At 39.7% G+C, this 141,193-nt stretch overlaps 13 protein-coding genes across 19 annotated transcripts in view; 6 read left to right on the top strand and 7 right to left on the bottom strand.

Annotated features, from left to right (window-relative positions):
* klf13 (Kruppel like factor 13) overlaps positions 1-12,747 on the bottom strand; it is a 19,241-nt gene extending 6,494 nt beyond the window's left edge. The window contains exons 1-2 of the mRNA XM_010780379.1: positions 11,665-12,747; positions 1-18 (exon numbers count right to left, since the gene is read on the bottom strand). The exon at positions 1-18 is cut by the window's left edge and continues 6,494 nt beyond it. Coding sequence (XP_010778681.1) covers positions 1-18; positions 11,665-12,142 — 496 coding nt within the window. The 5' untranslated portion in view covers positions 12,143-12,747. The remainder of the gene's footprint in view (positions 19-11,664) is intronic.
* A 25,005-nt stretch (positions 12,748-37,752) lies between these two features.
* Positions 37,753-39,933, top strand: trpm1b (transient receptor potential cation channel, subfamily M, member 1b). The gene is made up of 5 exons (XM_010780380.1): positions 37,753-37,837; positions 37,925-38,138; positions 38,439-38,563; positions 38,644-38,815; positions 39,670-39,933. Exons 1-5 carry the CDS (start codon positions 37,835-37,837, stop codon positions 39,846-39,848), a joined length of 693 nt encoding a protein of 230 aa, XP_010778682.1. The 5' UTR covers positions 37,753-37,834; the 3' UTR covers positions 39,849-39,933.
* An 8,786-nt stretch (positions 39,934-48,719) lies between these two features.
* On the bottom strand, positions 48,720-52,164 carry LOC104953436 (ras-related protein Rab-8B). Its single transcript, XM_010780381.1, has 8 exons — positions 51,913-52,164; positions 51,241-51,301; positions 51,102-51,162; positions 50,924-51,001; positions 50,685-50,774; positions 50,525-50,590; positions 50,382-50,432; positions 48,720-49,864 (listed from the first exon to the last, which is right to left on the bottom strand). Exons 1-8 carry the CDS (start codon positions 52,034-52,036, stop codon positions 49,772-49,774), a joined length of 624 nt encoding a protein of 207 aa, XP_010778683.1. The 5' UTR covers positions 52,037-52,164; the 3' UTR covers positions 48,720-49,771.
* Positions 52,165-53,777: 1,613 nt separating this feature from the next.
* Positions 53,778-55,391, top strand: rps27l (ribosomal protein S27 like). The gene is made up of 4 exons (XM_010780382.1): positions 53,778-53,886; positions 54,524-54,632; positions 54,903-55,013; positions 55,147-55,391. Exons 1-4 carry the CDS (start codon positions 53,881-53,883, stop codon positions 55,173-55,175), a joined length of 255 nt encoding a protein of 84 aa, XP_010778684.1. The 5' UTR covers positions 53,778-53,880; the 3' UTR covers positions 55,176-55,391.
* Positions 55,392-59,142, bottom strand: dnaja (DnaJ heat shock protein family (Hsp40) member A). The gene is made up of 8 exons (XM_010780383.1): positions 59,009-59,142; positions 58,546-58,686; positions 57,682-57,856; positions 56,983-57,087; positions 56,674-56,901; positions 56,334-56,564; positions 56,137-56,237; positions 55,392-56,026 (listed from the first exon to the last, which is right to left on the bottom strand). Exons 2-8 carry the CDS (start codon positions 58,675-58,677, stop codon positions 55,808-55,810), a joined length of 1,191 nt encoding a protein of 396 aa, XP_010778685.1. The 5' UTR covers positions 58,678-58,686; positions 59,009-59,142; the 3' UTR covers positions 55,392-55,807.
* A 1,389-nt stretch (positions 59,143-60,531) lies between these two features.
* On the top strand, positions 60,532-65,727 carry acsbg1 (acyl-CoA synthetase bubblegum family member 1). The gene is made up of 14 exons (XM_010780386.1): positions 60,532-60,817; positions 61,375-61,430; positions 61,537-61,805; positions 61,920-62,008; positions 62,171-62,291; positions 62,375-62,455; positions 62,533-62,682; positions 62,764-62,940; positions 63,430-63,611; positions 63,713-63,946; positions 64,033-64,250; positions 64,422-64,561; positions 64,766-65,012; positions 65,138-65,727. The coding sequence occupies exons 1-14, from the start codon at positions 60,771-60,773 to the stop codon at positions 65,212-65,214; spliced, it is 2,088 nt and encodes a 695-aa protein (XP_010778688.1). The 5' UTR covers positions 60,532-60,770; the 3' UTR covers positions 65,215-65,727.
* idh3a (isocitrate dehydrogenase (NAD(+)) 3 catalytic subunit alpha) lies at positions 65,443-69,867 on the bottom strand. Of its 2 annotated transcripts, XM_010780384.1 has the most exons (12): positions 69,773-69,867; positions 69,368-69,433; positions 68,605-68,667; positions 68,418-68,501; positions 68,096-68,210; positions 67,707-67,894; positions 67,394-67,527; positions 67,195-67,297; positions 67,023-67,087; positions 66,851-66,935; positions 66,495-66,647; positions 65,443-66,412 (listed from the first exon to the last, which is right to left on the bottom strand). In XM_010780384.1, exons 1-12 carry the CDS (start codon positions 69,797-69,799, stop codon positions 66,329-66,331), a joined length of 1,167 nt encoding a protein of 388 aa, XP_010778686.1. In that variant the 5' UTR covers positions 69,800-69,867; the 3' UTR covers positions 65,443-66,328. The 2 variants fall into 2 exon arrangements, with proteins under 2 accessions (XP_010778686.1, XP_010778687.1); XM_010780385.1 differs by lacking the exon at positions 69,368-69,433 and having other exon boundaries at positions 69,773-69,855.
* A 521-nt stretch (positions 69,868-70,388) lies between these two features.
* On the bottom strand, positions 70,389-74,027 carry lrrc61 (leucine rich repeat containing 61). 3 transcript variants are annotated; one of them, XM_010780391.1, is made up of 9 exons: positions 73,819-74,027; positions 72,753-72,848; positions 72,527-72,673; positions 72,343-72,403; positions 72,050-72,135; positions 71,898-71,963; positions 71,730-71,798; positions 71,419-71,544; positions 70,389-71,010 (listed from the first exon to the last, which is right to left on the bottom strand). In XM_010780391.1, exons 1-9 carry the CDS (start codon positions 73,847-73,849, stop codon positions 70,904-70,906), a joined length of 789 nt encoding a protein of 262 aa, XP_010778693.1. In that variant the 5' UTR covers positions 73,850-74,027; the 3' UTR covers positions 70,389-70,903. The 3 variants fall into 3 exon arrangements, with proteins under 3 accessions (XP_010778693.1, XP_010778694.1, XP_010778692.1); XM_010780392.1 differs by lacking the exon at positions 73,819-74,027 and adding an exon at positions 73,051-73,140; XM_010780390.1 differs by lacking the exon at positions 73,819-74,027 and having other exon boundaries at positions 72,753-73,037.
* Positions 73,270-82,015, top strand: cib2 (calcium and integrin binding family member 2). Of its 2 annotated transcripts, XM_010780388.1 has the most exons (7): positions 73,270-73,648; positions 75,181-75,423; positions 76,767-76,801; positions 79,139-79,250; positions 80,427-80,574; positions 80,658-80,853; positions 81,237-82,015. In XM_010780388.1, exons 2-7 carry the CDS (start codon positions 75,373-75,375, stop codon positions 81,256-81,258), a joined length of 564 nt encoding a protein of 187 aa, XP_010778690.1. In that variant the 5' UTR covers positions 73,270-73,648; positions 75,181-75,372; the 3' UTR covers positions 81,259-82,015. The 2 variants fall into 2 exon arrangements, with proteins under 2 accessions (XP_010778690.1, XP_010778689.1); XM_010780387.1 differs by lacking the exon at positions 73,270-73,648 and having other exon boundaries at positions 75,107-75,423.
* Positions 82,016-84,022: 2,007 nt separating this feature from the next.
* On the bottom strand, positions 84,023-91,032 carry LOC104953445 (SH2 domain-containing protein 7). 2 transcript variants are annotated; one of them, XM_010780395.1, is made up of 9 exons: positions 90,972-91,032; positions 87,387-87,501; positions 87,165-87,307; positions 86,590-86,750; positions 85,958-86,047; positions 85,609-85,774; positions 85,396-85,527; positions 84,617-85,294; positions 84,023-84,342 (listed from the first exon to the last, which is right to left on the bottom strand). In XM_010780395.1, exons 2-9 carry the CDS (start codon positions 87,421-87,423, stop codon positions 84,295-84,297), a joined length of 1,455 nt encoding a protein of 484 aa, XP_010778697.1. In that variant the 5' UTR covers positions 87,424-87,501; positions 90,972-91,032; the 3' UTR covers positions 84,023-84,294. The 2 variants fall into 2 exon arrangements, with proteins under 2 accessions (XP_010778697.1, XP_010778696.1); XM_010780394.1 differs by lacking the exon at positions 90,972-91,032 and having other exon boundaries at positions 87,387-89,266.
* Positions 90,987-104,744, top strand: tbc1d2b (TBC1 domain family, member 2B). The gene is made up of 13 exons (XM_010780393.1): positions 90,987-91,429; positions 92,522-92,669; positions 94,762-94,939; positions 95,860-96,014; positions 96,196-96,449; positions 98,111-98,533; positions 98,746-98,856; positions 99,058-99,254; positions 99,834-100,328; positions 100,411-100,528; positions 100,773-100,958; positions 102,064-102,185; positions 102,352-104,744. The coding sequence occupies exons 1-13, from the start codon at positions 91,088-91,090 to the stop codon at positions 102,545-102,547; spliced, it is 2,925 nt and encodes a 974-aa protein (XP_010778695.1). The 5' UTR covers positions 90,987-91,087; the 3' UTR covers positions 102,548-104,744.
* Positions 104,745-104,927: 183 nt separating this feature from the next.
* Positions 104,928-120,407, top strand: dapk2b (death-associated protein kinase 2b). Of its 2 annotated transcripts, XM_010780397.1 has the most exons (12): positions 104,931-105,061; positions 105,657-105,814; positions 112,500-112,721; positions 113,384-113,522; positions 114,554-114,683; positions 114,787-114,835; positions 114,924-114,950; positions 115,047-115,199; positions 115,578-115,623; positions 118,348-118,437; positions 118,533-118,613; positions 119,545-120,407. In XM_010780397.1, exons 2-12 carry the CDS (start codon positions 105,738-105,740, stop codon positions 119,620-119,622), a joined length of 1,092 nt encoding a protein of 363 aa, XP_010778699.1. In that variant the 5' UTR covers positions 104,931-105,061; positions 105,657-105,737; the 3' UTR covers positions 119,623-120,407. The 2 variants fall into 2 exon arrangements, with proteins under 2 accessions (XP_010778698.1, XP_010778699.1); XM_010780396.1 differs by lacking the exons at positions 118,348-118,437; positions 118,533-118,613; positions 119,545-120,407 and adding an exon at positions 116,684-117,440 and having other exon boundaries at positions 104,928-105,061.
* A 7,097-nt stretch (positions 120,408-127,504) lies between these two features.
* ciartb (circadian associated repressor of transcription b) lies at positions 127,505-137,726 on the bottom strand. Its single transcript, XM_010780398.1, has 6 exons — positions 137,572-137,726; positions 134,117-134,546; positions 133,749-133,824; positions 132,971-133,049; positions 129,930-130,056; positions 127,505-129,120 (listed from the first exon to the last, which is right to left on the bottom strand). Exons 2-6 carry the CDS (start codon positions 134,504-134,506, stop codon positions 128,737-128,739), a joined length of 1,056 nt encoding a protein of 351 aa, XP_010778700.1. The 5' UTR covers positions 134,507-134,546; positions 137,572-137,726; the 3' UTR covers positions 127,505-128,736.
* Positions 137,727-141,193: the final 3,467 nt, after the last annotated feature.

The raw sequence follows: 141,193 nt of genomic DNA on the forward strand, positions 1-141,193 counted from the left end.
ATGGGAAAGGCCGTTCTCCTGTAACACACAGAGGGAAAGAGAGACATCAGTGTAAATCACAACATCTCAATAACAAAGTAACATGACAGTAAGAGCAGTGACCCTTAGTTTCATCATTTAGCCTACTTTGATGGCCATTGTCCAAAAATGTCCCATGTTTTGTATGTCATAGCCTAGTTTAGTACACTGCACTTTTGTATCATACCATACAGCAAGTGTTTTCCAATGATGTCAGTCTAATAGGAACATCTACTTGCACCTGTGCACCCTGAACAGGGGGCTACTGGGAGGGACTCAGTGAAGATCATTTGTGCTGATATCTTTGCCAGAGCTGATTATTGTGTGGTATTGCAGTGCGTCCATTTCAAATCTTCATATTGAAAAATGCAACTGTATGGTGTAACTGAAGTCCAAGCAGGTTGATTTGTCCACTGTTGGTGAATGAGAGCCCATTGCTGATGAAAAAAGTTAAAAAAGCAGTTTTCAAACTATTATTGGGGAGATGCAGGGCAAGAATGTAAATGATGTGTGTTTTGGAGTAAATTAGCCAAAACATGCAAAATACACCATTAAGTGCTTTATGTTGCATACAATGAGAATCACTTAAACTGGACCTATCCATAGCTTAGCCATACCTATACAAAACATGTCTGTCACCTTTTTTTTTCAAAATACCAAACAGTTCACCCATTGAAGCCATCCCTCATACTGCTCAAACCCCTCTTTTGAAGCCCTGTTAGGGAAACGCGGATCTTGTTTCCTTAGCTTGAAAAAAAAGAAAGAAGAGGAGGTGGAGCTAATGCCTGATCAGAATTCTACCGGAGATACATTTAAATTCTGCTGTGATAAAACGCCATCCTGTTTAAACCACGTATTTTCTGAAATAGTATGGAGCTCAAATGCTTTTTCTCTCGCAGGTTTATCACAAGTTGAGTTCTTTTTTTATTTCCTGCTTTTTAAAACACATGTGCTCTACAGTACAGGTTAGCTCTGAGTGTGAGCGAGGCTTGCTAATGTAAACAAAGACAAGATTACTTCCAAAACACGTCAGGCATTGTTTCTGATAGCAACTTTCTGTGGGACCGCTGCCGATTTGATGTCAGTTCGAATGGAATCTGTATCCGCTCGTTGTACACACGTTTTAAAAGATTTGGGTACGGAGGAAAAGAGAGAGGGTTTTATTTTCTGACGCTGCGTGACTCGTGAGTTCCCCGGCGCACCGGGGACACATATGTATGTATAAAAGACATCACAAAGTGCATTTTGCATGATAGGTCCCCTTTAAGTCCAAAGTAAAGATAGTGTCAGTGAGTAAAACTGATTTTATGTTTCACTGAAACATAAAAACAGTTGGTCGCTGTTTCACTGAAACATAAAAACTATGAAACACAAGACAAGTATCGTGATGCTCGCCATGATCCACATGGTAGTGAGTCACTGTAAGGTGTGTACAAGCCATGAAGCCTGCCATGCACAGTTTATAAAGATTGTCCAGGCCTGCTGAACAAGACTGTTGTTTTCAATACATTGTAGATTTAGTGAGTCATCAAAGAATAACGATCACAAGATTTGTTGCTAGGGCTGATGTAAAGGGAAAGATATAAAAACAACCCAAACATCTTCAAAATATATCCTTTTTTTTTTTAAGAGAGGCTAATAAGGCTGTAGTGAGACGTGGGACTTGGGGTAAATCACCCAAAAATTGGCGCTGTGCTGGAGGAGCAGGCACAGTTTAATTATCTAAGCTCCAGATGCTAATCACACTCACAATGGTTACCCAGCCCATTTTCCAACATGCAACTATCTGTGACTCGGCACATGGGAAATTACACCCTTCCCCCTTCCATCAGGCAATAAAAGTGGGCTTTGACACAAATCTAGTCAAAGCCAGATGGTACTATATATCTTGCGGTTTCCTTCCATTCTGATGTGGAAACAGCATGGGGCCTAAATGCAGCGTTGTGCATCGACTGGCCAATATGTCTAATAAATGGTATTCCTTTTAGTTCCATTTCAGTGAGTTTCTGCCTGACAATAGTTACATCCAGCGTTCAAATTTTACCAGCGTGACCTTGCACTCTTATAGCGAAGGGCGGCCCTCCATACTCTTTGAATGGTATGGTTATTTCATGAAAATAATAACGTTTAATCAACATGTGCACGTCTATACCAAGGATTTGAGGTATGAAAAGGAATAGACCTAGATGCATGAATGTTTTTAGGTGGCATGACAAATGAGTACATAATCACAGGCCTGCCAAAATCTTTCTTTGTTCTGCGGTTTCCCTCAGGGCCTCAATGAAAACAGTGCTGTTCAGTATCAAACACTCATATGCTACCTGATGCCAGTGAGTCTCAAAAACAAGAACTTGGTGCACTAGTCTCTGTCCCTCCCCCCTATACTGCATGGTTACAAAACATGCAGACAGACAGAGCAAGTCTAGACAGCCCAGTCTGTGTTTCTGCCTCTGACGCCTCACCTCAGCTCCAGACAAACTAAGTCGGCCCTGCCCACTACAGTTCCTGCGTGCTTAGTGTATGTAAAATCTGTAACTGACATATAGACATTTGCATAAACACACCACACATATCCTTGTCTCCTTTTTCCCAGAACATCTATGTGGTTCACACTCTGCTGCGAGAGTAAACACAAAGAAACCATCTGCCCTGCGTGACTTATAATAAAAAAGAAAAGAAGAGCTTTGGTTGTTTTACACTACGCACACATCCTGAAATGAACCCTGGATAAAAGGAGGTGGTTTATCTTTTCACTCATCTTGTTGAAGGGACTCATGATAGTCTGATTTCATGCCTTATTAGCAAGGGAAGCAGCATGTGCTGTCACCTGGCATTGCAAAATGAGTTATTGACAAAAAAGTAGAGCTTAGCTGCTTAAGGCTCAATAACCAGTGTAACAGATCCAACTACATTAATATTTAACAGGACACCAGAGAGGCAGGCTGAGATATCCAGTCTTACTGCCCTGATACAGTAATGCATTCATAGTGGAAGCATCAGGTATCCAACAGCAACTCACCGAGACGCATCAAATTATTTAGAGCTCAGTGACTTCTTAGAAAATGATAATTAACACACAAGCTGCCCATTTTCACCTCCTAAACTGCTTTTGGCATTTAGGTCAACAATATGAATATGCATCAAAAATCCTGCTGCTTTAATGTCAGCCTTCAAAGGTTCACTTACATAACGGAAAAAAACATGCAATGCCCCAATTAATTGTGATTCTTTCATAACATGAGGATGGGGATTTCAATGAGAGGAGTGAAAACCAATTTACTGGTAACAATGAGGAGGTTTAGGGAACAGACGGCTTAATTATGAATGAAAAGTATAGGGGTTATTAGCCTCTGAGCTTGGAGGATGGCACTATGAGATATTTCAGGAGACTGCAGCTATAACTCAGCATCTCTGCTGCGAGCTACTCTCCTTGCCCTGCTCCTATTCCCATCTAGTTACAGTGTTGTCACAGCAGGGCATTGTGGCAATCGGGATGCTAAGCCCACCAGTTGGTTATCCCATCTTTTGGCAGCGTCCACATCCAGGGTGTGGTTTGAGTTTCTCAGAATGTGTCAGTTGTAGAGGGTGAAGGGGGGTAACGGGGGAAGCTTTTTCCTAACGAACACAGTGACCCAGTTACGCGCAAAGTGAGTTACATCATGCACGCAAACTGTATTCCTACTGAGCACGAGTGTCCCCCCCCTCCAAGGCGATGCGATTATGTCACAGGTACTCTTGTTATACAACTGTTCTCTCTGAGGCCACTGGGTCAGTAAATAAACAGCTCATCTCTGCTTCTTTCCCACCATACGTCTCTCATTCATATCTAGGAATCTTTGGCTCCTCGTTTTCTGCAGAATTGGTTAACAGAAAATGGAATCAGGGTTTGTGTCCCTGGTGTAAGGGATGCTGTCAGCAAGGGCAAGATCAAATCTCTTTTTGACGTGAGCAGCGGCACAGAAACTCAACTCGGTCACCTGCTCCAACAACAGCTACCAGCATTTTAAACGAGAGTAGATAACATTCCTGGTGTGTCCTCAGGCATGAGTCTAACTCATACAGTGTACAGTTGAAACATTAGTGTAAGCCTGCCATATGAGAGCAAGAGTAAATAGCTCTGCAGAGTGAGAAGAGGAAAAAACACCCTTCATGTGGATACATCAGAGATCACCTTGAGGTTGAGATCGCTCTGCCTGCACAGTGAGAACAGGAAATGTCTTTTACTGGGTTCATAACAAAAACAAGGGTCACACTAAGCCTTCAAGGACTTTTACAAGCAAACAGCTCGAGTAGGGAAAGTAAAACTAAGTCAGACTGTGGATCACAGCTCATTAGAGTTGGAGCAGCTACCTCACTACAGCGCTGGCTTACTGGCACAGTCAGCTTGGCAGCATGAAATAAGAGGGATACCACAAACTCCAGTGGCAGGGCTCAGCACAATCCTGTAATTTGTTTGCATATTTACAACAGACTATGACCTGTAACCAACCAGGAGCCAGCAGACAACCATCCATGGGATTTTGGGTAATACTAAAATGACTGCTGAGTGCCTCATTCGGCTAAACCACTGGAGTAGAGAGGGTTAACCCAACCGTACGCAGCCTATCCCTCTACACCACACATCACGTGCCAAGATGATCTGAACACTAACATTTGTGTGCAGAACAAAGAATATACATTAAAAGCTTCTGCAGCTCCTTTTTTCATTGTTCACACACAGCAGTATATGCAGGCTGTGATACTTGCAAAAATAACAACAAAGGCTTACAAAGTTATGTGGTCTGTCCCAAGAAGAAAAACAACAGCACTGCTTGATCTGAAACATATCTGAGATCAGAACTGTTTACGTGGCTGCTCTTCTTTGGCAAATTAACTAGGTGGGAGAACAAAACAACTCAGTGAAAACTTGTTTTCTGAGAAACTCCATTCAGCGTTTGTTGCAAACAAGAATAAGTTGTCTCTGCCGCAGCAATAAAGAGCCGTGGGTGGGTCAGTTGCTGGTGATGAGGACCGTCTTGTTGGAAAGAAAGCTCAGAAAACAGGGAGAATTTGATCTATTATCATCTTTTGTGTTTTTGAGAGGGACCTTGCTTGCCGTTGAATAGGATGCATCCCCTTGTGGGCCTATAGCTCTCAGGTTGTGAACAATAGAAGCAGGCTCGCTCTCAGCAGGAGGGGCACTCCTGAAATGCATTTCAATCAGACAGGCTGTGCAAACTAACCGTAACTCACTCCCCTTGGTTATTGACATTCACCCCAGAGACGTGCAGTGGGGTCGAGTGTGACCCTCTGATTCCTGCACACACTTAGCCAAACATTACTTCATTCTCTTAACTCTTGAAGGGAAGGGTGGCTGGCCAGCATTGACCAGCTCATCACATTTGCCTCAATTAGTTAGAGTGGGCACTTTCTTTCAGCCTTGAGTGCATGCTAAAACAACCTGCAACCTTGATGTGTTGCAGGCAGTCTCTTATCTTACCCTGGTTAACCAAGGACAAGCAAACAGCAGCGGCAATACATGGGTGTTCGCAGGTGGGAGCAGGGACTCCTCACAGCCAGCTCATTCCACTGAAGGAGTCTGACACCATATCTCAAATGTGATAGATATCCTCACTAGCCAGCACTAAACAAAGAGCCAGAGCCCTGCTAGATTGTGAGAGGCCTCACCGCAAGAGCAGATAAAGGCTGGAGATAGTGCCAGCTGTCCCATTTTATACCTGATACTCTGACGGGGAGTGGGAGAGAAATATTTTCATGTCTCACAGAGGAGATGATTATACCCTCGTTCCCCGGAGACTCCACAAAATACTCCTCATTACGTGCTGAGGGCCACACCCCTGTGTGTCGTGGTCTGCCACAGTCTGATTTATCACGCAGAGAAAGGAGACACACCTTACAAACCGTGGGGAACATAAGAAGCCCAGCCAGAGACATAACACATTGACATTAGCTTAACTCTCTCATCAAGCTGAGCTGAACAACACACAGAGGAAACAGTCAGAGATGAACCCTCAGAAGGGACCCTGTGAGCGCAGAGCTAACAGGGGTGTGCTCTGCTGCAGAGGTCACATCCCTTCTAACGTTAATCAGATTAGCTGCAGATGCAGCTGAATAAATGACCTACATCGATGGAGGGCATTGACAGTGAATATCCCGGTATCTCACCCCACCCCCACCCCCACCCTGCCACACTGTATATTCTCCATCTTTGTACAGCAGATCCCTGCCTTGCATGCGAGATGCGGTTGGTGGTTTCTGAGCAGGAGAATTGCAAAAGATCAGTGTTCCACAGGTCTGTAACCCTCTCTTCCTGCCGATGGTAAATCAACACCACACCACAAGCCGTGGCCGGGTCTCGGCCTCGCAACACAAGGCGCTTCAGCACCTATTTTGCTTTGCAGGTTGGAGAATGGTGGGAGGGGCTGATGGGGGATAGACAGAGCAGCTTTTATAGAACTACTCCAGAGCTGACTAAAGAATACATGAGCCCTGTGGGCCACTGAAAGCAACACAGCCAGGGAACCGCCTGACAGGGGCCTTTCAGTGTTAGAAGTATCTACAATGCATGCTTGGCTGCTTAATCACAGTTAAATCAGATTTACATTCCAGCATTCACGAGGAACTATCCCACTGTGAGCCCTTACATGTCCATATAGGATAGCATGTGGGCAGCATGTGCACCAGCACATGCCTCCGAGAAGTCTTTCATGGAGCAGGAACCGGCACCAGAGGATTATAACAGGCAAGATGGTGGCTCCACTTAGGTTTTATTTACATCCTGTGGATCAAGTTGATTTAATTAATACCTTGTTTCCAAGGAATACATACTGTACTGCTGCAAATATCCTTCACAAGCCAACCAGATTTCACTCAAAATGAAAAAATCTCACCATCAAGCAGAAGAAGTGCATCAGTCAATTTATAACAAGTCTTCAGCTGTCCTTTTTATAAGGGTATGTATAATTGTGCTTCCATCTAAATGATAACGTCTGCATGCTCATATGCTTCCAATGACAATGTTAAAATATGGTGTTAAGCAGTAACCACTTAAGACACTTACTAAATAGCTTAGTATAAGATGCTAATTATCAAACAAAGCACAAAATACAGGTCAGGTTGATGAGAAATGCATCAGTTTTGCAGTGCAGGTCTTAAACCAAAGCACTGGACAAATTCTAGTTTTGACTCATTAATAGCACTAGATGATAAATAAGGGGATCACCAAAGTAACTACATTGATCCAGAGGGGAATGTATCAAAGTTCTGTAATGTATGTCCATGGCCATCAATTAGTTGTTGGGACATTTCAGTCAAAACCACCAATGTCAACTTCATAGTGAAATAGAAAATAGAAAAATCAGGGGAAACCAAAGTCACAAACACTTATAATATAGGAACATGAATGTCTGTATAATATTGTCAGGGGATCACTTAAGTCAGAGATATTAATCCTTTGTGTATTATGAATGTACACATTTCAATATCTAAAGTTGAGATATTTCAGTCCGGCCCACAGCATGGGTTTAAACACAACATTGTAATGTTACCCAAATCATGGGGACTGGTGGAAACTGTGAGCATCTCCCAAACAAGGAGTCAGCTTTACAACTGGGTGGGATGTTGGAAATCCTGCGGTGTGGCAGGTAGACACACTGACCTCTTGTGTCCCAGTAGAGTTTTTACCCATCGCTGTGCCAAGGTCAGGCTCAAGCAAGAGCAGGAAAACCCCAATCTCCACCCTGCTACCTCATCACTGCCACCAGCCACACAGGAACACTGTGCACTCTGTGCAGCAGTGCAGCCAAATATAAAACCACTGGCAAAGATTCAGTGTATATAATCATAAACTCCTGCTTATTTTTTCCATGTGGAATTTCGGATAATTTCACGTTTAAAAAAGTGTCATTGACCACAGTTATTTGGCTTAAAATAGAAAGCACGCATGAATAACTGGGTCTACATGGCAGTGGAAATGTTCTGCCAGGTGGTACCACTTGTTTTTTAGGACAGACGGAAGAGGGATTTACGGCCATCTCGCAATATATGAGCGACCCCCAGCAGAACACAAAAGAGGTCCAGACAAAACGTCAAACCAACTGTAAAATATGTCATTAGGGTCTTTGTCTTTGTGAAGTATCGACCCCAATCGTCCCGGTAATTCAAATAGTTTTTCGAATAGGTCCCGGACACTGACAAGATGGCCTTTTGTGAGGCCCAGCTGTGGGGGGCATATAGGGCCAGGGCTGTTCTTTCTGAAGAAGACATGGCTTGTAATGAGCTTGTCAGAGGCCATCTCTTCTTTAGAGATGGCAGTCTGCATTACACAACCACAGCAGAGTAATGAGGCTTCACAGAGAACACCATGTACTTCTTCTTCATTACAAGACCCCTCTTGGAAAAGTGGGTCTTCATCGTTAGGGTCAGTTATGCTTCTTAAGACAATGAGACGACAAAACATGTATAAAAAGAAACCAGCTGGTGCTGAGGAAAGTCCTAAGAAAGCATTTTAATTTGTGCAACCTTTATCGTTTCATTTAAAACTGAGTAGTTATGTTATACATGACTGCATTTTCCATACTGCAGGACAAGTATATGTGTTGGAGAAAAGACCCACCTCACACAAAAGGAGATCAGACAAAAGCGGTCTGGTAACCTTAGACCCCTTAACTGTGTAGGATTCCTCGCCATCAAACTCAATGCAGCATAATGATGCTTTAAATGCAGCGTGTTCCCTAATGTCTGCTGCATCCTGGTGACCCTCCTAAACTGAAAGACAACTGGCTTTGAGAACAAATCTTAAAGGAAACCATCTTTACTTGTGCACCGTAAATCAATGACATTGTATTATCTTTAAATAGATAGTTCCCAGTTACTTGGGATAATCAACAGGCCTTTAATATAATGAAAAATGTACACATAAGGGGTCTGTGATTTGTCTCAAGTACATTGTTTTCCTTAAAAACCCATTGCTTTTGAATTTGAATTTTTCAAATGTACATTGCTTTATTACGTCAAGAACTGCAAACAGGAAATATATCATCAGGAGACCCAAATGAAGATGAAACTATCTTCTTGGCTAAGGTAGTTTTTAATTTAGGAGAACTTGCACTTGAACATTTTTGAGTAGTTTGCTCAAATGTATATGCAATCCACTGGTACTGAATCTGAATTTAACAAAACACAGTTTCTTAAAAGCTATGGCCACCAAACATCATGACAAACATCATAACGTAAAATAAAGCAACATTCTTGCATGGGTTAAAATAAGATCGAAGACATTACTAGTAGGTGAAGTTCATTTAGGTTACTAACAGAACAGATTTTCCTACGAAATACAATGTAGGCTAGCTCAGATTTCAGTTCCTCTTACACTCAAATAATTAATCTCACACACTTATTGCAAACGCTGAGATTACAGAGGTCAAGTGAGGCTGGCTTACGCCTGTTTCTTTGTTTAGAGTCTGCAGCAGTGTTTCCCCCTTCACTTAGATAGCGGTGTTTGTCTGGGACTGACTGGGCTGGAATCTATTCTCTCCTGACTCTGCTAGTAGGGGCTGAAGGGAAGCACACTGCGAGAGTCTGGCTCTATGAAAGCACTGCAAGGTTGGCTGAGGCAGCCTGGTTGAACTCAGATGACCCACATTATGGGACTATCCAATCGAATAAGCAGAAAGAGCCATTATTACCAGAATTCATGTGACACTGACCAATCAAGAAGCCTGACGCGGGAGCATATCCAAACAGAGAGGCGGGCGAAAGGAAACGCTTAATAGGCAAAGAGACAAGGGCAGGGCTTATGGGGAGCAAAAAAACCTGCACAAAAAACACATGGTCAGGGCTGGGTGGGGNGGGGGGGGGGGGGGGGGGGGCGAGCACAGGGAGCACTGCTGCAAGTTTGGCTGAGACCAGGCAGCTGAAGTGAGATGACTCACGTTCTGTGAATATCCAATCAAATAAGCAGAAATTGTGCTCATTATCAGAAATGATAGTGTAAAAACCAATCAGAATCAAACACAGGACTGCATCCCAGAAAAAAGAAAATGCTCAAAATAAAAAAGAGGCAATAGAAGGGCTGATAGACTGTAACTGCACACGGAGACAAAGGCATTGTATTTCCTCAAGGAAGCCAATAAGGTTGATCCTGGAGCATTATTGGCGTACTTTATGTACATACATAAGTCAAATCAGTGTGTTACCCCTGATTTTCCCAAATACTGATAGACACCACTGCACCAAGATGAAGCAGATGAACAAACGGTTGTGTAATTCTTAATAATAATTAATCCAACAGGATTTGAACACAACAAAACCAGCAGGAATATCCAACGTATTCAATGAAATTGACCATATAACAGGCCTATGGTGTGTACTTTCAGTTATAGTTTAATCACATATGGCACCCATATGAAAATCTAGTGATAAAAGGACACAAACCAATCAGAAAGCCAGACAGGGGAGTGTATCCTGATACAAAGGCAGGCGGAGAGAAAGAATAGACAATGAGACAAGAATGTTCCCCTGTAAGCATGGGTCACACATTTTAATACTGAGACAAATGAGGGGTGAATTGTGCAGAAAAAGGGGGGTGGGTTGCTCAATGTGTATTTTCTTGCATAGGTTTATTTGAAATTAGAATATTCCATTACTCAAATATGGGTCAAGCTCACACCAGGCTTTTCTTAAGTGTTTCTGGGCTGTCAGGATGACGTGTGTGTGTATGTATGTGTGTGAAGCATGGAGGATAGCGATGGGGAGAGGGATTGAGAGCTGCAATCTACAGAGGGGAGGAGAGGCTCCTCAGTCGAGGCTCAGCTAGCTGAGTCTGTTGCTGGCCAGATCAGCTGGCAGTCTGTCTAGCGGGGGTGTGGCACATCACAACAAAGGGGCTTTGGGCAGACAGGCGACCGCACGGCACATATCAACCCCCTCAATTTGAGTCGATCTACATCTTTCACCCCTCTCAGTAGCCTATCCTGAGGAATGCAAAGCACATATGGAGGTATGGTCCATCAAGAGAGTCAGGCGTAGCCTAGGCCTACTGCTGATCTGGAGCGCGTTTGATAGCCCTTCTCTCGATTGATCTGGAAAACTTTTTGCATGCTTATTCTGTGATGTGCGCATTGCGTGGTTTTATTTTTACCTGTCGCCAACGTTTACTTGAATGCGCGCAGAAGGGAAGTGGAAACCCGATCTGTGTGATTTTGTTCTGCATAGTGCACTGCAGTTTCGCTTTGTGCCCGCTGTCCAATGCAGGGGGAAAGACAGGAAAGCAGTGACAAAGCTCCGAGGCTTGAGTGGGAGTGGCACTATTTTTTGACTCCCTCCCCCCTCACCCGAAATTAAAAGGACATTTCGCAAAGTTCACACAACTTAAAGGAACAATGCTAAATATGTAACTATGCACCAATTCTGACTTTAAATACTGCGTGTGTCAAACATTCAAATTTTGGTGGACTCGTGATTTTTTTGTACATATGACTCGAGGAAACCTAGCAGTCAATCAACTCAAATACAGCTTTCATTGTAATAGAAACCACACTTCTTATCAGTATTCTCAGTTTGAATAATCCATTCTCATAAAAGGCATGGGAACTACAGTCATAGTCATATTCACAGCATCAAACATTTGCATCCAATGAAACTGACCTGTATGTGTCCTTAGGTGGGCTTTGAGGTGGGATGATTTGCCATAAACTTTTTCACAACCTGAATAGTGGCATTTGTGCTTTTTCTGAGGTGATTCTTGCTCAGTTCGACCTCGCGATCTTTTGCCTCTTTGTTTGAGCGAAGGATCGGAGATGGTGGTAGGTGTGGCAGAGATTCCATCATCTATGAGGTTCGGCATGCTCTCATCCTTTATTTTTGCCTGGTCGGCAACATTGTTGGGAGTCTGCTGGTTAAAATCCGCCAGAATCCGCGCCACCACAAAAAGAGAGGAGTTGTCTTTCACCAAAGGTTCTTTCATTTCCTCTCCGTTCCTGGAGGAGGACGGGGTTTCTGGTTTAATCTCCCTATTCCCTTTTGGAGCGTGAACAATTGCACGACTGGACATTGAAACAAGGCACTCTGCTGCAAAGTGATCCATTTTGTCTTTGAAACAGCCCCCTCTGCTTCTTAATGACATTCAAAAAATAAAAAAATGATTCCGTGAGAAAAACAACTTGTTCCGTGGTTCCCTTTGTGTGGTGGTGGTGGAGAGGAGGAGGAGGAGGAGGAGGAGGTCGTTCTCATCAGAGAGAACTGACTTTATGATCTTACCCGGCTTTCCAATATCATCAACATCCTGCGAGAGAAACGCCTCGGACAAAATGCAGGCAAGCCCACTCGGAGCAAAAGAGAGATAACCCCAGAATATTTGTTTAGTGCAACAACAGCGGTGACAGGACCTGTACAAAGTTGGAAGTGTTAACTCCCATCGCGGCTTCACACACTCTCCAGCATAGCGAGTGTCTCCTGAGCGCCAGTCCTTCCTGCTGCTTGTATCCATGCTGGGGGCGTGTCGGCCGGCAGCGCTCGGCAGCTCCGTCAGAGGAGAAGCTCATTCATTGGGTGCAGCGTGTCCCCAAATGCACCGAACAACACGACTTACTTGGAAGTTTCACCACAGGTTGCCTCCATGCATTCAGATGATGTATCTCTCAAGCGACATAGTTATGCACTGCAGAGACCTTTAGGAAGAGCACATGCATTATTCTAGGACTGGGGTATTCTGCAGCATCATCTCCACGCCTGCATTCATGTACAGATGTTTTGCCTTATTTGACCCCCAAAAGATATATATGTGCATACTGTTGGTTATGGATGCAACTAATTATTCATTTGTCATTATTCTGCAAGTCAGGCAATTCATTGTGACACACTTTATTTTTATTTCTGAAGATTTCTTTTTTTTTAATGTATAGCCTACTGTATTTTGTCCAAAAGTTCACGGTATTTATTTTTGAATTATTTAAAACACAGAAAGGCAAACAAATACTTTTGTTTTAATACTTCATTTTAGCTTGCAAATCTTAAGAAGTAATTGCAATTAGGAATCTATATTCAGAATTGCTGCAGATTAATTGTCTGCTACTTGATTAGTCATCATTTTTTTAGGTCAAGCAAAAGCAAGTTTGGCTTTTTTTAAAGTATTAGTTGATGCAAGAAGATATAAACTGTGTTGAAATATTACATTAGAACATTTCCTCTTTATACCCTGAATGTGCAACACTTTTGACTTTAACCAACCTGTTGAGGGGAATCGCAATAAAACCATACTGATTAAACCTTTAACATGTAATCCAATCACACATGACGTTACAAGAAGTTACAAAATATATTTTCAAAAGCAACTGAGCTTGGGTCTGCAAAATGGACTGCAGTTCATGGTAAATGGACTGTACTTATATAGCACTTTATCCAGTCTTTAAGACCCCTCAAAGCACTTTACATACTACATGTCATTCACCCATTCACACAGAGCAGTGTACCTTACTCTATAGGACCTAACATTCATACACATTCACACACCGTTGGCCATGCCATCGGGAGCAACTCAGGGTTAAGTATCTTGCCCAAGGATACATCGACATGTTGACTGCATGGGCTGGGATCGAACCCACAACCTTCTGGTTGAAAGACGACCGCACTCCCTCGCAGCCACAGTCGCCCTTCATCATCAACAAGATGTCCCTGATACTGATATTATTGTGTCAGCTTCGTGGAGCGATCAACACACTCTGGGGCCTCAGGCCAACCAACCAATTGATGCCCCAGCAAAGCGCGTGAATGTTTCTTACTGCCAAATCTGCTAAAATTCCACATATGGGCAAAACAAATCTTCTACACAGCCTTTGTACAGTTTTGTTTTGAAGAGCTCAATTATTTTGAATACATAAAATGCATATATGACGACAGATTTACAATAGCTATTTTAACAACTCGAAAAAAACATTCATTAATAGATTTGTTGTGATTATGACCTATTTCAAGAGAGATATTCTGCTCATTGTAACATCAACAGCTTGTGCATTTCCTTTTAAAAGATGGCAGCTTCCTTTCAGCAAAGTAGCAATTTACCTCAAACAATCCTCTGAGCAACTCGGTGGTCCCTGCCAATTGAAAGCCAGCCAGCCACCACAGGCAATGTCTTCTTCAATTTATCCTCCAGCGAGGTACAAGTGACACCATTGTGGAGGAAAGAGTCAAAACTGTGTGATATGGAGGTTTTGTTATTTTTAGGCAATCCTTCTGTTCATGATGCTAGTTTCACAGCTGGTCAGTATAAACATTATCAGACGTTCAAAATAAATCAATAAAAGTTGTATTATTTTTTAAGTTAAGAGTTTTCTAAATACAGAAGCCAGTCGATGTGGAAAATAGAATATAGTTACAAAGTCCGGGCAGAATACAAACCAGCTGATGCTTTTGATTATTAGCAAAGGACACGGATGAATGTCCTTGTTAACCCCCGCACCTACATTAACCCCAATGTTCCAGGAAAAATGATGCAATTGCTTAAGAAAATGTAGTACATAATGTTTTCAGTGAGCATTGTAGTCAATTACGGATTTTCATCTCTTATTTATCCAGCTTAAAGCTTAGCCCAATTAGCAAAAAATAGGCAAGTTTAATTAAGTGTACTAATAAACTCGCACTCTGCCGATACAGGATCAGACCTGCTTTCCTGCCGCAGCTGATGCTCTCCTGTGAGAATGAATGCACACTTTCAGCACTGTGCACAAAAGCCCACACTAGAAAGTTCCCAGTGTTCAGCGTGAGCAAGGCGATGTGGCATTCAGAAGGCCATCTGGCTGTATTATTTTACATATTCTTTCACCACAAAACGTGGTGTTCTTGTGTTTCATGCGCTGCTTTGGCGATCTCTTAGAACGAGAGCACGACAAGAGGGCACGGTTCCTCTTTCACAGGTTTATTTCCCAGAGCTGTGTGGAAACTGCAAGTCTTTATCAACTCACACTAGGCATCAAGCACAAGAAGGCCAAAAGAGAGAAGAGTGAGGAAATCAGCTGCAGCTTATACAAGCTAAACCTCTCCAAAGGTAATAAGCAGCTGTAGAAGTGATCATTTAAAACAAATATGAGAAATGTCACTCAGAGGGAAATGGTGAAACGTCTCTCCTTTTTGCTGCAGCAGCAATGTGATGATTCAAGAGACCTTTTGTATGTTCCCACATCCCAGCACCAACCCCCAGTGCACATTGTCCAAACAACACCCTGTCTGGCACTCACATAACATTCTCAGGCAGGAACAGTGGTGTGATTGGTCTCTGAACTTCTGTTTGTAATGGGAGAGATCCTATTTAAGCACAAGACAGCCTGACCACTATAACAATCTGGTTGGGGTGTCGTGTCAAGGTCAGACTCTTAAGCCAGGGAGAGAAAACAACAATGATCTATATAAGCACGAAACACCACAAGTGGATATAAATTGTTGGCAGAGTCCTCTCTTCTCTGCAGCAGGTGGTGATGTTCAGGCGTCGACCTGAGTTTCTCCCCACACTTGGCTAAAACACAGAGATGTCGTTAACTTTAGGCAGAGTATTTTATTTTTTTATGTTAAACAAGGGAAACATAAACTCCCAGGACTTAATGTCCTTTCACAGGTCAAAAACAAAACAAAATCAATTTTTTGAATTTGTAAAGTCAAGAAACAAAAACATTAATTTAGAGTACATTTTTTAAGAAGACTAATAGCAATGCTAGCAGCTCTGTGAAGCTTTGCTTGGATACTACCTTTTGTTTTGAAACGACAAAAGTTTGTATATTTTTCCGAAAGTCTGTTACCCCAAAAACCAGTGGCCATGGCTTAAAAAATACACCCTGCTACTGGTGAGGGAATTACCTGCCATACTCTGCCTCTGGTTGGCCAGCATCTGTTGCTTTTGTTGGTTGGATTGTTTAGCTTTAGGACTGAGGAGTGAGAGTGAATATCAGAGTGTTATTCTCATCTAATTTTAGGACAGAAAGCAAATAAGTGTAGGCCTGTGATCCAAAATGTGGAAATATTTGTTCAAGTTGCTATGAAAACCAAATGTAAGCTATTGTTTTAACAAGACTCGAGGTACAGAAATGCTAGCAGATCTGTGAGGCTTTATTTGTGTAAAATTGTGCTTTAAACTAAATGTTAACATTGTCAAATAGAAAATGCTTACATCCTAAAGGTTAAAGTTATCATGTTCATAATCTGAAGTGGCCAAAGTTTAGGCCCAAACAAATGGAAACATTTATTTTGACCTGTTAACTGTTAAAAATTAAATGTTAACCATTAGCATGGCAAAGACAATTGAACTATCCACTTTATTCATAAACCCAGATCATTTATTGACTAAGAATCTCCTTTTGGGAATGATTGAATCTAGTGCTGACATTGCAAGGTCATTCTGAACTTCCCTGAATCGAAAATGAACAAACGCTTGTCAAACAGAAGAAGTAATAAACCAATTTAGGTTATGTAACTGTTACATAACTGATACTGGAAATATCATGTGTCTTATCTGTTGTTCAATTATGAGAAAACAATACAGATCTAACTTGTGGTTTCATGTTAATCAGAGACACGTACCTGATTCAAATACATGTAAGTTATCTGAGTGGTAAGACCTGATACTTATGAATAGTATGCTGTCTCTCTTCTTTGTTGTTGATCCACAGCTTTCTCATCCCCCAGTGACACATCAACAGTTGGGGCCTATGACTAATAATGTCAAAATAGGCTGCAATTTCACCTGTATAGAAAAACAGGATTAGTCAGACTGAAGAAGTTTTACAGGTGTTAAAGAGTAGCAGTAGCAGTTTTAGTAGCCTAAACCTAACACCCATTCTTTTTAACAATGTGGCTCACATATGCTGGTGTTTCTAAAGGCTGCATGAAAAACTGTTCCTCTTTTCTTTGCTTTGGATGAAGAAGGAAAAGAACAGGTACAGCGTGTATGAATGCAGTAATCACATAAGGTCAATGAGTCAGTCAGGCGTAGCTGAGCTGAGTAAACAAGTCCAAACTACCTGTTGATGTAGGAAAAGTGTGACCTGGCTACACTTGTTACAGTGTCATTGGTCCTTATCTTCAAGACTCAGTACAAAAGTAAAAGCCACATAATTACCTTGCACATGTACAGATAAGATCACATGTCCCTGCTCCTGTTGCAGGCTATTCTCAACAAAACATCCATCTTTATTTAGTCAGGATTTATAGTGCAAAAAGGACAGGGTGTTCTCTTTGAGGAAACATGATACCTCCTCTCACAGTAAAGACACACCATATGATGCAGTGAACTGTCCCGTTTTAGTCTCATACAATCAAAAAAGCATTTGATAATTAATTGTTCTAGATCTGATTTTGCTAAGTTTACCAGGGGTAAGCTAAATGAAGCCTCATTTTTAATACAAGTAATCAACATTATGGTAAAAAAAAAACGAAATGCATTTTTTTACTGTGCGTTAGATAGGGACCTCAATACATTGTTTCTGTCTGTTGGGCAAATATAAAGATACAGCCAGCAGCCATTAGCATAGCTTAGCTTAGTCTGTAAAAAAGGGTAATATGCTATCCTGTCTCACTACAAAGGTAACACACTAGAACTCACTAATTCACATCTTTATATATTATATTTGTTTAATCTGTACAAAAACATGATACGAATCATCCGGTTACATCGCACGTCAATATATTTGTTGTCAACACATGCCATGAATACTTTTATAACAAACGTGATTAAGCGTCCTATTTGTGAAATGGTGTCATCCTTTTTCAACAACAACGAGCAAGTTTAGACAGGAAGGAAGAAGAAGAGGAAACATGGTAAACTCTTTGATGCTCTGTGAGGCACCTTGCATCGAGGGGGTGGAGGCTGAAAGGAGGGGGTCACTGCATCAGTTCACAGAAGGGTGGGAGGTGTTGTTTAAGCTGGAGTTCAATTTGGTTGTCATCCTCCCTCTGCTTGTGCCTCGAGGCTGTCCATGTTCAGCCACACAACAGAGGCAGCCTTTTTCACCAGTATGTTAATCCTGCCTGCCTCCCCCGCCTCTGTGCTGCTTCACCAACACACCACCACAGAACAGAGTGCTCCCCAACACTCATTGATGGAACATGTTGAATTGCTGCATAATTTGAAAGCATTAGAGCCTTCTCAAGCCACTATACTCTGTCCTATGACGTGGACGTGACAACTGTGATGCATGTAGAGTGGAGGACAGAATCACAAGCTAAAATCAACGTCATTCACTTGACCCTAGGCTGACGCTGAGCCTGGGCTATGTACTGCCATCATTGTTCCTCTACATCACAGCATGGTGGCTTTGTCCACTCCACACAAAACAGCTCAAAAGAGCAAAGTAAAGCGGACACAGTTTTGTTTTTGCACTCATTTGCTGGTCAGTAGTGGACCTATTCAGAATGCATTGATCGGTGCATGTGCCTCGCAGGCATTGGTGAAGGGACCTGACTCTGAAACACACCATTCAGCTGGGTGGTAAGTCCGCAGGCGCTGCATTAACTAGTCACACTGATGCTATAGAGATGAGGGTTTCTTATTCTAAGGCCATTCAACAGAGGCACTTATAAAGATCGTCATCCACGAGTAATAACCTGGAAGCATGCTCAATATTACAGCAAGAAAAATAGATTGTATATATATTTAGATATGGTTATTTCTACATCAACTTAATGCAAACTTACTGCAACTGATGATTATTTTCCCGATTACTCATTAAGAAAGTACTGGGAAATGTTTATCATAATATCCCTGAACCCAGAATAACTTCTTAACATGGTTTGTTTCATCTTACAAAACCCAGAAATTCAATGTGTATCAATATACAACTCAGAAAACCAGCAAATCCTCAAATTGGAGAAGCTCAAACCTATTTTTTGCATTAAAAGCAACTGGATTACATGATTATATTAGCAGATAATTTGTCTATGGATCGCCTCATCAATCAAATGATTTGTTGAGGATCAATAAACCTTTCATTGGCATTGAGGATACAAATCTACTATACAGACAGTCTGACCTCCTTTGCTATACAAAACTGCTGGGTCTTCTGGGGGGAACTCTTCCCTAGGAGTCTGTCTATACTTTATGTATAGACTACTAATTAGAGACCACTGGGTTGCATAAATAAACATCTTTTGTCTGATTTGTCCTTTCAGGGTTGAGCATAACTATAGTTTTTTTTAAGGCATATGACATGTCTCCATCTTTCCATTAGTATAGTAGTACTTTAGTATATTTTGATTGCATTAACAGTCTTCATCAAATACATGGCCACTGTCTGTTTAAATCTAAAGTGGGACAGAGTGAGTTCAACAGGAAAATAGCCAGGCTCAGCGCCATATAGATAGAATCAGTCTATACGGCGCTGGCCAGGCTGAACTTCAGAACACAAGATTTCCAAAGAGAGCTAGTGTTACATCACATGCCTGTTTACACCGCCTGGACTACAGTGCGCTCCACCAGTCACCGGGTTCACATGTGGGCGAGGCTCCTCACAGACTGAAGGGTGCATGTTGCATGAACCAGACTGGCCGCGAGCCCGGTGCGAGGGTGGTGGGCTCTATGCATTGAAAAACGAAAAATGGCAGCGTCCCCCTTTAAACTTCTCGGCGTAATTTACGTCGTATCGTTACGCTCGCCGTAACGGCACCGTTTACATGGGACGTGCGCAGTTTATCCTCGAATGACCCCAATGCTGAAGGGAGAACATCCCGTTCCTGAGATATTAATAGCTCCTCTTGCGTCACCAAACTGTGGCGGACCGCTTTGCTTGACACGCGATGGAGCCACATAGTGCCAGCAACACATTTTCCTATACAGCAAACATAGTTAGAAAACAGGTAGCCTAGTCATCATTCTCTACAAGCAGCTGTCTGCGGGTGTAACAGCCGATGTGATTACCTAAGTTTTACACACGTTGTTATTAAGGTGGTGAGACTCGATGACATTAACTCAGGGATTTTGGGGAGTTTTGTGTCATACTGAAGAGCGATTTATTTCCATAGTCAGAATATGGGTCAGTCTGTCAGAAAACCAAAACTGGATACTTTGTTTACAAAAGTCTGCAGTGCAATTTAACAGCCCAGCAATCCAGCATGGTTCTGTGCCAGATAAGAAGCATTGTTGATGATGAGCTGAAAGCATGGCCCACAATGCACAATAAGCCATATGTTAACTTAGTCCCTTCCCCCAATGCTGGAGCCCAGTGAGGCTGGATCTACAGAGCCTGGCCTGCATAGCTTTAGAGGGAGAGGTGGGAGGAGAGTTTTCTGTTGCTATGTTCTCTGGGAGTCTCCTGTCTGGAGGATCTATGGGCTGGCTGATTTTGAGGACTTACATGGCAATTGTAGGTTAACGAAAAGCACACTGAAGGAAAATTGTACTTGTGTTATGCCCATACCGTACATCTTTATATGATGTATGCAAAAAGCTGATTTGTGTCGGTTGAACCCAGTCATATGGCTGGTGCTCCTGTTAAACTTTACATTTTCTTTAATCTTTTCCATGCTGTGACTGCAAAGATCCTTCACACCTGCTCCCAAAAAGCAAGAGAGTGGAGTCGTTCACCCCTGGATGATGCACATTTTTAAATGCCAAACAAAACATCATGTGGAATTATTAAAATCACAAAAAATAAGTCCTTGCATTGCAAAAGTGCTGTGTAAAAAAAAGTTGAAACAAACAACCACAACTCAGCTTCTGGGTTGTTTGACTGTAGACAAAGTCCTCATCAGACATAATGTGTTTCCTCAAATGCCATTAAATGCAGATGTTCAAACTTGGCATGTTTTTGTTTCCCATTATGACTTAGAAATTGAGCATGACAGTTAATTCCCAACCTCTGAAACTAAAACAAATTCAATTGGTTGATAAAGACCATGTGATAAGCGTTCATGGCCAGAACTTCCTTTTACCTCCTACTCTTAGCTCTAAAACAGGGAGCTTTTCATTTTGAGTGAGTATCATAAATCTATGTTATGATCCTTTTATTAAGTTTTAAGTGCTTCATAATCCTCAAGGTATACTTCGCTGCAGGGAGTTTCTGTATTACGTCAGCTTGGTTTTAGCCAAACCCTATACTTCCTGAGACTGTGAGGAAACCGTTGTATCTAAATCCGGGGTTGGCAAAAAAAACTCAACTGAATTTGAAAATACCGCCCATCTCTGCAGCTCTTTCCTCTCAGTCCTAAGCACCTCTCACTAAACGAGCATGGCTATCATGTATAACCCTAACCCTAACCAGGAGTACTACTCAATAATATTGAACATCCCAATTGAGATTGTGACCGCAATGCTGGTATATCGCAGCAATTCTAAGAGAACAACCTTTGGCTAGGGTTAGCAGGCTAAACTATTAGCAACACATGATTGCTAATCAGTCCCTAAAATGCTTTACAATATTGTCACATGCAACATTTGTCACATTTTATTGCATTTATTTCCATTCTGGAATCGCAGGTTTTGCAGTAGGTTTTTCATTTGCTGAATCAAGCCTTCATCGGCTAAAGGGACGTAATCTGCAACAACTAATAGAAACTCCTGTGATCAGACCCGAGTTCAGAAAGCTAGTTTTCCCTCAGGACACAGGCTCAAAGCTTTTTATGGAATTTTTGCCCAATAAATCAGAAGGAAAGTGGCCAACCCCTGTGTAAAGGACAAATATTTTGATATAGCGCAGACAATGAAACCTCAGCTCAGCTAAAACTTTGATGAAACACCAGTACATGCAGAATGGCACTCAAAACGAGAAATAACTGTGGGATCCTGATGAAATTACTTGTGTTTGAATGATGCTTCGGTGCACAACACGTGACTGAATAATGGCTGAGTTGGGCGAGGTTGAAGGGGTTAATAAATAATAAAGAGGACAAGACTTCATGTGATTCAACAGTCATTGTTTTCATTCAATTAACTGCATTTCACATGCTTGAATTTCATTTCAGGTCCATCAGATTACCTATTACTGAAACATAGCTAAGGAGGTTTTCTTGACAGTCTATCTGTGGAATGAAGAAGCTACAGTAAATGTGATCAGACTGGATAACCCTGACTACATTGTTTGAGTGTTTAGCCTCAGTCAGCTCATCTCTTTAAAGATTTGTCTGCTGCTGCAGCCCCAAACGATTACCTTGCTCCCGTTTGCTTAGTCTCCCAGTACCATCTGTGTTTCAGATCACCCAAGGCAGTTCTAATTACAGTCATAGGCAAGGGCCCATAGATAATGACAATGCTGCTATGATCAGCAGGATTAGACAGGTGCTTGTCGACCAGCTTTGACTTGGGCTTTATGGCCTCTTACACACCCCCAGACAATCAATGACGATACGAGAAGGAGACTCTTTGTCTCCTGCTCAGATAATAAAGCAATTCTATTTTCCATGTCATATTTGTAGAGCTTTGTCTTGTGACAGACGATAACACATGTTAATTAGTGTTTGATTATTCTTGGTTATAATTGTTTGGAACTGTCCTTTGATGTATTGCAATTACAATTGTTTATTTGTCATTGTAACCATTCTCTCTGTGAATGAGTCACAGATCAGTTTTAACTGTTGAAGTGTGTTTGATCACAGGGCATCTATGGGACTTTTGTTACCAGATTTGGCTTATTATTTAAATAGATAACACATTTTGGTTGCACATTTTTGTTCTTTTGCTTTTATAATTACATGCGCATCTGGCTAATGTCTCGGATACAGGAGGTTATAATTTGCTTTTGAAATATTTAGGAAGATGGTTTCTAATGATTTTGGTGACCCCTGAGATGTGTTCAGCACAGACTTCAAGGTAAAGTTCTTCTTTTCACCTGATCATCAAATTATCTTGAAAGGTTAAAGGTCTATTTCATCATGGCCATTTCTACTGATCATAATTCCATTGTTGAGGTCTACTAGAATATATTTATATTGTGCAATTTTCCAAACTCACATTGGTTTCTCATACAGCATCTCTGTATAGTATGTGTATTCACTCTCTGTCCTAAACCAATAGTATGAAGCTGCAGCGTCGGAGACTGCAGTTTCAGGACCGCAGTCCACATAGCGAATTGGATGCCCGCAAAAGCTACAACCAGCGAGTATTGAGTCTCATACACAGCGAGTCACTTTAGAAATTGTAATGCTTGTTATTAACAATCTAAAAATGCATGAAAATATGTTTTTCTTACAGAAATTAAATTATTATTATTAACAACAATTTGTTGTTATTATGTTTGTTTTTTAATAACAAATATATTTTGTATGTCAGATGTAAAAAGATAGTCTTTTATATTTTTCTTATCAAATTTGACATACAACGTAAATATATATAGCCTATATATATTGTAGTATGATATAATCTATTTATAATTGTAAATGTATATTGTAGACATTTAGATGTATATTTTGTTTAAAGAAAACACAAATGTTAATTTAGTTTTTGGGAGAAGGGGTGGGGTTAAATAAGTGTAAACTCCTTCCCTAGGGTCCTAGGAGTGCGGTCCCAGGAGTGCGGTCCTGAAACTACAGTCTCCGACGCTGCAGCTTCATGCTACTCTCCTAAACGGCTTGTTGGAGCTACAGGGTGTACTTTAAGGGTTTGTGACTCTGCAGACCGTTTACATGCATAAAAACCTTCATAACACACAAGGGGATGGGTAATAACTGGAAAAGCATGACATGGGACCTTTAAGTCAAGATATCCATGAATCTTCTGTCGATATTTAAACTCCAAGGAGGATGAAACCTAATTAAGTTGAAACCTCAGCACCATCGACATCCCCTTCATAAGAAATATTTTGTTTCATTGAATAGCAATTGAACCATTGCTATTATCTGTGATCCTAATCCCTTTTCCGTCACAATTAAAGGTCAAATTATTAACTTGTATTGTACGGAAGGTATAGAAAACTAATGTGTTGGTAATTGTTGTTGAAATCAGAGTTTCTAATGTTTACAGTGACATTGGCTCTTGTGCATCTGTCATGACAAGAATGTATTATCTAATCCAGTCATTAGTAAGGCCCCAGCAAGAAAAAAAACAACCTTGTTTCATCTTTATGGTGTGGGCTGTAATGAATATAACATCTGACTAGCAGAGCTTAGACTTCTAATGATATCTGTTATGAGTGTTCAATTAAAGCCTACAATTCATTTGTGGGCATGTGATTGATGGACCAAGAGCCTTTGGTCGGGACACATCAAAACAGCTTTATTAATAACAGGAAATGAATGTTTTTTGAAATAATTTCTTCAGATGATCCAGACCATAAAGAATAATTGTACTCTACACTTTTACGCTGAACTAGAATAATAACCCACATCCATTATTTCCAGTGAAGTATTTTGATTCTGAAGTTAGTTGAGGTCATTGCTCTCAGATCAAACTATGCCTTATGTATGTCAGTCATGGCTCAGATGAAAATATTGACATTCTGCTCGTAATGCTCAGTAATCCCGCTCACAGCAGCTCTTCGGCCAAAGTGATAATCAAACAAGCAAAGTAATCGCTATTGATTCGAAATGCTTACATCCCATTCTGAAATTCTTTACAACAGTGTTCATAGTCTGACACAAAAACAACTGCATCATGTGGCTTTGGTTCCTGGTGTAAAAATGTTGATCAGCAGTTCTGTGCTTTTTTTTTCTTTCTAGCTGTCTGTTCCTGTCTCACATCTCCAGGCTGTTACTGCAACTCAGATCCTCCTTAGATCAAAATTCATTACAGTCACTTAAAAGGTCAGGGAAAGTGCGGCGGAAATAAGGCCTTTGAGTGTAAATCCCACATCTGGTTGTTTGGATGTTGGACGATGAGCTGGTTGTGGAAGTTTATGCAGCTGAGAGCGGATTCAACACCCCCTCCTCCAGTGAGAAAGATCTGCTCCACTGCTCACTGGGAAAGGCTTATGTGCTTCCCCCCCGCAGAACAGACACTGCAATAACAAACATGGGGGTTTATGCAACTGCTCTGATCAAAGGAAGGAGCCAATGTTCACTTCAGTCAGACATATTGTAAAATGGATTCAGTGGTTGAAGTAGCTTCCTGCAGGTCAAGAGAGCTGCTGTTTAACAGCCCCACTGCAGCATATGGATTCCCTATTAACCTTTGTGTGGGCCCCAGGTCAAACTTTGAAAAGACTTACGCCAGCATGTGCTAAGTGAGGATCAGAATAGAGATATGTACACTGGCTGGCCATTTAGCTGCACCATGCTTGAGATTTATCGAATGCATTTTTCCCAGGAGGACGGGTTTCCAGGAACAGTTTTCCTCCAGTGGTGTGCAATGAGCCTCACCGAGAGCAAAGCAGACAGCTGGGAGCACACAAGGCCTCCCTGTTGCTCACCACAAGTGAAGCCGTTAGCCACAAAGAGACCTATAGTCTGCCCCGCCCACTTCTCTTGAATCCAGTTTGTGCTGACAGCAGAGCAGAAAGACATCTCCTATAAACATAAATGCAACATCTCGTGTTATAGCCCTCAGTTGTAACCTTCAGGAAGACCCATTGCTCAACACTGCTGCCTTTTTACCCTTCACCACGTTCTGGCCCCTTTTAAGCCCCAGACATTGTAAACATCCTCTTTCTATCATTGGTGGACTCGTCTACTGAGACTCGTGACCCACAGGGGGCTTCCTACTTTACCTTTGAAAAAACCTCTATATAATTTAAACAAATATCAATTACATTACCTGCTCATTAAAACAGGTTTGAAGAACAAAATTGTTATTTTGACAAGAAGGCCGCATGAGGTTTTTACCTCCTAAGAAGAATAAAGAGCCCAGCAAGAGTTTCCAGCTCTTGGAAATTCCCACAATCAGATTTTTTGTTTACACCTTCAGGATCAAAGTTAGTTTATTTCTCAGCATGTCTGATCCATCTAAAAGAAAAGAAAGGTTGGCTCTCATTGTCATATACATTTAGAAATATTACTAAAATATCACATTTTTATTTCACACAAAATGCAGCTTGGCATCTAATCAGAAGTAATCATGGCAGTAAAAGGAAATATGAGTAAAAATAAAAAAATGTACAGAATAAATAATTAAAGAAATGGGAGAGGAATGATAAAAATTGGATGTGAAGTTTATAAAATAACCAACACCAATATATAAAATGTGCAGTCTGCTTACTTTTCACATACACTTAGTCATAAACCAATAAAAAGTAGAGTCTTCAAAAAGACATATGTATGTGTCTCTTATTATATTCTCAACAACCACAGCTAAATAATGACTTAATACCAGTACCTCATAATTCAAAGTTAGACTGTTTTTGATTGATTCGTGACTCAGCTCCACACCTCCTTAATATATCCTTTTGTTGGTCTAAGACATACAAATCAAGTTGTTACACTGTCATGAATAATAAGTGGTTATTATGTGGGGAACACGAGGTGGTAAATGCAGAGAGAGGTAACGTGTGCTAACATGACCCCCACATAACAAACCACTAACGACCGCTTCCTGCCCGTAGGTTCAGGCAGTGTTTGGTCTGTGGAGAGAAATGAAATGTCAGCACTCACACAACATCTTTATTGTCTTCCTGTAAATAATGTAACATAGGGTTTTCTTTATCTGTTTGTCAAACTGTGTGCATGTTTTTATCAGCTGATTGTGTTTGCTCTCTCTGCAGCACTGAGGGACTGAACACACCTGAAGGTCTCAAGTGAGGGTGTTGTCTGTTTCCTTAGTAACCAGGAGAAACACTGTCTGCTCACTGAGCCAAACACACACAACTTGTATTGTTTAATTACTGTAGGTCACAGCAGATTGGCTGGATAAAACACAGAACATATACGCAAACAAAAACAGACTTAAATGCCTTTGTTTGGTGTTTTTCCCCCACAGCTATCTGCTCTACTCGTGTTGCGTGCACTTAAATGTTTGGGTTTCCTTTCCAGGGGTGGAGCTTGTAAGCTCTTCACAGTTCACATGAACAAAGAAGTGCTTCCGAAACACAGATGAAATGCACATAGTGAAACATGTCCTGTTTCTCTAAGGGTGTCTCCTTCCAGAGCATCACATGTGAAAGTCGTTTCACGCTAACCTGCTTTCCAGCTGTTAGCCTTATCCCATCTGGCTTAAGCATACATTAGTCACACAGGACGTGTACAAATTATCGAGTATAACAACTGGTAAATTGAACTTGGAACAGCAACAAGTGTCTGAAGTAAGATGTTAAGTAAAGGACACACGCTTCTCTGTTTGTGTTGAGTATGCAGATTTCTTCTCATGGATCTGGCTGTGCATGTGGATGTGACACACAGATGACCTCAGGCAAGCTGATAGTATTAAGGAACAAAGTGTTCCTTATAACAACTCTGTGACCCTCATGGTCAGAGATAATGAATAATATCCATGGGTAATACAAGAGGTCAGACCGCCCTCTTGTGGTTTACATTGGGAATGATCTTCTATAAAGACACCGGTGCCCGAAGATGTGCTTCAAATAGTCGGGTGTTTGAGGAACATCTTGTACCAGAAGCTGATATACTGCTCCTGGTGATCATAGAAGAGCATTTAAATTACTTAAAGCAGTCAAATTCATTTTCACTAATAGATTTGGAAACACATGCTGATTATTTGAATGAACTGTTTAAAAAATGACTTTATAAGGCTTCCTTTTCTAACATACATTTGTGCAAATAAGAGCACTGAATGCAAGGTGATTACCTTCTCTGCCAAGAATAGCCTGTTCTATGAGGTCAGGTTGGATTTTCTTAAAATGTTACCTTCTGCCTGTGAACAACATCCTATTGCAATCTCCTGTCCTGTATAACACATTGCAAATGTGCGTGTCAATAATGTCAGTAGTATAAAACACTACAAGCCTGCATGACTCCCCTAATCAGAATAAGATATGAACTTACTTTATTGCCTTTTGGGGACACCTTTATTGATCTCAGTATAAATGCATCACAGGACATCTTTACAATCATTCACATAATGAAATACATCATGACCATGTAGTGATACATTTCATGCCATGTGTTTGGTCTCTTTACATTTTTCAAATCACTTTTCATCAATGCTTCTGCTCCATTCAGTGCTCAACCTTCTCTCTGAGACAAATAATCTCCTCCACTGACACATGCAAAGCTCCCAACAGATGATGAAGCTTATTTGTGTCTGCTTACTTGGAGAAATTACGCATTATCCATTCTCATAGCTAGACAACACAAAGACACATGGCTGTAGAGGAGTAAGAAGAACAATTATCCATTCATTGACAAGTCTCTCTGCCAAGTTTGAGACCAAACCAGGTAGGTTTGAACCTCATACATACACTGACAACAGCACAGCAGATGATTTCATACTGTGGATTAGTTAAATATGTATTTCTCTCTGGACTTTGACAGGCTTTGGCTGCAGTGTGCCACAATGTGTTTCTGTGAGCTTCCCTTTTAGTACAGGAGGATTTGTTTATCCTCATAAAGCCTGCTGTCCTCACACTGCCGGGTCATTGAACACTCATGCTGTGCTTCCAAACTGTGTGTAAATTGACAAAGTTATGTATTCAATTAAAATTATATTGCATATGTAAACATTTATAAGTATATTAAATATGGTTACGTTTTAATTGTTCACCATGTGTAAATACTGTAGCTGAATTAAGAGATGGAATCAATGGATTTACTATTGTGCTGCTACATTAGATGTGTATGTGTTTCAAATAATCAGATATATAGACTATCCTTCTGCTGTTTAGTTTACATTTCAATATTTCCATGAGAAATGTTGGTGGGCCTACTGCTGTAATTTAGACAAGGTCGCTTGACAATCAAATTTAAACCTTCCCTTTGTTTCGCACTGAGAACAATTCCACTTAGTCTCCAGTAGAGGGTGTTGCTGGATATCGAATGTATCTTTCTTTGAATCTATTAATCCGTAGCTCAGATACTACAGACAAAGCAAAATCTGCATAATAATGTATACACCTTGCTCTATAATCTGTCCAACATCGTGTAACAGATCAGGTAGCAGATATATCCTATTCTTAGCTTTAGAAGTCGAGGCACTTAAACATACCATTTCCTCTACAGCTAAATAATATAATGTTAAATTCACATCACATAGCAGGTTTTAGGTCTGAAAAATATTCAATTACCAATCGAGCAATACAATTCATTAGTAGTAATGTTTTTATATTCCAAGCTCTGTAAATGAAAAGCCAGCTCTACATTTCCCCCTCAGTGTAGGTCAAAGGCAATGTAGCATTAAGCCTAAGTTGTTTTATCAATTGTATTTGTATAATGAAGAGATAAAGGGCAGCTCTACATTCTGTCAAAACAACTTTACAGTATGTGGAACCAAGTGTAAAATATTTTCATCAATCTGCTATATTCTGATGGTAGCAGACTATCACAGCCATTTGACCTTAAAGCATGTTGCACTGATTGTACAGATCTTTCTGAAAGATTTTAATATCATGGTGTGCGATTTTAAATAATAGGTGATATTATTCCTGGTGTGTTTCTAATAGAGTAATGCTTTCTAGCACATTAAAATGACTGTGTTCATTCTGGCCTGTGCCTCTACATCCCGCTCAGTGCAGACCTTCCTGTGTGCACCCTGATGGGACATGTCTCCCTTTCAGACACACTGAGCCTCATCTGGTGGGACAACCTTTGGCTCTCCGCCGGCTAACTTTAGCCTCACAGCTTGCATGGTCTCTCTAAGCCTGTTTTTGGGTTGTGGTGTGCCAAAGTAGATTTACCTTCAATAACCATTTATTAAATCTCTATCCATTAGACTCTGAGGCTTCATAAGAGCTGACTGCATTAAGCCTGATTATGGGATGCGGGGCAGAGGAAAAGGGTCTATGTGTCAAGTGTGTCATCGAGTGATTTATATCCCTGGCTGGGATCTCTGTCTTGTCAGTCGAGAGTGAGCTGCAGAGAGGAGAGAGATGCGATGAAACCTTAAAAGATGTGAATTTCTGATCATTTTTTGAAGTGTGAATCCAGAGGTTGCTGCCATGCCTTGGTTCTCTAGTGGTTCATGTCCTGGAGGGTTTCTGTCTGGTGCTGATGTGGACGTTGCAGCTGAACCCTGACCTGTCGCCTATCTCAAGGGATCGCTTTTTTAAGTTAAATTCTTGAAGTCTTCAATATGGACTCCAGGGCCACCTTTAAACGGGGCTCCCTCAAACGCTCTACATCTGGCTCACAGAAGGTAAGATGAAGCACAATCAACAGGTGATTCTGCGTTACCTTAACACATCAGGGCTGTGTTTTAGTTTGTTTAAAAAAAATAGTGCTGTTATAATATTATGTTACTCTTGAACAGTGTTTGTGGCAGTTTAGTTCAAGTTATTTATAAATAGAAGCTAACTGCACTCTATCTCATCTTATTTTTGTTATCTTTTGTTAATTTTTGTATTCAGGAACCTTAAAACCATTTCTGAGAATGTCTTGTGTTGCACAGCATGTGACATCCAGCCAGTATTACAAGCTGGTCACATTAAATCCTAACCAATCATTTTAGAGCGTCTCTGTCCTGCCTGATGACATGCTCCAGTCAGGACGGCTAGCTGCATATGGGTGTGCACATGTTCTGCACTACGAGCCCCACAAACTGTTAAGTGGTGTTTGTAGCTGAGTGGGCTTCAGTGCTGCAGTTTAATCCTGCATAATGGCCCAGTATGGACCGCCACAGCCATGATAGATTAAGGACTTTAATATCTTTCTAAAGTCTGCTTTCATGTGATTAACACAGTCCTGTTAACATGTCCTTGAAAGCAAGAAAGATGTCATTTTTGGGATTAGAGCATGACTGTGCTCAGTTTGTGTTGCTATGGTTGATGCACTTAAGCAACGAGGTCAAAGAAAAACGAACTCTTTCTTATTTAAAACGTTTTTTTTTTTTTATAGATAACCCTTTCCATAATCATTCATTTACATCACAATGTTCCAGTTATGTTTTTCCTTTAAATACTGAGGAATATTGTTCACCATGTGCTTATTCAGCCCCACTTGTGATCCATATATCAAGAGTAGCTGACATTCACATCACTTGAAGAATTTAGGGTGATGGGTTTCTATAAAATACAGCAGGCATTATTTAGTGAGATTAATATTCTTTGTATAATCCATAGCCTTTATATATGAGGGTTTTACTAGGGAAGCAATCAGCGATGTCAATGGCTCCCAGCTGCACCTTTTATGAGATCCGATGTGTTGCTAAATATAAACACAGTCCAGGCTACTGAGAGATAACATTGCCCTTTTTTTCTGATTGTGTGTATTCATCATGTTGTTATGACAGTCTTTAATCAGGGATTTATCTTCCCTATTCAAACAATATGCGTACAATTCATCATTTACAGTGGGTCAGGGTATGAAGAAGGATTTATGTTTCATCCGCGATATAGTGAAACAGAGAAAAGACTATTTCTTTTTGGATCTGGGAGGATGGCACATGATTAGAAATGAGTGTAAACGTCACGCTTGCCCTCAAACAGAGAGCACATTCAGTTCAATGTGATCACATGATATTACCTTGTTGCCATGGCATAGATCACATGTGTCAAACTCAAGGCCCTGTGGTGGATTTAATTTCGGCCCGCAGGATAATTTCTAATTACTCTGCCGGTATATTGCACGCACACCTTCACTCAATCCTGAGGGTCTCCTCAGCTCAGAGCCTGAGCCCAAACATTGATGAACTTGCACCCAAGATGAGATGCCAGGTGTCTGGCTTGAACTAGCATCACAGAGCAGCAACCTGAATTTACATGGATGTTTCCTTCTTGAAACAGCAGGGCATGTTTGCTTTTGTCTTTGAGGGAAATAGTTTTTTTTAAGCTGTTGTTGGCCTGTGGAAAAATGTAATCATAAGAAATGACTCCGGAAAAGCTGCAGATAGAGCCATAAGAAATGAATGCAACTGATTATTTAATGTTTAATGTTGTTTTTATAGGCAATCAATTAAGCTTTGTTAGTTCCAGGTTTAATATGTGCAATAAGTTCATTTCAATAAGTTCCGCAATAAACATTGAACCAGTCCGGCCCTCGACTTGTACCGATTTTTTAATTTTGGCCCACTGTGTATTTGAGTTTGACACCCCTGGCATAGATGAACTTCTATCTTTCCATCTTCCATTATCACTATTCTAGAGCAGACTGCCTCTCCTGACCTTTTACCTCTTTTATCAGGAATTAGTAGCCTAAGGTCCAATATTTTAGAATTGCCTAAAAGCATCTGTAGCCCTAAGGGTGTGAATATTTAAAGACGTGATGTTTCTTGCAAGAATTAATGAAATGTTCTCCATCAATAATAGGGATCACATTGAATTAAATTGTGAATAACTAAATCTACCATTTCTATTGAGGGTTTGCAAGATCATATGACCATGTGATGTAAGCATCAGGCTCAGGTCAGGTGAGGGCCAACAATCCACAGAAAGCTTTAAGGCTCAGGGTCGGGGGCCGGACTACAACAGGCCCCTATGTGTGAAGGTTTAAAGCTTTGGAAACGTTAAAGTTTAACAAGTTAGTTCTTTAAATGCTGCAGCATTATGTACTAAAGTTACATTGTTTTTTGTTACTTAAATACAAACTTAACACCCCTATAAAATGAAACGTTGTTATGTGTTACATAGTTCCTTTGGCATTTTTTAAATACACTTCAATTGTTTTGCTTGTTAAATAATCCTGTTGTAGTTGTTTAGTTGCTGTTTAGTTTGCACAACTTCAACTCACATCATTGCATTTAATTAATAATAATTTAAAACAATTGCACTGCAATCATTTGAACACTTTTTGAATATATAATGTTATTTATATAATATTATAATATACAATTTACTTTCCACTGTAGGATTATATCTTGGTTAATGGTATATTAAAGTGTATTCTAAATTATTCCTTTATACTTTATCTATCTATCCAGCAATCTATCTGTGAATCTATCCGTGTATCTATCTATCTATATCAAAAATGTGAAATATTTGCTACATATTGGCCATCATTTGAGACACTATATCTATCTGACAGAATCACACAAACACTCCACATAATATCAGTACAATTCGTTTTGAACTGGTAGTATTTGTTTCTTTTAAACATGACATGGGATCCACGGCAAACATAAAAACTGTTTCAACTTTAAAACTGTTTGCGGCTACCTGTCATAACTTAAAAATAAAAATGTTTAGAGCTGATTTCACTTGCAAGATCCTTCTCTTAAAATACAAAAAATATTACATTTTTTCATACTTTTTTCTGACTTTATTCTGATTCCCTGATTTTATTTTAAATGAATTTGCTCTCCTTTTCTGTCAGACTTTCCTCTGGGGGAAACCAGCAGCTTTAAAACATGTCTTGTGACTCCCACCACTCTGGGGAATAATCAGTGACATGTTGCACTCATGTGATTGCTAACTGGATTTTCAACCCAAGGAGGAACAATGAGTGCATTTACAAACAGTGACATCTGAAAACAGTTAGCTTCACAGTTAATGCAAATGTGCCTATCCAGATCCTATAACTCGAGTGTGTCGCTTGGTCCAAATGTCTTTCCCCTCCAGTGAAAATATGTAAAAGGCAGCTTATTGTTCGCTCCACGTGGGATGGACCATGAGTCCGATTTGTTTTAGACAGTAAAGGAGTCTACATGGGCTACCTTCCTGTCACACAGCATCAAGCTCTAACCACATCGCCATTCAAAACCAAAGCAGAGCAATTAGTTGCTTTTATCTTGAACCCTGCTGACATTCCACCAGGACCCCCAAATCCTTTCTGATCCATTTCACTTGTGCTGATGAGGCTTTTGTTGTGTGAAGTCCCTTGTCACTACAATATTCAGGACAAATCCCACATACAAGTTTTAAAGCCACCGACTATAAACAATGATGTGCTCAGAATTCACTGAAATTGACCAGGTCAGATGTCTTCGCCTACAGTTATCATTATACCTTTTCCTATGGCTGCTGGGATCTGAACCGGCCGTGTAATTGTAGCAGCACTGGAACACATTTGCTCTGATGTGGTTGCTCACTAAGCTGTGGGTCAGGAGACCAGGACCATGTGATTCCAGTACAAAAGGCATGAATAAATGGCATACATCTGAACTGAGACAAATACTTTGTCCAATGCTTTGTGAAACTGGTATAAGTGCTCATTTCTTGAATCAGGATGGAGACATATTTAGATAAACCAGAGCAATATACTTTGTTTGTAGGAAATTTGAGGGAAAATGGGTCATACATATATTTTACATCTTTTCTGTGACCTCATTAGCAACCTAGTAAGTATTATTTCCATTTCCACACAATCATCTTTTGTTTTGAACGACTATTCCTTCAGAACATTCAGCATTTTGGAATGAATGTTGTTTATTGTTCCAAGACTTGTCTTAAGTCTTGTTAATTGGCTTGTTGTGACACAATCTGATCCCTCAGTATCTAATTCTTCTAGGTTTTTGTTACTAAGTGCTCACAGGCAGCTCTTAATGAGGCAGCTGGTTGCTGACTGGATTTGGGTTTTAATTGCTGTGGTTAATGAGTTTAAGTAAGCTGAAATAACTAGGACATGCTCACCAAACCCTTGTGGAAATGCTGCTTTGTTTTCCCAGGCTATATTTAACAGCGGCCCACGTGCAATTTTTACCGGAGCAGAACCAAAAGGGCCAAGTTAGTGGGATGTTGAGCTTTTCTCTCTGTCTTTCTGATCCATCAAGCACCAACCTCTCTTGTCTTTTTCACTCTGATATACAGTGAGGCTCAAACTGCTCACTTCAGCCATAAAAGGAGAGCTTATTAAACCATTTCACATGAGGGAGGTTTTAAATGGATGCCTACAACTTTGTGCTTGTTAACTCCATCTCAGCTTCTAACTCACCTAATGCCTTCCCCTAGTTATTAAAGCGCTCCCAGGAAACCGTTAATGACTTCAATAATTTTAACTGAATTACTCAATTAAATCCAGCATGAACAAACAATGTGATTTATTTTAAATGTATCTAAATAGATCATATTTGACTTTTTCCTACCCAAACAGATGTCTATTGGTATTCCCACAGTTTACATTTGTGAATATCAGCCAGCAGGCTAAATTAGATTTTTTTTAAACAGTAATATCCATTTCAAGCCAGCAGGGAGGATATTTATTATATAGAATTACAGATGTTTCATAAATGTAAAAAGAACAAAATGAAAAAAGCAAGAGAATATTTAATAGCTGGACTCCTGCATTTTCCTTTCATCCACAGAAACATGGTGGATGGAAATAGAGATTAACTGCAATTAGCATTGACTGACCTTGCCCCCAACTGGAGACCAGTCATTTCTTAACAAGGCGCCTTCCAAAAGAATGCCTGCATCCAATTCTCCCAATTATGCAAATTAGGTTGAAATCAAAGTAGTTGGAGGGGGTGAAAATGTTTCAAATAAAAAATTGGGGAACCTCTAAACGAGGCTGCAGTGTTTTAGGGTTAGCAAATCTGCTCCGTCTTCACACACAAGCTAAGATCTTCCACACTGTGAAGTGAACACAAAGAAAGGAGTTTCAACAAATTGGGAGATTAGGGGCCGGTTATCAAAGTAGATTTATTGTGCCTTGTTCAAGCGAAGGATGAAAATACCCTGTGGGCATGTAGAAGGGGTCATGGGACTCCCAAAAGGATTACCTTGAAATGGAGTCATGAGACTTGGGCGAACAAAGAGCCTGCTCACATGCTCATCATATTAGCTGGCCCTCATAAAGTGAAGAAGTTTCATGTCCTTTGGGATTCAGTGGAGCACTTCACTGGGAGAGCAGCAGCAACAGACCTCCTCTCTGCTCTCTGGGTTTTACCTCCAGCAGCACTACTGATAGGCCCCTGCACCTCGGACTCTGTGTAAGTGTATCTACATTCTGCAGCTCTTTTAAAACTTAAATTTGCTTTTTTTCATTTTTCCTTTTCTTGTGGATGTGAATTCAGATGTGGTGATTTAGAGTTTAAGTTCTGGTTTCTTAATGACTCATGATAGCAGTGAGATGGAAAAACTGCTGAAACAAGACAGACAGCAACATCCACTCTCTGACTTGTACTTTTATAAATACATCCAAGGCGTTCAAATTATTTTTGCAAAAGGCGACAAAGGTAAAGTGTTATAATAATAATTAGTACGCTATTCTAATTTTCATCGAGACTGTGTACATTGCACTAGCAAACGTTACAAGGGAGCAGAACGTTTTTTTAATATATATTTATATGTGTGAAGCAAAGGGGGAAACGGATAAAAACATTTAAGAACAGTAGCTGTTCTGTTCCAGTTCTTATCAATAATAGCACACAGTATCCGGTATATTGAAATGCTTTGAATTTGTATGAGGTTTTTACTATTTACCTTCCAAGTGTTTTTTTGGAAAGATGTCCTTCCAATGTTTCAGTTTTAATTGGGCCTCCACCGTCAACAATGGCCCTCAGAGGAACTCAGCTTTGAACTCGGGTTATTTTTGCACAGCGCTGAAACATCAGACAGCAATCAGAGCAGGATATGACAAAGTGCGTGGGCATAGTATTTCAGTGCGTTGCTTATCGCTGGCCGCATATCAAGCTTGGGCAGACAATGTGTCGGTCAACATGAACTGTGCCCTCATAATCAAAGTTTCAGAAAGGGTTTTTCCGGTTGATTCCAGTGGACATGCAATATAAACTGTATTTCAAAGTGAACATTCTTACTTCAATTTATATTTTCTGCAACTTCACTTGGTCTGTTTTACAGGGTTCTTATACTCTTCATCTCTTAGCTGGGATTACAACTAAAAGGATTTTTATCGTGAATTTTAAATTGGTAATCTGCCTGCATGATCTCCTTGTGACTTTGGTATGACACCATGTGAACTCACATTTTTATTTTATTTCTTCTCTTTTTTCTTTGTAGTTCGCAAAAGCTTGGATTGAGAGGACCTTTTCTAAAAGAGAATGTGTTCACAAATTTCCCACCAAGGACCCAAACAGGTAATTTTCTCTCTTTAAATTGTCCTTAAAATATTTAGTTGATACTTGGTCTTGGTCTTACGTTTAAAAAGCAGCTCATTATCAAATGATAGCAAAATATGCTACAATATATTTTACTGCTTGAGAGATCTTACTACAAACATTTTCCATTTTAGTCAAATGTATTTCAAATGTGAATGCCATACAAGGCTTTAAAATGTTTTATTTTTTATATTAAATACAATGAAGGGACACTTGTTGATACAATTTGTACTAGTCTTTATCGTGTTATAAAAGTTCCAAATTCACTATGAGTAACATTTAAGGGTTTGAAATAATTCATCTTGTTATCTGTTAGTTTGCTGAATCATGCCGCCAGGTTTTGGGGCATTTATCAGGATGATTAAAACTGAATTTTCCGAGTCCGTTGTTGGACGTGTTAATTACCCAGGGCCCCAAGAGCAGCCAGGCAGTGCAGGCCTTTGTTCACTGAGGCATTGATTTCCCAGAAATAGCCACATTCATAAAAGAGCCTGCGATGTGTTTCGAGGAAAGAAATGGCCTTCATAAGTAGACTAAACAATACTTGGCAAAGGTTACTAATTACAGTTCAACACTGAATAGTGTACTGCTCAAGAATTTATATGAATGATCATCACCAGGAAATCAGGGCCTCACATTAAACAGACTAACATGTTCTCTAAATGATGCTTGCTTTGTGATCTATTCAGATGTGCCTGTGGTCAGCTGACAACGCAGCACGTGGCCATCCCCGCTGGGGCCAACTCGCTGGAGGAAGCAAACCAGCTGGTGCAGATTGAAGCCCAGAAGGATAAATGGAACGTGGTAAAACACACCCGGACTTACCCGACGGACTCCTTTGGCACAGTGGAGTTCCAGGGTGGAGGATTCATCAACAAAGCCATGGTTAGTCTCAGCAACTGAAAACTTACTGCAAAGTGAATGTGTGTTTTTAATGGAAATAAGTCACAAAACTGTTTTTTTCTTTCATAGTATATCCGAGTTTCCTATGACACCAAGCCGGACAACATCCTGCATTTGATGGTGAGGGACTGGCAGTTGGAGCTGCCAACTTTGCTCATCTCCGTGCACGGAGGTCTGCAAAACTTCGACCTCTCGCCCAAACTCAAGCAAGTGTTTGGCAAAGGCCTGATAAAAGCCGCCGTCACCACCGGGGCTTGGATCATCACGGGGGGAGTCAACACTGGTAAGACACTGACATTTCAAGATAATGCTTTTAACTTTCACTTAATAAAATAACAATTTGTGACATTAGAAGATTACCTTTGCCCTAAATTGTCATTGCACAATACCTATTTTGCATTTTGCTAGTGGAGATTTGATCAACCCATTGACATTGGTTTAATTACTGTAATTAGAGCTTTTGTCTGGGAAATTCATCACAAAGGACCATCCGTGAGAATCTGGTGTGAATTTAGCATGCAGTTACCCAACCACAGTGTGTCCTATGGAAAACTCATGATTTATTTGGCTCTTTTTACCTTAGGGGTGATGCGCCATGTTGGAGACGCCTTAAAGGACCATTCCTCCAAGTCACGTGGGAAGGTGTGCGCTATAGGAATAGCTCCATGGGGGATCCTGGAAAACAAGGAGGATCTCATTGGGAAAGATGTAAGAACACCAACTGCATTTAGTTTCCATTCTTACTAATATTTCTTCCTCTTAAAATTAATTTCTTGTCCTTTTTCCAGGTGACCAAACCCTATCAGACGATGGCGAACCCACTGAGTAAGCTGGCTGTGCTCAACAACAGCCACTCCCACTTCATCTTGACTGACAACGGCACCTGTGGGAAGTATGGCTCAGAGGTCAAACTTCGCCGGCTGCTGGAGAAGCACATCTCCTTGCAGAAGATCAACACACGTAAGTGTAATGTCAATAAACATCGTCCATGGTGTCCAAGGTGTATTTTGTTGGACATGTGGATGGAGAGCTCCTCTGTGGCCCGTGGGCTTCCCTTTGTCATCCTATGCCTGGAGCTCGGTTAAGGCAGGGACAGCAAAGGGATGCTCAAATGTCACCAAAGACTTCACTCCTACCCTCCTCTGGTTTTGTCTGTTTTCACATCACATCAACGTGTTCTGCTTTGTCCTCAATGTTATGTCATAAGGTGGCTCAGGGGTGTCAAACTCAAATACACAGTGGGCCAAAATTAAAAAATTGGTACTAGTCGAGGGCCGGACTGGTTCAATGTTTATTGCAGAACTTATTGAAATGAACTTATTGCACATATTAAACCTGGAACTAACAAAGCTTAAATTATTGCCTATCAACATTAAACATTAAATAATCAGTTGCATTCATTTCTTATGGCTCTATCTGCAGCTTTTCCAGAGTCATTTCTTATGATTACATTTTTCCACAGGCCAACAACAGCTTAAAAAAACAAACATGCCGTGTTGTCGTAAGAAAAAAGTAGCAAAACTCAGTTTGCTGCTCTGTGATGCTAGCTCAAGCCAGATATTTGGCATCTCATCTTGGGTGCAAGTTCATCAATGTTTGGGGTCAGGCTCTGAGCTGAGGAAATCCTCAGGATTGAGTGAAGGTGTGCGTGCAATATACCGGCGGGCCAGATCTAATAGTAATTACAAATTATCCTGTGGGCCGAAATTAAATCCACCAAGGGCCTGATTTGGCTCCCGGGCCTTGAGTTTGACACATGTGCTCTAAATGGTAAAAGGATACATAGGCTGAGTATTTTTGACTGTGTGTTGCAGGTTTGGGTCAGGGGGTTCCTCTAGTGTGTATGATAGTGGAGGGAGGTCCCAACGTGATCTCCATCGCTTTGGAGAGTCTGAGAGACGAGCCTCCTGTCCCCGTGGTGGTGTGTGACGGCAGCGGACGAGCTTCCGACATAATCTCCTTCGCACACAAGTATTCAGAGGAAGGAGGGTGAGATTTTAGATGATTTCTTCTTCGATGTACTAGGACATTATTCCTCTGGTAAAAAAAAAGCTGAAATATCCTCTTTGAATCTCATCTTCCAGCATGATTAATGACGATGCCAGAGAGCAACTTTTGGTAACTATTCAGAAGACTTTCAACTATAGCAAAAGCCAATCACAGCAGATCCTGCTCATGGTTACGGAGTGCATGAAGAAAAGGGAGCTGGTGAGTAGAAAGATGAAATAAAAATATAAGCTGTATTATCTTTAGGCTATTCTATAAGTATACTGTATATGAAAATCTGTGTCGATCAATAAACATTCCTGAGTTGTGAAACATCTGGTCTCCATCGTCCTTCATCCATTGCACTCATCTGTGTATTTCCCATTAACATATTGAATAAACATAATCCCCAAAACGTGCTTGTCATTTCTCCTTGTGATCATGTGTGGTATGTTCATGTAATCTGGGGCATTCGCAGCTTCACTGTGGGACATCATCAGCCCTCATGTATAAGCACACAGCTGTAAAGCGTTGGTGGGGGAATCTGCGGTTTACTATAATGTAAACAATGTAATATACGGCTCGAATATGAAGCAAACACTTTACTGAAAGTCTTCACATATATCAGATTTATCCCTGAGTGTTTCCAAAGTGTTTGCTGGAGACTTTGCACATACATAGTTTGCATAGTCAGCACGTTTGCATCTGCAGCAGATTTCAGTAAGTGTTGTGATTAGTGGTTTGTAATACCCAGCACATATAATCTCCACACTCCATACATTTGGGTGGGTAAAATCAGCTCACACTACCACCTGCTAAGCAGAGGCTCTTACTTCATCAAATCACAGTAAGCATGCAGCACACAGATGGAAAAGAGGATCCATCTCCCTAATCCTCAGCCAGGTTCCTCTCTCTCTCTCCACTCCCCAGGCTTTTTTCAGTCCCCAGAGTGCTATCACTTCACCAGCGACTCTTCATCCTCCATCCTCAATGTATTAGACTGCCTAATGCGCCAACACACTCAGATAATCAACTTAAACGGCTTTTTCAAAGATCATACTGCCGAGGGCATTTAGTTTCCACTGATACGTGACCCAGACAACCACGTTGTTTGAGCTCTATGCACGCATCCGAGAGGCCGCACTATGTTGCCTGCTCTTAATCTAAAGTGCCATGACTTACCTACAGGTGAAACAGTGTCACAGTCTAGTCCCCAAATAATCCTTTTTATCCTAAGTGCATCCAATGTGAACAGCTGGGTCAGATATATCAAAACTCTGATTCAGAGGGCTGACATTTGCAGTGATGTAACTCGTGGATGCAACATTTTCACCAAAGCAAGAAAAGAATCCCCATTTGCAAAAAGCCCACAGTGCACCCTGCCACTGTCTGAGCCAGAGGAAGCACGAGTTTCCAGAGTTACTGATGCTCATTATCAACGCATCCCGAGACCAGCCCTGAAATCTCTGGCGGTGTGCCTCGTATTCATGCAAACGTAATCCTATTTACCAGATGCACATGTGACAGGCCCGTCAGCGTAATTTCATTTGATATAGTCGAGTCTATCACAAGGAAAGCACTATCTCGCTGTCTGACAAGTAAAATTAGCTTTTTTTGCTCTAAGGGTCAGCCTGCAGTGAGAATCCCACCGAAAGAATCTCCTATCAGTTTAGCACAACATGTTTATGAGACTGGGAATGCAAATGAAATTGTCAATTTGTTCATGGATTCTGTTTGTCTTCAATTTATTCATCCATTACATATGGCTTCACGTGGCTTTTCCTTCCTTTCTTATATGTAGATCACAGTTTTTCGGATGGGTTCTGAGGGACAACAAGATATTGAAATGGCCATTCTTACTGCCTTGTTAAAAGGTACTATCTGGCTGCATCACATTTGAACATCACTTGTTCACACACTATCAAATCCCATAAATATTTAACTTACATGAACTAAATCCTTGCTATTCTCTCTCTACCTTTCTTTCTTTTACGTCAGGCACCAATGCTGCAGCAGCTGATCAGCTGGGCTTGGCTCTGGCCTGGAACAGAGTTGATATTGCTCGCAATCACATTTTTGTTTATGGACACAATTTGCCAGTAAGTGTTGCTCACATCTCAAAAGTGAAAATGATTCGCTCCAAATAAGATAACAAAGTTGGCAATAATGATTTTAGTACAGAAGGAAATCATTTGGTTTTGAAGGAGTTGCTCAAAGTCCCCCTCCACTCAAAAATGAATTTAGCTTATGGTTACTTGACTTAATGGGAAAAAACCCTTATCAGGTATACATTCTTGTTCAAAGAAGAGTATTTCAAAATGTCTTCAAAAATGTCTGGAGGGGATCTTGAAATAACAGTCTGTCCTCGACCTATAGCAGAACAGAAATATCTATTTTGGATTGTGTTGTGCTTCTATTCAAGTAATACTAATAGCATGAAAGAGAAATATTTATGCTAAACTTGATTAACTTACCTTACTTCCTGCTTGGTAAGCCTGCCGGTGCAATGGCCAGTGCTACCTCTTTAGCCTCCACCCAGGACAAGCAAAAGAGTCCTGCCAGAGCCCCTAAAAGCAAAGCCCGGGGAAAGAAGGGAAAGGGGAAGGGAAAATCAAAGCCTGAACTTCCAGAGGAAACAGATCCAAGGAAGTTGGAGATCATTCGCTGGGTAAGAGAGGGGTTTATGGAACAAATTGACATCAGTATATGAGGATAATATAAAGGTTGTGATGTGTAGGCTAAATAATAAGTCATATGTATTACTTTCCCTCAGGTGAACTCTCTGGAGCAGTCTATGATGGATGCTCTGGTGCTCGACAGAGTGGACTTTGTCAAACTGCTCATTGAAAACGGGGTCAATATTCACCACTTTGTCACAATTCCCAGACTGGAGGAGTTATACAACACGGTGGGCCGGAAACACTGCAGCAAATTAAAATTAGACAAAGTCAGAATCAAAAATACAGACCTTACAAATGCATGAAGGTCGACACTAATCACAAACAATCTTCTCTTCTCTCAGAAACTTGGCCCTATTAATTCACTCAATGGTGTGGTTAGGGACATCAAAAAGGAAAATGATCACTCCCATTAAATCTTCACTTTTTCTGCATAATTAACACTTCTTTAGGGTTATATATCATTTTTGATACACTCCCTAGATTATATATTACTCTGGTGATTTTGCAGGGAAACCTTCCTCCAGATTATCAGATCACTTTGATCGATATTGGTCTGGTGTTGGAGTGCTTTATGGGCGGAGCTTACAGGAGCAATTACACAAGGAAGGCCTTCCGCAACCTCTACAATAATTTATATGGACTTAAAAGGGTACGCATGAGTTGAAGAAAATAATTGATGATGGCACGTTTACCATATACAGTAACATTTTGGTATTTATGATCATGTTTTGTTCTCTTTTTGCAGCCAAAGGCTCTAAAGCTTCTAGGAATGGAGGTGCGGTACCCTTTCCACAAACAAAATACTGTCAAGTAGCAGAAACAATACAGCCCACACAGCAAAAATAATCTATCACATTGTGTTTTTTTGTTAGGATGATGAACCAAGGGGAAAGGGCAAGAAAAAGGGAAAAAAGAAGAAAGAGGAAGAGGTAGAAATTGATGTCGATGACCCAGAGATGTGTCGATTCAAGTTCCCCTTTCATGAGCTGATGCTATGGGCGGTGCTGATGAAGCGTCAGAAGATGGCGCTGTTTCTTTGGCAGCGTGGAGAAGAAGCTATGGCCAAAGCCCTGGTGGCCTGTAAACTGTATAAAGCCATGGCCCATGAGTGCTCTGAGAGTGAACTAGTGGATGACATCTCCCAAGACCTGGAAAACAACTCCAAGTCAGTACATCTCTAAACTAAACATCACCTCTAGTGTCACAAGCTGTTTACTATAAAGAAAACCACACGGGTGCATATTACTTTAGATTTAGATATATTGATTTATGGATCAACAATTAGGATATTCTGGTGTTAAATTATTGTTAATTGTAGCACCTTTACGTTGGGGTTCCTGTTCTCTACCCTGAAGAGTATAGGCTCATATTATAATAGTGTATGTGTCATGTAATTATTCTTATTAATTTCCACTTCTTTTTTGATTTCGACAAGTGCAATTTATAAATTAATATTATTGTTCTTTCTCTCTCATAGAGAATTTGGCCAGCTGGCTTACGAGCTGTTGGACCAGTCCTACAAGCATGATGAACAGGTGGCCATGAAACTCTTAACATATGAGCTGGTTAACTGGAGTAACTCCACCTGTCTAAAGTTGGCTGTGGCTGCTAAGCAACGTGATTTCATTGCCCACACCTGCTGCCAGATGTTGCTCACCGACATGTGGATGGGATGCCTGAGGATGGGCAAAAACCCTGGCCTTAAGGTGGGCATCGCAGATTGTTTTCCTTAAGGGCATTCCTTAAAAAAAACATAATAATAATTGTAGCATTCGCCTTACATTAGAGAGACATTCACTGTATCTAAACAATAAACTCACTGTGTCTTACAAAAACTGTGATCATTTTCTCACCTAGGTTATTCTGGGAATCGTCTTTCCTCCGCTGATTCTACTGTTGGACTTCCGTCTTGCAGAAGATGCATCCTATAATGCACCTGGCCAAGAACAGGGAAAAGACAAGGATGACGACGCAAAATCCACCAAGGTTCCCACTGACCTTGTCTAAATTGTTAATTTAAAAAAAACATATTGTTTATATTTTTTGTTAAGAGTGAACAATCATAACAGAAGGGTTTGCTGTTGTTTGTAGGACGGTAATGATACAACTTCCCGAAAGGGGGATGAAGAAGAGGACGCCACTCATGTCCGTAAAATCCCAATAGCAACTAGGATCTTTGAGTTTTATAATGCGCCATTCACCAAATTCTGGTTCAACACTGTAAGTTTCCTTTTTGCAAACAGTAAACTATATTATTCATTTTTTTGTATAGTGACTTAAGTGCACTTTAATGTTGGTATTTCTTCTTCTAAAAGATTTGCTATTTGGGCTATTTGATGTTGTACAACTACATAATCCTGGTGAAAATGGAGCGATGGCCATCCTTACAAGAGTGGACTGTCATCGCATACATCGTCACACTTGGCTCTGAAAAGATCAGACAGGTATACTGTCCATAAAACATGATATTTAAACTGTTCAAGTCATTACATGTAAGAGATAGTTTGTGGTATCTACATGACCTTTAAACCTCAATGTCTAGATTCTGATGTCAGAGCCGGGGAAGTTGAAACAGAAGATAAGTGTGTGGATGGAGGAGTACTGGAACATCACAGACCTGGCTGCCATTTGCACCTTCCTTTTCGCACTGATGCTACGCCTGCAGAATGAACCTTACCTGGGCTACGGCAGAGTCATCTACTGCATAGACATCATCTTCTGGTACATCCGTGTACTGGACATCTTTGGAGTCAATAAATACCTGGGACCCTATGTGATGATGATAGGGAAGATGGTAACTAGAAAAACTATCCTTGTTAATATCACATGACATCAGTGTTAGTATGTGTTCGAGTGTAGGGAAGTTAACAGAGTTTGAATGGTTGTGTGTTTCTTGTCTTCCAGATGATAGATATGTTGTACTTTGTGGTGATCATGCTGGTGGTGCTTATGAGCTTTGGAGTGGCTCGGCAGGCCATCCTTCACCCTGATGAGGAGCCGACATGGCGCCTGGCCAGAAACATCTTCTACATGCCCTACTGGATGATATACGGAGAGGTTTTTGCGGACTCGATAGACCGTAAGACTAGAATTCATAGTAAGGTTCTGTTTCCTGATTCTGGGCAGATGATCATTGTTACATTTACTTTTATGTCTTAAGTTATGTTATGTTTAGTGACAATGTACTACACCGTAAACCCTCAATACTTTGTCTCCCTCTGCTGGCATGTTTATTAAAAGAAATGTAATACATAGTACTCTGCATTGAGGACGTGCAGGATAGGTATTATTATCCATCTCCTCAAGCATGATCATCTGCCTTCAAGTTTTGTCAGCGAGAAGGCAATAACTAGCAGAAAACACTAAATTGGCAGGGTTATTAATTATAAAAACAGTAGTTTTCTAAATAAGTGGCTAATTAATCTGCCTGTTTAAATATTTTTTTTAAAAGCGGCCATATAAAAAGTACACCAATCATCTTAGTGTTTGATAAGTAGCATGTTGTTTTTTGATAATACTTGTCCTCTCTTTCATGGTTTTAAACTTGACCTTTAATTATGATAACAATGTTAACGCTTTCTCCATGTTTGTTTCCTAGTCTATGCTATGGAAATCAACCGTGAGTACTCTATAAGCCAAAAGTACAATTATAATCCATAAACTAAAGATATCAGAATACATTGTATGACTGTAACCTATTTTTCCCTGCAGCTCCATGTGGTGACCATTTATATGACGAGGATGGGAAGAAACTACCTCCATGTATCCCTGGTGCCTGGCTCACCCCTGCCCTCATGGCCTGTTATCTTCTGGTGGCAAACATTCTTCTGGTCAACTTGCTCATTGCAGTTTTCAAGTATGTATATGCCCCAATGTCTAACTGCTATATTATCTTAAATCTACTTTCACAGTGTGTACTCACTGCATTTGGTTTTCTGTTCCACAGCAACACTTTCTGCGAAATCAAGTCAATTTCCAACCAGGTGTGGAAGTTTCAGAGATATCAGCTGATCATGACGTTCCACGACCGCCCCATCATGCCGCCACCTCTCATCATCTTCAGCCACCTCTACATCCTCTTCAACAGGCTGTTTCGGCGGTTTTTTAAGAAGAAACAAGAGGGAGAGTTGGATGAAAAGGACCGCGGACTCAGTAAGTAGCCACTAATGATACTAAAAAACTATAGTGGTATAACTATTTAATATAGTCTCATTCTGGCTAAAAATAAATCCTATTGTAGCTCATAGACATACACTTGGAGAACAGTCATCATGACATCATGTAATCCTTTTCTTCCAGAGCTTAGGCTGAATCCAGAGGAGCTAAAATTTCTGTACGAGTTTGAAGAACAGTGTGTGGAGGAGTATTTCCGTGAGAAAGAGGACGAGCAGCAGTCCTCAACTGACGAACGTATCAAGGTTACTTCAGAAAGGTAAACACACTTCTCAAGTGAAGCTTTGATAATTTTGAGCATGTTGAATACAGTTTATACTGACATATGGTTTCGTTTCTCTGGTATTTTTTTTAGAGTTGAAAATATGTCCATGCGTCTAGAGGAGGTAAACGAGAGGGAGAACAACATGAAGGCCTCCCTGCAGACAGTGGATCTGCGCTTGGCACAGCTGGAGGAGATCCACGGACGAATGGCAGTCGCACTGGAAAAGCTTGCAGGGGTAGACAGACTGGAACTGACCAGAACCTACTCACGAAACTCCTCTGTGTGTGACCCCTCCTCCCTCCTTCGCCAGAGCAGTATTAACAGCGCTGATGGTTACAGTCTTTACCGCTTTCACATGGACTTGGAGGACTTGGCAGCAAAGCAGAAGGCAGATGAGACAACTAAAAGTGGTTTAGAGAGAGAAAAGAGTCTCCGGCTAGCCTCCGGTAGATGTTCTCTAAACAAAAATGAAGGTGGTCAGACCATAGAGGTTGCTGGTTTGGAGAGATCGGGTGTGGAAATTCTCATATCTCCCTGTAAACAAAAGCCTATTTCTGCAGCATCAAGTCATGAGATCTTATCCAATATAAGACAAGGCAAAACAGTGCTAGATAGCCTTATGCCTTCTTCCCCGCCAACAAGGACTAAGTCTTTGCGATACTATCCAGTTGATGACCAAGCCACCGCTCCTTTAACAAAGAGAAGGTCTATGAGCACCATCATCATCAGCCCGCCTGATGAACCTGTGGAAGCAGAGGAACTCACGAAGAAGCCCGAACTGCCGCCAAGAACATCCTCTTCACCAAAGAGGACAACATCTTTAAGATACTATCCAGTCGAAGACCAAGCCATCTCTCCTGTAACAAAGAGGAGGTCTATGAGCACCATCATCATCAGCCCGCCTGATGAACCTGTGGAAGCAGAGGAACTCACGAAGAAGCCCGAACTGCCGCCAAGGACATCCTCTTCACCAAAGAGGACAAAATCGTTGAGCTATACCCCTTCTGAAATCCAAAACCAGACTTCCCCTACCACAAAGAAGAGACCCATGAGCAGCATCGTCTACAACCCAGCGGATGCAAGTGTTGAAGTGGCGGACTACAGATCAGTAGTGGAGCAGGTCGCTCAAACACCAAATCGGTGGCCAGAAAACTTGGAGTACCAGGTGCACCCTAGCGCAGTTGGTCACATGCCTAAAGTTTCAACAGTGAGAACTATCGCCCAGCAGTTTAACAGTGGCACTGCACCTACAGAGCCTAAAAAAGAGGAAAGTCAGACGGATCTTGTTCCTTTAGAAAGTGATGGAGCTCTTCCAGCAGCAGAACAAACGACAGACCAAACTAAGATGAAGGCCAAGAGAATCCTCTCAGACACGACCGAGTATCTGACTGTAGCTGAGAGCTTTAATCTGGACGAGAGAGCAAAGGTGGTGGACAAGGAACCAAGAGCCTCCAGCAGCGAGAGAGACATCTTACAAGTCTGCACGGTGGTGGGGGGAGAGGAGGGCGGGATGATGGAGGCAGAGAAAAAAGAAGATGATGCACAGGAAAATAATTAATAGCCACAAAAAAAGGAGAAATGAAATACAGAATAGGGAATAAAAATAAGGAACTGCTGCTACCATTGAGCAAGGAAACATAGCATACCATTAACCGAAAAACAGTTATAGATTTCACAGAAAAGAAAATGAAAGTACATTTTTTTTAACAAATTCTGTTTGTTGACAGTGCAGAGTAGTGAAAACCAACAAAGCTCTTTTAAAGATCCACTTACTTTACTAACTTCCATTGGTGTAATGTACAATAGCTTACAACCCTTTACATTACAGTTTTAATCAGTCATTGTGTTTCCATATTTGATGTCTACACTTCCAGGTGAAAATAAATCAAGTTAGTTAGTCTGACATTATGACCCAATGTGAACATCAAAAACATGTATTTCCTAAGTACGATTGACACTTTAAATATGGTCTGTAAACATCTTCTGTCCAGATACTGTAAAATGTGCTTAATAATGATCCACTCAGGGGAATGCCTATAGCTTTCATGCAAATACTGACAGTGGCATAACATCATGTAGGTACATCTTCCAAGAAACAAACACCCTTTCAGTTTCATTTTGACACAAAAAACCTGTATACATAAAGGTTTCCTTAAAGACAGACGGTTATATATATAAACAATTGTCTTTTCTATCACAATACTGTGACTCCTTCAAAGGCGCATATGAAGAAATATAAATGTTGTCAGTGCAACAGGACAATATAGGCAGGTTTGAATACATACATTTACACAGACAAATACAATCAATGCGCAGACTCATTATGTCTATCTGAAAGCATCATCATAGTAAATATGACAATAGGTAGTATTTGTAAAACAATGCTACAAGTTAAGAAAGATTCAGATTTTTTTCTTTTTTTACTCCCATTTATAAAGACAACTATGCAGAATTGTATTCTATTTAATAAAATCTATTCAATGACATCCAACAGAAGTATTATAAAAGCCAACAGAGTCTCTGCCTCCTGTGAGCAGACACTGCATGGCCAGCTACTAACCAATGCTGATTATCACAAACAAGTCCTTTGCATGAGCGGATAAACCGTTTCAGGCCTCATTCCGGGTTGATCCTCATCTGGTCAGGAGCAGATCAGGATGGGATCTCAACATCATGAACCTGTGAGCTTCAGCTGGAAGTAAGGCTCTCTGAATATTACCAATGATGCCGCTGCTGCAAGGACGCCCGGGAGGCAGGAGCCCTCCAAAAACGGGAAAGTCACTTAAGAGCCAAGAACACCAGAGCCAGATCCTAGAGGAGTGAACACTTGAACAATTTTATCCTCTTTGACTTTTTCTCTGTGATCTTGACAGGCTTTCCAGATCCTCCGGCATTGTTGTCAGTCTAGCAAGGAGAGATATGAAAGCGGAGAAATAAAGTAAGGCTTCACATTAAGTGGAGCACCGATCAAAGGCATACGTTTATTTATGGCATTTATATTCATTTAAATCAAGCAAAACAACATTTTTATGAGTAACTCCAATAGTAATGTGATTTAACTGATGTTTAACATGTGATTTTCTTTAATAAAGGGCTAATGCTTTATGATAAATCTGCATTTTGTTTGAATGATTTCTATTCTTTGCATATTTTTAGGAGAATATAGACTCTAAACGAAATCAATTAAATACGTTTTGCCACCAAATAATTGCAGCAGTCCTCCTCTCCAGCTGCAGTTTTAAAAATCCACCTCAACGCTGACTGCATTGGCCTCTTAGCCTAGGAGGCAGGGCTAAAATAATTGCTACTGCTTGCAAAGCTTAATTCTTATATCACATTTTTAGAAGTAAGGGAAGTCCCTCCCATCCCCAGTGGACTTTACACCCTTTGCATCTATTATAAGAATCTCTTAATCACTTACGGTCTTTGAGCTCAGGTTATGTAATATGTCTCTTCCCATGCTATAAAAAGCCTAGAATGACAAAAACACAAAAACAGGTAAATGTACATATTTCTTTTTATTTGTGTTATGTTGTGCTTTCAGGGTTAAAACATGTTTCTTACCTCTTCTACATTCAGGCCAGACTTTGCACTGGTTTCCAAGAACTTAACTCCATAGTCAATAGCAAGCTAAGAGAGACAAACACACCATGTTAGGGTCACTGAAGAAAGCCCATAATTTTAACTTGCTCAAGATTGTTTGTTAGTAACAAGTGAAACTTACCTTTTCTCCTCTGTCTTTGGACACCTGTCTCCTGTCAGTCATGTCACACTTGTTGCCCAGGACCATCTTTTCCACATCAGACGAGGCATGCTGGAAGAAGTTAAAACAGTAATTTTGCAAGTCTTATATATGTCACTCTTGGAACACATTGTTAATATCATCAAGTTATTTCTACCAAATATAAAATCATGTTATGTTATTTGTTTTCAAATCTATACAAGTTTTGATTCAGAGCTCACCTCTTCAATATTTCTAATCCAGTTTTTTATGTTTTCAAAGGACTTCTCATTGCTGATGTCATAGACCAGCATAATGCCCTGTGAAGAAAAACAGTCCTCCTCACAAACAATTTCATAGATCTTGTGATATGCAAGATAAACCAATAGGAAGGAAGTGCAGGATAAGGAGCAGACTTACCATTGCTCCTCTGTAGTAAGCTGTTGTGATGGTGCGAAACCTCTCCTGTCCTGCAGTGTCCCTACAAAACATTAAGTTGTGCAAGTTGGTGTCACACTTGGATTTTTTTAAAGAAAAAACATATTCAAATTACACTTACCAAATTTGAAGCTTGACTCTTTTTCCGTCCAGCTCGATTGTTCTGATTTTGAAGTCTATTCCTGCATTTGAATAAACAAACAAAGACATAGTGGTATTTGCTGATGCTTACTGCATTGAATAGTTAGATGTCATCAAAAAACATGTTGCTAAGATGCACCAAAAACCAGGAACTTCTGCAATAAGCAGCTGCCCTTTCTGACCTTTAGTAACTTTTCTATTGACTGGTTATCCTATATCAGCAAAGGATGACATCATTCAAAATCACAGCAATACTAGCTGCTGCAGTATACTGAGTGTAAAGCTTTATGGATTTAACAATAGCCAATTATAACGATTCTGAATGGCACCAAAAAGAACTCACAATTCAATACGCTTCCCAATGGTCAAACATCATGACTACTATTGATATCATTAACCTCCCTGGCAGTGGTTCCTATGATCCATCAAGGACATGAGATCATTCAAATGTGTTTCTCAGTCCCATTGTCCTGCTCTTATGCAGTTACTTCCCCTTTAAACATTCTTGGTCTGTATAATATAAGGAAATAGGTTTTAATACGACTCTATATTGATCACCAGTAGTGCAGTGCAGTAAAGCCTTGTATTCTGTCAGTATGGGCAATAATTAAGTCAGATGTATCTTGAGGGGCGTTTTCAGCGGGGTACTCACCTATTGTAGATATGAAGGTGGTATTGAAGGAGTCCTCGCTGAACCTGAACAGCAGACATGTCTTGCCGACTCCGCTGTCTCCGATAAGCAAGAGTTTGAAGAGATAATCGTACGTTTTCGCCATTTAAACACACGATCCACTGCAACGTTTCGGTAATATTAGGCCGTATGATTCGGGATCCCCGTTTGGAAATCCTCAGCTGTCTCAGACACTGGCAGCAGCAGACCGGTGCCGACAAGTGTGACGTCACGTTCTACTTTGCATTGTGGTCTATGTAGTTTGCAAGAATAATGTGTGAGCCATGACTAAATGTAGTCTTCTTTTTTCTAAACAATCGCTATGCTTTTTAAATGGATAAAATACAAACATAAACAACACTTAATGGATTCACTTGTTTAATGTTAATGCTGTTCTAATGTTGTACGGTTGAATTTAAATTGGCCCATAGGACCTCTAATCAGAGACAGGAGCGTGGTATCCTTGTACCATTTGCATCTTAACATTACAATACAAAACAAAACAATTGCTTTTGGCCCGTTGCTCAGCATCACGTTTAATTTCGTCCCTACAAGGATAGGCGCCATTTGCACTGTGTAAAACTTGACACAAAGCTACCAAAGAAAAGAGGGACTGGAAAGACTAAGTGAAATAAAAATATTATAGCGACTAAGAGATGTTGTTGAAGACAATGCACTTGTTGAAACTTTCAGAGCAATTGAATACATGTTGTTGTATCCACAGAATACAAGGCTACCAAACAAAACTATGTGAAACACACACACACACAGAAAAATTAATAAATATAAATGTAAGTGAAAATAAATGTAGAAATAAATTGAAGATATATAATAATGTGTGTTCTGTATTATTCTCAATTTTTTTATTTCCATATTTATTTATTTGTTCTTGTATTTTTCTATTCCTGTATTTATTAAAAAAAAATAGTGTTCCCCCCTGTATTTATTTCCACATTTATGTAGCCTATTCCTGTTTATTTCCACATTCAATTATTTTTATTTTTTCAAATTGATTTATTCTTGTATTTTTTGTATTCCTGTATTTATTCCTGTATTTATGTATTTCTTATATATTTCATAATATGTCCTCCATACCGGTGTGCTTGTTGTGTGCGTAAAGGTACAATTTCACTAAAAAATCACATCACAGCAACACCTATAGTTGGCATTCATTGATTTAAAAACACATTGGTGGTCCAGAGGTCTATGCATTGAGTTTCCTGCAGGTGTTCCAGGTTCGACTCCCAGGGGAGGGACATCTTTTGTCTTCTTTTTTAAGTGAAATGTATCAATCTGGAGACAGTTAAATGAAACAGATGTAGCTGTCTCAATGTAATCTTAAACATATCAGTTGTACAGAGCAATTGGTGATTACCAGCCAAAGAAACAGCACCAAATAATACTACTACTACGACTACTAGTATTACTAGCACGTGACTGACACGCCGGGAGCAGGTGCCCGTACATCACGTCCCGCCGCGCTGTACACGGCGATGCGGCGAGGTTTGGCTGTAAACCATAAATGTATATATAAAGCTGTAAACCCACGATCAGAGCAGCGAGCAACCTTCACCCTTTTTCAGGGATAACTTTAGGGGAGGCATCTTTTAAAAGCACCACTTCAAGAGATGATGATCATTTGAAGAAAGTTACCCATACCATCAAACCTGATGCTATCTAAACAAACACTTTATTTTTGATAAAATTATAATATAGTTAGAAATGTAATTGGGTCATGAACAAGACAGTCTCTTTTTTTCCTTTGCATTTATAACACCTTACGTGTTAAAACGTTTCATTAAAAAGGCAATTCTCAAGTTTCTTAAGATACCCGTTTTAGCATTTCATCGATAGCGCAGATCTGGCAACCCAAGCTCTGCAACTGCACAGGTCCTCTTTCTGACCAACCAGCTCGCGTATGCACAGCGAAACGAGCATACACCATTGAAAATGCCTGTAAGTTATTAATTCCTTTAGTTAGAGTTACTATAGTGTGTTGTCAACTGTCGGTACATATGTCGAGTTCCCATCGCCATAGAATGCCGTTGTGTCCGCGGTCTGAAAGTTGTGTTGTTAGTGTGTAGCAGCAGCAGCACATGGCGAGAAAGTTAGCTAACAGCGTTAGCCCTGTCTGGAACGGGCAGCGACTAATTGCTGAAACGCAACAGTATCCGATGAGTGTTCTCGTTGCAGATTGATTTCGGTCCAGGAAATAATCTGTACCTGATTTTGTGTAACACAAGGCCAGTCGTACGGTTACCCCCAGCTGATTATAGTGTACAAAGTCAATTGAACAAAAACTACTTTTGAAGAACAACGACGTTATCGATGTTTAGTGTTATTCCAACATACATGATGTTTCGAAAATCTAAGTTAGTTTACATCTTGACCTTTGCCGTGATGTGTAGATTTAAAAACATAACAAAATGCGTAGCCTCCCTTGTTTTTCAAAGCAGTAGCATTACCTATACATATATGTAGTCAAATAAGCTTCACTGCTGTTATACTCACATATTTTACTAAACTTGGCTCAGGTCTAACTCCCTCAAAACTGTTGAAATGCATTTAACCTGGTTTGTATTTTTCACTCCAGCTTGCAAGAGACCTCCTCCACCCTACAATTGAACATGAGAGAAGACAACATAAAAAGAAAAGGCTGGTTCAGAGTCCCAACTCCTACTTTATGGACGTAAAGTGCCCAGGTATGTGTGTATATATATATATATATAATTATATATATATACTCATCAGATTTAAGTTCTCATCAACGTATGATAAATGCGTAAAGAATAATAAATGCAGAGTTTGTATGCCTTTTTTGTTTTATCATACATGGGGTTATTTCTCCAGTCATGTTTTTAACTGATTTAGCCATCTTCAATATCACATTTCAAGTAACATTTATGAAAAGCTCATCTGAGTGCATTTAAATCGCATTATTGTGTAATTAATCTAATCGTGTTTCTTTATAGGCTGCTACAAGATCACCACAGTGTTCAGCCATGCTCAGACAGTGGTACTCTGTGTGGGATGTGCAACAGTGCTTTGCCAGTCAAAAGGAGGAAAGGCCAGACTGACAGAAGGTAAAATATCCACATAAGTTGAATTATTGCGAGTCCTATAAAGTACTTTGTTAATTATGAAGTATCACCTTTTTCCATGTGTATATCTGTAAGTGGAAGGCAGTTTTAACTTATTTTAATTTGTGCTTTTCAGGTTGCTCTTTCAGGAGGAAGCAGCATTAAAAGGGGACACTTAGTCATGATTGCAATGAAACCATGCTGTTGATAAAGTCTATCTCCCCATTATGTAACAAAGTAACTGTGCATTCATTAACAGCAGGTCCTGTCACTATACAGATGTCCAACTTTTATGAAGAATTTGTAAACTAGCAAACATTTTATTCTGCAAGATGATTAATGTTACATTTCTATAAGCCAATAAAACACTCTGAAAACATGTTCAAGCATTCTGGGACTTTTATTGAGAAAAATGATGTTTGTCAAGACTGAAATTACCTTCATAGAAAGCATACAAGTAGTCTTTTCAGCTTTTGAAAAGAAAACATATGTACCATAGATTTCATTGGAAACATATGGGTATAAAACACAGATCTTAAATAGAGAACATACAAGACACTGACACCAAAATACCGTTTTGATAACTTGGGGAGCACAAACAAAACATGAAAGGAGTACTCCACTTGCATATTTGTGTCCCTTTAGTCACACAAAATGGCATTGGCAACTGTTTTAAACCTAATGTTACTTATTTCCATCACAATGTTTTTTGTGAAGACAGGACTTAAAAAAGAAAAAGGCTTTTTCACACAAAAAAAAATCCACATGCTCTACGACTTTTTTCTCTTCTCTTACAACTACTGCGTCTGACATTGCACCCCGTTTCCATTTCTGGGACCCTCTTCGTCTTCCTCATACGCTTCCCTACTGGCCCTTCTCTGTGATGACAAATCCGGCTCACTGAGTTCCACCTCCTCCATGTCATCAGTAATCATCACATCCTCTCTGGGAGGAAGCAGTCTTTCCAGCTGGAACATAAGATGCTCTGGAAGCCAGCCTTTCTCTGGAAACGCAACCTGTGGGATGCATAACAATTTGCTTAAATAAATGTTTTCTTTACAGAATAACAATTGGTTGATATCAAGATTTCGGTCAGTGGGACAATTTGGTGTTCAGTGTACCTTACCTGGAACTTAATGATGAGCTGCCCTTTTTCATAAGGCTCCTTGTAAATTGGCATGCCCTCATTCTGAACACATCTGATGTCATTATGCTTGATTACTTCACCTGTTGACAGAAACAAGATGTTTATTATATTTTAAGTACAAATATAGTCTACCAGAAAAGGCAACACTGTAGACGAGGTTGATTTCAGTCAATTACCTGGTAGTGCGCTGATGACGAGCGTTCTGTCGTCTAATGTTTGAATAGTCTTCTTGAAACCACACAGAGCCTCAGCTAGTTTGATATCCATCTTCATTATCAAATCCTCGTCTTTCCTCTGGAACAAGGGGTGATCCTTCTGATCCAGAACGATGATTACATCCCCCGGCTCCAGTCCAGGTTCCTGGTCCCCTTCTCCAGTGAATGTTATTTTCTGACCGTCCCTCATACCTGCACCAAACATTTATCTTAGGTTTAGTTTGGGTGGAAAGACACATTTGCACTAATACATACATTATTGCTATTATATATATATTATCAAATGTGGAAAACAACATACCTTTGTCAATGTGAACCTCAAGAACTTTCTTCTTGCGTTCTACTTTGCGTCCATTGCAGCTCTTACAGCGGTCCTTGGAGCTAAATTTCTCTCCCTGTCCCTGGCAGTCTGCGCACACGCTCTGGATCTGCTGAATCATGCCAGGCCCAATCTGTTGCACCTTGATTTGAACACCTCTTCCTTTGCAAATGGAGCACTTTTCCATTGCACCTTTCTTCCCACCATAGCCTGTAACAAACAGGACAATGTCATTAACTGAACATTTAATCACCATTTCATAAAAAATACAAAAAAGACAACACTGCGTACCTTCACATGAGTCACAAATGATGTTCTTTTGAAGTCCGAGCTTCCTTGTACTGCCATTGTACATCTCATCCAGTGTTACACTAAGTTGGTGGACGACATTCTTCCCTGCAGGAAAAGCAAATACATCCAAATTAAACAGTTATTGAGTTGTGGATGTTAAGGTTAGTTTATTGCCTCCCATGAGATATACCTGGAAGACATTTTCTGGGGGGGGTGTTGAGTTAGGACATCCCCATAATCTTCCATGCTATTTTAGCCAGATTGAATATTTGAGCTTTAAGCTTAAATGTAAGATGTTCAAAGCAGCTGGTACTACAAAAATGTAAGGAAATGGTGGTGCTTATGGATTCTTGTACAAAAGCTTTCAACATGAGTGTGCCTGCTGCTCACTTGTAGTAAGTGACCAGTGTGATGTCCTTGCCCGTGGATGACCACATAAATATCATCTCAAACTGATCTGGGATCTAACCCAATTTCTTCCGTTTCATGTTGAATGATGTGAAAATGATACCAAATTAGTCACCAAACATAATCCACTTCCTCAGTATAGCTGATGAAGTGGATTATGATATAGCTTGTGATTTTAAAAAAAGGATTTGTGTGGCATCAAAACAATCATAACAAATTAGCCAAGTAATTTGTATACGGCAGAAGGTTTATATATACAAACAGCTGCTAGGTTACTTTTATAAATATTACCTCTTCTCTCTCTCTGCATCCTCCCTCCACCTCCAAAGAACATGTTGAACATGTCCATTGGTGAAGTTCCTCCTCCCATGCCTCCTTCTTTGATTGCTTGTTCTCCTCCTTGGTCATACAAGGATCTCTTCTCTGGATTTGACAGCACTTCATACGCTTGAGATATAAGCTTGAACTGTAACAATCAACAACAAAAAATTAAGTTTTTGAAGCATCAGGCTCCCTTCAATCAAATCATCAATGTTTATTTATATAGCCCAATATCACAAATGTAACATTTGTCTCAGTGGACTTCACAGTTTGTACAGAATACCAGTATGACAACAATGCTCAATAGATATGTAAAGAAGTGATCATTCAAGTAAACATCTCAGAATCCAGAATCAAATATAGTAGTATACATTAGATCGTTTTGCTAATATAAGGTAATGCTGCCAATTGCCAATGTAAGGTCACGTTGCTATGGTTAACAGGGTGTATACAGTAGAGATTATATTAGTATTACTTGGTGTAACTGTTACATTATCATCACATTGTGATGCTAATGGCCTATGTGTGCAAATGGCAAGTATCCTAAATGTATCAGATCAAGTCCATCACCATTAGGAGCCTAAAAGTGTCATCTTAAAAGTACAATTAACAACCACCTTCATTTTATTTAAATTGCACAACCTACGGTGGCATTTGACCCCAGTTTCAGCAGGGCATCAGGGCATATCTCCCTGTTCCTAAACAGAAGAGCTGCGAGCTTACTCCAGAAAGTTCCCAGGGTCAATTCAACAAGGCGTACGGTTTAAAATTAGACAGCATTTGTTACTGTCCATAAAGGGCTGCAGGATATCTAGCTACATGCTACTAACTTACCTTCTCTCCTTCATTGGGGTTCTTGTCGGGATGGTATTTCAATGCGAGTTTTCTGTAGGCTTTTTTGAGTTCATCCTGCGAGGCTTCAGGGTTGACACCCAGTAACTCGTAGAAGCCGGTTTCGTGAACCATGGTTACAACCTAAATTTAAATAAGGCAGAAAACAAATCAGCATCCATCAAATACGAAGGGTGGCCTAAAACCATAAACCGTACGCTAGCTAACAACCGTGTTACTAAAAAACGAATGTCCCTACAGCATGTGATACACGACGTTACAAAAGAACCGGTAGCTTAAATACAGTAGCCTGAAACGGACAACGTGAGTAAGCGTGGAGTTAAATGACGATCAACCATACACAAGCTTAGCCTTTATTACATTAACATTGAATGAGAAAGCTAGCATTTATTAACCGTATAGCTAAGCAGTTTTTCAAAGCACCGTCTAGTGTAGGCCTACTTACTTGCTAGGAGATTTTTTACTATTTTAGCTTTAGTACGGGTTACGGTGAGGCTGGTGGAGGAAGATGGCTGGCTCTTCTTATAGTCGCTCGGCTCTGCGCTTTGGAACTTTCTGGAGAGCTGTGGAAGAGTGGCCGGAAGTGTCGTTGAGCTGCAGTCTAGAACAGACCAAAAGACCTGGGGGAGGGGTGCATGATCAGACTGACTGGTTCATCTAGGAACTTCACATTACCTTGTTTAATTAATGACAATGAAAATGAAGTTCGCCAAGCAATGTTGGAGAAAGTACTTCTAGGCTACAAATATAATAGCAGAAAAAGTAAAAATAATTCTTACTCATTCTGGGTTGGCTTTCTGTGTCCCCAATACGCCTCCTCAAAAGGTTGGTGTTATGGGCATACTATTTTTATTATTATAAATGTGGGCAATATTTCTATAATTTATTTAAGTTGAAGCATATTCCTACGTATTATTATCTGTGTTTAAATTGTACCTATGCAATATTGCCATGCAAAATATCTAACAGTAACCACGGCTGTCATATAATCTTAGTGGAGATAAAAGCACAATATTTGTTCATATTAGTATATATTATTTTTATTATGTCATGAAGTGGTGTTTATATAAGGTAATTTAACATCCAACTCTTTGTAGGAAAGAACCACAAAGTGACTACCATCAATATTTTTTATAATAACAATATTTTCAATTAAAACGTGAAAGAACAATGTGAAAAGGTGTCTGGTGATAGTGAACATACATAATCATTAGCTGAATCTGCTGCCCCCAGGTGGCCAGAATAAATAAGATATTCCATGTTTAAAGCTACATTAAACCAAAAATCAGGTTTAGTTTTATAAATACATTTATATTATTAATACACACCCAATCCTACATTTGCAACTCATTGCTGTAACTCACCTAATGAAAGTATATATTTTTCTATATGCAGTTCATGTTATCCATCCTGTAACTACTCAACTATAAGACACAAAGCCCAAACTTTGAAGTACTGCAATGGAATGTAAACAAACCAGTCTTTTAAAAATAAAAAATCGTTTTAAAATGTTCATCTTAAATTAAAGCCCTCTAGTTTGGAAGACAGCTTCTATTAATTAATAGTATTAATTAGCCTCAAGTGAAAATACTCAGGTAAGGTAGCCTACAAGTACCACTAAATTGTACTTAGATACAGTACCTGAGTAAATAAACTCAGTTTTTATGCCACAACTATAGGTGAGTGGCTGTATTGGTAGTTTGATACTTAACAAAAAAGTGCTACACTTCCGTCAAGTGACTATACTGTACATCAGAAGGGCTCAACATAAGGCAGCTCACATTAACCCAAGTGATCAATCTTTGGCATACTAAACTCAGATATTGGGTTATTATAATTCTCATCAGATATATATGTAACTTAGAATTGTTAGGATTTGGGTTTAACATGTCTGTGTGTAATTTATCATTATAATCATACTGTTTTACATATGAAAAGACTAAGCTCATTTAAATTCTGGACATGTTCTTGAGCCAACAGGTCCATGCAGTGCTCTCGAGGACTTTCTGATTTGTTCACAGCTAGTTAAAACTTCATGGGGCTTGCTGTTACCAGTTACTCTAAAGTCCTACCATTTAAGGGTGCACTTGTCCTGTAAGAAAACATTTTCTGTTTCATACCAGTCGATTTTGAAAAGGTTTTCCTTTCAGCAAAACAAGAGGCTAGATCCTAGAGGATTGCTTCACTACCAATATATCTACAACAGTATGGACCTTCCTGGTGAGGAGAAGGGAGAAGCTCAACTTGAAAACAGGTAAGCTATACAAAAATGACTTTATCTAGAGGAGGAAGAGATGCTAGTCTCTTTAGACAACACTACTTTTAAGTAGAAGTTAAATTGGCTGTAGGAGAAGTTCGGCAAGTTAAGGCTGAGTGAACCAGATTCATTAGTTAGCATTTGAAATGACTACATTACTAAATTGGAAGAGTGATGAAAGTTGTACTGGATTTCGTAATTTAACACCAGCTTTCAGTATCAACATCCTGTATACCTTGTATTAAAATTGATCGTTGCCAACACTTTATAGATATAGAAAAGGAATAGAGGCTTAAGGTCCAGATAGTCTCATTTAGAGACTTTTGTGAGTTGGGTTTTGTGAGTTTTAATGAGCGAGAGTAAATAAACTTGAGCTTGCATTGAAAATATTCTGTCAAACAAAACAATGGGGCTTCAGCTCTGGCAAAAGCCTGACATTGTGTGTGTTAAACAGCGCAGCTGAAAATTAGACCCATGTGATGACCGAGTGGCCCGATTGCTACAATGTGAGTGTGTATGAGCTGTTAGGCCCATCTTTTCTCTTTATTTTTTAGAGTTCAGGAGTCTATGGCACATGTGCAGATAGATGGTGAAGAACATGCCTCTGTAGGTAAGTTATGAGCACATGGGTCTGTTGAATTAGAGTATGTAAACTTGTTTTCCTCTTGGGAATAACTAGATTATATTTTTCTAATTTCCTTTGTCCCTCTTCTCAGGAAGGAAAAACCTAGAAGTTCAGTTTGCTTGCACACCACTTGCTCAAGCCAGTTCTCTTTGGACCACTGATGCTAAAGGCGCGGTGAGACTGAGAATAGAAGAAGGATGCCCAGAGGAACCGGTTACCGTTCACCAAATGTTTAAAGCCTCTGTTGAGAAATATGGAAACATGTATGCACTGGCCAGCAAGATGGACAACAAATGGGAAAAGATAACTTTCTCAGAGTATTATCAATTCTGCCGGAGAGCAGCCAAGAGCTTTATAAAGGTATGTTTTTTTTAAATAAAAACAACGCGTTGTGTGTAATACATACTAAATTATTTAAACTATTGAGTACTATCAATGGGCAGATTTTTTTTTAAAAGACAAAAATGTGTGCAGCTTGGTTTAGAACGATTCCATGGAGTGGCGATACTAGGATTCAATTCAGCAGAATGGTTCTTCTCTTCAGTCGGTACCATCATGGCGGGGTGAGAAAGACACAGCATCAACAGCTGACATGAATCAGCATAAACCCAAATATTCAGTGTCTTTGTTATTAATGCTGTTTTTATTATTTCAACTGCTCATTTTGCAATGTTACATCCGTTAACCTTTTTTTCTCCTGTGACTGATGAATATTTTTTATTTAGGGGGATAATGACAGGAATTTATGCAACTAACTCACCAGAAGCTTGCCAGTATGTTGCAAGTGACTCCAAAGCCAACATTATTGTGGTGGAAAACCAGAAGCAATTGGATAAAATCCTGCAGGTAATCCTGTCGCGTATATAATATATAAATGTTTTTCTCCACATACAGAACATACTGTAAATGTCTCCCTCTTTATACCTTAGATACGAGACAGGCTGCCCCATTTGAAAGCCATAGTGCAGTTCAGTGGAAACCCCCAGCAGAGGATCCCAAACCTTTACTCCGTAAGTCCTCTTGATTAAATGATCAAAGTGTCTGTTGAGCTCAGGCTGTGATGCTCTATGTTGCTGTTTTGGGGTAGTGGGAGGACTTCATGGATCTGGGTCTAGATGTTTCTGAGGAGCAGCTGGATGACATCATTGACAGCCAGAGAGCCAACCAATGCTGCATCCTGATCTACACATCTGGCACCACGGGCAAGCCCAAGGGAGTTATGCTCAGTCATGACAATGTAAGTTTACTATTCTTAGTCCGCACTTACTCAGAGTTACAGGAGACTAAATGTCTATCTTTATCTGTGATGTGTATTTAGATCACATGGACGGCCAATCATGCCAGCAGGGTGGGGGAGATGCAGCCAGCTGACACCCAACAGGAGTCACTGGTGAGCTACCTGCCTCTCAGCCACATCGCTGCTCAGATCTATGATATGTGGACGGGCATCCAGTGGGCTGAGCTGGTATACTTTGCACAGCCAGATGCCCTAAAGGTAAATACAATTGCTTAGATCACAGATATAATGGTTATAGACATAACAAACAAAGAACAGTGCACACTAACCCCTACCACAGACAGCACATCAGACAAAAAGGGGAAATAATTTAATAAGATTAAATAATTATAATATACACAATAAAGAGACATAATAAAACCTAAATAGACATTGAATGTAAATGTTAATGAATATTCTAGTAAATAAATAGGGAAAATATTAATTCAAGTACCATATTAGGTACATAAGATTAGGACTACAACTATCAAATGAGAGTCTTTCATCTGTAAGACTTTTAGTAAATTAAAGTTAATAGCTCCACTGTGGGTGCAACTACTAGTTTTCCCATATGCATTATTCTCCTTAATCAATCATGCAAACTACATTTTAGCTGTGCAAGAGACAAGCGGAATAATCTGGTCAATAATAAATGTCACTTGATTTGTGTGTTTTGTTTTAGCTCGGTTTGTCCCTTATTTGTTATAGGGAAGCCTGATAACAACTCTGCGAGAAGTTTGTCCTACATCTCACATGGGTGTCCCACGAGTATGGGAGAAAATGATGGAGAATATAAAACAGGCAATAAGTGAGTGTGGATATGTGAAAAAGAAACTGGTGACATGGGCAATGTCAGTCAGTCTGGAAGCTAATCAAAAGTGTACACAAACGTAAGTGCTGATGAAACTTGAATATTTTTGAAGAAGTAAACTGAGCCATCAAATGCAGAGATTATTCAATAATATTGACATTTTCTTATGCTTTGTTTTAGGGATGATGACAAACCTTTCCTGTTCACACTGGCCGACAGCCTTGTGCTTCAGAGGCTTAGGACTGAGCTGGGTCTGTCTTGCTGTCAGAAGTTCTTCTCAGGAGCAGCACCGATCAGTAGTGAAACGGTGCAGTTTTTCCTGGGCCTGAACATCAGGTTGTATGAGGCATATGGCATGAGTGAGAGCACAGGACCTCACTTTATGTCAGGTCCCAGAGCTTACAAACTACCAAGGTAATACAAAATCAAGGATCGGAAAAACTCTATGTATGGTTATGTGTTTTTAAAATCATACTAACATATTTTTTTCTCTGACTAAGCTGCGGGAAGGTGGTGCCTGGCTGTAGATACAAAATGGTCGACATAGACTCTGAGGGGACAGGGGAAATTTGCTTTTGGGGACGTAACATTTTCATGGGTTTCCTCAACATGGAAGACCAAACAAGAGAAGCATTAGACGAAGATGGATGGTTGCATTCTGGAGATTTGGGCAAGATTGACGAAGAGGGTTTCTTGTACATCACAGGGAGAATAAAAGGTAGAACAATCTCAGCAAATAAGGCTATATTAGGAAACTTGCTTGTGATAGGTCACTAGCTCACGTTCTGTACATTTCCCACATCTAAGTGCAAGTTGTTCTGCACAGAACATACGGCTCCATTATCCCTGTTATCCATGTAATGTCAGGGTGCCCTCTCTCTCCATTCAGAGCTGATCATCACAGCTGGAGGGGAGAACATTCCCCCTCTTTCCATAGAGGAAAAAGTGAAAAAGGAGCTACCTATCATCAGCAACACCATGCTCATTGGGGACAAGAGGAAGTTCTTGACAATGCTTTTAACACTCAAGGTATCTTATTAGATTAGCCATTAGTTATTATCCCGATGATGGTACGCTGTACTATATTATTGACATTACCAAGGTCAGGGTTATTGCAAATACACCAATTACAGACACAAACTAACACTAACTAGCACATTTCATCTAATGTTCTTCTGGTCAATCTCCATAGAGAGATATTTGTAACCCCAGCAATGTATTTCCATGTTCCAGTGTTGTAGCGATACAGAAACCATGGAGCCAACGGAGGAGCTGAGTGGTGAGGCTGTGCAGCTTTGCCGACAGCTGGGCAGCCAAGCAACCACGGTGTCTGACATCATCGAGGGGAAAGACAAAGAAGTGTACCGGACCATTCAAGAAGCGATCAACAGAGTAAACTCTACAGCCACCTCTAACGCCCAATGCATACAGAAGTGGGCTATCCTGAGAAAGGACTTCTCTGTTTCTGGAGGAGAGCTGGGTAAATTAAGCAGTACATGGATAGGTTGAAATGTTGTATAATAATAAATAGATTACACTTTCATATTTAAAGCAATTAAATTGTGAGAACAACTATTGCTCATTATAATTATTTCCACGTTTCAGGTCCCACAATGAAGCTCCGTCGCCCTGTTGTGTTGAAGATGTACCAGCAGGTCATAGAGAGCCTCTATCAAGAGTAGTGTCACGTTCTAAGAGAAATGACTGTGTAACTGTTAGTATAAAAATCACTTGCATATCTCATTATCCTTTTGGACATGCATGGCATTTAATTATATCTGTGTCTTGTGTTCAGAATGCATAAATAATACAGGAACAATTTACGTTTCTCTTTTACATTAAAGAAGTTACCAGATAAATAAATAGTGAATAATACTGAGAATTAAAAAAATTCACACAATTTTAATTCATTTTCTCATAGGCAGAAATATTTATTTTTGACTTATGTTCGACTCTGGTCTGCAATTACATCTTTTGATGCCTTTAAATCATAACAGTTACTTTCATGACAGGATCTTGTATTTTGTGTAAATACCATTTGGTTTTGAATATTAGATATTTGGTCCATAAAGACTGGTTTGAGTCCCCATATGGTCCTGTGTGTGCATGTGTGTATTTCAACTGTAACTGTATAACAACAGAGTGAAAACTGAATATCTTTATAATATATTAATAAAGTATATATTTTTCTTCTTCATATTCTTCCAACAGGAATCTTATTGATAGAGTCATCATCATAGCAGCTGAGATAGTCAAGTAATTGCATAACAATAAATAAAAGGTCTGGCAGTTCAGTTGTCATAGTGATATTTATGTTTCTTTAAACATTCATGATATTTGCAGCAGTATGACAGAAAATAAAAACTTAGTGCAAAACATCTGTTTCACGTAACAGAAGCCTGATTATATGTAAATTAATAAAAGCTTTAATCCATTTTTTTCACATTAGGAATGTAAGACACATAGTTGATTGTTTGACAAACATCTTCAGTGTTACTTAAGCGACCATGGACGTTACAAATTGCATCTTTTATGTCAAATAAAAGTGTCAATTACATTTGACAAGTGGCCAAATTAAGCCATTAAATAAACAATATCCACATATACACACAATTACAGTAACTGTTGTTCTTAAGACATTATTTTAGAGCTTGCAAAGTTAACAATAACACAATCAGGATCTTTAACTCCTGAGTGTTTTAAAAATACATAATATGGTTTAAATGTGCACATACACCGTAACATGGTGACATAAAGCGACCCTAATAATCAACCGTTGGTATTTTAAGGATCCTTTTAGTCCAGATCCAGCACTCGTTGACATATTGCTTCTGTGAATTCTGAGCACTTTGAGTTCCCTCCCAGGTCTTTTGTTAGAACCTTGAAGACGGATGAAAAATTCGTAATTAACAATCAAATAAAACCAGAACGGCATGTCTCAATTTCTTTAAAAGTAGATTACCTTTTTGTCTCGAATGATGTCAAAGCAGGCAGCTTCTATCTTGTTGGCGTGGCCATGCAGGCCCATGTGCCGCAGCATCATGACTGCACTGAGCAGCAGGGCGGTGGGGTTGGCCATGTCTTTTCCTGCTATGTCTGGGGCCGTTCCATGAACCTGACGGGAGAAATAAATCAGAAACATTCATTATGTTTGAGATTTGTATAAGCACCAGTGTGATATGCGTTGATGTGCTTGAATGAACTAACATCACATTATCTAATTTCTACTGTGCAACATGTGATGGAAGTGTGATGGAAGTGAAACTGAAGAAAAAAATAAATGAAGAATCTGACGAATGGAAATTTTAAAAACCGTACCGACTCAAATATGGCAACACCATTGGCCCCAATGTTCCCGCTAGGAGTCACTCCAAGACCTCCAATCAGTCCAGCACAAAGATCACTGTAATGGTAAACACATACACTTGCCTTTAGATGTATTATTGTACATACTTGGCTCTATGGTTTACCATGTAGAATATTTATTTACCTCAAGATGTCTCCATACAAATTTGGCATTACTAATACATCAAACTGTGTGGGATCCTGTACCATCTATAAGAACAAGTATTACAATGCCACTATTAATTAAACATGCTTTATATCCATCTAAGACAGTGTACATATTCAACGTTTTAATGACTAAATATATTGGGACTTACATTAAGACACACAGTATCCAAGTACATCTCTGTGAATTTCACATCTTTGTGCTTTTCAGCAGCCTCTCTGCATTTCCGCAGAAACAGCCCATCTGACATGCGCCTATAAAAATGACAAAAGAGGACAATAATTCAATTTAAGGAAATAGATTTTAAAATGACAAATGAGTTGAAGTACTTTGTACTAAATGTAACTTACATAATATTGGCCTTATGAACAGCAGTAACACTGGCCCTCTGATTATTTCTGGCATATTCAAAAGCATACTCTGCGATGCGTTGGCTGGCCTGCTCTGTAATGAGCTTAATGCTCTGTACAACTCCATCAACAATCTGAAAATACACAAATCCAAGAGATTTATGGTAATAATATGTGACAAAATAAATAAAAATTGATTTAATTGCTTAATATCATATGTGGTCTGTGCAAGCGAAAATAAACAAAACGTCAATAGAGCAAAACTGTGAACAATTTAACAGCTGGAAATGTAATGTTTTGTTTAGGGTCTTACCACATGTTCAATCCCACTGTATTCCCCCTCAGTGTTCTCTCTGATGGTGACCAGGTTCACATCAGTGTAGGGGGTCTTGTAGCCCTCGATGGACACACAGGGGCGGACATTGGCATAAAGGTCAAAGGTTTTCCTGAGCAGCAAGTTCATAGAGGGATGGCCTGCCGCTATTGGTGTCTTCAAAGGACCTGAAGAATAAAAGTAATTCAAAACAATGTACTGATTCAACTGCTAACACATCTAAAACTCATTTGAATTAAAAACCTTTTACTAACACAAGGTATATATTTATTAAAGTGGTCTTGTAGTAAATAAATATTGATAATTAACAATAATTAACAGACATTTACTTTTTATTGTAGTAAAATAAAGTTTGCTAATCAGGTTACCTTTTAGGCCAATTTTGTTTCTGTCCATGGATTCTTTGGCATCAGGAGGGATCATCCATTTACCACCAGGTCCTTTAATGGCTGTAACATTTCTCTCTTCCCACTGAATAGGTGCCTAGATTTAAAAAAGGGGTGTACAGCAAAATCACTTGATTAGTATACATGAAGCAGACTTTAATTGCTTTACTGATTGGATCAGATTGGTCTCTTAAGTATCGAGGCTGGAGTAATACAAAAGTTATCTGTTGCAACCTAAACGATAATTTAGCTGGATTATGTTGTTAGTGAAAAATACTGTTTGTGCTGCTCCTCCAGTACTAACTTTAGCTGCTTCAAATATCTTCATGACAGCAGAGGATATCTCTGGACCAATTCCATCACCGGGGATTAAAGTGACAGTGTGAATCTGTAGGGCAGAACAAAAAACACGTATCAGAAAATAATAATTATGCACAGTAGCAATAAGTAACATCACATTTTGTGTGTAGTTCTTCAGAACAAACACATACCCCACGCACATACGTCCTGGGTTGTGGAGTTTCTGTCCTCAAAGCTCCAACCACCCGCGACACCTGACAGGCACAAATAAAACAATTCCCCCCACACGTTTTTATTGACGTTGACAGCATATATAAAGTGTATATACACAGAGTCATATAAAGTGCTTTATTGTATATTTTCAAAAATAGTAAGAAAAAGCAACATTAAATAAAGTAAATTAGTAAAAACTAGTAAATTGAGCAAATCTTATTGAGAAAAGAGTGGTGAACATACCAGAATGGTGATGACCTGAGAATTAAGAACTTCTGTTTCATAGAATAGACTACTTGATCTGGATAACTGTTCACATGTAATACACTTTATGACCAAAACTGTTGAGATAGATAGATAGATAGATAGATAGATAGATAGATAGATAAAGCATGACATGGGAGCAATCTGCAAAGGCCATTCTGGAAGACGAGACTCAATCCAGTTCACATGTTAACATGTAAGCTGTGTTGAAAGGGTCATTTTATAAGTGTATCAGTGTAAATGACTATAAACCCAGTACCTTGCCTTTGCCGATGATACACAGCAACACCACAAGAGAAGGAGATGTAGATCACCAGTAGGAAAAGTGAATCAAGAGGTCACCTTTAGCACAACTGACATCTAACAGGCGCTCCGACTAGCAAAACATTAGGCCCATTCCAGATTTGAATAACAGTTTTATTGAGGGAAATTGCTAGCTAGCATTAGCTCTTTTCGAAATACGTTTGCTTAACTTACTTCCTGAGCCTCGATTTTATCCTTGCCATTGATGGACAAACCCCACTGTCTTAGTAGGTTAAAGATCTGTAGATAAGGGACATTACATTGATATTTCGTTTAAATTGAACAATGACCTATAAAATGAATCTTAAAACAGTGTATGATAGAATAAAACATGTAGGTTGCTGCTAGCTAAGCATTCCTTTTCGTTCAATACTACCTAACTAGCCATCTAGCACTAGAGTCAGGTTGCTATAGTAACTCCAAACAAGTAGCTTTAGCGCCTAACTAGGTGAACTGTCACTGGAATGCCGGAAGTCTTTCACTTTGTGAACGACAGTCAAATAAGCTAACGTTAGGTAGTTTATTATAATACAATGGCATGCCTTTGCTGCAACGATTAACATATTTCCCCGTACATACCGTTGACCTCCACGCTTTTCCTGCCATCCTTTACTAGCGAAGGTCGATGCAGCAGCGCCAGAAGCAGCTGTGAAGCTAACAACAGAACAAAGCGGATATCCGCTCTGAACCAATGTGTTTTTCAAAATAAACCCTTTAATACATTTAAATCCTTTTACATAATTCGTACTTTAAAAAAAACGTATTATTATTTTTGGAATAGCAACGTTCAGTTATAGACTATTTTTAATACATAATTTTATGTTTGCAAATTGCAAAAGAAAAGGTTGCCGTTACTCTTATTTTGGACATCTTCCGGGGATTGCACTGAGATGTAGGTGAATTTGTGTGTAGTGTATGGAGTAATACAGCTCAATTAATAAACGAAACTAAACTCAACCAGCTCAAACAATAAATGGTATCCCTTTCATTAACAGGCTAACGACATATTTTGGTGTGAACCATGGTCGTATAGTAGCACAGCACAGACAGTGGAAGGCCAGCAAGTGGCGCCAGTGGACTGCAACTGCGAGTCGACCTCACTAATATGCATGTTCTTTGGCTGTGGATGTGCAAGGTAGTGTATAGTATAGTTTCAGTGGTACAAAGTAAACAAGTACAAATGAAAGCTCTGAAGAACACGTTTTAAAACATTGTATTTTTTCCAGAAGTTGTTCGTACACATAATAAACGTTATGTTATAAAACAAATAGAAACAGCTGAAACATCATTCTATCACTTATTGCAAAAGTTCAACTTACAAGGAAAGCAAACAGCATGGGACACATTAACTCCCAACATTATCCAGCAATGCAATATGGATGAAGTTTATAGAAATTGTTAAGCAGCATTGCTCCTAGCATAAATGCAGGATACAACATGGTACAAAATGCACACTGTGCAAGTAAAGACATCTTTGAACCAAACTGAGAGTTGTCAGTATAGATAAAGGTTTTCAAACCACTTATGCGTATCGTTGATACTCAATGCATAGGATGAGATAGAATTTCAACAAATGCCTCACAATGCAAATACAAAGCATGTGTCTGATACTGATCAAGCATTTGGATAAAGCTTAGTAATTTGAAAAGCCTACAGTACAGCCATGGTACATCATACAACAAAAACGTAAATGTGTTCATATAGTCCAACTCAAATAGCATACTGCTTTGGCTGCTTCTTCAGGCTCATAGATCTTTCAGTTTGGGAAATAACATGAGAGGCTCTGTTGTTCAGGAGTCTGCATTCATGAAGTACATCTGTAGAAAAATAAATGAAGGTCAATTATGATATAGGATAACACACTGTCATTCTTGCACACTTAATGTAAATAATATCCCACTTTTATATTCTGTTAGCTGTAATTTAGCCCTTCAGTATTGTTTTATTTGTCAGATAGCTTACATATTTTTTCTTCACGGTCAACATTTATATTTTCACTCTATAGTTTGGTTTTATCATCTATTTTGAGATTTTCTTTTCTATTTTCTAGTCTTTTTTTATTTCTAATTATGTACAATACTTGTTTTAAATGCTACTGCAACGAAAACATTTCCCAATTTGGGATTAATAAAGTATATCTTATCTTATTAAACGGTGGACTGTAGATCAAATGAAATGAAAACATTTCTTAAAATTACAAAAAGGCCCTGCACAGAATCTCTTACCATTGAACTGTTTGTAGGCTTCTTCAATAATGGCATTGTTTGATCTTTTTAACTCCCAGTAATTATCCTCCACCCATGGTTTGCAATCAGTGTGTTCCACAAGCTGTCCATTCTTGTATGAACCAGCTTGAATAGAAAAAAACAAAAACAGTTCAGTCATATTTTACATGAACAAGAAAACTTAGTCAAGCAAGGAAGAAGACATGACTGCATCCTGAACATGTCATGGATGCCATTCATACATTGTGTACAACTAAACATAGTCTCAGATACAACTCACGATAAAAACACACACTAAATAGCTAATGTACCTTTGATGGTTTCATCAATGTCTTTACATAATTGGTACAGTTCACTGCCACGCCCAACCACTCTTTCCCCTACAAATTAAAAACAGGATAAAAAATGTAACATTAGTTTAAGAGTTAATGTTATGCAGGAGACTAAATGAAAACATTATATATACACATGTACCTTACCATCAAGCACCTTGATGTGGGGGAACATCTCAAGGACTATGTTTCTATATGCTGCGTTCCTGCACACTGTGCAGAGAGAAAGATATTGTGAGTTCACTTAACAAGATGTTCTATTAACCAGATTGTATAAAAGCAAATTCACACAAAATTACCTGGGTTAGTGTAATTGTAAGTGTTGTCTTTAAGACGTATACTTTCTAGCTTTCTCAACAGCTGAAGGCATTGTAGGTTCTCAATGCTGGTAAACAAAAAAAGAAACAGATGAGAGATGATTTTACAGGACTTATCCAGAATATTGCTCTTAAAAATATTATCGCAGCAAATATATTTAACATCAATGACATTAAATAGTTCTTATACTATGATATTAACATTGTGATCAATAACATATTGGCATTCTTATTCATTTAGAGTAAACATTTGGTCAATGGTCGTATAGTGATACCTGGATATGATATTACCAGCCAAGTTTAAGTTCTGTAAACCTTCACAATTGCGCAGGGGTTCTGAAAGTACCAAAGCAATAACATGCATTAAGAAATCTATTTCTATTCATGGCAGAAACTTCCATGATAAGTGAACAAACATACAGTATGCAAATAAAGAATAAATTGCTCCTGAAATCTTACCTAAATTGGAAATCCTGTTTGAAGACAAACAGAGTACAGAAAGAAGCCGGAGAGATGCTAGAGGAGCTACATTTGTTATGTTATTTCCAGAGAGGTCCAGTTTCTCTAAATTTAAACATTCTCCAATGCATCCAAGATCAACTATTCCTGTAAGACACACAGTTAGCATTATAAACTATGATGCATTTATGAAGGGGTTAAATAGTAGATGTTAATTACAACTTACCAAGACCTCTCAGTTTGAGAAACAGTATTGACTCCAAATCAAATTCTCCTGTACGCGACTTGAGCAGCCCAGGCGTTATCTTCTCACAGTCTGCATCTGGAAGAATCAGATAAATATGAGTGCAGAAAAACAAACCACGTCTTCTATTTTTACATAATGCAACACAATCACAGAGCAAGGATGTGTGAGTCAGGGATGCAAGAGCAGAATGCCGCAAGCACTGTGTCTGCTCTGTGTACGGTGGACCAATCAAACAACCCATGCAACCCTTCTAAAAAAAATACTAATTCAGGCAGACCTTGCATTTCATATCTCGCCGCACAATGAGCTTTTCGTCTGGCAGCTCTAGAGGGAAGGGGTCACACACAGACAGATGAGCTGTCCTCTGTGCTGTCTCTTATGGTATTAGCTCGCCCCAGTTGTCTGCATGAATAACAACTGAAGACGTTACATTTGGTTTAATTTCCTTAGGCGGATTTGGTCCCTCCATAAACATGAATACTCTTTCATGAGACTGCATGCATGAATGACTTATTCACATGACAAGAAAGATCAGACTAACCAAAAATAATGATGTTGGGGTCTTTTTTTTCCACATTACATCCTTTTAGATTGTAATCACCCCAAGTTGTATTTATACACATTGTAAAAGGAATGCCAGACAGGGTAGTATGACAAGACAACATGATGGGGGAAACAGTCATGGGTGGAATGAGTAGGGCCACCAAACACACATCTTGCATATGTCAACAGCTGCAATAATAAATAGGCTGATGATTTTTAGCTTAGCTTGACACCAGTAAATGTTGTTAGCTTGTGTTAGTAGCCATCTGTTTCTTAGCTCTGAGTCACCGGCTGCGTACTCTCATGAAGATGATTCAGCCGGATGAAAGTGGGTGGGTTATTAAATTAAATTCGAATTGTTATTTTTTTCCTCTGATGATGACACACGTAAAATGTTGTGTAACGAACGATACGTTGTTAGCTGGCTCTTAGCTGAAGCTGCAGCCAGCTAGCACAAGCTGCTAGTGGCTAGCGTAGCAACAAGCTATCCATGGCAACTTACCTTGGTCTTTATCTCGCTTAGAGTCCATCATGAGCAACTTTGCAAGATAACTTAACTATCGCAATAAGCGATGATTTTAACCAATGTGGTGGAAAGACAAGGTAGTGGTTGTTTTATGGAAATGTAAAACTGGCATCTGTCCTGAGGTGCAGTCAGGACACGCTCACTGTACTGCTTTGCTGCAATAATAGGAGGCAGGTGGATTAAAGCCTGCAGTCCAGCATAATGCAGAGCATTAGTCTAATGCACTGTGAGAGAGGGGAGATAAGGACGGGGCTGGAATATGTGTTACAGTATTTTTGTAGATGTTGTTTTCCGGGCAACAGGTTCTCAGGACTCAATTAAAAGTGTTGTTCTTGTTATAGTATTGCCGAAAAGTATGATCCATAGAGGTTTGTTGTGGTAAGGCTGAGTCAATTCTGAATGAAAAGCCAATTAAGTGGTGATTACATCAATATGATAAATAATAAATGAGCATGCAAAGTATTATCCAATCAGGGATTAAATAACCTACGAAAAGATGCATGTTTGGAAAGTGGGTTAATGGAAAGTATCTGGGGGTCAGAATCACACTTTCTTGGTGCGGGAGTTTGCACCTGTAGGCACAATTAGCCAGAGATGGGAATTACTACGTTTATTTAGGCTGATGAAGTAGCCTACTCATCAGTACAACATAGGCTACAATAAGGCGACTTGCATTCTGAGTAGTTACTTCATGTAACAACTTGATATTACTTAATGTTTCTATTCCATTTCATATCATGTGGAGATGTTATAATTTTTACATTATTTATGTGACATCCGAAGTAACCATACTTGGAAGAGTGAAAATCCGAATTGTATTGACAATTAGGTATACTTGTTCTGTGGTGCATACAATACACATATAAGAGGAAACAAAAACACAGAGAAAGAAGGCTACGCATTAAGGAACATTAATACCAAATAGAAATAGAAAAATACAATAAAAAAGGATACAACAAAATAGGCAACGTTAGCAAATGTTTAATATGATAATTTTGATGAGGGACTTCAGTTGAACATATTATATATTTGTAAAAATGTAATTAGCCTACATGTTTACCATCGTATTTTGGATATCCTTTTCACCAACATTAAGAAACTCCTGAATCAAGAGAACACAGCCTCTTCATTACCAGAAGGTTCTAGTTCACGATGAGGTCTTTTTTTATTTTTTTTACCTGAGGCTGGGGTCCTATTGGTTTGCCTCCTGTGGACAGCCGGTGCTTTAAGAGAAGCAGATCAGTTTGCAGCTCAACCTCCCATGGCTACGACAAGACTGGACACGGCTCTTGTTCTCTTCATTTTTCACGTTTTTCCTGTTTTTGCTTCATTCTCTAGATTTACCAGTCATGGCGGACATCTCCAATAAGGACAACAACACCTACAACCTGCTTTAAGAGTTTGCACCGTGGCGGCATCCTGAGCGGAGACTCGGTCTTTGCCGCGGACCCCCTAAATGCCTTTCATTGAGAAAAGGCTTCGGACGTTCAGTGTTGTGAATGTGTACAAGCAACAGATTACCTGATTAAGATGGGTAATAAACAAACGATATTTACTGACGAGCAACTTGATGCCTACCAGGTGAGCTTGCATGTGTGTGTACCTGAAGCATGTTGGTGGAATAGATCATTAATGCCAATATCCAGAATCAGAAAGTCATGTTAAAGCATGAAATAAGTAATAAATCACTATGCATACATCATTGTCATGCTTGTAAGTATTAATTGTGAGTGTTTAAAGGCCTAAGTGCATGCATTTTTCCATGATTATTTATTACTATTGAAAATTATTGTTATATTTCACTGTTTCTCTTTATTTCCAATAAGTCTAACCTCGCAGTTTAACCCCATGTGTTTTGGATAGAATGGGTCTAACAAAAAAGCCTGAACATTTACATTTGTTATAAATATCAGTTGGTCATAGTCTTCATCGATAATTGATTTGCAATAATCAATTTCCTACTGGTCAGCTTGGACTACTGTTTAAATATTTACAGTTTCGAGGGGAGGATAGCAGAAGGTTTTGATTTCATTGAGGATCTTGCGTTTGCTCTATCTGAGAAGATCTGGCTCTCTGTTTCCTGTAACAATGATCCAAGTTTTCCTGGGAAGGAGAAACACATCTTTTTGTGCACAGGTTTATCATGTGATTAGGTGTGGACTCAATAATTGATGCCAAGCCGGTGTGACTGTGAAACTCTACTCTATGAGACAGGTCACTTCTCAAGAGCCTCTCTGGTTACTCCTGCTGCTCCTTAAAAACCTTATTATTATACTGTTACATTATGTTTGACTTAGCTTCTGTCTTGGACATACATTTTGTCATCCTTTGTTTCTAGGATCAAATATACGATTATACACCAAATTCAACCTCAAGACCTCATTGTGCTCTAATTACATTTTCTATAGGCTTTACTTATAATGTGGTCTATCGTGTTGGAGACTAGTTGGTTTTGATAATTACCTCATATAATGCTTTACATACATAACTATCATAACCCAAACATCCTAAGTAGTCCTGTTTGCCTTGAGTGGGTAGATTTGTCTCTAGAGATCAGCTGGCTCCGCTCTGCTTCTCCCACTCCGAGCAGAACTCAGAGAGAGTGGATACAAGCGGAGATGTAAAGTGAGGTGGCTCCTGCAGGCCTGTTGGATAATGTGTGTGCCAACACGTGCATGTCAGACAACAGCAGATCATGTTACCCTCGCTACATCGTTCCTATTGCAAGTGGCCGGTGACAACACTCACACATGTCATCAAAAGAGACACTAGACACCTTGAGTAGCGTTTACAGTAAAGATAGTTCACGTGACTCACAGAAGTGTCATTGAGAGGATTTCATAAAATATGTAAATGGGGTTTTGTCCCATAAACACTTGTCATACAGTCATACATGACATCCTGCTTTTCTTTTGTCATTGCAGGACTGTACGTTCTTTACCCGCAAAGAAATTCTTCGGTAAGACTATTATCAATTCTTCCTCTTGCTTCTGATGGATTGCTCACAGATGTTGTTGTTGGTTGTAAACCACCTGCTGTAGCCACAATATAGTTGACACACAATAATGTTACCACACAAATGTCTTTTCTATCACAATGTTCCCTACTTTTTCTGTTATAAACATGAGCAGTGCATGTAATACTGTATACTAAATCACCATACTGTCATTACAAGGGAGTGTTTACAAAATATCACGGCTTCAGAGTACATTTGGCTCCTGTTGGAGGAATTCAAAGTGTCTCACACGTTATGCCCTGCCAAGTCATCAGAGCAGACTGCTGGCCTCCTGGGGACCGAATGCTGAGACTGGTTTATAGGCAGCTGTGTTGTGTTTGGGAAATGTTCAAACAGGGGAAGATAAATAATAGTAGGTAAACATTTGAGCTATAAAAAGCTGAACTAAAGCCTTAACACATGCACTCCTTCCAATATATACAGTTCATTATTTATAGTTACTGTCGTATTTAGAGTATAACACAATTACATGTGTGCTGTTCGAGTAAGGGCTCATTTGAATGATCAAATTACAATTCAAATGGGAATCAATCAATCTTGTCATTTTATGTGGTGTGCATTTTGGCTTAGAGTTCAAATATAATTGAATGATCATCTTATACAGCCAATGTATTATCCTTTTACATCTTCCCATCAACAGCCTGCAGCATAACATATAATGCAGACAAATGTAATTACATGAATTGCACAGAATGTGCACTTATGTCCATGAAGATTGCTTTTACGTGAGATAAGTAAAAATCTTTACATGTTCAGCGTCACCTAAACCTTTGAAAACCATGTTGACCTTTTGACTGGTGTTGTTTTCAGTGTCACATTTCTACCTCTTTAGACATGTGCAAACTCAACACTTAGAAAAATATCAATCTACTCTTCATGATTACATGAGGTATCATGATTCATTGGGCAGCATCATTTCTCTCTTCCCGTCACTCAGCCTGTTGATGACAGGCATAAATGAAACAAATGTCTTGCTTTTCTTATTCATGGAATTGGATAATAATGCTCATGTTTCAGTATCTTTTATCAGTGGTTCTAGATGTTGGAAGATAAATAGCTGCTTAAAGAAACAAAATGCTGTTACTCAAGAATGTCTCAGTGTAACATTAGAAAAGGATGAAAGTTGCATGGAGGACTGTTGGCTCTGAATTGCCAAATCAGTATATGGGCAGTAAAGTTGTTTTTAAATGACAGTAAGACAATGCAGTCATTTGTGTCCCGTTGTCTCGCCTGTTATTGTCTTATAGAATCACACAAACTATCAAGAATTCATAATGGAAACAAATTAACAGGGTTGCTTGATTCTACGTTTTTTCCTTTGTAAAGCAGAGGTGATAAAATGAGTACCGTACATCAATAGCCACATTTCTTCAGCAGGGCTCTGTTAAATTAGACTTTTTTGTTTTTCATTCAATTTCACTGCATTTATGCTGCTTTTTCTCCTTTGTTTTCTTATTAACAAGCAGTGTACATGTACATGTTCCTTTTCAGTGATATTGGCTTGACTTTGACTCTAATTTAGTTTCAGTGGACTGGAAATATAATTGACAATCAGCAGAGGGCGTAATTGGGTCCTCCACTTTATGACCTTCATAAAACACTTCTTGTTTCTGTCCCCAGCTGCAGCGTTACAGAACAGTTGCGTAACATAAAAGAAACATCTCTAAAGGTCATAAGGTCCAACAGATTTATTTATGTCATATCTTAGCATTAAAACCAGATTATAAACATTCCAGGTTTTCTTAATCTTGTGTTTTTGGAAATAAAACATAATGTTAATAAGACAAATTTACAGACCCTTTACCTCTAAAGCACTTTCCATCGTCATGGTACATTAGCACTGCAGGTTTATTCGTTCATTTCTTGTGGAGTACCAATAAAATGTCATCAATTTGACAGGTTTACGCCAGTTTCCCTGCTGATGAATGTCTCTGCTCTGGCATCGCAGGTACACCATGACAAGATTAGTTAAAGGACAGAGTGAAAATGGGGTTGTAGGATAAGTCACTTTCCCAACATAATGATTTGATCATTCACACAGAGAGAACCGAACAGGAGAGACAGTGAGAGGTTGGTTATGTCATCTTACTACATGAGTAGTGCTACAAATGTGTGTAAGCCCAAATAATTTCCTGTTGGATAAATAAAGTGTTATCCTATCTTTGGTTTCAGGTGTTTGAAAATGCAACGCTTGTTTTTTGGTAGTCAATTCTCTTTCCTAAATAACAGCACACCTGAAGCATCAAAATAAATATAATTATGTTATTTTCTTTATTCTAGATTGCACAGCAGATATCATGAATTGGCTCCACATCTCGTCCCCATGGACTACACCAACGATCCTGACTGTAAACTGCCTTTAGCCTTAATAGTCAACATGCCAGAATTAAACGTAAATCCTTCTTTACAGTACCTTATTATTGTCTATGTTGAAACGCTTTCCTAAAGGATCTGCCATACTTTGTTTTCCACCAGCAGTGTACATGTGTTTTGTTTAGTTATTTTGGATTGTGCGGTAAGGACAATAAAACAAAAATGGCACCCACAACTTATGTGGGCCAACACCTAATCAATAAACACTCTCCGTCAGAGGACAGAATTGATTTTTAACCATCGGCATCATGGATATGATTGCATTAAACCACATTCTGTGAGATCATTAAAGTTAATGTGCCATGAAACACTCAGCCTCTCCATACTGACGGGCACATCTTCTCCTATTTGAGGCCCCTGCCATTTGAAAAGAACATTCAGACAGTTTAGGAATGGCATGTTGCATTACCTTGCACCCACCTTTACCTTCACCTTTATCCTGCCCTCAAGTAACACACCATTTTTCATGGAGTTCTTATCCACTGAGATTTTAGCACAGAGACTCATAATGTGTTCTTCCTCTGGGCATAATTGGCTTTTGCCTGTAAAACTGTCACATGAGTGCACGGCCTGTAAGGATGGAGAAGAGGAGGAGGGAGACCACTCAAGGCAGGATTCATTCATAAGACCAAGACAATACCCAAAGCACTCTACTGCTTCATTACCATAAATACATTTGAAGTTTTTATTAGCTGTGTTGATTGGACTGACTCATGCTGTGCTGACATGTCTTATGAAGTTTAAAACAATATTGCCTTAGAGGGCCTAAAAATGCTAACCATCTCCTGGGCAACAACTGTGCATATTGGTTGGAGGTAAAGAGTAAGTAAGATGCATAAAGGTAATAAATGACTGAGATTCCAAGTCTCTGCTGATGGTCGCCCCTTCAGTTTGAATTTATTACAAGTTGTGTCAGCTAATTGCCTGTGATATCAATTCTTTGATTGCAGCTTGTGGTTGAGCAACCATGAAAACAAATATTGGCTTCACAATAACAGTCAGCTTTTTTCAGTTGAAACCTGTGATCAGCAGAAAACACTTAACCAGTTTATACCTGATCATGTATGAAACCGACAACAGCTTGATAACATGTGAATCCCTTATTATTCTTTAAGATATTGATTTTTCATGTACTTCCATGCGTATCAACAGTCCCACTAATGTATGTAAAGATTGTCATCTCTTCTATCTGTAGGAAAATCCTTTCCGCAACAGGATCGTAGAGTCGTTCTCAGAGGACGGGATGGGGAACCTCAGCTTCAATGAATTTGTGGACATGTTCTCAGTCCTCAGTGAAATGGCTCCTAGGGAACTAAAGGCCATATATGCCTTCAAAATATACGGTAATGACACATTCCAAAAACATTCAATTTAAATTGTTTGTTTACATAAAGAAATCAATGCCATTAATCTCTTTTTCTCACAGATTTCAATGTGGATAATTACCTGTGCAAAGAGGACCTGGTAAAGACTTTGAATAGGCTGACAAAGGAGGAGTTGACTCCTGAAGAGGTGGTGCTGGTGTGCGAGAAAGCCATCGAGGAGGCGGATTTAGACGGAGACAACAAACTCTCCTATGCTGACTTTGAAAACATGATTACCAGGGCTCCAGACTTTTTAAGGTGATTAAATGTACCACACTAAAGAAAAAGCATGTCTTATTTTGAGGATTTTTTCAATATAATGTTTACACCTCATTCTACATTACAAGCTATAAGCCTTTAAAATCAGGCATTATCCCTCATGCTGCAGTGCTCTGAGCTGTTTGTCTCTGGTTACTCAGTCTTCAAACCCCAGATGGCTGTTAATCATGTTCATCGTTTAACTGCCAGCTTATCACTTTAATCCCGAGGCACCACTATGTACATTCATTTATATGCAAATGGACTCACCACTCACTGTCCCCACTGAAATGCTGAACACATCTCTCCCTGATTCCTGTGAGTCAGTTTCTGTGCATGCACTATGAGTAATCCTGTCTCATATTGTCTTCTTTTGTTTCCAGTACCTTCCATATACGAATCTGAGATGGCACCATGTAAGTTCAAAGGTCGGCAGCGTTGTGAACCTCAGGACTTTAGCTGCACCTGTCTCCCATTCCAATGGTCAAACATTTTTTGCAATCAGACTTTTCTGGCCTCAGTAAAGTCTGTTTAGCAGTAAAGGATATTACTGAATACATTTGCAAGGACACAGACTTTTTTTATTGCAAATGAAAATGTATTTTCCTTTTACCAGCTATAAAAGGGCTTGGCAAGGACTGGTCTCTTGTTGGAAGAAACAGACTATTCTTTCCACATTTTAAAGTTAAAATATTATAAATGAAAAAAGTCTGTAATGAGCCAGACTTTGTATTAATGCATATTAAGCTCAGTCAAGAATGCATAAAATGCTCATCTACCTATCTTGTACATGAGATACAGAATATATATAAATATATATATATATAAATTCTTCCCACAATGACACACAACATATTTAGTGTTTATAAGGTTAAGGGCAAAGCTTGAAGTGAATAAAAGCACACCATTGGCATTAAGGGCATCCAGATATTTTATATGCAATATTTGTACATGCAGTGTGTTGCTTTTAATCATTTGGGGTTGTGTTTTTGCTTGTGGAGCTGATCACGACAATCATATCTTACTGTTTTTCAGATACATGAAGGGCTCTGTCGTCTGAACAAATGTTGGTAGCTTTTTCTGCTTCAGCCATTATCAAAAGATAACAAATACAGCCATCTTTTGGATATACATGTTACAGTATTTTATGTGACTTCAGGTATTTGTCTTACTTTTAATAAATGTTTTTTTTTCTGTCTTGATTTTTTTGTATATGAATGCATTTGTGAGGTTCAGTCTTGTTACCGAGAAAAGCATGAAATAATACTTAAACACAGGAGCTCTTACTGTTTGTAAACCAAAAACAAACCATTTCAAGTAAAAGGTCTGACCTGCAACTTTGATGAGTTCATTAATATCCCGTCCATATATCCATTTATCTTAACCCACCCACCCATGATGATGATCAAAGAGCGTGCATGGTAAAGATGAGGAAATGACTGCGCCTCTGCATAGCCCATCATATAAGCCTTAATAACTTGTTAAGCAGGAAGTGGTCATTAGGAGTGAGCTGTGTCAGCAAGCATGATAACATCCTGCACACATAGTTACATTAAACCAGAAAGCTGCAGGGAATGGTCATGTTGACTGATGATTCCTGTATCTGTATCATGGGTCTGTATGTGACAATTTTGCAACACGTGGAGTGCCATGTTGTTTCAGTACAGCATGTTTTCAGCTCAGCTTGTAGCAGTGAATCATACTGTGCAAGAACATTGTGTTTTTCCTGCTAAGAGTCACGTCTGGGTCTTCTTTACACCTTTGTGCAATAGCTGCTAAACGTTGTTTTTTTTGTTTTTTTAAACCTAGCATAGACCATCCAAACTCAAGTGTGTTTTGAGGCAATATAATTTCCTGTTAGCAAATGGTAATAACAAATGCAACAAGTCGATTGTTCAAACTTGATCTTATGTGTTATATTTATATATACAGTCTATGGTTATAGCAGACGAAAAAATAACGTGCATACAGATCAACACCAAAATATGATTGTAATGAATATAGCTACATGGTGGATGGTGTTCTCATGCACACTGACAGCTATGAAACATATAGGAAAAAGTTAATATTAAGTGTCTTCATTCACCTAAAAAGGGGAATACATTGAAGTCAGTTAAACAGTGTGCAGTCATCAGAGCAGCCGGTTAATTCCCCCATTATCTCCAGTTGCTTTTATGAGGGCATTGAATATTCAGGGTAATACAGTGCTGATTGTGTGGCTCCATTAATTACTGGTCTAACAGAGAACATCTGTTTAATTATGATTCCAGCTAAGAAGCTTCTGGTGCAATGTGATACTGGAGCTGTAAAGCAACCGTAACTGCACACAACTGTTCCTGTAAACAGACAGTGTGTGAAACTCACACATTTCACTCAATGGGATCTTGTCTGTTTTAATTTGATGTGATTTAAGGTTATTCCTTAGGCTGGAGGTCTGACTGCTCAATGCTACTGTGTCATGTACCAATATGTCCTACATTGCTACTTTTTCTTAAGATTGTGGTGTTTTAACCCTACCAATTATTTTATTATATAAGCAGTATAAGTAATTAAATGATTATATATTTTTCCTTTTTTTAAACCATTACGTACTGAATATAGTTACAAATAGTTTAAAATCTACCCGAGAGAGATTTGTTAACAGGTACAAGTCATGTTCATATAAAATGTGTTTATACGGTGTTATCAATCATCACTGTATTGAAAATCTCTTCACCACAGCATCGCAAAATTGTACTGTCTGTATGATAGAAATGAGGTTATAGGTTTTCCCTTTTTTGTCATATCTCTTACTGAAGCTAGTGCATGTGTCATGTCAGAGTTATTCCCAGGTGCAGAAACCCAATTATTCAAAATAGGGCACTGATCATATCTAGCTTTTGTGTTTTTAAGAATATGTCAATGTATAATCTTTATCTAAGAGTTTGAAGGAATATGTCCAAATATTGTTTGCCTTCGGAAATGTTTAATATTTTATAATGGGTTAAAATATCCTGGTGCGTTTCCTCACTGGCATTGGAAACTGATCATGAAACACATTTGAGTTGCTGCCGTACACATGTGTTTGTAATCTACATGCAAATAAAGTTTCCTGTCAGTGAAGTGCAACATTGATGGGAGCAGCCTATAGTCAAAATATGTTTGAAGATCAGTAGAAAACACAGTACACCCTTTTTTCTCTGGGAAAATAATGAGTTTTCCTTTTTGCATGTGTCATTTATTCAAATGTGGTGTAGACACAAATAAATAGACTACAGTGTTTCTTTAAATAAATAGATTTGAAATACAAATGACAGAAGATGTCATTGATTAAACTATGCACATGAGGGCCCAGGTTTTACACATTACAAATATTCTTTCACAGAGTGAATGTAAGGCAGGACCACTGTAGTGTAGAGAAAGTGGGTGAAAATTTCATCAGTAGTTGGCAAAGTAAGCTCTTCACCATTTCTTCTTGACTTCAGGGAACAGCCATTTCCATTTATCATTCTGCAGGAGGTAAAGCAAAAGTGAAACAATAAATAAATATGAATAGTAATAATACATTGTATTTATAGAGTGCTGTTCCCGGTACTGAAAGACACTTTACACAATTCATAAAAACAACATTAAAACACCATACTTAAAATATTTAAAATACAACAATAATTAAAGGTTAAAAACAGTTCTGAAGAGGTGAGTTTTGATTTGAGATTTCAAAGAAGACAGATTGATGAAATTGGATGAAGTGTTAAAATGGAAGCATTTGGCCCACATTACTAACCTTAAACCCCCAGGTGAGGTAACCATGTTTGGGTCTGACGTCCTCCAGAGGTTCGTAGGTGTTGCTGTCGGGTTCAGGTGCGTCTGTGTCCTTGTGGCCAGGAATCGGCTCATATGTATGAGGGAAGTGGTCTTCATTTGAGACCTCAGCGTACACTGCCCCCCTGTGCTGCTCTGAAGATCCAGTCCCAGAGGAAGCATGGTGTGGGCTGCTAGCTCTGCCAGCCAGGTGATAAACAGCAGCGTCACTCATGTGATCCTGACTGCTGCACGAGTCTGACCCCTCAGGCAGAGGACTAAAGGAAGTGGCTTGTCTGACGGGCTTAGGGGAAAGTCTGGGTGGCGTGAGGGGGGGTGCACTCAGCCTGTAAGACTGCTCTCCCTCACAGCTGTGGTTCAGGAGCGGTAGAGACCTGCACTTGGTATCCAGCAGGCTGAGCTCAGAGTAAACAGACTCTGGTCCAGAAGGAGAATTGCTCCTGCTCATGTTCTGATCCTGAGTTGTTGATCTCCCAGCTCTCACTTGTTTATCTCCAGGGAAATTGCCCTGACAGATGAGTTCGGATCTCGGTATCTCCCTGGGTTTTTGCTTCTTAGACTGAGCATATAAAACCTTCTCAAGGTCATTCAACGGACCAATGTCGAGATTTCGGGTCCTCCGAGGCAAAGGAGGGACTTCCTGTTTTGCAAAACAAGCCAGGTTCTTAAAGTCAGCTTGGGGGTGTTAATACAAAAACATTTGGTATGGAACGTATACATTATAAATAAAACTGTACTCACCTCTTGTGTCCTGGGTGGAAGTGCAGGAAGCTGCTCTGAGTTAATCTGTGGTGTTCGCATGTTCTTTATAGCTCGAACAGGCCTCTCTTTAGGGCTAACCTGGATGGTGTCATACAGCTCTTTGTCAAGTTCCTGCAAGAACAAAACACCAGTTAGATCCTCATTCTCCATCAAATGTGACTTAAATAAAGTGACTGAGGAGTTTTGTCTTACCTCAAAACATGAAGATGCCAGGGACTCTTCAAAAGGCTGAATGGCGTTCGTCTGGTAGTAATCTATGAGCTCATAGAGCGAGTCGTGCCCTTTAGTGTCGCCAAACACTACAAACTGCCCTGATTCATTTTCGTTTATCACAAAATGTCGACACCGATCCCTGCCTCTGCAGAAGGAAATAAAAAAGAATTAGATAAAAAAAAACACCAAACAACAACCTATAGTTTAAAGGGGGACAACAATGTGTTAATGAACCTTTTAAACCTGCATGTCAACTAAATAAGTTTGCTTCAAAACACAATCATTGTAGGACTTAGGTTACAGGTTTTCAGAGCAAACCAATACTCACGTATAAGACAGAATGTATCCGATGGCCTTTTTACTGAGACGGATCAGAAAAGATCCCAGCTCCTTTTCTCTGAGTATGTGCTCTGCCTCCCTGTAGATAGACACAAATAACCTTAAAAAACCTCAAAAAGTATTTCCCAAAAGCCTAATTTGTCCCGAGTTTACAGGAACAGTGAGCTAGATTTTGAGTGGGGAAAGGCGGGTCACGTAATTTCCCGAGAAAATTACATTCCATCAAAGGAAGATCCATTTTGTTTCAGGTAATTTCCGTAAAACTGTCATTTACCAATGCACAGACTCTGGCAAATTCGTCCCTTTTGATTATGTATGTATCTATAAATGTCTGCTTTGTATCAATTGTCACTGCATCTGATTAAAACTCCGACTCATAGACTGATAGTGCTCATCGTAAAAGATAAAGCTTAAATAAAATAGTTTTTGCTTAATAAATTAATTAATTAAAAGTGCAGCAGGTCATGTTTTACCACACTGTATAGTATTGAGTTGTATCGAGTTATATATAGTTACAAAAAACATGATTTAGTAGTACTTAAAAAAACAAATTATTCTAATAATGAGCATTACAGTTTATTTTTAACCCCACAAAATCCAAATTACTGAATGAACACTCACTTTCTTGTGATGAAGCCGCGGAACCAGCTGGGGAAGAAGCCGTTTTGGACGATGTTTGGTAACTGAGTGTCTATAAACCACTTTGAGGCCAGTTCCCTGAGTCCTCCTTCAGTCCCTTCAACATCCAGTGCTGGTTCCCTTTGCTCCATCCTCGCCCGCTCCTAAAGAAAGCCACACAGAGAGCCGCTGAATACAACATGCATTCATTTCCCAAACAGTCAGGGTGTATTTTAACCGTCTCATTTGCTTATTTTCCAGGAGGCGTCAACCAGAGAATAAAGGCAGCTTACTATTCTATTTGTTGCAGGAAACACCACATCATTCATTTCTGTACTTTTTTTTAAAACATACACCATACAACATTTCTTAAATGTTAAATTACAACCTTTTTGGGGGTGGATAAAACCTGCAAATCCATAATGTCAAAAGTCCATTCTCACTAAATAAATGAGGCAATGAGCTCCTATGCTGTAATGTGATGTTAGGCAAACTTACTTTGCATGTAGATCAACGGAAATAAGTTAGTCATTAAGGCAGTTAGGGACCATTCATGGTGATCTGGTAACAGTACTTACCTTGAAGCAAAAAGTCAGACAGTTCCTGAAGCAGGGAGATTTTATATGTCTCTGATCCTTTGTCCTTGACTCTGTAAAGTGGCAGATCTTCTCACACCTGGCTTTGGGTTTTCTATAGAGTATGCAGCAATTTGTTTCAATCCCTAGAAAAAGATGGATGAAGGCTTAATTATGAGTTCAATGTGAAGCGAAGACACTGTACAGTGATAAATGTGTACATACCTTTCCTGGAGAGTGTGCGGTTTGAACCGGGTGTCATTTCAGCAAACGTTAAAAAGCTCCTCTCAATGTCTGTCAGCCGTTTATCTCAAACAGAAGGTATTCTGAGGGAGTATAACTGTACATGCGAGATATAGACTGATGACATTTACAATTACACACATTTTTCCACCGACTTGGAAAGCGTTTCCGCTTTGCACGGCACAACACAGTTCATACAGCTCATTTGCATGTCACAGACGTCTAAGACGCCCCTCTGAACAAAGCAGGAGCTTCCTGAAGAGAAATGGAAAGTAAGCTGTGCAGAAACTGTGGTTTCTATGCACACGAGTGTGTTGGTCTGCAAGAGGAGATGTTTTACCCACAGACTGTCTGATTGTGGGAAATAAGTTGCGTCAACAGTTTTCTGACAAGGGCTGGCAAGGAACTCAGATCAAAGCTCACAAAGCAGGAGCACATTCAAAAGAGTGGACATGTTTGGGAAAATTCAGAGATTTAAGAGGGCATGGAAAAAACTCTCATAGTATGACAGATTTCCCAGCATGTTTTTTTTTTGTACTCATTACTCCCAGGGATGAGACAGTTCTCATAAATCATGTTTCTGTTGGTTTCTGCTCAGTGATGAGCTGTAACAAGTGCCTGTGGGGGAGAGACAATAACCGAAAATAGTATGTGTCATCGTGAGCGGGATGAGCCGGAGGTCTCAGCACTTATTAACAATAACATTTCTCCTGTGCTCTGATCTCAGGAAATATACCGCCATCTTTTCCAGATAATTGAACTTGTCTCTGAAAGTGTGATCAATGTGGTTCTGAATGTCTACTGAGTTTCCTGCCATTTTAATATAATGGAAATGTTTGCCAACGTCTGCCCCATGTGAACTGTTATGTTCCATGTATGATTAAGTATTGCTACAGTACAACGGTGTAGAATTTCAACATCATCACAACAGCGCTGTCTTTGTGAGTCACTATGTGCTCCTTTGGGGGTGTTAAGAGGATTGAGGTCAAATGTTATCACTGTTTCCGTGCTTGTAAAGATTCAATATAAAATGCATATCATACCTTAACAGTGTGATCAGCTTATCTTATCTACATCAGGTTTGAGGTAATATATACAAGGAAGAGCTATCACACCAGACAAAATATATTTATCATTGTTCTGGGGACATACCTATGAGAGGGATGTGGGCTTTCTAAAGGTCACGAGACAGTTGTTGTTGGTTAAATGTCAATAGATCAAAACTTTCACCTTTAAATCTGAGTGGAAAACACGCATCCCACAAACAACAACTTCTCAGTGAGCCAAAGTTCAATCTGACAAATATAATAATGTCACTTGTAGCAAAACACAAGTGGCCCACTTGTCAAAAGGAACAATTATATACATATATCTAAGCACAAGACCAGTCATAGCACGTTCATGTCTAACCATCAATCAACATGTTTAACCGGGTGTTCATTTCTGCAGCTCCAAAAGTTAACTTGGAGCCCCCAACCAGACACACTGTTCTGTTATAGCCCTCTGTTTCATGGGTCTCTCTGTGAATAGCATATAGTTAAGTGCATGTTAGCATAACAGATCATACATTAAAGGTGATAACATATATGTAGACAGGAGTGATTTATGGATCACTGTTGCTCCTACAAAGAACAGATGTATAGTTATTTTTTTACAGCGATACACTTTTTTTACAGCGATACACTGTTGTAGGTATTGAACTTTTATTGAACTGTTACCACTGCATACTTTGGATGGAAATGTCCATTGTTCTCTTTTTCTGTGCCTCAATTGGATTGGTGACAGTACAGGTGACAGTTTAGAGACAAGTTGTAATATAGATTAAACTCCCCAAAAGTATATAAATAAAACACATTTTCTTCCCATAAAGTTAATGTTACTGTATGTTATTGCATCAGTAAAACTAATAGAATATTATAATAACGTTATAAAGACAGGACCCATTCTACTTAAGGCGAGACACGGCAGGCAAAAACATCGTTTTTCAAGCACTGGTCAATTTTGAGATTTTGTGCTATTTTGATTCTATAACATGTTTTCTTTCAGGCTTTTGGAAGGAAAACGTACAAAATACACATTTAAGTGTTTATTTGACTATAGTTTGTCTATTTGCGTCAGTAGATTTCTCCTAAATTCACCAAAAGTTAGCTTTCTAACGTAACATAAAGTACCGCGACCGCTATGTGCACCATGTCAACAGAGATATCGTTGGAAAGCTGTGTCTCTCCTGCACAATCTAATCGGATCCAAATATGGTCATTTCCTTTGTATCAGCAACCAATCGGGAAAGCACAAAGGGGTCTTAAACCAAGAAACGAAATCTCATTGGCTGGTGTCAATTTCAGACAACGTGATTCGTTCAGATGCGTCACGTAGTGTGCTAAAACACTTCCTGGTTAGCTTTCCGCTAGAAATGTAAATCTCAAAATGGCAAAAGAACGGCGAAAAAAAAGTTTACAGAGAAGATGACAACAATTATCCCTTGCACGAAGCAAGATTATACAAAAAAGAAATGACCCCGAACATGAAATACCTTCACGGAGAGCTTCGAGGCGCAAGCTGTCATCCAAGAACAGGAGGGCTTAGCTAGCGCCTCACTGGTAATCTTTAAAGGTACGTTTTCTTCAAAATAGAGTTTTTTCTTCCTACTCTGAGTTCGAAATTTCAACTTCAGTAGCAGGTATCCACACCAAACCTTCCAGTTATATTCCTATCAATATTATGAAGGCTTTTACAGAAGGGTTTGTTCATATATCATTCATAGCCTGAATTATACAACATTGTATACCTAAAAACATGGCAAAAATTGATATTTTAGGGCTGTTGACAGTATTTTCTGATTTATGGAGTGATAAAAAGAGATATCCAAAATCCCTTCTGTAAAAGCCTTAGATACTAATATGACTACAAAATGAAACAAGAATTTTGAACCTGGCTTTATCCAAAGTTCAGATTTCGATTCCTGAAATGTGTTAAAATATGCACATATTTGATGACATAATGGATAATTTGCATATTTAAACATGCTATTTCAGAAAACTTGTAATAAAAAAGACAATTGCCTTATTGTAAGTAATTAACTGGAGAAATGTCTAGCTGATACCTTTAAGTTAAAAAAATTACCCTATTCACCTGGGGTGTCTCGCCTTAACAAGTATTTTCTACTTAAGGTATGTTTTACTGATATTTTAATTATTTTTATATTAAGATTTCCAGTAGTTCTGATTTGCATGCTGTATATGGCTCTTTGGGGGAATACCATAGATGTTTAAAATACAAAGAGTAGAACCCGGTTTCAACAAGTATTTGTATGTCATTAAATATCTCTAATTTTGAGGATGTTTCAGTACTTTATCTGCAGTTATGGGAATTTTAGTTTGTCAATTTTATAATTGTAATACATCTTTATTTTAACACCAGAAATGTGTTGCGTTTTCGTTTACTTCTACTATAGGCCTACAGTAGATTGTTGTAATCTGCAACAGTGAAAGCATCTCAGGTTGCACATCTGGTCCAACAGCACCACCCTGCGTAACTGCTGTCTCATGCACAATCACAACCACGTACCCATTGACACAAAACTACATCTCCCAGGCTCCTCTCTTTAAGGGGCAGGCAGTCATGCGGATGGAAACAGGAGTGGGCATCCGCTTCGCTGCACGAAGAAGAAACTTTGAGGAAAGATGCACGAAGAGGAGGATGGCAGCGAAGCAAACTCCTGTAGAGCTTCTCGGATTGTTGCCTCCAGATCTGTGGAAGTGGCCGACAGCGACGCAGCGAAGGAGCAGGCCTCCAAACTGTGTGGATACCTGAACAAACTGTCCGGCAAAGGGCCTCTGAGGGGGTACAAGCCGAGATGGTTCGTGTACGATCCGAGGAAATGTTACTTGTATTACTTCAAGACTCCCCAAGATGCCTTGCCGCTCGGGCACATCGAAATCGGCGATGCGAGCTTCAGCTACGATGTGGAGGGGGAAGAGGGCCAGTTTGAGATCCGCACCGCCGGGAAGGAGTTCCTGCTGAAGGTAGCAACTTTTCAGCATGTGTTGCTCTGCTTTGCTGTCATTTGTCACTTCCTTTCTTATTGTGGAAAAAGGCAGACACACCCATTCTTACTTAGTGTTATTCCCAGCTTTGATTTAAGTTGGATATGCAAAATACTTCTGCTTACATGCTGTGATTTGACAACTTTTAAAGAAAAGCTCGATTTTAATATCTACAAGGCTTTCTAACTTTCATACCAAAACTGCAAATATTTTTTGGTATATCTATATTTCATGTAAATATGTATACTATATATTAATGTTATTAGGTTTATTTTAATTGTTTTATTTATTGGTCCTTTTCCTACAATGTATCTTCTTTGACTGTTTATGTATACACCAAGACAACTCCTTGTATGTGTAAACCTAGGGCAATAAACCTGTTTCTGATTCTCATTCTGAAAAAAAATCCAATATGCGTGTATCATGTTTGCCAAACAAGAGCTTAATCAGCACATTAATCAGCTGATTGCACTGTTTACATGGATAAACTATTTTAGGGTATTCATGCACATGAGCTCATCTGCCCCTATGACCCCACAGCTTTTGAAAGGGTCCTCTCATGTGATGATGGTGTATTCTCTGCCATCATGTGACTATGACAGGTAGCTCTGGGCTCACTCAGCCAGCTGCTCGCTAGAGTCTGGAACATTTTCAGCATATGGTGTGAATGGCTAATACCAAACAGCTTGCAGTGCCTGAGGCTGGAACTGAGACTGAAACCAGCGCCTGCTCTCATTCACATGACGGATCCGAAGAGTAACCTTGTGGTTATTTAACATCTTGCCAAGGACAACAGTTGAAAATTAGCCTGCTGGCTAATACTGGCTCATTTACAGCAATGTGGATTAATGTGCACTGTCCTTTTTAAATAAATAAATAAACAAACAAACCTGCTATTTAAAGTGCACTTAGGCTGTTTCATATGCTTTGTTTGATTCCACAGATGCTCTCCTTTTCCTTGCCATGCTGTATTGATATCAATGTTAAAGATTGCATTGCCTTTGTAGCTTTTATGGCTAAAATCATATTTCCCATGTTAGTAAATTGTGTGTATTTGTGTGTTTTTTAAAGGCCCCCAGCAGGCAGGTGATGCATTTCTGGCTCCAGCAGTTACAGCAGAAGCGTTGGGAGTACAGCAACACACGAGTCTCCGGTCGGAGAGACAGCTGGAGCTCCCCGACTATGGCCTACCCCCCCACCGGCCTCGTAGGCAAAGAAGGTAGACACATACATGCACACAAACATACATGTGTGTGTATGGAAACTCATTTTCACAGCTTGGTTACCTTGTGATAAGGCTAAAAGTAAACACCTGTATCTGAGAGATTAATATTTACACAAGTCAAGTTATTTTGTCGCCAGGTTCCTGGGTAACTACTGAAGGAGCAAATAGGAGTGGATCTGATAGGAGTGGTTAGTCAAGCATCGAGTACATGAGAAATCAAAGATACAGCTAAAGAAAGGAGTTCACATCTACTTTATCTGGGGTGTGTTTCATTTAAATGCACTCACTAAAAAATCTCACTGTGTGAACTTCAAGGGTTTTCACATGTAGCTGCCACTGTTATATGATAGAATAAAGACAGCCTAAAAGCATTTACATTATAAACCACAAAGAGGATGTACATACAATATAAATACTCAGTGTAATATAATTGTAACACCATCAATACCACTATAAGGTGTTATGGCTATCCAAACAATGTGTGTGAACCAAAGTTTTGATATTCTACTTCCTGGGAAAAGACACTGTAAGCATGACGCTTCTGTGGACTTTTCACATTCTAGGTGTTGACCCTCGACCGTTATGAAGATAGACATGTTAGTCACATGGTTTGACTGAAAGATAGATTGAGCATAATATCTTTAAATCAGTGTTTGTTGCTGCACTTTATGGATTTGGCTTGTTTTTATTTTTTGGGGTTATACAGCTGTTCTGATCCCATCATTTCTGTCAAAGATTTGACATCATGTTCAAGCAGTCCAGGATATTCTGTAAAAAGAGACTAAAATATGACATTTTGAAGGAAATAAAAAATCCAGGGAAAGAGAGTTTAAAAAAACGATTTCAGTTCTGAACTGGGACCAAAGTAGTTAATATTATAACATCAGAAAAGACATTGTATTTTAGGAAATAAGTTATCATAATATCAAGGAATAGCTTCTTACTCTCGGGCCAGTAAAGGCACACTTACAGTTTAATTTGTTTAAACTGCTGTAGCTGAGGGGAAATGAGCTGTAAAAAGCCTCTTCCTTTTCCTGTCATTACATGCATGACTAATGTTTTTCTTCTTAAATAATAAAAAACAAAACACTAATGTTAACTTTGTGTTTACAACATTTTAAAGGTATTTAGTTAAACATATGTTTATACTTGATATTGTTTATTTGTATAAAATACATAAAGTTTAAACATTGTACAGCCTCAAACAAGACAGATTACCTCAAATACCTCAAACAAAACAAAAGTAGAATTATAAAGGGCTTAAAAGTACTTCAAATGTTTTATATTTTATACATAAAATTGACACCCTGGGTTGTTCTTCGTCTTAGAAGTTCTTGACCTTTTGTCAGCGAGCTGTGATGAAATGTTTCGTGTGCAAGAGAAATTTGTGAAATTAGTAATCTCCTTAACTGGAATTTTCTCTCACAGAGGATGTTAAATGTTTTATGTTGCTCTTTTTGCATGGCTACTAGTGAAAGATCAAAATGCCTAAGCTTCTCTTCACACTATAAACAAGATGCAGGAATATCTGTTAAAATAGTAAAAGGATACAGAGCATCAAAACAACCGATGCTTTAAATGCGGGACTAATTTAGCCATACTAATAAAGCAGGCACAGCTTTAGAGAGGCTGGCAGGATTAGTTTTTCTTTTTTTGAAGATGTAAGCTGAAATGTTTAATCAGTACACAATGAGTTTGAACAAAGTCCTTCTTAATTGCAATGTCACAACAGCTACAGTATGTAGTTCCCACTTTGAACAACATTTCTGTGGAGTTGGTTCGCCTTTATAAAATGTTCCCTTACTTAACCAACTCATTTCATACAAAGAGGAAACTTTTGTTGACTCAGAAATGCTACATACTGTATTTCCTCATGGTTAGAGAAACCACATACATCCACCCTGTTGTAAATGGCATTTCTGGGTAACTCTAAATGTTGCCTTATTTCGTTACCATTCAGTGTCATGATAATATAATTTCCTCAACGAATGGATGATAAAGCAGCGGTCCTGATAAACAGTTCTCGTGATATGAGTAATGAGTTATTATAATCATGTTCTTAAAATGAATTTTAATGTCATTTCAGATGCGCTCGTCTTTGAGAAGCTAAGTGAAAGCATGGAGAAGGTCCGCCACGACTTTTCTCTGGAGACAGAAACAGATGGTGGAGGGATGGTGGGGATCCAGTCAGCCCGGGGGGGGCCTTCTGCCGGGTCGACAAACCCCCTCAACTTCTCCATCAGAAACTTCGGTACAGAACTCAGGTACGGCTGAACAATGATTATGATTTTGTGTTTGTTTTGACTTCCTGTCAAACTGGCACAACCAGTTTTATCTGCTTTGTGCCCCGAAATAAATTAACAAAGCTACCTCTTTAGTTGTTCCTGAGGTTCACTCCAGGAGAGGAAATTATTGTATCCATAGCTCACTAGTTGTTCTAGTTTGCAACCATCAACAGTTCCCTTTCTGGGCCGTACAACACGTCTATTCAAATGAAGCAAAACACTGAAATGCTCAAAATGTGACATGTTTTGGAATTTGCTTTGTATCTCTGATAAGAAGAGAGTTGCACATGATTCATGGAGCATTCATTCTTATAGCATTTATTTTTATGATGATATCTCTTGTTTTGAAATACATTGACTTTTATCAGTTGTAACTTATGATCAGGGCAGAAATGTCTTACAACAACACACTTTGCTGTAGCACCTCTTATATGTATGAGGTGAGAGAAAGGCTTGAAGCTCATGCAGCTGCACACAAATAACCGTGTGGTTGCAGAGGTCTCACATTTAAAAGTGTGAAGACATCAGTCTCTACGGGCTTATAGGCCCTTTTTATGTTTGCGATAAAGAATGCCTTCCGTTTATGTTTGTTTTTAAGAAAGCCCTATGTGTAAATTATACTCTCCTTTCAAGTGAAAGCTGGACATCTCTACCTGTATTGTGTGTTGCATTGTGTACAGCTACAGTTCTGTTGCCAATGCCTGTGGGAAAAGTGTAAAGACCTCAACAAAGACCGTTTGTGCTAATGTTACCATTTACAAAGTAGCAGCACAAGTTTGCCCTTGACCCCTGTTCATTTGAAAATCTTCTACATAGTAGCAGACTCTTAATGTCCAGCAGCACGACAGCCTCACAGTCATGGTCTTACTCATCCTTACTTCTGGTTTCTGTTCTCTCAGGAACTCCATGTCTTATCTGCGGCCGGGCAGAGGAGGTGAGAGCAGACGCAGTATGTTTTACACCAACAGCAGCAACAGTGCGGAGGAGTGGGAGATCGTGGACACTCCAGCCAAGGACTTCGCCGAACAGAAACATCCTCCAGACACTCACAGAAGTACGTCCACTCCCTGCTTCCTCTGGACATACTCAGTTACATCCCCCAGAGAAAAGAACTGTCTTTTATTGCTCCACTCATTTGCTCAATACTCTGACAAACAATGCATTATTCCCAAGAGATTCTGTCTGCTCAACACAAGTCACTAATTTTAATTACGTATTTATCTCTCCTCTCTCAGATTCCTTTGGGTCAGCGTTTACATTCGACTTTGTGCGCAACTCAGCGCGACCCAGGAAGTCTTTGCTCAGAGACAAGATGGGCTCTGGGAGGTTCGGGCGCTCCACAGAGACGCGCAGTGCAGAGAACTCCCCGGTGGAGTGTAACGGCAACAAACCTTTGGAGATGCAGCTTCGCCTCCAGAGCCAGCAGGAAGAGCTGAGCCGCATGCAGCAGGATCACGCCAATCTCAGAGAGGAACTGGCCAGTCAGAAGGTACAACTATCCTGTTATTTCACATATGTTGATCATATGAAAACATTCTGGGGTAGAGTCTACAGAAAGAGTACGGGGAAATGGTTACAAATATTTAGATTGTGATTCACTAAAAGACATGTTTTTGGTTTGTAGTATTCACTTTAATGTTTAGAGCTTCATTCAGAGGGTCTTGTTACCTACAAATTAATGTAGAAAAACTGTAAACGCTGAATTGACTTAATGTGTGTATTATCTTAGGATGTATACCAGGTTGACTCAAGTGGTTTTGCTAACACTTTAGTTTATTCAGCACACGCATGGTGTCTGACTGAGCAGTTTGGTGTAATCCTGATGCTCTCACTAATACAGGGAGACAGCAAATGATTAGTCATGCTTTAGAGAGGACTGAGGAAACTGCAGTTCTTTCAACAACAATCACATTTGTGACGTTCCTTCCCATTGCTCTTTGTTCTTGTTTCAGTGTTTTAAACTAGCAAACTGGTCACAATTGCTACAACATTAACCAGATAAATATGTAATGTGTGAGTATATGCTTCCCTGTGATATGGCTCACTGGCATCAAACGTTAATGGAGGAAGTGATTCAGTTGGTTGAATCTGCGTTAGTGTTATTGGATATGTTCAGTCATTCCTGGTTCTGCTTAGCTCGTATGGACTAAAGCAGACATTGTGTTAGTAATAATATTGATTTATGGCCTTCAGGTAATGTTGGATCTAGACTTTTTTTTTGTAACATTGCAAAGAAAGAAATGTTTTTCTAATTTCATTAATTGTCATTCCTCTGTCTGGACAGTTTATTTTTACCTTGCCATCCACAATGTTAGGTAACGCTTGGCAATGAAAACTGTTTGTGTTTGTCACAGTTAGTTTATCTACTAATGTGTGACCATGACATGCAAGTGGGTGTGTATGCTTGAGTGTAGGTCACACACACTTGTGCAAATATGTGAGCCAAGTATCTGCACTTTCGTCACAGTATACCCCTAATAATATACACGCTCAACTTCTGTTATTTAGTCTCATGCTCTGTCATTACATGCAGCTGGTTATCTGTGCATTGTTCGGGCTGTTGTGCTGCTTAGATGGCCTGTGTCAAACAGTGTGAACTAGCAGGGCTTCTTTCAGCAAATGATTTGGTAGAGAGGGGAAAACACACTCCCTGAAGCATTCAAATTACTTGAAAAACAGTAACAATAAAATAAAATGAAAATTGGGACTATGTTTTTACCATGAAGTATAAGATAATTGTGATTGTTATATAATAGATCATTATAAAAAGGTTCTTTCATTTTTAATGACAGTGGTCTTCATTTTAGCTGAGATAGCCAAACTCTCCTTGAACATATTGTAGTTAAATAGTTTATTGTTAATAATAAAAAATGGGCTATTGTTACTTCTACGATATATGTTATGACAGAAAACGATAAATTCATTTTGGAAGCGACACTCGTTTGGTGATATAGTTATGCTTCTGGACCCAGTAGTGTAAAGTGTAAGAAATTATGAGAAGGAATAAAAATGATGTCCAAAGTAATTACGCGCTGCAGTTATTCAAGTAAAATTCCAGCAAAGAGAATATGCAACTGTCCCACATTTTAAGGCATAATCTTGACCCTGTAGAATGTTGTGTTGACAAATACAATTCCCTTTCCCCGACAGGAGCTGGTGAGGCTCCTGCAGCAGACCCTGAGGACCTCACAGTACGACAGGCAGCCGGTTCACCGTCCAGCCCCGGCTCCAGATCCATCCGCAGCTTCAGACCAGATTCAGGGTCCGGTCGTAACCCAGGAAGGGGTCGCCCAGGCGGAGGCCCTGCTTCAGGAGAAAGACGGACAGATCCAGGCCCTGTGTGCCCACATGGAGCGCCTCGCCTTAGAGAAGGAGAGTCTGCAACAAGAGCTGAAGGGCCTGAAGATAAAGGTGGGGGAGATAAACGACCAGCTGGGGATGCTGATGGAGACCATCCAGGCCAAAGATGAAGTCATCATCAAACTGTCGCAGGAGGGCTCCGAGCAGAGCGGCAACCCAGACAACGGTTCACCCCCTCCCTACAAAGATCAGCAGGAGGTAGACATCCTCAAGGTACAGAAAGAAACATGAGGAACCAGATTTAAAGCAAATAGAATGTAGACAGATCATCTGAACTGAAAGTGTATAGGACTATATCAATTATATTAGGTTTTAGAATTAATTTCTTAAACTGTGGACATTTTAAAGCTTTTTTCTCATGGTTTGATTATGCTCTAGTTAATGTTTTACTCTGCGTAACCCAATACATGTTTCTCCAATTTCAGGACAGTCTTCAAGGCTACAAAACCCAGAACAAGTTCCTGAACAAAGAGATCCTGGAGCTGACCGTGTTACGCAGGAATGCAGAGAGCAGAGAAAAGACCTTAGAAGCAAAGGTATATCTTGTGTTTGTTCGTAATGGTGTAATTCTGTTAATAGAAACAGGAAGTCTGAGTAGCTAGCAGAGGAAGTCCAGCATTGGCCCCCTTAACCTCAAAATCCCAAGTAAAAGCAATGAATAATGCAACATGATCTTGCCTGCCGTCAGTTATGATAACAAAGATGCTGATTATATTTCTCTGTTATCTCTGCTGCAGTATACGTCCCTGGAGGCCAAGCTGTGTCAGGTGGAGAGTAAGTATCTGGTGCTGCTTCAAGAAGTGAAGAACCCAGTGTGTTCGTCTTCAGAGCAGAGCCCAGCCCGCGAGGTCATCTCCAGATTACTGGAGGACGCGCTGCAGGTAGAGAGCTCCGACCAGCAGGACCACCTCATCTTCAAACCAAATACTGTCAGGTATGGTCAAAAAGCCTTTATGAATGGATGTTACGATAGATGTTTTTTTTTCCCACACTTAAAAGTATGTTTCATTTCTCTATAATGTTCTGATTTTAACTGATTTATATAAGGGTCTAAGTTGTAAGAGCAAGTTAAAACTATTTTACAGAATTTAAAATACATGTTTCAGTTAATTTATACATGTTTTGCAAACAACTACATGTAGAGGCTATCACATTGTAGTTCAAATGTATCCAGAGTATCACTAAAATATATCTAACAACATATAAAAGACAAACCCATTGCAGGAGAGTAGACCTAATAATATAATGTCTTCATCAGATCTGTTTTCATTTTCTCTTTACTGGAAAAACTAGCTCTGCTAATTAGTATTTTGTTTGCTATTGCTGTTGCTCTGCAAGCTCAAGCATGTATTATTAGAAATTCAGGCGATCTCTACAGTAACTGATGTAGCATTGAAAGCAGGTTAAGCAAATGTGGGTCCCTATAAAAGTGTAAACAACTGTTATAGTGAATTTAGCATCACTGATTGATGATTATCTCCCCCATGTTCTCTCTTCCTTGATCTAATATCAGTGAGTATGACACGTTCGGCTTCAAAACCGTCCCTGAGGAGGAGGAAGAGGAGGAGAAGCTGGATGCGAAGGTGAGAGCTCTGGAGCTGAAGTCCCTCTCCATGACGGATCAGGAGGTGTCTGTCGGGGTGAAGTGGGAGAACTATCTGTCCAGCATCATGAACAGAGACATGGTGCGCTCCCCTGAGCTCAAGGCCCTGTTTCGGAGCGGCGTTCCCCATGAGCACCGCTCCAAGGTGTGGCGCTGGTGCGTTGCCTTCCATGTCAAGAAGTTTAGGGACCACCTGCCGGCAGACTACTATGAGACCCTACTGAACGTGGCCCGGGACAAGCCCAACCCGGCCTCCAAGCAGATCGAGCTGGACTTACTGCGCACTTTGCCCAACAACAAGCACTATTCCTCCCCGAGTGCCGGCGGGATCCAGAAACTCAGGAACGTCCTGATGGCTTTCTCCTGGAGGAATCCGGATATCGGCTACTGCCAGGGACTCAACAGGTACAAGGCGGACTCTACCATCTCTCCTTCTCTTCTTTTATGCCCTTTAACCACTTATATTCATTGTATGTCATTTCTTCAGGCTGGCAGCTATTGCCCTGCTCTATCTGGACCAAGAGGACGCCTTCTGGTGCCTTATAGCCATTGTGGAGGTCTTCATGCCAAGAGACTATTACACAAAGACTCTGCTTGGCTCACAGGTAAACAAGCATTGGGACACATAGAGACATGTTTCTGCCTCATTAACCAGAGTGTACAGGTTTCACTGCTTTCAGTTTGGTCGTATTCATGTGACTTATAATTGATTGTAGAATAATGCAGCACTAGTGATCTGCACTGTTTGATTCCTTTCTCTCCTCTGGATTTGACCCCATGGTTAATCCTATTGTAAAACAATGTTCATGATGAAGAATTAAATAATGTTTGTTGGTTGGATCTGTGCAGGTTGACCAGCGTGTGTTCAAGGATCTGATGTGTGAGAAGCTCCCCCGGCTTCATGTCCACTTCGAGCAGTACAAGGTAGACTTCTCCCTCATCACCTTCAACTGGTTCCTGGTGGTGTTTGTGGACAGTGTGGTGAGCGACATCCTCTTCAAGATCTGGGATGCCTTTCTCTACGAAGGTCCAAAGGTGAGAGGCAGACGAGTCCGTAAAGCTTTGATCCTCTGAGCTCACATAACCTGATTTCTGTCTGGACATGCTGGCAGAGCTCTGAAGGAAGCTACAAAATTAGATAAGGAGAGCATCAAAAAAAGGGCTGTAGCATTTCAGTTGGCTGAATTTAAATGGGCCTTCTTCTACAGATGGTATGTACGATCAGTTCTCTGCTTGTTCAAGTTCCCACAAGTGCCAGTTGTTTGGTTCAACCCACTGTTTTCCAACCTTATCTAACCAGCAGCTCATAGTGAAGAACCCACATGTGTTTTCACCAAACCCTTCACAACCGTCTATAAGAGCTTTTAAGCCTGTTTCTTTTTTGCAAGGAAATTGTTTGCTAACCGCTTTGTCACTGTTTATCTCTGTTTCGGGCTGTGGAATTTGTTATTCATTTATCCAGCAGAACCATAGCAACATTGCATTCATTTGGAATTGTGGTTGTGACTAAAACAAATATTCACTTTTCTTTTTAGTTTCGGTTTTGGTGTCCTCCATATTCTGTGTTTACCAGTTGATCTGAAGACTTTGGCTGTCTGCTTTTTTTGTGTGGTTCAGCTGGTGGACGCAAAGTCTGTTGAGCTTTTTCATGAAAATATCAGTCAGAGGGATGAAGGTGAATTCAAACAGTATAGTTGAACTTGTGAGCCAACAAACCAAAACACTAAGTTAATAAATAAAGCTCTAAAGCTATTCAGTAGAGCTGAGAGGAACAGCAAAGTTTTGTAATAATTCTGTGTGTTCATTACTATGAGCAAACACTTTAACACACAAGTCATGTTGATGCCATTCTTGCCGTATGAATATATAGATTAAAGCCACTTTATTAATGTAGATCCTATGCACTGCTCTGTGGTCGGATTCACAATTTTGTTCAGGTGTTAACTTGATGAATGAAACACTTTTTTTTCATAACAAGACTGTTTGTTCAGACATTCCTCTAAAATAAATAAGAATCGCCTCTAGTCTTTTAAAGTGTCCTCGCATTTCAGAGGCATGATGTGATATGTTTCATTATCGTAATGTCATGCATGGATAGTCATGAAATAGATTTCATGGCTTTGGTCATTTTTCTCCACAGATCATGTTTCGCTGCGCCCTCGCTCTCTTCAAGTACAAAGAGGAAGAGTTTTTGAAGCTAGATGATTCCACAGCTATCTTCAAATATCTCAGATACTTCACACGCACAATCCTGGATTCAAGGTACAGCGTCCGCAATGGCTTATCATATCTTCATGCTCTGTGGCCAGTTTACAAACAAACATCTTATCTACAGTCTATGAGTTGTAACTTGAAACATATTAAACAGGACGGCATGCAGAATAAAAGCAAGCCATCCCAGACTGATATCCTTGTTTTGTTTTTTCAGGAAGCTGATGAACATCGCTTTTGGGGACATGAACCCGTTCCCAATGCGGTCGATCCAGAACCGCCGCTCCTTCCACCTGGAGAAGGTCCGTCTGGAGCTGACGGAGCTGGAGGCCATCAGACAGACCTTCCTCCGGGAGAGAGAGACGACTCAGGACAGGCGGAGCTTCGTCAGTGACGATGAGGAGGATAACTGAGGTTAAGCCTGCTGCTGAAGTATGAAGACGTCATGTCTAGAAGTCCCTGATGTGTCGCAGTTGAAAAGGGAAGTTTCCTAAAGGATTGTTGGAGTTGTTTTCCGAGACAGACTAATCAACTTTTCTACATTTTGATTGAAACTGCATCAAAAGGCCAAAACATTACAAGCCGTATGGGCTTTCTATCAGTATTCCTGCCATTTAGAAAAAAAGAAAATCGTTATTATTATATGCTTCATCATGTTTCTTCCACTTCAATGCCAAACTTTACTTTTGCCGTCTGAATCAGTATTTCTTTTTTCAACTTGGCTGTGATCTTTTAATCTTCGGCGATTCTGTGCCCGTTGAAGGATTGATTGTATTGTAATTTTTCTTTTGTTTTACTTTTTGCTGTCTCTGCCCCAATTCATTTCAGACATATCTTCAGATTGTTTACCTTAATCATTCTTTTTATATTTTCCCGATGCCACTCAACAACACACTTTTGTGTTTTATCCTTGTCTATCAAATGCACTTAAATCACTTATGCTGAAATTCAAAATGCGCTGAAAAGTCTTAGAGCCTTATGATCACAGTCGTTCCACATCGTGCAAGAATACACACAAAGGCGTTTTCAAGAATCCCATGTATTAATTATTAGTAAAACAGCAACATTACGAGGAAGAATTTTCCCATTTTATTATCTCAGGATTCAGATTAAATAACTTCCAAATTGTGAGATAATTTTTTGTTATATCATTTTAAACTTAAATTCCACTTAATTACTCAATGTTCCCAAAGACATGTCTGACAAACGAATACTTGTTTACATCTAAATTTGCGCTTAAACTTTGTAAAAAAAAAGTAACAGGCAGTGGATTTGGTTTTAGAAATGACCGGTCTGACCATTTTATTTGACGTATTCTAAGATATGTGAATTTAGAGTAATTTTCCATGACTTGTTTTTAGTAATGTCTTAATTTTTCTAAACATAAATTGGGTTTGTTAGGTGTTTAAAGCGTTCAATTTCCCCTTATTTTGCCAGATATACATGCATAATGCTGTTATTTCTCCTCTGATGTATTTGCATCTCTTGTCCACAGTGTGGCAGTATAACATTGTGTCTCGCTTGTGTTTACAGTTGTTCACAGGTACCCTCCACACAGTATGATTTATACAGTTTATTATACTGTACTGATAAAATGGCTGTGTAGTCCATCTGCCGGTATGATTGTTTGTGAAAAATTGAAATATGATTTGTAATCTATGAGGGAAGTGTTTCAGGATATTTCAAGACGTGTGTAGCAACATCTTTCTTCCACATCCAGGTAGCCTACTTACAAAAGACAGTTGACTTTAGCACTGTGACAGTATTCTATTTTACGACATTTATTTGTTTTACAATGTATAATGTTTAACAGACCCGCCCGTTGCGGAAAACGGATCTACAGTACTTGCTTAGAAAGAAACCATGTTTATATTTGGTAAATCCACAGTGGAAAACTGTTGTTTGAATGGGAATCTTCAAGACAGGGAGACAGACATGTAATTACTTAGCCGCTTCTCTTGTATGCTGATATATTGTTTACAGTTACTGTTATTTTTACGTTACTTTTAAGCTGTTTACAGATTTTCCTTGCTGTACGTTATATCATTGACTTCCCTTTCTCTACAGATCAGCTAGCATCATGTTACTTCTCTGTTAGACCACCTGAACTTGTTAACAGTTGTTATAATTGTAGTCGTTCATAATGAGGGATACAGGAATGTTGGATGACCTGTAGAAGCAGAGATGGATTTTTTGTATTTCTCCATGAGAGCAGGCCTCTCTAGAGATTTGACTTTGATTGGTTTGAGATATAAAAAAAAGTTTCTGGGTACCCATTCATTTTGTCATACAGTACTTTTGCCCATATTTTAAAACATATACGGCTGGTTCACATTTATCTTTTGTTTTCATATGGAAAAAGCTACATTTATTGTATCACCCTTTCCTTCTTTTCTCTGTTGCCTTCTTTCCCAGCAATGTATTGCACAAGTATAATGAGAAGTTGACTTCAGAATTATATGGGGTACTTCACTTCTTTATATGTAAACCTCTATGGTATCTTGTTCATTGTTAATCTGTATCAATTAATTATTAAAGCATTAAGTATACGCCACTATGTTTTTGTAATACCAGCTAAAAGACACATTCAATAAACAATGGCTGACTGAGTGTGACTTGTTTATAAGTAAAAAGAAACAGCTTGCTTTGGTAATCCTCAGTTCCTAAAATGCTTGTTCAAAATAAACAGCAGACATCTCGGTCATCTTTATTGATAGCCTGCCTCTCATGCATGCTGTTTCATAATGGAGCCATCGGGGGGAGGGACTTCTGAAGACACAAAAGCCTGATGGAGCTGCCATAAGTGACAGAAAACAACAGAGGAACGTTGTGTGCCTGAACTGCAGCCATGAGGACAGACAACCGACTGTAAAGAACCGATGCAAGTTTATCATCAGCTCTGCGTCCAAAATAAGTTACAACATAAGGTCAGTTTGTGGAGCCACTTCATGTGTGACATAAAACGAAAGTCTAGTATTTCAGTTTTCTTCTTTACATTTGTGTATGTACCAAAGGGGTTTCTCTAATTGTTTTTCACTGGATAACTATTCTGTTTTTAAACTAATTCAGAGCAGTAACATTGTTAAGAGTTCTAAAGCATGTGTTGCTGCCAATGTCAGCCTTTTAGCCAGACTAAGGGTTTCATAACAGTAGCACATTTCACATATCCTGCCCTAATTACCCAAAATGCTCTTTCCTTTAATTAGTAATCCTGTTGTAATCATTCGACTGTTCCTGCTACTGTTACACTTCCCAATTTGGCACTGTTTAATGAGTTGTGCCTGTTAGTTTCTAAACTTTCTAATAAACAGTATTTAGACAAATGAAAGACGGATTAAGTGCATATTTTTAGATTGTGTTTGCTGTTGATTTAAAAAACCTCCTTTGCTGTTGTTAAAGCTTTCTCAACATGCAGTGAAAGTAGGTACACCTCTGCGATGGAATGCTATACAGCAAGCTGGAACTTGTAAACATATTCATCTCTTCTGTCAGAAATCACCAGGAACTCCTCTTTATCCGCAGGGTTGGACTTGCTGATTAGGAGAAGAAGACTTCTGAATAGAAGGGCTCCAGTGGTACTCATCAAGGAGATAAATCACATCAATGAAGACGCCTGGCATGGCGGTATTCAAGCAACAGAATGTGGACGATTTCTATGAAATTGGGGAAGAACTAGGAAGGTAAGTGTGTTTCAAAGCTGTACATTATGAAATGTTGATTTCAACCCCTTACAAAATGATCCTCCTCATGTTCGTATGACTAAGAGTGACTCAGCTCTCCACTGCATGCCTGTCGTACCACAGCAGTGATCCTCATGTGTGGATGTAGGTCTGCAAACAGCTGGCTTGTTTAAGCATGAAATGGGGAGTGTTGAAGTAGGTTGAAGTTTACAGCGAGAGATAAAGTCTCAAAAGTAAATACACTCTAGGAAAACAACCTCTGTTTGGGCATGATAATATGTTCTAACCAGGAAAGAGAGTCTAATTTCATTAACTGGTGATTGTTGGGGTATCAATTTCTTAATGTTGATTGGATGAGTGATAATCAAATGTGACATTGAAAACATTTTGTCCCAAGGGGAAATAGATTAAAGGAAGTCTGCAGGGTGCAGTTCGTGTTGAGGAAGCTACAAATCTACTCTTCACGTTAAGGACAGCTTTGGCATGTGCGCGACTCGCTAACAGACAGAGAGGAAAGAAAAGGGTCTGACCTCTCACCTTTCACTAATAGTGAAAATATACTTAATGTCCCGGTGTTTTGCTCGCCATTTACTGCAGGGCTACTCTGACACACCCTGACAGGGGAAATTAAGACCTGGTGTTGAAATGTGACTCCAGCTGCATTTAAACCTCTGTACAGAAGAGTCAGAGTGTGTGTGTGTCCAGGAATCTCTCTCCTCATTTTGCTTCACAGATATCTGCCTCATGAAATAATGAAATGCATCTGTAAATTGAAAGATGTATTGTTATGAGGATAATAATGCAATTTGCTTAAATGACAATGGAATGTCGGAATCTATACTAATGTATTAACATTTGTGAGCTTAATGTGTTATCGTCTTTATTAATGAGTAAGAATATTATTCTCAAATATTAGGTACCCTTTTGATTTATTAAAGAGGCAACAGTAGCTCTTATTCATAGATTCTAATAAATGAAATAATACTGAATTATTTTTCAAGAGTAGAACTCTAAACAAAAGTATATAAAAAGTCCATAGCGTATATACAGTAGGTAAAGGATTGATAAAGGGTGTTACTGGAGAGTAAATCTGCTGTATGAAAGGCGTATAAATGTGTTGTTTGAAGACTGACAATACCACTGTGGTTGGAAACATGTTACTTGATAAGAATACCCTGCTGGGGGCTGAGCTCTGTCTGTGCTCAGCATTTCCGTCATGGGAAATGTATGTGGTTAAAAGCCAACAGAAATGCCTTTTCAGTCACAGAAAGTTTCAGAGAACTTTAAAACCAATTCAGCAGCTGGGTTTCTTAGCTTGCAGTTCTTCTGAATTGTTGTGACAACTTTGTAGTGTTTTTGTAGGATGAAGCCCACCCCGCTTACAGTCTGCCAAAGCCTCATGAGCTCTCCAATGCACGTCACGATGGAAATATTACTCAATCCTCCTCTCAAGAGGGTGGGGAAATTTGATATGGGGGGCCAAAAACTGATCTGTGTTAAGTATTTAAGATGTTCTGAACCCTATGGAACTGTTGAGCCATTAGCTGCAGGAAAGTGGATTCATCATGCTGCAACCCTATTGAAAGATTGTAATGTCAAAGGCCCCACGCAGTTGTACTCAATGTTCCTTTCCACTACTGACTATAGTTTTTGGTAAACTAATCTGTAGAACAACCCTTTGCTCAGGACGTTAGGCATTTACTTTCCTGTCTTACCATCTGAGTGATGACACAGACTTATGATGACGTACAGCAGGAAGTGTTTCAGTGTTAACCATAGAGTGTTAACCCACAGCTGTCCTGTCCTCCATCAATACTGCTGAGACTATGAACTGTTACACAAGTGACAGTAGAGCAGATGGAGAAATTTGTGAACTGTACCTATAACAACAGGTTCATTCTTGTCCATGTTTTTTCAGAACACCGGAGTACTTCTATACCTTTATTACATTATTGTTAATGCATCATCTGTGTTAGTCATCATCAAGCTACGGCAAGAATTCACAGGATGCATCATTAGACAGGAAGTGCCATTGTCTTTGCATAGTAAAAGGATTGTAAACTTCCTCCTAATTTTTTAATCCGTGAAATACTGCACTTTCATCATAATGGACTTTCTGTTTCAGCCCTGCTGGTCATGGCTCTAGCGACAGCAATATCTTCAGTGGGTCCACTGCTTTGGTCTAGCCTGAATTAACTTGACAATTTTGGATTGCAAATACACTAATGAACAGACATTTATCACACATAGGATGCTAACTTTGGTGATCCTCTGACTTTTCCTCTGGCATCACCATCCAACCCAGTCTCACGGCATTTCGTGTTATAGTCACGAAATGCAACCTATTGATTCGTGTTCACCAACACGGTTTTCACATTTTTTCTCATGTCACACAGAACGATTTTAAAAGCAATGTAAATAATAACAAATAAGAAGGAAAAAAACATTAAAAAATACAGATTTCAGTAGTCTGACACAGAACGATGTATTTCTATTGGTAGTATGTTTCGTGCTTGCACCAAATCATAACAAATCAGTATTCTGAGGCTCTGAGCCCCATTTATTTTCCTCACAGACGGCAAAAAAAGTCCAACATTATACAATTAAAAATAAAAATAATAATCGTGGCTTGATATTGAGTAAGAAAATGTTTTTATGAACCACACAGCGTCCTGTCTTCCAAGACCCGACCGAACAAAAAGACGTGGTGCAGGGTTGGAAAGTATCACTGTCCCTAACTACATCTGCACAGAGCTGCTGTCTGTAGTCTGTTGTTATTATATTACTCAAATCCAACTGAATGCAGGAACACTGAAAAGGTCACATCACACCAACCCTTAATATGCAATGTATTTTACACTCTTTTTCTGTGTACTGCTGTATCTTTCATTTCTAGAAATACTCGCTGAGTGCATGCAAAAGGGAAATGAGTTAGAGAAATGTTTTCAGTTAGCAGAAGTCTGATGTCTTTGGACAGGATGCAGAGAGGGTGGCGATTCACACTTAAGGCCGCAGCCCTCACAGGCGTGAGATGTGTTGATGTGAAAATAGTTGACAGTCACAAGACAGGTGCTGCCGATGAACACATTATGGTGCTAAAATGTCACCAAAGGGATCTAGTGTACATGATGTGTAGAGGGCACAGTAGGCACAAGGAGGGGGATAAGAATGAGTGTAGTCAGCTGTAAGGAACAGACATTCTTGCTGTTGAGTGGGTGAAAAATGTGTTTATTCAGTGCAGCCTGACGCAGGGAACTCCACGTTGGCCTCTTCGGCATTCCCGGAGTTCCCCCTTTGACAGAGGTCACCGTGTTACTGTCAGCAGACACTCACACAGCCAGATGCATTGTTGACATTGGACAACATCAAAACAAGAGGGAATCTAGACTAGAGTATCCTGAACACGTTATGGTCATAATTGTGATACATTTCATGATAATAGGGTTTTCAACACTCGATAAAACTATATTTAATGCAATGATGAGTCATATTCTGAGCTGCTTCTTCGTCACTGAAGATCACAGATGGTTAGGGACTGGGCTCGGTCAATTATATATCTGGCTGTCTTTGTAACACCACCCCAGAGGTTCAGTTGAGAAATGTGTTTGAATATTGGGCCGGCGCCAGTTGTCCGAGCATTCCTCCAACCTTGGCTGTGGATAATGACCTTCAGCTGTTGGAAGTGGAAACTCAGCGGGGAGACGGTGCTTTCAGCCCCACCGGTCGGATTAGAGCTAAGACAGCCGGCACGCCTGGCCCGCTGTGGAATACCACTCCCAGCATCCCCGCTTTTCCCAGTGTTACTCCGCACCTCGTAGCAACACTTCAGCAAAGCCCCTTGCGTTGGCCCACAAGAAACACCACGAGGGGTCATTCTGTCCAAATCAAGGACACTGCTGCTGCCACGTGACAGGCCATCCTTTCAGTGTGTTGTTTGTTTATGCAAGTGGAATTCATTGAGCGAGTTCCCCTTCTCCTCAGGTCACACATTATCGTAGTCGTTTCAGTGTTCGGGGATGTCTCAGGGGTGGAAATGTCCTGTGAAACTGGAGTATTTCAGATTCCTGCCCTGTCCTGTCCTGCCATGTTTTTCCTTTGTGGAGTGTGTGTCTCTTTGAAGACCTTTTTAACGATGTACACCCTCAACTATCTCCTGCATTCTCTGTTACAGGTCATGTTCCCACTGATATCTGATCCTGACAGGGGTTTTTGTTGCCCTGATATGAACTAAAAAGCTTAATAATAACTCCCAGAGGCTTTGTGGTTACATAAACCTCTCAGAAACCTAGAAGCTATATACTGAGGCATTTAAAACACCTGGGCAATTTAATGCAATCCAATACAAGTGCCCTTCAACTAATACTACTGTGTGTTTGAGACACTTACAGTTAAGTTTTCTTCTTAGATTGTTGAAGAATTGTTGATTCAGATGTTTGAGGCCGCAGCATAATATCTGATGTTCTCATTTTGTCCCTCCAGTGTATGTGGTTAAAGTACATCCCAGTAGCTGTTGTTTAATAGCGATGCAACGTTTCACTGCAGAGGACAGGGTGTGCCTCAACCAGAGAAAACTGGATCAACTACCCAGCAATAATGCGGTTAAGGAAAGTTCCTTGTGTATTTAATCCATGTTTTTGTTTATTGTTGGGACGGAGCTGTCTCTTTGTTAGTACGGTTGGAGCACAGTTTTTATCCATAAGGAACAAATGTCAGTTTTTTACAATTGAAGTCTCTGTCTTGATTCAATTCAAAGATTCAAAGCCTTTATTGTCGCACAGTATGCATATGCACAGTATAGAGATGGCAATGAAGATCTTAAGTCATAAGCTCCTCTAACAATGTAACATATTAAGATAAGACTTAAAACAATAAAACACATTTTAGGATTACATTTAAAATGTGCAAGAAGAAACAGAGTATTAGTAGAATAGATAATAAATGATGTCGCAACCATAAATTAATGGATTAGTGTTAAACTCAATAGTTTTTTTCCTTAATAAATAAACTGAATAATGAATTTAACTTTTGCGTCGTTGTGCAAACTTTTGTTTTTAAATGACATTCACAAATATGGATTGAATCAGGATATATATTTAGATGAAATTATGTTGTAAATGATGGAAATAATAACATCCACCTTCTTATTTTTATTTTACATTTTGACTTAGAGACTTTACAACACTCTTGAGTCTTTAGAAATGTTTGGACTACATGAATTATAAACAAACCAACCCAAGCACTATTGGAATATAATTCTTCAAATAGTATAAGACAAAGTATTAAAGTGTTATTTCTTATTATCTGCAATATGCTGGATGGACAAATTAAATAATTAACAATTTAGTACATTTAAAATAATAGAGTAGGCAAGCAACAATCAAAAAGATGCACAGAATTCTATTGTTGATTAAAACATGTTAATGTCAACATTAATAAAAGATGCTTTAAAGCTTCAGCCCCAGTATCTGATATGTGTTTTGGACAGCCTTCACCCAGCAGCTCTAGCAGGCTTTGCCCTTCTCCCCAGCAGCAGTGGATATGTGGCAGGTGGAGAAGAGCCTATTCTTAGCGCACTAGACACCGTGATGATAGTGGACACAGACTGGACAGCCTCTCACAGCCACCCTGGAATCTCAGTGGACAGTTATGTCCAAAACATATGCCTGCCAGTAATTATCTGTGTCCTCTCTCTGTGTGTTATTTCACAGTGTCTACAAATACTTGTAGGCCTATGTTTCATCAAATAATTACCACGGTTTTACAGTAAATTCTTCTTTCTACAGGCGTTAATAGGTTTTATCCAATCACGAATGAACGCAAAGTGGACTGAATGTTCCTCTTCTGTCTCATCTTCCCAACTCAGAAACGTTTTGCCAGCTCTGCCTCTTCACTCGCCCTCATGTTATTCTGCAGGATCAGTGACTGAGAGGCTTGTTTTCAGAGTCTGAATCTACAGAGAGTGCAGGTCAGCCCACAGCAGCAGGAGTGGCCGCAAGCTGAGATTACTGCTGGTCTGATAATACAGCCATGGAGACTCAACACATGTATTTAACTGGGCGACAGCGCTGGAAGATGTTTTGACACTTCTCAGTGGGTCAATTATAAGTGAACTGACTGTGTTGTTATGTGAGGGGAGGGTGATAATAAAGTTTAACAAGTTTACTGCAGTCACCATCCCTGTCGTTAGGCTAGGGCAACATTAGTCTACAGGATTTAAATAAATGTACTAGCTTCAATCACAAGTCCACAGGCTGTAGAGTGAAAAGTGAAACAATTATCTGCTGGGAGACGGTCTCAAAGCCACACCTCTGTTGTGAAATATTCAGGGTTTTGGGGATTTTTTCTGAGGACTAATTCTCGAGACGAAGAATAGCTTCAAATCTAGCAGGAAGGTTGGTTGAGTGGGAGGACAGCAGCTCTGTCCGCACTGCAAGCCTATCTGATTGTTCTCTGTCTGGCCAGGAAACAGGAAGTGATGAACTATACCTCAATATTTCCTCAGGTTTGACACACGTCTTCCTCCTTGACATCTGTCTTCACCCCGAGTTATATCCTGTTGTTAATTGTTAAGAATGTCATAATAAATTGTTCTCTCTCTTGAAATACGATACCTTTTTAATATAAACACATTACGTTATTAGCATTTCATAATGTCAGTGCCTTTTTTCTTCTTTTGTGTCTACAGTGGGCAGTTTGCAATTGTCAAACGCTGCATAGAGAAGAGCACAGGCGTCGAATATGCAGCCAAGTTCATCAAGAAGCGTCAGAGTCGGGCCAGCAGACGTGGCATTAAAAGAGAGGAGATTGAGAGGGAAGTGGACATCCTGCAGCAGCTCCAGCACAACAACATCGTATCTCTACATGACGTGTATGAGAACCGCACAGATGTGGTGCTCATCCTCGGACTGTAAGTCAGCAATCCGTCACAATACCTGTTAGAAATAGAGCGTTAAAACATGAAAACATCTCTACAAAATCCACTCTTTCTGAATCTGTGTTTGCTAAAAAAGAAATGTTGCCAATATCACGTGTGCCAAAGAACTGAATGTCTCTCTCAGAGTGGCTTGTGTTGAAAAGAGTCCTCAGAGGGCGCCGCTTGGGTCCAGCGAGTGCCGGGAACATGGAGATCTCAATTGGGGCTAAAAGAAAGCTCTGTCCAATCAAAGCAGAGGGAACAGACCAACAGTTCCTGTTAGATGCAGGAGAAGACACTGTGTGACATTCGGTCTATTCGTGTGTTCATATAAAAGAAGGCCATGTTTATTGGCTGCCAGCTATTTAAAGGCCGCTCTATACCACATTTCACCACCTTTTTCAAGTATTTCATTATGCAAAGTAATATGGGTCACAGCTATGGCAAGTTTATTATTACAAACAATTATCTAAAACATCCTGAACCAGCGCTTCCAAATCCTGAGAACTCACTTTAGATAGCGCTCAAGAGAGTCCTTGCTCCAGATGATCTGAGCCCACTAGATGAGTCTCTAAGTGTGTGTGTGTGTGTGTGTGTGTGTGTGTGTGTGTGTGTGTGTGTGTGTGTGTGTGTGTGTGTGTGTGTTTCTCTCACAGGGTGTCTGGAGGAGAGCTGTTTGATTTTTTGGCTCAGAAGGAATCTCTCAGTGAAGAGGAGGCCACTCAGTTTATCAAACAGATCCTAGATGGAGTCCAGTACCTCCACTCCAAGAGGATTGTGCATTTTGATCTAAAGGTACAGCCTGCTCCTTATCTTGTGTAAATACATGTATATGAAAGTATGTCTTATTATGATGATATCCTTTAGTGGCAGGTGTTTAATGTAGCTTTGTGACGGAAGAGTCTCGCTATTTCGAATCGCACATCCTTCCTGTTCTCTGTGGCTGAAGTCCAGACTCTCAGATAAAGACACCACAGGGTTATCTCCTCACTTTCAGAGAGCACTGTCACGCACGCTGCTGATAGTCACTGTCCTGTTTTCCAGCAGCTAAAGCTCCTCATCACTTTAAATTATTTTAGTCTGGCAATTAAGGAAAAAGAACACAAAGTGAAAGGCTTCATTCCAACCAGCCAGAGGCCATGAACTTTAGTCCACAATGAACGATCTGTGCACTCATTAATGCTTAGCCTTTTCCGTGAAATCAGGTTAACCAGTTTAGGAAATGGTTGAAACCGTCTCTCCAGTCAGTGTGGACTTTATAGGGCTTGTAACTTTTATATTAATTTAGAGGAACCTACCTACGTACAACACGTGTGTATGTGCTGAACTTTTTCCCAGCTTTGTGTTAGTTGGGTTCTGTAACTTCCTGTAGCTGTCCCGACCAATAACAGTCATAATAGCATTAACTCTGCAAAGTGATTTGTTCTCACTATTACTTTTAGAGGGATTTAATAAAAAACTTAACTTATCTTATTTAGCTAAGCTTACATTTAGAGGTGCAAAAGATGTAGTTATTTATTGACTGAGCCAAACCAGCTGCATGGGGAAGCTTCCTGTTTTGTGTACAAACATGACTGTGATATCAATCTTCTCTTTGCTATCTCTCGACAAGAAAGTGATTAACCACCTTTTCCAAGATGTGGTTTAATATTTGTGTCTCTCACGCTTACAAGAAAGAGTGTAACCATTTAAATTTCTTTTTTAATGCTTACACAAAAGGTTGTTTACCCAGGTAACTTGTTTTAATGTTTATGAATCGCCAAACCTTGGTGTCAGTAGAAATCTGCTGACAAATTGTCCTGTGTTTTTCTTTGTTTGCACTTTAGCCTGAAAACATAATGCTGCTGGACAGGAACCTTCGTCTACCTCGCATCAAAATTATAGACTTTGGACTGGCACACAAAATAGAAGCAGGGGCAGATTTCAAAAACATTTTTGGAACCCCTGAATTTGTTGGTAAGTGTTTCAATATGCAATGTGTTTGCAATGAAGGACATTTTAAGAGGAGGCTTGGTGTTGGCCTAGCGCTGTTTGTGAAGCAGAGTGTGTCTATTTTCAGCTCCAGAGATAGTCAACTATGAGCAACTGGGATTGGAGGCAGACATGTGGTACGAGCTTTTAATTACCTCTGACTGCTGCCATCCATATACGCTGCACGGCATCACTTTAGATTAACATTGTGCTGTTTGTTCACAGGAGCATCGGAGTCATCACATATATACTGTAAGTTGGTATGATTTGTGATTGGAAATTGGAGATCTGATTATACATAAAGAAACTTTGAGGATGGTCTAAGTGAGTGTGTGTATGTTTTTCCAGTTTGAGCGGCGCGTCTCCTTTTCTCGGTGACACGAAGCAGGAAACACTGGGAAACATCTCGGCGATGGACTACGAGTTTGACGAAGAGCTGTTCAGCAATACAAGCGAGCTGGCCAAGAGCTTCATCAGTCAGCTCCTGGTGAAGGACACGAGGTAAATAACTGATTAACAACTTCAGGCCTAAGGTGAGGTCAGACAACTCCATATAAAGCCCAGTATTGGAGGACTCTCTGCATTAAAGTGCAAATAATGTGCACATAATATGCAAACCTGATCCAACTGAATGAAATGCCACAGAAATGTAAAGCAAGGATATCATTCAGCTTATATTTGAACAACAGGCTACATAGTTAACTGCAAAGTAAATAATAGTTAAAAGGATGTTGTGTCGTTCCTTGCACAATGTGATCTTCTCGCTTAACCTGTTTTCCTATTCCCTTATTAAAGTGTGTATACTCAGTCTGCTTTGCGTGTCATGGAGTTGTTTTGGTGTATTTACTGAGAGACATTTTCCTTCTATCATCGCTTCAGAAAACGGATGACCATACAAGAGGCCCTCAACCATCACTGGATTAAGGTATGCTCTTGATTTCTGCGATTATAGCATGTTTTCTCAATAACTAACTCCTGCTACATGCTAAAACAACACTTAACAGTTGATGTCAAAGGTAACACCAGTGTATAGGTTTGTTTCTCATTGAAAAGGAAAATCCATCTTGTAAATGTGCATGCTCACAAAGTTCATGCACTAACTTTATTTACTTTATGTCTAGCTTGTTGAAAATATACTTATCAGTCACTATATATTGTTTCCATCGCTGTACCACACCCTCTCCCTGAAGATATAAGTACTTAGACTTTGTAAATTCATCAATAATACAATGAAATACAAAAAAGTACTAAAGTATTAGTAGTAAAACATACTTAAATAAACAAAAATATACACATTAGATACTTTTATATATATAAAGGTAAAAAGTAGTTTTTATGCAGATGTCAGAATAATATATACTTCATATTATTATTATTATTATTAGTTGTATTATTATACTTTGTTCTCCACTGGTTGGTCTTAATTTATTTGTCGTTTATATTTTGTTTAGTTAATCTACATCTGCAAATTAATTAAGTGGAGTAAAAAATACAATATTAATATATGTAAATACTAGTAGCAGTAAAGGGAAATAGTCCATTTAAGTACAAGTACATCAACATTTTACTTAGGTACATGTGGTAAGTTTCTCTCCACCTCTACACACTTTTACAGTCCGACATTTTGTCTAGAAATTCAAGCGATTGAACTAAATCATCAAGGTGTGGCATGGACATTTAACAACCTCTGTAATGTTGAAGACCTCTACTCCAACATTAGCTGCAGAGATGCATGTGAATGGTGTTTGCTCCGGAGTCTTCGTCCTGTTTGGATTCAAGCATGAAGCCAGGAAACACAACATCCTGTACAGGAATGTCTGTTGTGTTTTTGTGGCACTCTTACCTGCCATGGCTTTCGCTGTAGGGTCCCACACTAACCCTGCAGCGCCACATCTGCTGGGATATTCATCGCTGTGTGTGTTTTCAAGATGCAACAATGAGACAGCCTCTCACTCAGTGTCCCCCCTTCACCCTTCTGTCTGAAGTCCTGCGACTACATGGAAGAGGAAAGCACTGCCCCTGAGGCTGAGAAGAAAGTGGAGCAGCTGAAGACTGAGCGGCTAAAGGAGTACACCATCCAGTCCCATTTCAGTATGCCCCAGAACAACACGTACGCCAACTTTGAGCGTTTTGCACATGTGGTGGAGGACCTCAGTCTGATGGAGACAAGGCTGTCGGAGGTGTCAGAAGCACGGCACACTCTGCAGGGCGATGTAGAAGCACTCCTGTCCATCTACAACGACAAGGAGGCCTGGTACAAGGAGGAGAGCGAGACTGCGAGGAAGCAGCTGTCTCAGGTCCACTATGAGTTCCGTAAAGTGGAGGCAACCAGGAGGCTGCTGCAGGAGGACGTGAAGATTATCGATGCCAGTCTGGAGAGCATCAGTGGGAAGTACAGCCACAGGGAGAGTCAGCTGGACGCTCTGAGGCAGGAGCTGAACTCTGAGCTGCAGTGGCTGCAGGAGGCGATGAGCTCTCTGCATCCTGAAGGAGCCAAGGGCAGCATCCTCAGCAGCAGCATGAACACGGACGTGAGGCAGGGGCAGCTGCATCCTGAGGACAAACAGACACTCACAGAGTCTGGCTAACTAACTCTTATTGACCTTAAAGATCTTTTGAAAATGTTCAACACATTTTTTTTTAGCTGCACAAACGTTCAAATGTATATGTGAATGTAGTCTTTACATTTTCTTTCTTTATATTTTTTAATTTTCTTGATTGAACTCTGTAATACGATTTTTTTTTTTTTAAATGTCTGTAAGAGTAGGAAGATTAAAACAAGGAAATATGCTTCTTTTACATTTTGATGTAAAGATGGATGGTACTTTTGTATCTGTTCAGTAACTTTCAAGGTACAGGCAGAAGATGATAATCTTTGCTGCGTTCAAATACTGAAGACAGTGGGAAACGGCTAGCCTTGCTCTAAATAAAAGAATATAATCTTAAATTAGCATAATTTTGGCAGTAAGTGATACTTACTGATGATGATGCTCTTATTTGATTGAGCAGGTTTGAAGTCATACATATTAGTCATGAAAGTGTTTACTGTGTAAGGGCCAGAGGAGGACACAGGATTACACATTTTCTATTGAATGTCTCAAAAGGGATTTATTTTTTAATTGATTTATTTTTTATTATTTTCCAATTATAGGAATTTGTATATTGTCTATTTCACAAAGGTCATGCATTTGTAAAGTTAAATGTGTTATTGTATTAATTAGTTTTTCTTAACGATTGTTTTAACAGATGTAATGTGCACTTTTACTAATAATTGTATTGAATTTATTTATTTTTTAAAACTTTTGTACTTCTTTCTTGGAGATGTTTTGTGAGATGACAGGAAATACAACATCTATGATAAGACAACATGTGTTTCACAATGTGTCACCTCTTTATCAGTGTCAACAGATGTACATGACTGACACTTTTTGGACTTTGATGTGCACACTGACATTTTTCAATGTTGTCTAAAAAAAGGAAATAAATTATCACCATTTTATTTGTATCACATTCTTGAGATTTGTGATCTTAGATTTCAGTAGGCCTATATCACCTGTGGTACCTTAGATTATAGTGATACATTTTGTCATTTGACATTAACATGTAAGATACTACCTCTGTTATTTTATTCCTCACTGTGTCTCTGCAGCCGAAGGATACCAGGCAGGCCATGGTGAAGAGGTTGTCTGTGGTCAACTTGCAGAACTTTAAGAGACAGTATGCCAGACGCAGGTGGAAGGTAAGTAAACAGTTAGAAAATGTCCTTAAAGCAGTTCATGATGTCACTTCATAATGTTTAAAGACTAATTATCTTTGTTTTCATCTGTTCAACAGCTGTCATTCAGAATTGTGGCTCTGTGCAACCACTTAACACGGATCATGAAGAAAGGCAACAAGCTGCCTGAGCAGGAAGGGGTAAGGACTCACAGTATTAAAGCTTAAAGCTCTGGCTCAGTCTAGAAATGTCTTTGCATTGTTGTATTAGCCTGAGAGTTAGATGAGGATATTGAAACAACTCCCACGTCTGCACAGTTTATGAAGCTACAGCCAGCAACTAGTTAGCTTAGCTTACCATGAAGCCTGGACACTAATTCATTTCTAGCATCATTGACTTCCTGGAGTCTTATTATCACTCTTGAGGATAGGAAACCAATGAAGGCTTCAGGAAATCATTCTTCCCAGCCAAAAAATAATCCAGCACAAAACCCCCTCGTAAAACACAGATTTTGTGTTTACTCTAAACAAACAATAAATAAGGTTACAATTTGTGTATGTGAGGTGCTGGTCGGTGTTACATTCAGACAAAGGCTAGCAGTTCCCCCATTTCCTTTATGCTAAGCTAACTGGCTCCTGGATGTAGCTTCATATAGGCCTACTGCACTTTTAGAAAAAGAGTGGTATCAACCTTCTAAAACTGAGTCTCAGTTAGAAAACAAACATTATGTTCAATTTTAGAGTAACTGTGATGTTTCATGTTGGAAGTTTTGTTCTGCAGATTTCCTGCAGAACTACTGAATTTCCCCTCGGGGATTAATAAAGGTCCATCTTATCTTATCTTCTTTGCAGTATTGATGTGCGCAGCATTTGCAATGCAGGGAAATTAGTTTTAAGTTGGATATTCAGTCCGGTTTCGTTTCCTCAGCTTCACAGAATCTGGAGAATCTGTTGAATATCCAACTCTAACTGTACCTTGTTGGTATTTGCTGGTGTTTTGCAGCGAGTAGTTTGGATAACAGATTTTGTTTTAAAAACAATTATTTAATGTTACATTTTTTGAGCTCATAAAACTGTCCCCACACATCCATTTTACTGCTTTTTGTCAACCTCAATATGTTGATTGTTTCAGAGGGATTGTGATAGTGACCAAGAGGAAGACATCCCGAAGAGGAGACCAAGGGGCAGAAAGAGAAGCAGCACTTCCTGAGAGCAACAAGGGCATCATTTGACATGTTCCTGTTGCAAAACAGTTAATCTGCAACTTTTGGAAACACACTGTGCAGCTGTAACTTGTCATAAGAATAATGATACATTATTTGTTTGAGTTGTATCGATCCAGACAACTTGCTTGTCTTAGTGAAACACAAAACCAGCATATCATGTGTGTTGATAGCAATACATTTCTAAATTCAAGCTATCTTTTTTTGTCCTTGTTGACAGGAACTGAGAGGCCAACATTAGCACGTCCTCAAGAATGTAGGCAGCTTCTCATAACTGTGGTCTTAAAAGTCTCTCAGCTGTTGTCTAACATCCGAGTATTGACAGATTTAGATATTGTTGTTGTGCGGTCTGCATGTGTGGATGTAAAATAATGTGTGCAAATATGGTAAACAAGTGTTCACATGTTGTGCTTAACACACAGCAATGTCTCTGTTAAGAGACTGTTTTTATTAACATTTTCATTTGTCATATCACAATAATGGGCCTGTACACTATACAGTGTTATCTGTTTACTGTAATAAATATAGATTATTTTTAAATTACTGTCAAATACTTGTCACCAGTGGGGCGTATTTATCTTGTAAATATAAATACAAATCGGAAGTTAATGTCTTAATTTCACTGTTATTTGAACTTTAGCTCAGTAAAAGAAGCAACAATGTATTAAACAGGTCCTTTTTAGTTAACTTGTATGTACTGTATGTATTGTAAATTCAAATTTTGTTAATACATTTATGAATATGACTTTTTGTGAGTTCAATAAACTGAAAAGAAAAAACTATGTCTCCATTAACATCTTAGTCATTCCTTCGGGAGCTATTTGGGGTTGAATATATTGCCAAAGATCACTTTGAGGTTGACTGCAGGAGCTTGGGGTTCGAACCATTGACCCTCTGATTTGTAGATGCCTATTTAGCCCCATATCCACAGACACCCTATTATTGCAATAGTTTATTAAATGAAAATGTCCTTTCCTTTGAATATCTTCCATGTCATGTGATCAATTGACTCTAAATCAATGCAGCATTGTATCACTACACTGGATAAGTAGGACACCACTCTGATATTTAAATTCCTAAATTACTTTCTATTTGATATATGCAGTTTTAAAACTTCCTACGAGACATGTCGTGCCCCGAGCCAATGTTCCTGTTGAACCAAAATAAGATAAAACACAAATACCACCTGCACTTTGTATCCAACATAATTATCTCAACATCAATGAGCCCTAATTCTGATAGTGAATTTTCCCCCCTGGGCACTGGTCCATTATTTAGCCTCACAAGAGAAATATTGTTTGAGCCCAGTTGGGCTGAACGAGATTGGAGGGATAATTTGACCTGAACTAAATACACTTTTGGCAGAGACACGATGTAGGCCAGTTACAGACTTATGCTCAGAAATTGGGTCTGAAATATGTGAGCCTGTTTGTCCTCCAGTATCAGAATAAGAACACAAGCCAGTGTTACACATTAAGTATAAGGGGTTTAAAGATATATTTATACTGCTGCTAAATAAAGTTGGGTGACTTACCAAAGACACATAACAAAGAGAATGTTATTTATAAAAGAAAAGAGGCTTTGGTGTGGGTAAAGCTCCAAAACCACAGAATCTTGCATTTCCCATAATTCAACCAATAATTTCAATTCATTTGACCATCCCTTCCTAATAAACACCCACATCTTTCTCATTCTTAACTCCCTGACCCCAGTTTAATATGTAGTCTTCGAGCTGAAGCAGACTCAACCCTGTTGACATCATCAGGCATATTTTCCAGACTTTTTTATTTTGTTTATGCTCTTTAAAACAACTGTTTTCCCCAGACTGAGTAGACCTCGTCGCTATAACAAAGTAAACTGAATTTGTGCATACAATCGATATTAATGCTTGAATCTATATGAAGATGTATTTTTGTGTTTTCAGCTTATAATGTATGTAAATGAACATACACAGACAGCAGGATACGTAATACACTCAATCCACAGCTTTATCCTGGATTGGGAAAAGTCTGACTGCACCTACGGTTTCCATACTAAATATTTGACTATGTACTAGCATTCCTTCAATAAATATGTTAGTATTTTGTGAAATATTTAACAGTATTTTCTTTATTTCTGTTATATTGAACAATAAAAGTGTTGAAAGGTCTATCTGTCAACAAGTACACTTTTGACTTCTACATCTCAAGTCCTTACAGAGCATACAGGGACTCTCCAATTCTATAGCAATGTGTTTCTGTTTAATGACAACCTGTGAGTTACTGGCATAGGATGAGATAACAGAAAACATTTAAAGCATGCCCTGGTCACTCGTCCGTATGAAGCGACTGTAAATATTTCAGCCATGTCTCACTGAAATATGACCTGAGTCCTTTGTGATTTGTCATTGATGGAGAGTGAAATGACATGGCTTCCAGGCAGCCGTACAGTCTGGTCTGAAGCATCTCATGTATCAGAGTCACAGCTGGTATGTTAGGATCAATTATGTGGTGGACCAGCGACAGGGTCCGGGATCAAAGGATTCCTGAAGATTTACTATTGGGAGGATGTGATGGATGGGTCGCTCTCAAAGACAAATAAGGAGTGCTGTCCAAAAGCATATGCTACATATCAGTAACACAAAACCATGTCCTTCATCGAAAGAGATACAGATGTCTAGAGGCAGTTCTTGACTCAGTGATGTGTCAGGAGGCCAGGCTGCAATTTGTGATGTGGTTTGCATTAAGCAGGCATAATCCAATAAATCTCCTCAGATCAGTTCGATGGTACTGTAAATTACATGCAGGTGAATCTGTGTGACATGCCATGGTGAGTCTTGTTATCATATCATTGACACTAAAATGATGCAGGCACACGCATAAGCCAAATGTTGACTTTTTAGAAAACACGTTGCTGTTATGGTAGTATTATTGGGTTTCTGCTGAAAGTGAATCTGTATAATCCCACCCTGTTGAGACTTTGAGCTCATTGCATTAACTGGTGACACGTAATCTATTTGTTTAAGATTCAAACTTTGTTCAGAGAAGTAGCTTTCCAGTGATATTACGTTTTTCTTTCACAATGGTGCCACCTAGTGAGCAGAACAGCCATGTGTGATATGAGCAACAGAAGAAGTGAAAATAGTGATTTGTCACAGGAAAATAAGTCAGATACAAATTATTAATAATGCGAAAATTAAAGCTACAGTATGGAAATTAATTGAAGAGCAGTTTGTATTGAAGAGAAGAAAAATAGCATTGATAAAGTAGGCCGACAATGGAAACATATATATATATTTTTTTTAATTTCAGCATTCAAGTGATAAATTGTAAGCCTTTAACATCCATTTTTAGTATGTTCGTGTGAACGTGTAGCATAAATGTATCCTTAGGATATATACATTTATATAAATGAAATATGCAGCTATAAGTGAAAGAATGGTGAAGCTTAGCTTTCTTCTGGTACATTTGGTTCTGAGTGGACGAGTTCTATATTTGCAATTAAGTACGTCACCTGTATAGTGTATCTTATTTCCTGCGAGCATCTGATGCTCAGTGAACAGAGTCACGGTGGAGGCTGCGTAACTCTGGAAACAGACCTGAGGACATTAATCATGAATGCCAGCCTCTCACTTTATCTGTGTGATCATTAGGCCATACTTTAACATGAAGATCACTCTGGAAATGAGCTCCAGGAGGCTGCTTCCATTATTCATACATACAAGAGCTCTGTCTGCCCTCTATTCTTGGAAATGGGACTTAATGAGGGGCGGCCATATTTAGGCTCTGTGCTCTTGATATGTCATTGTCTTGCATGTCTTTGTTACAAGTCTCAACCCTCACGTGATTCATCCTTTAATCCGCTACCCACCACCTGCATGATTAGACCCAAGAGAGGTGACAGTTGTTGCTCATTTGGAGGCAGACTGTACTTGTAAACGAGAAGCCTTACATTTCATTGGTTGACCTTTCTATCAAAGTTGTGTTTTGCGGCCATAAGAAAAACTGGGGATTTGACAATGCTCAAAAGTGGGCGACTGATTCATGCTACAGACCTTTACTTCCTCAGGCTTATATGTTTTTTCAAGGCAATATTATTATTCCTAGTTAATATGAATACTGCATGATCCATGTTTTCACAAATGTGTCATGATTATTTGAATTCAGAACCTTTTTACAGGACTATTCATTATTCTTGCCAAGAAGGAGATGTCATCTCTGATGTGGTTGTTGTGGTTCTTACAGTATTTCCAAATAATCCAACTGTTGTGATGCTATAATCTGCTGTGAAATTAAAATATGTTCACGTTTTGGATGACATTCTGAGCCATACAGATACTACCCAATCCCCCAGTGCCCAAAGATGCATTCAAAACTACTTTAACTAACTTAAATAATAATAATACATTTTCTATAAAAAGAAACTGCAATAAAATAAATGTTTAAGTAATATAAAGCAATATAATGCTCCTACAACACCCAAAGTGACAGATCCCAAATGAATTGACCTTAATGCTTCTTGCTTGTTCTTTTAAAACAAGTTTGTATCTTTCAGTAACATCAAAAGCTCACAAGAGTTCAGTTCAGGCTCGATGTTGCCTCGCTCACCTAATTGGTCTCGGAGGCCTGCATGTTGAAAAGCGGAAAACAAATTAAACCAGAAGAAATGCAGATAGTGTGAAAGTCAAAGGAAATCAGTAACAGTTTAACACATTGTGAAGACACACACTGAATTTGATCACTTATTTTTAAATCCCTTTCACTGTATATTGTTGAATGGCTTTCAGATATGATGAATCATGACATTCATTCACGTATAGGTTAAATGTTCTAAACTGCTCTTAGCGTGTTCTGTGGAGCATTTTTCATTTCTTTAAGAGTCTCCTGTATATAACTAATTCTGTATGACAAAACCTTCACATAATGGTAAACCTTTTCAAAAGTCTTTCACTTCACTGTGCATGTACTGTTCATCATTAGCTGTTCTGAAGAAACCTGCATCTGAAAAATATTTTAAATCAATGCTGCTGCTAAAACACATTCAAGATGGCGATGTTGCTCTTTGAACATTGTTCTTCCTTTAAAAAGAGCTGAGGATAACCTATTGGAGACAGCGAAATCGATGGCAATGCTATGCTATGAAGAGGAGAGGCCACTGTTTTCTGTTTCTGTGATCAATCTGCTGTAGACATTCGGCTCCAGAGAGTACTGTCACTGCAATGTCAGAAAGAAAACATCAGTCCGCCTCAAACCACAATGATTTATCCACATCAATATGCTGTGGAATGAAACATATATTATAAATTATAGGTATACAAAAATACATTTGTTTTGTCACATAATGACAAACCAGCCCTCCCCAGTGTGTAAGCACAGTCCTCAGAGTTTTTATGGAATATCCCCAGGGGAAAGCAGCTGCTGCGGCATCATCTGTGTAACCTGCTCCTGTTATAATTGAGAAGGGGATATTTTGAGTTCACGTGTCTCTAATTAAAGGTGTTCAGTCCTCTGACAGATGAGACCATTATCTCTGTAGGGTGTGAATGAATCACAGTTCATAATATCATAATGAGTCCAGTCCTTGCTTTGCAGGAAGGATATATTGGTGTGTGACAGAATGTTCTGAAACATCTCCCTAAAACACCCAAAGCTCTTACGGCCGCGAAGAAACCAGTTTTCTTTTTATGGACTCCGAAAAGAGATGTAATGACTCTGATCAAGTGGCCTTAATTTCACGTCCAAAAAAACAAGTTATGATCATATTTATACCTAAATGCTGACTCAAATACCTGACATTTGAGACTTTGGAGTTAATAACAAAGCGACTGATCCTTGTCTGAGTGTGAATGATAGCAGATTGCAATTTTCCAGAAGCTAACAAGTGTTTTTTTTTTGCATTAAATCATGTGATGTTTAGAGGAACCTGGTCGTGACTGCTTTAGAAAATTGCAAGATTAAAGCTTGCAGCCTGTATTAACACAAACCGTATCTAACGTCTAAAGTTTTTTTTGATTTAATTTAACAGCTTGAGGAAGTTTACAGAACCTGTTGATGTAATTAGATCTTTTTATAGCATGGAAGGTTTCTTATTTATGCAATTTGTTATTTATATTTTTTAAACGCATCAACAGATGGGGAAGTGACTTCACATCTGTTTCTACACTTAAGTATGAACTCCATGATTTGGTACATATAAATAACTGCAGCGAAGTGAAGCGTCGCCACCTTGGCTCTGATTCATCACCAAGCCGCCTTGTCATTTCACACTCAGCTGGAGCTCAAATCAGGGCCAATTTAAAATGAAAGGGGAGCTGGAGAGAATTAAGCTGTATTTATTATTCCTTCGAGCTTTTTGCAACTGGAACCATGGACCTGTCCTCCCCCCCTCAATTTTTTCTCTCCCTCTCGCCTTTGTATGCTTTCAACAAAAGGCTCCCATCTCTGCTCCTCCAGGAATAATTAGTCTTTGTAGTTTTGCCCACACGTTGCCTAGACAAAAAAACTCTGGTATCAATCAATTCTGTAAAGCATAACCTCTGTGAACCTCTAATATGGAAAGCAACATGAAGGCTTGTCGGTGGTTGTATAGGTCTATACAGTTATCATTTTGGTGATGATTGAGATGATGAATGTCTAGTTTGTTATGAAATAATGGGATATTCTGGCACTTGCTGTCTTTCATTGCACTTGAATGTCTTCAATTCAATTTCTAACTGATTGTTTTCCAGGCCACACACATCTGTGAATGCAGCATGCTCATACTGAAGGGAATAAAGTGGGTTTGGCATTAGGAAGCTGACTGAAACTGAACCCAGTGCTTTCAATACAAAGTTTAAATTCACCAAGGAAAAATAAATAAAAGCAAGCAGCATTATATTGTGGTTTTTAAGTGTATTTTCCAATTTGGAGAGGAAAAGAAGGAACTGCTGTCATGGCATTCTGTGTTAACCACAGTGCTAATGCACAATGGAGGATACATCTAGACTGAATTTGAGAGAAAAAGAGTGAGCGTGTCATGCTTATCTTTTCCCTATAGATGGCAGTATTTGGTTTTAGATTTGGTGAAGTCGTTTTTTATTTTATTCTTGTTGGCAGAAGTACTCAATGTCTATTTCCAGTGTGGTTAAAGTTTCTCAGAAGCTCCAGACAGAAAATGATGTATTAGATCACAAAGAACTGAGCAGTAGTCTTAATCTCCACATTTTCTGCAGCAGGCGGCTCATTGTCTTTTCCTGAAACGTGCATTCCTGTAATTCTTCTGGTTTGTTTTTACTGTTGGTATTACATATGTCTATCATTGCCTCTGTAATTATCATTCTGTGAGTTGTGAATGTCTCATTGTCTGGGTTGTACAAGAAGTTCACAGTTTTAATTCTGCGGGCTGGTTTGCCAACAGGCATGTGAAAGTGCATGTATGGAAAACATTAAATACCACTCTCACATTCTGGGAAGTGTGGAGTGATACTGAACTGGAACATTTCTCTGCACGTTATGTTAGAGCGAATGTACTGAAAATTACATACCGCCTTATGAACCGTAAATCTTATTATTCCTTTGGGAAGTAAGCTCTCTTTGAGTGTTCCCTGTCTACTCAACCAATAATTGGTCTAACGGTGACATAAATCAGATCTATGAGACTTACAAATTCCTTTTGTTGACACTTGTGCAGTGTTTTACCCTCTGCCTTTTTGTGTTACTGCAAAGTGCTGCTGAATATTTCACTCAACATAAAAGTGAAAAAGCTAAGTGGAACATTAAAACTAATAAGACAAGTTTAATGTGGAACATGTGCCTATTAGGGCTAAACCTTTGAGCAGTTGCTGATTCTCTGCACATAGGATAACTTCCTAGATAAAAGAAAAACTCACAATAAAACAACCCGAGCCTTTTTGCATCAAACAAATAGAACCACGTTTATTTTGAAAGTATAAAATGTCACACTATAAAGGCCACTTTTCAGGGTAAATCGACAACCTTTCCGTAAGATTCACACAGAGAAATACCTTGTCCCTCTCTGCTGGTCTAACATACTGTCCAGTTCTGTGGCAAAATAAAAGAATTGTTCTACTCCACCACAGAAAGTCGTTGGCAGGATCTGAATAATTTACTCGTTACAGGAAATGGCAGGAGAGTGAGAATTCCTGATTTGTACATCCCACCGAGAAGCAGTTACTCTGAACGATCCTCTCTTTTTATCAAACTGGCTTACAGGCACAGCTTGACGTTACAGGCACTGTTTGCCTTCTACTGGGAGACTCGAAAAAGAAATCTGCAGTTGACATTCTTTACAATGGCACCAGTCAGGCCCATGATTGCATCCCCATGGAGAGAGCATCCTCTGTTTGTACAAGCAGAACGACTCGTACTGCAGATCTCGCGGTGCGTGTCAGAGGCCGTTTGGCTCCCTGCAGATCTGCTGAGGTGTTCAGACTTTGAGCGTAGCGTTCGCATTCCTACTCACTAACTGTGACGTGGTGCCCACTGAGGTAGAATAGTTGTACCAAAATACTTATTTATAAAGTATACAAATGAGTAACAGTCACATCAATAAACTTAAGAGTGGAGTCATTGGGTCTGGGGGGGTTGAGAAAAAAATATCACATTTATGCCACTTTTTTTTCCATACAACAATATGTTGACCACCGTCATGTCTGGATATCTGAAAAATCCCTTCAAGCTCAAACTACTCCTGCAATTATTCCCCTTTCAGGCATAATGGCGGTTTCACAGATACTCTGCATTATTGCATCTACAGGTCAGTGGGAACGGTTCAGTTGTGGAATCAGGGGCTCCGGAGATCTCGCGCATGTGAAATCTATCCTCTCCACTCTCATACACGCTATTCAAGAGTGCAAACAAAAAAAAACAAAGTAAGTCAACAAAGGGGGAAACTAAAGCAGACACCTGTCATGTCAGAGAGGGCACATTTCCATACAGAGAGTACAACATGTCCGTCAATGCTCCTTCCACATTACAGTGGACTCTGTGACGTCCCTTTTGGAGGCTCCCGTCTCCCCTGAAGGCTGGAATGGGTTGGCGAGCTGACCGTCTCCCGGCATGGTGGGCAAGGCTAGGCTGGGTCTGTGCGGTGCTAACAGCCGGACCCCCAGCCGTCTGTGTGGACTAGGACCAGCTGCTGTCTGTCAAACCGCCCTTCCCCTTGCAGATGATGCTTTCTGTCGATTTGAGGAGCCTCTCTAGACAGGGTGCGTTAATTTTGCTCGGCGGAGGGCCTCTGGGCACCGAGTCTCTCTTGCCGTGGCTGTCCGTGCTGGAGGACACGGCGTTGTCCTGCGTTAGGTCTTTGGGGGGCAGCGGGAGCCCGGGGCCGCCCTGGGCCTGCTCTGCTGCGGGGGAGCAGATGGGCGAGGGGTGGAGCCACTTCAGGTTACTGGCAGAGTGAGCTCCAGGAGGGGCGAGTTCGGTGACTCTCAGGGGTTTGACACCGGCTGCAGGATCACTGACGGGGACGGGGCACACGACTGCAGTGACGCTTACTGGAGATAGCTTGTGTAAAAGATAGAAACACACTTTGATTTAATGATTTGCTTGTTTAATATTAAGTGTCCATTAATCAACAATGCATTATACTATAAATGAGCCTAGAATTGCCCCTGAATTGTCCCTGGGGATTTGAAATAGTATGCATGATTGCACAATGTATTAATTGGATAAAACAGACAGACTGCTTTTGACTTCTTGAAGGGACACAAACAATTATGACACATATTTATTATAACCTTATTAAAAGGCTAAACTGTTAGCAAACAGATGCCTAATTCAGAAGACAAAGCCATAAAAACACTCATTTGAAAATATGTTTTTGTTTGAGCTAACTTCTCCACACTGTTTATAAATTATTTTGCTAATTGCTAGCATAATCTGACTGATGTTGCCGTGGCAAACAGCATGATCCGTTACAAAATGCCAAACAGCTTTGATGTGGTGACTGAAATAAAATAAGAGTACATTAAAACCATGTTTATGGGAGGGTGTGTCAGGATTAGCCACAGAAACGACTCCTAACCAATTAAAAGCAAAGGAATGTTCCAGATTATTCTGACCTTTCTTATCCTCTTAAGAACACCTCCTCCAAAAATTACCTTTTCTCCTCTGTCATTGTTCTTAGCCAACATGAGACAGTGGTAATACATCAGTAAAAATAGCTGCTAATCCCCCCCCCCCCAGTCCCAGACCTGTGATTAAATAATAATAGATATTGTATCCCTCTTTCGCTGAATCGTCACCATTCTTGGCAGCAGGCCTCCTCCACCAAAGAGATGTTACATAACAGTTCTGCTTTCGTAAGGCTTTACCTTCAGTTTCTTGGTAGGAACAGCTTCCTCTGTCCGGGGATCAGCAAGTTGATCCTTGAGTTTTACATCAGGGAACCAGCTCTTCAGCATTTCCTCCATTTTAAGAATGATATTAATGTATTTCTCTCTGAAAAAATGAAGGAAAGAAAGAGAGAAACAGAAAGAGAGGGATACATTTAGTAAAGCTATCATACATTTACGTAATCTACCAATCATCTTTTCCGTTAAATCTTATTACACAATCAAACTCACACAGGAAACAAGCAATCTCGAACAGCGCACTAACACTTCACTCACTTAGCAAAGCCTGTACTCCATGTGTGTGAAGGGGGGATTGTCTTAAGCACATTTCTCACATGTTTCGAGCTCACACGTGGCCTGATGTATAATAGTTCCGCTCGCCTCTAAATAAGCCACATCGGTCTCCAACAGTCACTGTGAAAATAAACTAATCATGGTGACGCAGTTTGCGTGTGAGGTGTGTAGCAGGGGGCAGCGCCCCATTAACTCCCACCCGTGAAAACCAGATGGTGGGTAGGGATTAGCCCGTGTCATATGATCAGGACCTTCCTGCTATACTCCGTTCAGCGCATGTTAAATTCATGTGAAAGATTATCTGCAACAGTGACTGCTAAAAAAGTCACTTTGATCCTATCAACCATTGTGTTGCTGCAGGGGCTGCCAGCTGGCAATACAGGGCAGGCACAGGGAGCAATGAGGGGGGGTTGGGGAGGGCGGGGGGATTTAGTCACCTTCCGGCTCTGCCCGGCTGTCTGTGGGGAGGCTGCCACACCCACTCTTTGTCTCCCATATGAGGGCAGCAGCTGGTGGGTGAGGGCTCCAATTAGGCTGTGCCAGACTCAGCAGCACTTAATCTTATATCAGTCTACCATTTCATCTTATATCAGTGTACCATGATGCTTTGCCCTACATACAGGTACCAGAAGTGCTGCTTAAAATTCAGAGGAGGTGAGAGGCTACAAGAAGCAGCTACTTCAGACTGTCAGAGCCGTGTGATATTGTGAATATGATCATAACGAGCTATTCTTCTATACAATTTTGTTTTATATTCATACTGATTGTTTTATTACAATCAACCTTAGATGACTTGACAACAATTCAAATAATTGATATTTACCGGTTCCAGCTTCTTATCTGAATGTAAGCTAAATCCCTTTCTTTTTTTTATGTTCTTTTTTTATGCAATTTGAAAACGTCAAATTGGGAATTTCATTACTTACTATTACTGCCATTTTGTGATTTAACATTAACAGGAAACCTCCACACAATTAAACATGATTGTATTTCAGGGACAAAGACTTTCTCCTTTAAAGTGGTGATATCATACCCCATTATACCATCTGGCCAGTGGAGCGCTAATCAAGCAGACACAAGTGTGCTGCTCACAGTGGAGCGTGATGCATTTTTAACAAGATGCTAAAGCGAGACCCAGCCTTCTCTGCAGTAAATGTAGTCTGAGTGTGGGGGAAGCGGCTACTCAAAGGGCAACCTACTGTGAGCCATGTGTCACAGACATGTTGTCCACCACTCTGACCCAAGACAGCAAGCACCCTGTGTGAGGTCGAGCGTATTGTAGTCGTGATTCTGATCCGAGTTCAGTGAAGGTAACATACTTGCACAGGCAACACAGATTGGATGAAGCCACATAAACACAAACTGAATACCATTGTCTGTATGTGAGTCACATTGAGGACACTTACCCAGGGTTGCCAACTTTGGGTACCTGGCTGGAGTGAGATTTTGATATCATGGGTTTAATTACACATATGCGCACGAAATGACTGCTATCGTGTCAGCAGCGGGACCTTAGCATATATATAGGATATATATACAATATATACAAATACACAATATTGGACACAGACTATAAAGGGCACAAAGTTTCATTCACTAAGGAAAGTCAAACACATGTTTGTTTCCACTGTTTTATTGTGTGCCTGTCGCGATAAGCAATTAATTGACTTATCGTACGATAAATAAAAATGAACTTGATAAATTGCCATTTACATGAGGATGTGACTAGCAGTTTGAAAGGATGTACTTGAATTATTATTATATATTACCATTATGTCAGTGGTCTAAAGCGGTCATACAACGGTGCCGACAATATTATCGTTTATCGCAATAATTTCCAACAAAATTAATTATCGTGAGAGACCTATACATGAAACACACACACACACAAATCTACAGACTTACTCCAAACTGCCAAATATATTATTTAACACAATCTCACTCTCATATACTCTTTGACTCTATTTTGGCCTAGTAGAACAATAAGCAGCAGACTTTAACTTTTTTATCAATTTCTACTGGATCTTAGATCTGCACATGCGCAATACGGGTCGGCAGTTGCGGCTCCAGAGTATTTTTGTTGGGGAATCTATGGTAGGGCTAACCCATACAGTGGTGGGGCTCAAATCAGTATTTGCAATGTAATTACATACACGCTCCCCTTGACAGTGAAACGCCACGTGTGAGGTTTAGATTATTCCGTGTCTCAATCCAAATTGAACTGTATGAAATAAAAAGGCACATTTGTCTTGTAGTGAATTAAAAGGGCGACCAATCCTGCAATTTCCCCACAGGTGAAAGAGTTGACATGCTGAAAACCCAACAGGGGGGTCTGGGGGATTGTCCCCCAGGAGATTTTTTGAAATACTAACATAAAATACACATTCTGGTACTCTCTTGAGAAGAAAATAAATAAATCTATTACTACACGAACACGTAATGTTGTATCGATGTATAGAGGTGTACTACAGCAAAAGTATTCTCCGTCGGGACTTCCTGCAACAACACCACGCCGTTATCTTGATTCTGATTGGCCAGAAGACATTATCAAAGATGTTCTATTGAGAAGACGATCACTACGTGACAAAAGCTTTCAAAACCGTTTCTAGTCTTCGATATTCTTGTTTTTGGCGTGAGAATAGTTTGGGCAGCGTGAGAACGTGAGATTGAGAGTGAAAGCGTGTGTCACACGCCAGATGCGTGAGAGTTGGCAACCCTGCACTTACCCCATGCAGGGGTTCTGCAGGACTCCCATGATCCTCTGAATCCTGTCCATGGCCACGCTCTCCTGGAAACTGCTGAGTCCTGGAAAAGAATAAAGTCGTACCATGAGCCACATGAACTGTGCTGACAGCAGGCCTGAGTCTGTGCAGCAGATGGATTGTGTGAAATGTGTGTGTGGAGGAACAGACTCCCTGCCTCTGTGGCCAGGAAGTGTTGGGTCACACAAGGTTTGACAAAGTTCCCACATGAAGCAGTTTTCAGAGGCTGTTTGGACATGGCACTATCTTCCAGAAATCTTAATAATGCCTATCAGGAGACTCGCAAACAGCAGCTGCTTTAATGGAGACTGTGGTACAGTATGTTCTCACTCCTCTGTGCCAACAGCTGATTTACAAGGAGTTCCAAACCGTGATACTGCCATCAACTGGTTTAGATGTGCTCTTATTAAAGAGGGACATTTTTTTGTAAAGTTGCTAAGAAACGTTATGCATTATCAGCTCCCTTATGAAAGACAGACACGTGCACACACTGGAAATAGTTGTGGTTTCTTGATAGCCATACAACAATACATGTTTCAATCATCTTGATTTTAAATATCAGGGACACATTTTCCAGAAAAAGAGTGGGATGTCGTTTATCCGGACTATTGCTAATGTTTTGGATTTCTCTGAGACAGACAAAAGACATACACAGAGTCTCAACTGAGGAATGGTTGAATTAAACAGTGTGATACCACTGGGAACAACGAAAATAGTAAAAGATGATAAATGAGCGACTTACGTTCTCTGTATCTCCCTGAACGAAGGCCATTCAAGATAGATGACAGTGGGTGAATGTAGCATTGTAGCTCCATGCACTGAAAACAAAAATAGAGTAATTTATAGGTGATATCAAACCACAAATTGCTGTTCAGATTAATATAAAAGTTGCAGAAAATGATTTAGATAACCCCCAAACTCCGCCTACTGTTCTGCTGATTAAAGTTTGATTTGGGGGGGGGGGAAGTCATTCTTACTGGGAATGTGATGCATGACACACTGACTGTAAAACCAGCAGGGGAGACAACCTAGGTGATAGGGCACGCTCTAGTTTTGCTGACACTGTTAAACACCTCCTGTGCGAAACAGACAAGAGTTAGAGGTGCTCACCTTTCTGTGGAAAATGTGGTTCTTCTCTGACACATTGGAAAGGGGCTTGCACTCCTCCTCGGAGCTGTGAGGTCTCTTCAGTGTTTGCTGAGTGTTTTTGCCATTTGTTTTGTCTCCTTGTGTTTTACACAGTCCAATGGGGCTGTCTTGTGTCTCCGTGCAGCCTGAGGGAAACCTCCGGCTGGAGGCTTCTGTGACCTCGCTCCAGTTACGGCCCCCCTCCTTCACCTCGCTGCTGTCAGACGGGCCCAGGTGTGGCGGGCTGCGGGGGGATGAAGGACCCTCTGTGTGGTTGTGCTTTCCGGTGCAGTCAGACTCCTGTTCGCTGTCGTTGTCCTCATTGTCACTAGCCAGCCAGTCAATGGAGTTGTCCGAATCTGTAGCAGACATCCTCAGCTGCAGGCTCTAAGTCGCACTGACCATCACTGACCTGACAGACAGAAAGAAAGTCACGGTTACTCTAATGCAGGGGTCTCCAACACGTCAATCGCAAGCTACCGGTACTGTAGCTCGCAAGCCCTCAATAAGTAGCTCGCCAAGCAAATCCAAAATGTAAAAAAGACACAAAAAAAAAAGGGAATGTAATTTAAATAATCTACCCTAAACATAAATGAAACCTCAATCATAGTGAACTCTATCTACTTACTACAACTCTGTATCCATCTAACACCCCTCCTCCCCCCACAATGAATATCGACCAATCACGTTCTTGCAACAGTTTAAAAGGGGAGTGATTAGTAAAATATGCATAAATAAAAAGAAACTAACTAGGTAACATAAGATAAGAATAAACAAGTTTAAATTATTTGTTATTGGTTGTGATAATATTCTAAAGATTATTTTGGATTATTGAAAAGTATACAGCTCCCTTTCATATGAGTGTTGAGTGCTGTATCCATAAATTAAGTGTGTGCTCAAAGTGCACCAGATTGATGCATTCAACATTAACATTTTAAAAAATAACATTTTCCGGGGGTGCCTGCCCCCTGACCCCCCTAGAGGATGTGAGGTCCACCCCACGAAATAAAGCAGGTTAAAATAATTAAAAATTGCATACATGTTCTTTTAGTAAACACTGAAAACGGGTCCCACAGACCCAAACAGCACAGAAAGGTTAAAGGTAAGCATATCATAATTTTAAAATGTGCTAAATATATAGAGTGCAAAAAAACAAAAAAAATGAGTAAAAGTAGCTCAGGACTTGTTTTATTTTTTAAAAGTAGCTCTCATCCTAAAAAAGGTTGGAGACCCCTGCTCTAATGCAACAACAAAGAAAATAATAAAAAAGCAGCCAGCCATGTTTGCATTTCGCTAAAACAATGCAGGTTCACCTAGAAATAAAATAACTGAAGCAGACATGAATAAAGGCTCCCACACAGACTGCACTGTGAGCAGACGGTGGCAGTGCGACCACAGTTGTTGAAACCACAATGACCTGTTTATTTTACAGATGCAACACCTGAGCCAGTAAGCACAGACTAGCCACCTTTCATAGCAAACACCAAACATCCCAAATTATCCGGCTAATACCCCCAGACACTCAAATATTTTCACTCATAAAATGTGTTCTATTATTAACTCTACATCATGGTAAGAACAAAGACATTAAATCTACATTTTAAAATCGATAGCCTGAGTGTTTTCCTTCATTCAGCTGCCAGCTGCAACCACCAAAATCATTCATAAACATTGTTAGCTTGTTTATTCAAAGGGGGCAGGGGTCTGCCACCATGACGACCAGCGACATCCCATCAACACTACTGACACCACTGTGGGGGGAAAAAGATTTTAGAAAATGAGAGCCTGGCACTGTTTGTTCACAACATGAGGAATGCCTCGGGAATAGGAATTCTTCAGACCAAATGCTCGTCACGGATGTTTCATTTCTTTGTGGGATCTTTGGATCTTCCCAACGTGTTTCCTCAGTGATTAGAGGATAAAAGGAAGTGAGAACAGCATTTTCAGCACAGGGATTATTTTCGGTGTTTTGAGTGCTTAACGCCTGGCATGTCTCCTGCCTCCTGTGAAGTCTGAGGGAAGGGGAGTTAATTGCTCCCTTGGTCATTGACACAGGACGACCACCTTCTGATCTTATTGTTACGGAGGAGGGTGGAGCACAAATTTACTGATTTTACAAACTCCAACAGAACGTATACGCAGAGAGGCACAAAAAGTTTCTGTCTGGTTAAAGTAATGCTTCGGGGAGACCACAGCTGACCAATTTTAGTTAGAAAATAACGATTAGGAACCAGATTAGCAAACAGAGGGAAGAGCTGTAATGAAATGCTGAGTTAATTTCTACTTATATTCAAGCAATAGTCATACTCAGTACTAAACGTACACACAGTACTCTATATTTATATATATACTTGATTGCCTCCTCCATGATTTCCTGTTTGTGTTTTTATCATGTTCTGTTGCCTATTAGCGGTTTCTTTTTTTTTTAAACAAATTGTATGGTGTCCTTGGGTGTCATGAAAGGCGCCTAAAATTAAAATGTATTATTATTATATTGGTTATATATTTACAACTATATCTTGATAAATGTTTATCTAACATTTTTTTTATTTATCATTCAACTTAAACATCCATCGTCAAACTATTCAAAAATATTTATATCGTATTACATATCTCATTATATCCTATCATTCATCCTTAAATAAAAGTCTATTCTCAGTCCCACGTTTGTGTCTGCTATAAAAAGACTGCAACACACCAACTTCTTGGCAAATGCACATTATATAGCACTCCGTATTATTTATGAAAATGATAGCATTTGTCAGATTTAATTGTTTTAAAACCACATTCACATACCACACTTGTTCCATTAGTCACTTTGAGTACACCACGCAGGCCTTCAATCTTTCAAAAAGAAATGACTCTTTACTGATCACATCTACTTAACCATGTGGTTTAAAAAACACACATGTCTTAATAAATTAACTTATAGCAGATATCCTTTACTATATCCATGTATCCATCTACCTGTATAGAAGGTTCACATGAATAGAGATGCCCACTACTTCACATACATGACATTCTTATTTAGAAAACAGAAATGAACATGAAATGCATTAGGAATATTTCCCTCATTCAAAGATTACACATTATTATCTCTTCTTAGTGAAAAGCGAAAGATCCGATCTGTGAGCCTAAGTGCAGGTTTCAAATCAGTTAGGTAACACACACAATAGACTTCCTCATCAGGCATGGCAAATTTGGCAGCAGGCACTGTTATAATAAATTATATTTAACCCGGAATGCACATGAGAAAAATCATCATTGTCACGCCTATATCTGCCATCCTATTAATCTTTCTATACAAATAAATAGCTTTCCCGTTTGCATTTCTGTGCCAAATTCCTGTGGCCAATTCCTAAATAAATGCCTGACCTCCACAAAGACAGGTGATCAGTGATGTGTTCAGGGAGGTGAACAGCAGAGAGGGTGCGTACCTTCTCAGGATGGAGCAACTGTTCCGTTGTTCAGCAGTAAATCCAGCAGCAGTGTGGGGCAGAGAGCAGCTGATGTGTCGGACGTGCTGTGTGTGAGAGAGTGTGTGAGTGTGTGAGGACACGGTGCAGCCAGCTATCGGCCCGTGTTGCTTCTCCCAAGGCAACGTGTCTGGGAGGGCGGGATTAACGGGGACCGGCTCTCTCATTTGCTCCTCAAACTCCACCGACCAACAAATCAGCGTCGGCTCCCGGAGCAGCCGCGGAGCGATAGGCTAGGCCGGTTTACATATGCAAATCAGATGGAAATGACACAAACACGTGGACACGCGGATCGGTTTCATTTCGGCAGCTGGGCGAAAAGTCAACCCAGGGCTAGTTTGGGTCACTCTGCAGGCATTCTTCATCGTTATATCACCCGGGTGATTATGACTGACTTGAGGCATGTCTGTGACCCGAGCAGCGTGGTAAAGGCACAGTCAGCAGATTCAGGGAGAACAGTGATGGTTCAGGTAGCTGGGTCTAGAAAGTCATATTTGCAGTGGAGGAAGTTTTTACATCATTTAGACTACTTTAGTTATATTAGCATTGCCAAATACTCAACCAATAACGCATTTAAAAAAGTATAACAATCAAAAATACTCCTTAGACAGAATAGTCTACTATGTGTTTAATTATCACCACTTTATATTCCTTTTGGTAGTTTCCACTATATTAAATTGTCATAATTGTTCAATTAAATACTTTTATTTTTTGCGCATTAAATATTAATTTAAAAAAGCTTTATTATAGTTTTAATGTGAAACATATTGGTGTAATAAAAGGATACAATGAAAATCCTCGAGGCCTTTAGGTATCTAATACTTTTGATTAAATATGGCACTTCATCCCTTTTAACAAATCATATTCAGTGTGACTGATTAATTGATACATTCCTAAAAAATTAACAGTTAGTTAAGTTAACAGTCTTAATAGCTCAAACCTTTAACACCTGACAAGTCTATAATTGTATATGTACACAATTATCAATAATTGATTAGGCAATTGACATTCAGACTCAGTTTTTTTTTTATCTGCACATTTTTTCTTTGTTGGACACAGTCTGGGTGTGACTCATAGGACCTCTGTTTGTCTGAGGGGGGGGGGGGGGGGGGGATCAGAAGCCCTCTGCCAGACGAGCATCCTGATCCTGGAGCCAGCCGTGAGTCACTAACCCTCAGCAAACGTGATCCCAACATGCATTTGGGAGACAGCCACACACAGAAAGCATAACCTGCCCCCTCTCCTCGTCCCCCTCAATTCCCCACAAGGGCGAGCAGAATTTAAGCAATCTGCAGGGTGAGCACAGGTCACGTTTGAAAAAGCACTGTGAGATGTTTGCAGAGCCAAAATCGCTGCCCAGACTATTATAACAATTGGGTGCAAAGGTATCTGAAATAAAAATCAGAAGGAGTTTTTGGGCTGTCTTTCTTCAATGAGCCTTCTCTATTGTAATTTTAACAGCATTTTCTATTCAGGTGAACAAAGAAGAGCGTATGTGGCGACTACTACTGTACGTGAGGAGCATGCAGGTCAGGTCGGGCACGGCATCCTGACGCTGGGTTTACTTCTTTGCTGCTGTGCCTAAAATCACACCCTGCTGGTAGAATACTCCACAGACACCATAGCACCAATAGAGAGTGGAAGGGCGACATGCCTGCTGACAGTGAGCCACTCATGATGAATTGTAATTGTCGCGTAAGCTGCATCTATTAAACATCCCATAAACAGTCTCCTGTCTTGCTGTGCTCCCCAGCACCAGATCCTCCCGCGACCCCAGACTCTGTGGCGCTCCGAGTCTGCTGAACTCTGATTTCCCTTTTTTGTCTTCAAGGCTCCCATGACACTGCGGAGTACATCTCTTCCACTTCAAAGCACAGGAAAAAGACATTACATCTTTTTTTAGGGGGGTGACAGAGATGTTTCATGCACATCTATGCTGTGCTTTAAACTATAGAGACACAGTAGAAAAGCAATGTTTGCATTTATATAACAGATTACAACAGCTATTCAAATGTCTTTTGTCCAACGTGTTAAAGAGCAGATTGTTCTGAATGTTTCAGTAAATCATCCTTGTCATCTCTGGGAACATTTATGTATTTACAATAATCCGGCTCCATTCAGTTGCCCTGCAATTTGTCATCCACATAAAGAACAACAGCAGCAATTTGCAATCTCCTCACAATAGGGAACTCTTTTATTTGTGCATTCTCCTCTCAGGATCCGGGGATGAGTCACTCAACACAAACTGGCGCTGTGATTTTCAATTTGTCAGAGAGGCTGGCTGATTCTGTATTCCACAGAGACTGGATGTCTCCCGCTCTCATTCATAAAAAATGAAAGCCAAATCAATGCCCCACGCCCATTTTATTACAGGGCATACACTGAACATCTGTCCTCACCCTTTTGGAAAACGCAGCATGTGTGCTTGGGTTACCATCAGTGCCACGCCTCACCCTATGGAACGAGAACCTTTTGAAGCCCGTTTTTCTTCCCAACACTTTACAGTATTACAAAATCTGTTTCTCATCTACAGACAGGGCTGGCTGGTTTAATGCAATAGCTAGCAATTCAAAACATTAAGTGGAGTGTGGAGAGCCTGCTGATAGCCTCAGTTGACTCTCTGTGCTGTACAGCAAGACCACTTGTCCTTACCTGTAGGCTGCATGTGGATACGGGTGTGAGAGTGTTTGGGTGCTGCTGGCAGGGGGACAGGCTAGTGAGCATCTTGTCTTACTAACAGCTGTCCCCTGCAATGAGCTGTTCATATGACTCAGCTTGATAGATCCAGGCTTAAGGCCATGTTCTCTTCTTCTACCCAAATCTGAACCTGGATACTGATGTCCGTGTGTGTATGTGTCTGCTAGCTACAACGTGCAGCACATCTCTCAATTTGCTACACCAATCAGCGTGCTTTCAACGGCACTGTTCACATTTAACTGCTCACCACTAATAGCTGGAGCGTTACCCAGGCACGGGGTTGTGTTTGAGCTCAGATGGAGGAGAAGACCGGCTGGTATGTTCATTACTGTGTGAGCGACAAGTGAAGCCGCTGCAGGGAAGGCCAACAAAACATTTCAAACATGTGAGGTGAGGCATGACGAAAAACGTCTAAAAGACACATGGACTGCATGAACACAATTGATGGTGGGATGTAATATTACGTTTTTTGAGTGATTCATAGCTTTGACAGGATTACATAATTCTCTAAGTTTAAGGCCTCGGAGCAGCTGCTTTGAGTCACCTCTTTTGATATATAAATTGAGCATGTCTGTCCTTACAATGCATTAAACCTTATTGCAATCGAGTTGAAACAGAAACTCTCTAGCTTGAATGCCAGACTACATTTCTTGTAGCCCACTCTGAAAACCCTTATTTTCAAAATGATCACTACATATGTTACACATAACAGTAAATCATGATGGACTGAATCTTACAGTCCAAGCAAGTGAGCTTCTTATATAATTTGGACAAATCTCCCCTGAGTCCGGACTCTGTAACTCCTGTTAATCTCGGTTAGAAAACGTGTCGTCCACTTCTCTCCAGTGCAGCTCACTCCTCCAGATATGTCATCATGTTACAGTAA

This window comes from Notothenia coriiceps, unplaced genomic scaffold (genome assembly GCF_000735185.1).
Source record: "Notothenia coriiceps isolate Sejong01 unplaced genomic scaffold, NC01 NC01_scaffold00021734, whole genome shotgun sequence".
In the NCBI taxonomy this organism is placed as follows: Eukaryota; Metazoa; Chordata; class Actinopteri; order Perciformes; family Nototheniidae; genus Notothenia; species Notothenia coriiceps.

Bases quoted from the DNA above. Each gene is read 5' to 3' on its own strand.
- dapk2b (XM_010780396.1), top strand. From the start codon at position 105,738: ATGAAGACGCCTGGCATGGCGGTATTCAAGCAACAGAATGTGGACGAT. The intron at 112,722-113,383 runs GTAAGTCAGCAA...TTTCTCTCACAG, and splicing joins GTGGTGCTCATCCTCGGACT to GGTGTCTGGAGGAGAGCTGT. The intron at 114,684-114,786 runs GTAAGTGTTTCA...GTCTATTTTCAG, and splicing joins TGGAACCCCTGAATTTGTTG to CTCCAGAGATAGTCAACTAT.
- LOC104953436 (XM_010780381.1), bottom strand. From the start codon at position 52,036: ATGGCGAAAACGTACGATTATCTCTTCAAACTCTTGCTTATCGGAGAC. The intron at 50,591-50,684 runs GTAAGTTTCACT...TGTCTCTCTTAG, and splicing joins CCAAAGACAGAGGAGAAAAG to CTTGCTATTGACTATGGAGT. The intron at 49,865-50,381 runs GTAAGTGATTAA...TCTCCTTGCTAG, and splicing joins ATAACCTGAGCTCAAAGACC to ACTGACAACAATGCCGGAGG.
- tbc1d2b (XM_010780393.1), top strand. From the start codon at position 91,088: ATGCACGAAGAGGAGGATGGCAGCGAAGCAAACTCCTGTAGAGCTTCT. The intron at 100,329-100,410 runs GTACAAGGCGGA...TCATTTCTTCAG, and splicing joins TACTGCCAGGGACTCAACAG to GCTGGCAGCTATTGCCCTGC. The intron at 102,186-102,351 runs GTACAGCGTCCG...TTGTTTTTTCAG, and splicing joins CGCACAATCCTGGATTCAAG to GAAGCTGATGAACATCGCTT.
- lrrc61 (XM_010780390.1), bottom strand. From the start codon at position 73,014: ATGGGTTGTTTGATTGGTCCACCGTACACAGAGCAGACACAGTGCTTG. The intron at 72,136-72,342 runs GTATCACTATAC...TTTGTTTACCAG, and splicing joins GCTGGTAATATCATATCCAG to CATTGAGAACCTACAATGCC. The intron at 71,545-71,729 runs GTACATTAGCTA...TTTCTATTCAAG, and splicing joins CATTGATGAAACCATCAAAG to CTGGTTCATACAAGAATGGA.
- cib2 (XM_010780388.1), top strand. From the start codon at position 75,373: ATGGGTAATAAACAAACGATATTTACTGACGAGCAACTTGATGCCTAC. The intron at 75,424-76,766 runs GTGAGCTTGCAT...TTGTCATTGCAG, and splicing joins AGCAACTTGATGCCTACCAG to GACTGTACGTTCTTTACCCG. The intron at 80,575-80,657 runs GTAATGACACAT...TTTTTCTCACAG, and splicing joins ATATGCCTTCAAAATATACG to ATTTCAATGTGGATAATTAC.
- idh3a (XM_010780384.1), bottom strand. From the start codon at position 69,799: ATGGCAGGAAAAGCGTGGAGGTCAACG. The intron at 69,434-69,772 runs GTATGTACGGGG...CCTTATCTACAG, and splicing joins GAAAAGCGTGGAGGTCAACG to ATCTTTAACCTACTAAGACA. The intron at 67,298-67,393 runs GTAAGTTACATT...TCATTTTTATAG, and splicing joins GTTCATAAGGCCAATATTAT to GCGCATGTCAGATGGGCTGT.
- rps27l (XM_010780382.1), top strand. The intron at 54,633-54,902 runs GTATGTGTGTAT...GTTTCTTTATAG, and splicing joins TATGGACGTAAAGTGCCCAG to GCTGCTACAAGATCACCACA. The intron at 55,014-55,146 runs GTAAAATATCCA...TGTGCTTTTCAG, and splicing joins AAAGGCCAGACTGACAGAAG to GTTGCTCTTTCAGGAGGAAG.
- LOC104953445 (XM_010780395.1), bottom strand. From the start codon at position 87,423: ATGACACCCGGTTCAAACCGCACACTCTCCAGGAAAG. The intron at 87,308-87,386 runs GTATGTACACAT...ATCTTTTTCTAG, and splicing joins CCGCACACTCTCCAGGAAAG to GGATTGAAACAAATTGCTGC. The intron at 85,295-85,395 runs GTGAGTACAGTT...TTTGCAAAACAG, and splicing joins TTCCACCCAGGACACAAGAG to GAAGTCCCTCCTTTGCCTCG.
- acsbg1 (XM_010780386.1), top strand. From the start codon at position 60,771: ATGGACCTTCCTGGTGAGGAGAAGGGAGAAGCTCAACTTGAAAACAG. The intron at 61,431-61,536 runs GTAAGTTATGAG...CCCTCTTCTCAG, and splicing joins TGAAGAACATGCCTCTGTAG to GAAGGAAAAACCTAGAAGTT. The intron at 62,009-62,170 runs GTGAGAAAGACA...TTTTTTATTTAG, and splicing joins GTCGGTACCATCATGGCGGG to GGGGATAATGACAGGAATTT.
- dnaja (XM_010780383.1), bottom strand. From the start codon at position 58,677: ATGGTTCACGAAACCGGCTTCTACGAGTTACTGGGTGTCAACCCTGAA. The intron at 57,088-57,681 runs GTAATATTTATA...CTTTTCCTGCAG, and splicing joins GATGCAGAGAGAGAGAAGAG to GGAAGAATGTCGTCCACCAA. The intron at 56,565-56,673 runs GTATGTTGTTTT...TGTTTGGTGCAG, and splicing joins TGAGGTTCACATTGACAAAG to GTATGAGGGACGGTCAGAAA.
- trpm1b (XM_010780380.1), top strand. The intron at 38,139-38,438 runs GTAAGACACTGA...TTTTTACCTTAG, and splicing joins CACGGGGGGAGTCAACACTG to GGGTGATGCGCCATGTTGGA. The intron at 38,816-39,669 runs GTAAGTGTAATG...TGTGTGTTGCAG, and splicing joins CTTGCAGAAGATCAACACAC to GTTTGGGTCAGGGGGTTCCT.
- ciartb (XM_010780398.1), bottom strand. From the start codon at position 134,506: ATGTCTGCTACAGATTCGGACAACTCCATTGACTGGCTGGCTAGTGAC. The intron at 133,050-133,748 runs GTAAGTCGCTCA...ATTCTTTTCCAG, and splicing joins TTCAGGGAGATACAGAGAAC to GACTCAGCAGTTTCCAGGAG. The intron at 129,121-129,929 runs GTAAAGCCTTAC...CTTTTACACAAG, and splicing joins TTCCTACCAAGAAACTGAAG to CTATCTCCAGTAAGCGTCAC.